We start from the raw sequence: 140,246 nt of genomic DNA on the forward strand, positions 1-140,246 counted from the left end.
CTATTGTCGCAGTCATACGATGCCCAAGCGGTTTGCACCGCGCAAACATGCGCTTATATGTTTTAACCCTATTATAAAATAGTGACAATCAGACTACAGCTTCAAGCTCGTGGACTTCATTGCAATAAATAAATAACGCACCAAAAAATAACAGAAATATAAAAAAAAAAGTGAAAATAATTTCGAAATTCGTATTTACAATATGGAAATTACTCTACAATCGTATGAAGTTTCGCAGTAATGACACGGTCACTTACGTTTTGTTATTTTTATAGATAACTAGACCCAGATCTATCTACGCTAATAGCAGTTGTTCAAAATAGTTTTCTAAGAAAGCACGAATTTACCGAACCTTGATAAATCAGTGATAAGTAAATATAGTCGTTATATTGTTTGTATGACTTTTCGTGGGAAATTTACAAAGTCATCGTGAATCAGCTGGGAAAGTTCAGCGAACGCTTTTCTGTGTGCATCAACAGCTTCTAACTATGTAAGCATAGACGAGAGTGTCCTACCAACTATTTCATAATACTAGAGTTTTTGTGGGAAACTGACGTTCGGTGCCTGATACGTCTTGTGATATATGGACCTAAATCAATACAGGTGTGTAAGCAGACGATATGTCAAATAATGAATCGCTCACAATTTCGTTTTATTGTTATCTGATTGTGATCTGATAAGCGTTACATGATTATCTTTCATAAATGATATATCTATTGTTACGAGAGGTGCATGAGAGAGAATTACGAGTATTCTCTATACATATTTATCTAAGCAATTTACAGGTAGGCTCTGAAGACAATGGCATTTCTGCCTTAGAATTTGCGCTAGCTTACCTTCTAACCTCTTTGGTATCAACAGAAACTGACCTGATTAGCAATGATTGACCGAAACCGTAGTATGACCATTATTGAAATCCTACAGAACACTGATAAAATAATTAAAGTAGGTATCCTTAATTCAGTCATCAAAGTCTAGCCTATATCGTGAATATCGCGCAACCAAAGGTCAAAGTCTACATATGATAATCTCAAATGCCCTTTTGATCTTCGAATCCGTATACAAAAGGTCCCCTCGACTCGCACGAACCATATTCCCAAATCAGACCTGTGTTTTTCTTCAACACCCCGATCTTCTCTGTAAATCCAATACGAGCGTCGATAAGGACACCGAAACGTCGGATTGTAAGTTGGTGGAATGCCTTCCTGAAAGACCATTGTTTGTAAAGCAATTTCTAGCAAGCATAAGTGCCCGATATTCAGAGGGCGCAAGAGTGGATTTATATTTTCGATGAAAGGAAAATTTACTTCAAGTATAAACGCGTCCGCAATTAGGAAAAAGGTTAACGGTTGACGATTAAATCACACCATCCATTTAAACTATGTAAATGTACCATTTTCCAGACCGTTGACTTTCGTATTACCCAACTGGGCACTCTGTCCCTTTTGAATGTATAGCTCGCTAACGGTACCCTAAGCCGCTTTAGCTCTCCCTTAAGTCAAGCTAACAGCATATTTATTTTAAATAGGCATGTCAACGGTCCATCCCTTTGCAGCCAGCCATATAACCGTTCAAGCCTTGCTCCGTAAAATAGGTACCGTACCTTAATAGAATGGATAAACATGTCCCGTAATCATATAGGAAATTATTTTTTTGACAGCAATCGATTCAAATTGATCTCGTCGTCGTCGCCGTCGCCGTCGCCGCAGTTCTCCTGAATGCAAATTATACCCAAGCGCCGACGTTGCCCGCGCTTTGTCGGTCTGTGTGTATACGTCGCGTCGATGCTATATATTAACCAGAGATTGTTTCCCGTATTGACGGCTCAGCTACAATAGGACAAGCGGCATAGACGAGTACAACGCTGTATTTCGCGTGGCATGACAACGACGGAATCATTGTCATCACCAGCATCGGCAGCTACGCTGCGCCACTGCTGGTCCAGAAGACATCCAGCAAATCGAGTCTGGTCTGAAGTTGTCCTGGTTGCATGTCAGGAGTCTTGCGCGGCTGATTCGTAGCAGCAGTTTGCAACATTAGGAAATCAGCTAGTTGAAATAATTGTGTCTATGTGTTTGTTTGGGTGTCTACGCGTACATTGGCTTTTCACTAGCAGCCAAGTAGCGGATCGATTGCAGCTGATCATTGCCATTAAAAGCGCAGCTCTTCGTCCGTCCGTTGATACGAACATAACTCGCCGTAATTTTGGCATTAGCTGGCTCTGTTGCAACCGTTCAAGCTAACCATGACTACCATTAACAGCATTGGCTTTGCATCGCCGGCGTATATACGATAACAGTGACAGTGGCCGCCATCTGCCAGCTCCGTTTACGGACCTGGCTGCTACTCTTGCTGAGCACGGCCGTACTAGGTACAGATAAAGAGGCCGTGACAGAAAAGCCCCTACAGTCGCTAGCAGTGTCGTTCATCAGTCTCACGGTCCGCGGCGACTTGCAGGCCGCTCAAGGGAGTACCTTAATGGGGATCTTTTGACGCATGAACAACAGCTGTAGTGACTGCGGCGGCGTCCGCCGCCGCAGTTGGCGTCGCTGCTGCCGCGTGCATCAGATAACCGGCGACTGCAGTGCGGTGAAGATTGCCGATGTCAACAGTGAACGGTAACTTGAACTATCCGACGGGTCTGCCGGCGGCAGCCAGCCTCGGTAGACGCGGGAGCGCTGACGACCAGCAAGTAGTAGGCGAGTGACCGATTGACAAGCAAACAAGAAACTAGCTAGCGAGTAAGTTTGGCGGGCAGAGAGAGGAATAGGGCGGGAGGGAAGCATTCGCTAACATTGATTAAATGGACGTATACAATCCCGCTGCTGCTGGTGTCGTGCATACTAATAATCATTCGCAAGTGACCAGGATCACGGTCCATATGTATATGTGGCTAAAGCATTGACATTAGCAGCCTATGGCGGAACGCACGGCTTCTAATTGCTGCGAAACACTGATGGCAATCAGTAGCTCATTAAGCCAACGGGTACTGCAACAACAGCAGCGTCAGCGTTGCCATATTTTAGCCAAACCTGAAGCAGTAACATAGTGTTACTTTACCTCCTGTCTACTATTGGCTGTAGCAATAAGTGATTTTCACTGTATATGTAGATAGATAGACACATCGAAATGAAACCTGCTGACTCTCTGTGTCCGCTATTGGCGGTTGAGGATGCAAAGGAAGAGGGCGGCGGTACAACATACGGCATATGAAATAGGGCGACTAAGTCAATTCGTGTCGCCGTCCATCGGGTTCCTCTTCATCAACGTCAATAATTAGACTTTGGCAAACCACCACTGCCATGACCAATCAGGATCAAAGCTGGGGCTGACCGACGACGAGGATAACAACAACAACGGTTCGTTGCCTGTTCGTCTGATCGGTCAACTATGCCTCAGCAAAAGGGGGTGATTTCGGTAACGCAGAAGCTTCGCATGAAGTGTTTAGTTGTGGTGGTATTAGTCGTCGTAGTATTATATCGCTTCGTATAATTGGGAGCCCGGGCGGCTCGGAGGGAAAAAGGAAGCTGATGATCAAAGTGTACGGACGGGCGAGCGCACTGCGGAACTCGATACAGCAGATATAATAGATAGCACGGCACGCCAAATACTGTTAAAAAAAAAAAAAAAAAACTCTTCGTTAATTATTGCCATATGTAATGACAATGGGCATAATCAATATCAAGGAAAGGGTTTGTCGAAGTTGATCGGCTTCTATTTTGAAAATTGGCAAAATATTTAATCAGTGAAACATTAGTTCTGTCTGAAAGCATCATAACAATCAAACCGATTTTACATCGAACGTAATACATTTAGTAAAGACAGAATAAGGCTTAAACTTCCAATCTCAAGCTAAGATTTAACATATAAGAAGCATCGTGGAGGTCATGGTAAGGCGTTACTGTCTGCGAATACAAGTTTACAGCTAAAAAAAAAAAAAAAAAGCTACCACTTTCGTTGGTGGCATAAACAACCATTAGGAGTATTGGAAAGTTGGGCTGCATCTCCTAAATTAACTGTAAGCTAGAATAACGGGTAATTTCGATTCTGATATATTATAGACTGACATTCAAACTTCGCTATCACTAAGAGAAAACGCTTAGACTAGAGAGAGGCTTGCAATGGTGTCGCGTAGAAACAGATTAGGGACTTTTATGGTGTTTATCTAATTGGAGCGTTTCTTTCTCAACGAAGTCAATTGTCCTGCGGATATGAAGTGGACGAAGATGTATATGAAACAAGTATGAAATAGAAAATACTTTGTTTTTCGCACGACTTGTAACTGGAAAACAAAAACTAATATAACGTCTCGCGACGCATGATACACCTTGAAGTACTAGTGCTTCCGCAACAGGGTTTACCGCCAATGTGAATTTATCTTTTAGAGACATTAAAGAAGGGTAATTGTAGTTACATAAGTGAACTTCCACTGAATATTCAATGAATTTATCCACGGGGGGTGATCAGGGTTGATCAATACATGGTGCAGTCAAAATCGACCAAAGAAAACCATACGTACATTACAAATTTTCATAATACCAGTGTATCTACAATTAGTATCAGTAAATTTGTCGAAGGCAAAAATTAATTATCATTATTCAGTTCTCGTACATGGATTGATCCAAAATGCTCTTTCTCCCTCGCTTCTAAGAGACACTGAGCGTCATCACTCGGCTGTATATCCTAACGAAGTTTGTGAAATGTCGCAAGTTAGCGTCTTACAGTGCCATTGATGGAGGTAATAACAACCGCAGATTTCGGTTGTTATTGACGCTGCTGTTATTGTATGGCCGCCTTCATCGCGGCCGCGGCCATTTCCAATAGCCAGTTGGAACGGGCGGTGCTAGATGGCTCAATGCAACCGGAAATTTTTGTTGGATGCCCATCAACTGGACGAGCTTCACTTGTCATTATTATCATCCATTTTAGCTTCGTTGGGTTGTTATCATCAGCGTCGTAATCATTCATGATCGACATTTCGTCGTATTCGTTGTCTTCTTGATCGCTTTCGTTACGTTCATTTGCGACGCCCAGTTCGATCCGTTCCTTTGGCCGTGCGAATGTGCCGCTTAGTCGTCTCGTCGTGCGTGCGTGCGTGCCTACGTGTGTGTATGTGGGTGTGCATGTTGGCTCAGCTAGAAGTAAGTCGCAATGCAAAAACCGGCCGTTAACTTGTTCGTAGTCAGCGTTCAAGGTGACGGACGGAAAGTGGTCACGATGGCATAACTGCCTCCTAAACATTACCACCATTATATTGTAGTAAAATTTTTGTGTTCTCCTGTGGCAGCCACAACTGTGAATGCGGATTCGGAGCTCATATGTGGATGTCGTCGATGAGTCAGAATGGAACCGCTAAGTCAGCAGCAGTAATCACTGATGTAGATTGATAAGATAGAAAGGGACAAAGACATAGAAGGAAGCAACAAGGAATGAATAGAAAACGTACGATGACGAGCAAGTTCGAAAAACAATGGCGGCAATAGCGATGCTGAACGTTAATGTCGCCGAGAAACGGGCAATCGCTACTCGAACGCTGTCGTTGTGGAACGCGCCAAGAGAGAGAGAGAGAGAGAGAGAGACAGAGACAAACTGAAAATGAAGACAAGGCGGATACCGAAGATGGTGCTGAGGTAGTCACCGGGGGGGAGGGGGGGGAGGGGGCAGGTCAATAATGTATCCACTGAGCTGTGCAGTTAGGCCTCTGGCCACGGGACGCCCCCTATAGAGCCGTTTTCTTTTCTTATCCTGTAATTATCTTGTCGTTTTCCACTTAGCTAAATCGATAAGACACAAGTTACTAAATGCAGAACCAATTCCCCTTCTACATATAAATTATACCGACCAGTCACAATAGACCTTCTAAGATTTGGTTATTCAGATTGCTGAAGACCGTCGATTCAAAGACCGTGCTGTTCCACAGTTTCCGATTTGCACACAGTTCTGAAGTTGTAAGTTTATTTTGTTTTAAATAAGTTTATTTAATTTGTTTACTCAAATCAATTCAGAATTCAAAGAAGCAAATATTTCAAAGTCAATCCATTTACAAGCAATATGCCGGTAAAAGAAAAACATTGGGATCAAAAAATTGTTGTAAAAGCTGATCCTTAGTGGTGCGTACGATCTAGTCTCATAGGCTGGTGCAGTCGTAGTAGTACAAGACCTTGGCCTTGTCGCAGTCTAAGTTTCTTTTTCTCTACATGAAAAAATTCAAATGTAATATACAGTCCGATAAAGCGTCCCCCATACAAGTCCGTCGATCGGCAGTTGGGGACTGGAATTAGCCGCAGATGAACGATCCTGGCAAAATAAACGGATTAGAAAAAGAGGAAGTCAACGTGTTTGTGTGTTCTGTGCTCCCGCTGCCCCCGCTGCTAACAACCGAGGGTCCCAAAAGCAACAACAACAACAGCTACAACCGCACGACGTTTATAGATTCTGCGCGCATATAAATGCGGCCAGGATTCAACGTCGTAAGCTGGAGCTGGCCGAGGTGTGTGCCAGCGCCGGAACATTGGAACACCATTCACTTGCTGGCTTCGGAACCGTGCAGAGAATCGAGTCCCCCAGACTCGGCCGAAACGCCGCTGTTTTCGACGATCGGCTACAGGCAACGACAGCTTCGGCTGAAGCCAATTCAATAACTAGTACGTGCGCGACACTACCGTGCGGATTCCAGCGGGAGAACTTTCCCGCAAAGAACGGTTCGCATCTTTAACGCTTAGGACTACAAGCGTGTAGTCACCACACCAACCGCGCTGCAGTTCGGCGATGTAAATTAACAGCATCGACAATTCGCCGGCTGAAATAACGGAGCAAGAAGTCATGTTAGAAGTGAAGTTTGTTGGAAGCGACGGCGTTGACGACTGAGCCAGAACTAAACGGAGAAACAGACACAAAAACGCGTTCTACCGATGTATCGATTGGGCTAGGAATACAGTCGTATCATTCGCGATAGAAGGACATCCAAAACGTCGCCCTTATGTTGCTTGTGCTTTACGGACCAGGTATGGTTTAAGTATATCGACATTAGCTGATGAAAGCAGAACCCTCATACTTGATCTACCTATTCAATACGCGTTGTGTGACTGTATGTCAATACAGTGCGTGCAGGCATAAATCAAGGGAATAGAATTTGTCCAGATACTGTTCAAGCGAGCACGTCAATCGGTCAGACAATGATTAGAAGCAGATTTATACTTATCTCAGTCAACTGTGACTGTTCTCACATAAAGATTCGGACGCCGTAATTAATCAATACATAGGTCAAACATCAAGTTCATTCAAGTCATGCACTTCTTTATTCGTGAGTTCGACGTCCATAACACGCAAGGAGCCTGCGTACGGCGGGAGGAAAGAGCTAAGCTTCACCATTTTCAAGCGTAATTGAATATGCAATCAATATTCCGCTCCGGTGATTCGTTTGAAATAGGGACTAGGGAAGATACAAAATAGCTATGACGATCATGTTTTAGTATGCGACAGGCAGCGGCATCATCTCCTTGTTCGGTGGCGCTGGTGATTCTACCGTATATGCACATCTGCTCATCCATATGTATTTATCAATAGATTTTGCCCTATCCTTCATATATATATACAACACATTTGTTGTGAATCAGCGTTGAAGTAGGCGATTTTATGTACACTGTCTATTTGTGAACGATGACGACGAGAAATTCCATTGCCCTAATCGTTCTCTAATTTATCCTTGCTGTCATTGTCGAACTATCAATCAAGTTAGCAGAAATCTGAAATTCTAGGGTTTGTTTTTGCTGCTTTAACAGCGCCATTATGACTTCCATAACAATAACAACAGAAACATTTCATTCGTATTGTACATACGCGCCTTAGATATCTGTCTGTCTGTTTTTTGTGTACATTTATTTGAATGCATGTAGTATGCCTATGGGGTCTATGTAAGTTCAGCGAGTCAGCGGGCCTGGAAACATGGTTTTAGGTAAGCGTTTGAGTTTTAGTCGACAGCCTAACGGTTCCGTACTTTGATTACTGCCAAAACGACGATAAACAAGAACAAATTAAAGATAATCCCCTGTTGCGGCTTAATCCTATGATAATATGGCCGTTGTTACTTTCAACACGTCATGTACATACCTGACGACGGACGTATCGTGCGTGAATTAGACGAGCAACGGGGGTAGCCGTAACAGTACTAGCACGATCGGTGCTTCTACCAGCGAAACGTTTAATTTAGCAGTCAACAATTACGTCTTCGAGTTACTCAGAACTTCTTCTGTTGTGGTTGACTAATTTTACTGTTTCATGTACTGTCGAACGATTAGTTCCTGCACGTTACGTCGATATATTTCTACATTGGTGTTCAATACTCAACGTTCTGTCGGTTAACTTAAACCGAAAACAACGTCCGTAATCTCGGAAAAAGATTTTTACAATTGCTGCCGCCATTTCCATTGCGGGACTTTATTTCTGTAACGGATCGCAGAGAGACAAAGGCGCAGTCATTTAGCTAGATAATTAGCCGAGTCTTTCAGGACCTGAGGCTTAGATACCACCTAGAAATAAAAACCAAATTAACACATAGATAGAACCTCAAATATCTATGCGTATGTTCACTACCCACAGAGCGGTATGCATTCGTTTCTTAAGAACTAGTCCTAATATGATTGAGTTATTATCAAGCATCATCGGCCGCAGGAAACGCACTTCACGAGGGCTACAGGGATCGGTAAATCGACGTTCTTTTCCGTTGACTCTTAACGGCGAAATGAAAAATAGCCATGTCGATTGAATCCAAATCCGTTTAGCTACGTTTGTTTAAATGTGCTCGTGGCGTTCTATCCCGTCTTTCTTGTCCTCTTTCCTGACCATAGTTCATACTAGAGTAAGAGTCGTCGTCTCGCTCTTCGTAAGAGACGCTTATCTCAAAATGGGCAAAATGATGACCAAGCATATTTACCCCTCCCGCTTAGACAACCCCCACCCCACCCCGCTATACATCTGGTTCTTTGTCTTGTTCTATTATTCTTTGTTCGACGTTCGTTCTTCATCTACTTTGTTGTCATCATCCAGTATAACCGTAATAACAACAGCGGAGCGAATAGCTGACGGGGCTAGTGTCATATTCATAAGAGATGCAGGCCAGCGCAGAACTTCACCATCGGGCCCCTTTGTTGCTGCTGCTGACTATAATGTCTGAAGACGACGATACCGCTCTATCCGTTGACGGCTTTATCAATATCCGTAAACAACTCGTCATCCTCCACCCGACTGAACACGAGCGAACTGCGCTTTCCCCCGGCGAAAGATAATGAAGACAAAGAAGTCGGTTGCAGAAAAGACAGCAGCGCATCGCACTGCATCACCACTAGTGCCACTTGATGCTGTCGCCACCAGCGACATCATTTAACAATCACGATAATGCCACTGAAATAAACTGTTGTTCCACAGGGATAGAATGACGAAAGGTGACAAGAAAAGCTGGATAAACTCTCTACTGGGCCTACGATTTCGGCGGTAATGGCCACGGCGGCACCAGTCGTATCAGATTTCCGTAAATCTGTGGTGGTGATGTCGCCTAGTCCCTGCCTTGCCATTTGTTCTAGGCCCTGGTGCGCAAATGAAACGTATACTGCTCCTACTAGTTATAGTGCTTTTTATACTGTTAAAGCTAAAACTATCGGAAGAATATATGCTCCAGTTAGCCATTGGGCGATGCTCAGAGGAAGGGAACCGACCGTTATCGTAGATGTTCATACACGCCGATCTGGGCAGAAACTGCTTCCGAGCGAATCTGAGAAAATGGCTACACGTTATTTCTATTGCAAATATTACAATTGTTCAAATCTAGCTACGCTCTGCAAACATCGATCTGGTAGAATCAGCGCGACAATCCCTAGAGCAATCGCCGCGTAAATTTCAACCTGTAAACTGACCAAAGCATAATCTCCACTTGAACTATAATAATTTTCAATGAGATTTCTATGAAGAGGCAGTAGGTGATATACGTTGTCTTCTGGGACATTCTAGGCCTCTGTTCGTCTTCAGCATGACCATATAGCTTTATGCTTGCGAAAGTCTTAAAATGAGGTGGTAACGCGCCGATAAAGCAAAATTTGTTGGTCGTCGCTTCGGTTGGCTATGATACGGCACGCCTGGGTAACAATTTATACCCGTCTGTTCTATCTGTATCTTTAAGAGAACAAGCAGCTGTGGTAAGCTTCCCTTACTGGCCATCCGGCTATGATAATAGACGCTAGCGGCGCTCTTTAGGCTAATTCTTTGTGGCCTGTTATCAATTCTAGTGTTGGCATTATAACCTAAGCAGGTAGCAAGCCGTCAGAAGTTATTTACACTCTATTCATTTGTTCGTAGTTACACGTCCATTATATGAACTTGTTGTTGCAATGATGCACAGCTAATAAATATCTCCATAAGCTGAACTTAATCTTTAGACATAACAATTTTCGTTTTTCTTTCCGCTCACCCTTCAACTGCTAGTTGAGTTGTTACTAGATTTTTCTAAATTGCCTCATTTCGGCCAGGTCAGATCCGATTTAAGCTGACCGTTCGCTTCACTGTGCCCGCTCAGAAAGGTTATAAACTAACGAAAAGCAAATACTACTTACTATGTTTCAAGTTGGCTAGCAACGGGCATCATCCTCAATACCGCAGGTATATTTCGAGCATAAACAGAGTAGCGGCGTCGATGACTTTACCGTTGTGAACATCGAACGGTACTCAGTCATTCAAAACGGGAGCCGAAACGATTCGGGGCAGCTAGCTAGATGCTACCCCAAAAGAATACCCCAAGAGAATAGCAATCTGATGATGATACAATTTGGATTTTCCGTTGTTATCATTAGGGGAAATTCAATTGAGATGTTTGCTTCTTTTCAATTTCCTTATCATATTCGATGATTCATACATAATACATTTTTCACATTAGTTCGGTATTAGATACCGTGTGTGTAATGTATACATATATATGTTAGGTCATTGACTACGAAATGTGAGAAACGTTAATCTAGCCTTTCAAAATGGCTTATTTTATATCGGTACAGCATTGCGACATGATGTTTTATTTTCGGGGCGCTTGTACCCTTCGGAAATGTAAAGCTATCCCCTGCCAATAGTCATCGAGGCATTTAGCACACAGTTCGCAGTGAGCCAAGACGAATCCTAAAGTTTTTCATTTTGAACTTAAAAATAAGTCTCCTGCGTGATCCTGTGCAAAGACGATAACAGAGTATTCAGAAAATGGACGCGTCTTGAGACCCTCAAGGCGCTAGGTTTGATGCACATAAAAGTACCGCACCTGCTTACCTCGGTTTCAGGTTTAAGGACCATTTTCCACACGTTGCATTGGTAATTAATGATTTGACGGAATCGATGATGACAGAATTGACGTAACTACATTATTTAGCCGTTGAATTAATGACTGAGAGAAATCCAAAAATAATTTCGAAATTTTTTCACTGCTATTATTATTTATGTACAATTGCGACATTAATATTATACTTTCGCTAGAGCTTCACGGCGACACTCTACTAAACATTTCTTGTTTATGTATTATCTAAGACGAATTCGAAACTTACGAAAATCTTTAAATGGATATCAGCTTTATATTCAAGGTCTTCCGACTAGATCTACATGCCCTTCGCCGCTTGTCATCGGAAAACCCCTAGCTGTTATATCTCAGATATTTTATGACGGGCTATTTTGGCACTCAGCATTTTAAATCATATAGCAATGTATCTTTTACGGTATCTATTAAATGAATACCGTATCATTTCTGTACTATGTACTTCTATTGACCCCCTATATCGGAACCAAACAATTCACTGGTTTGCGTCACTTGGACCTAACAATAAAAGACTATAGTGCAAGTAAACGCTCTGTTTCCGGGGCACGTTATGTTTAATAGGCATAGCATGTATTTAAAAAAAAAAAAAAAAAAGTATTAATAGGACCATCTCTTGATAGGAATAATAAATTGGTTCAGGCACCTCCATTAGAAGCTAAGGGGAAATTCTAAGGCGCTGCAATGGCAATCCAATTTGTAGGGTGGAGCGTGGCCAAGATCGGAGGTCTAGCGAGAATATTAGTAACAGCATATTTATTGACGGATCGGAATGCGAATATGAACCCATGGGGTCGGAAATGGCGACCGTATGATTTCAAGGCTCCGGTGTTGATTTACCAAACTCGCTCAGTAGCTCGGCTTTATATACTGAAAGTTTAAACATGAACTTAGGCCCTTCAATACACTTTATTGCAAATACTTTTTTCGAATTATCACTACGAGACAGTAGCAAGCGCGGAACCGGCAAAATCAACTGGTTGTATTAAGAACGACAATAAAAACCAACGACTTAGCTAACGTTTCATAGTGTTATTCTCTTTATTAGTTTGACGCAGCAATATCATTTGATCGTTAGAGTTCAATGTTATTAAGGTCCGTGTTTTTGCCTATAAGGTCTTCGCGCCCTGTAAAGCTGCTCTCAGTCTGGAGTTACGCTGGTCTACTAATTCGCCTGTATTTATTTAGGTATATATCAACGGAGATACAAACATGATACTCATTGTGCAACTACCAGAGTACATAAGCCTACGTGCATCTTGTTTTTATTGAGGGTCGACGACTGTGCATCCCCCCTAACTTGTCCCTCACGCGTTCACCTATCCATTTCAAATTCCTATATGGCGCCTCTTTCACACTATAATCGCTTAACTTGTATTTAATAGCTCAGATTGACATTATTCATGGCATTTACATGGCGTATATGGTTTTTCATTTGACAAGCCACTTGAGTTTATGATCCAGATTTTACTCAATTGATTGAAAATATTCCCATTTTTTTTTTTATATTGTTACCGTTTGTTATTACTGTCTACTTCAATTACTTGTTCCGCTGTCGCAATTGCGATCGTTGTTCTCCTGGCGAGCGTGGGCCGGCATCACTGTGACTACACCCCCGCGACGCGTCTGGGCGAAGACAAAGGCTTGTATATAGTGTTTAGGAATTACATGCTCCTATTAGATATAAGTCACAGTTTACATCATATCAAACCGCCAGGTGGCATATAATTTTGCGAGGTTGAGCTTGCAATAAATCCATAAGGCCACGGACTCGTTGCATGTACGATTACCATTCAACGACCTAACAGCGCTAGGGTCATGTCGCTATCGTTTCCATCATCACTTATGTTATTTTGTAAATGTTCCATCACACTGTATTCTCGTCTTGAATCTGTACATTCAAGGGCCTGCATTATAACGTGTGAGTTAGTTTTTGTATAAGCATGCATTGGTTGGCTTCTCAACCTCGGTCCACTATGTTTCATATACGGAAATCTCTACATGTGATAAGGGTTGCGTAACAATTACTCATCGGAGATACACATAGAGAGGTGGTATCGCTGAAACTCGAACAGTTTGCCATTGAACGCAGCCCTACCTCTGCTATCGTATTCGAGAGCCTTAATTATTTCCTGTTATTATGAGCAGATAGACGTTCAACTAATTTTCGTTTATTTCTATTATTGTATTTTTCTGCGCTAACAGAAAGCGTAAATGAACATTCCGCTGATAACTATCGCCTTGAAAAACACGGATCACACTGTAATAATAACAATAATAATAACAACAACAACAAGATCTGTACCTCAGAGTCGACCTCATGTAATGTACAAATATAGACAAACATTGACAATGGCACACACACATAATAATGTATTGTTATTAATGGCGCTTGCGCAGATCATTGAATTAACATTATCAAACTAGGTTATGATATTGTTATTAAACGTAAGAACTGGTTGATATTGTCGTTTGTCTTATATTCAGCATTGCTATGTGCGTCAATTCACTTACGGTGGGTGAGCTGTAGTCCCTCTTTTCTACTGTAACCAACCCGCTAAAAATGTGCCAATGCGTATTTGTAGGATGACGGAATAAGAGTCCTTTTCAACGCATCATTTCTAAACGAGAAATATTTCCTATTGTTGCTTAGAGAGAGAAACGGGAGAGAGATCGGGACGGGGGAGACTGATATTTTGCGAAAAGCTATAATTTCAAAGGAGCATATACATATTTCTTGGCACAAACATGACATCACTCGACTCGACTGTGAAGTAAACTTTCCCAGCTTCCCTTTCGCTACACTTTTAGGTTAAATCAATATAACCAATCACAGAACTCAAACAGCTTCGTGATTGGTTATATTGATTCGTGGAGCAACGTATCTCCAGCGCGTTTATTGCCAGGATCAATCACGCCTGTATAGCGAGGTTCCCAATGCAAACCTGAACTAATAGTTTTTGTCTTGTGTCATTGTTGTGGTACCCCGCGTACGCCCGCAATATGCACTTATTATCGCAGCGATATATACTTAGCATCGGTGTATAATAAATATTTTATTACCGTCGTTTCGCATACTTTACGGCTCAGCTGAAGTGGCGTGGGTTGTAACTCAGGGCCAAAATTATGAAATAAAATTTTTTTTATTGCACCTAGGTCGTACTACTCTGCTGTTGGGCACCCGACGTTTCTACTAGGCAAGTCGAGTTCAGTTGCCGGAACCGAAGAATAAATTGTCTACGTTTTCCTTTGTCTATTCAGTGTGGAACCCGATTGTAGCGTTAAAACAGACCAGTCGATCATCACTAAATGCCTCGACAGAACCTAGAAAAATCCATCTTCAGTTATCTATCGCTGCGGCACGGTAGTAGTAAAAAGAATAGAGATTACATGGGTAGCGGTGTTGTATGGGATTACTACACAGTCTTCAAGAGTCTTTTGTGTACGTCTGACACCATATAAAACCGTCGTTATATCTTACTATAGCTTTTCTTTGTCGCTAGTCAATCTTGTCTGCTCCTGCCTGAACCATACTGTCGCCTCTTCTTGATTACGAAAACGTTCCTAATCATAAATACCGACGCAAACGTTTAACACACGCACAGACACACAGCCGGCTTGTCTAACTGCATGGGCCTCCGAAGAGACCTAAGATTTTCTGCCTCAATTTAAGGAAACGTAGATGTCAGTTAAACTGTTTGTCAGCTTTACAGGCATCCGAAGTTCAAAGATGGCACTCGCTATTGAGCAGGCGATACGAATTGGTCAGCTGCGAAGTTGACCACGACCATTTTGAGCCAAGTTCGTTATGAAACTTATTGCTCTTATCTTGATATTTTTTCTTTCATCTCGCTGCCGTACCAAATGTGGTTAAAATATGGCCCTTTCATATGTTGCTATTGAACAAGTCACTCGAACAATTCAATAGGAGCATATTTCGCGATAATCTTTTCCATACAAAGTGATATAATTATTCTGAACTTTGAAAAACGCTACTTGATTAATCACAGAGTCAAGTTACGTAGAAGTTTCCGTTGACAGCTGACCAATGAAACACAACGAAATACGATAGTACATGCAATGGTTACGAAACGAAAGTATACAGCTCCAATAACAACGGTTAGTGAATTGTTTTGTCGTTGAGGCAGCTTGTCTAGACATACCATTCGGACATATATGCGAAAAAGGGCCGTATTGGCCAAGCTAACTATGCATCCGAAAGCTTCTCAATTGCGTCGGTTTGTCCAGCTTGTTGAATGCCGCAACTTTGCTAGCGTAGCTTTCAGTGAAAAGAGATCTAGCGCTACCAGTATGCTACTTCCTTTCTAGGCCTATGTTACCGTCCTTCAGCAGCGTAAGCCCGATGCGTCCTATATAATCAACTCAGGCCTTATGTACTTTCTGACTGTTCACTTTGAGTACACACTCACTTTTAAACACAATTTTTAAAATCTGCCATTTACCCATGGCAACACCCTACACGAAGATGATATATTCAGAGAGATTGAGACTGTGAAGATATGCCTAGCTGTTTCATGTAAAGAAGAACAATTAGGCGATTGAACTCATGCGTGTAACATTCTGAGTTTTGTCGAAAGTATCTCATCAGCACCAGAGATAGCTTTTACGAGTCAGCCGTTTCTTCTTTACTAATATTACTGAAATCTCCCTTTGCTAGCGGCCTCATTGGTCATCACGAAATAACTCGTGAGCTTCGCAATGTTGCCGTCGACACGGCATTCAAATATCTAGAATGCATATCTATCTGCATTCTAGACGTCTAAATGATAATAAATAATATAATTTAGCGCTCATAAACGCAAACAGATGCATTAAATAATATTCACACATTTTATTTTATAATCCTCTATGTAATTTTGCCATTCCTGTCAACCGATGCGCAAGACGAGGGCACCTTGATTAGTTTAGCGTGAACAGTGAATGCATATATAAGCCTCGCGTGGCTTCTGAAGTTCATCCAAATGTATATTACGGAAACGATGTTAACGGTCGCCATTGCTATTATAATCATGCCGGAGCTATAATATGTTCACAGAAATAGACTACCTGTCCAAATGATATCCATGCTTCCCGGTTGAAATACGGAATGAAAGCTACTATTCATTACGGATAACAGGGAGCATTTAGAATTTAGCAAAAGACTTGTTCGATGGCGACGATTTCGTAGGTCTCAGCTGGTTTCGTATCCCAGTTCCAGTACACACGCTACTATTGCATACATTTGCACGTACATAATTAATCTCAACATCACTGTATTCGTTAATCAGCGAAGGAACAGTAAACTTATTGAATTCGTAAGGAACGAGGGGCCAAGTGTCTGCCATTTGCTAATGGGTACGTAAGTAAAAAAACCCTCCATCGCGTATAGTTTATATGAATGAAACTATGACGTTCCGAATTCGGAAATCTCTTGAGGACCGATCTTTCACGGCGTTTGAAAACATAGAAACCCGGTTTCGTGGCTAACAATTATCGTTGTAAAGCAATACGATGGGGGCCGTAAGGAAGGATTCGAGGCACTGCTTAGTTCATCCATTGTGTTATTGATTGGACGAGAGATAATCGATCATTATGAGCGGATTCTAAAGCCTTGCAGATGTATTCGTAACTGGGTCATGTCCAGAAAGGGTCTTCTTGAAAATGCATTCCCTTTTATGGAGCTGCAGTTAGTTTATAAGGAAACGTGTTGTTCAACAATTGAAAATAGGAACAACTTTTATGCAAATGAACGTTGAAAGGAAAACAATAAATAATACGACAGCCACGAGCAGTAGTGCAGAATACTCTTTTGTTTTCAATTCAATAGTAAACGGAATCCTTTTTATATACAGATACGTCGAAGGTGGCACTTTTTAGGTTAGATGCAAGCGCTGTTAGAATATTTGTTTTAGGCTCAGCCTGGTCAAAAAATATCAGAAACTTTATGCATCATGTAAGGATATACTTCCTGCAACTGCTATTGCTTTCTCCATTCCAAGGATTTAAGCATAAATTAGTTACTGACTTCATTGTCTTGCGTGAGGATGCTATAATTTCACTAAGTTTACTTGAGCACGCAATACTTTCTGCAACGACTGTGACGCTTGAGTGAATTTTCGGTCGTTATAGCTGCCTATCTCAAAGCCCGTCTATGCGTTTGGATGAATGCAGTCCTGACGTCATGTACAGGTTGAATCGATAGCTTACACACGGCAGAGTATTACGTCACAATACGAACTTTCAAAATTACTTAAGAAATGTGTAGAAGTTGATTCACCTGTCTAGCCTTTAATTCAGGCAAAGCAGGCGGTCCAAAATGGTTGCATACGATTGCGCGTTCAATTATGCCCAAAGACCTTTACACTTGCTAATTCTACAACTTCTGCGACAAGTAGTTTTTTCTGCGACTGTTCCAAAACTAGAAAAATTCGACTTCTTTGTGACGCACTCTTCTCAACAGTCTGTCACAGAGCCCATTATGAGCAAAGGCAATTGCTATGCAATCTCTAGACGCCTGCGTTACTTCCGCAAGTCCTTAACGGACCGCCGCCAGATGGTTGCACTTAACTGCTCCGAATAATGGCCTCAGAATGTTTAAATAAATGTACATAGATACGCAGATAGACATCCCGACAGAGCATGGCTAGACAGTCATTACCTTTGTGACCGATACGAATAATAATAACACATAATAATGGTGTTTATCTACAAATACGCAACGGCTGTAAGCTTTGCCATGACTTGACTATGCGTACGACATATTAGGACATGCTTAACTAGAATAATAGTAATAATAATGTTGGTGCCTATAAAAAATTATGAACATATTAGGCACGTGCCTCCTTGCTACAGCCGGCTACCGAGTTGAGGCTTTAGTCTGCGTCGTCGATTCATATGTACTTCGTTCCACCGCGAGAACTTCCACTGACAGACCGCACGTCTGCGATGAGTGGCCGACGCCGCAATAGCGTGGCGAACGTAGAATCATCGTTAAATACTTGTATGTCTAATCGTGCATAAGCTAATTCTTAAGACGCACATCTTCGACTGGATGCGCTTCCTAAAGCTTTAGGAGCAGTGTATTGGTTCTAACTGTTTTGCAAAAGCAATACTCTCCATCTTTTAAGAGCGCATTTGCTTGCTGGTCGACGCAAACTATCCTTTACCACACAGTATGTGATGCAGCGGTCCTATTGTTTGTCTTGCGTTTCGTTTGTATACGGACATTTCAATAATGCTTTTTTCATGTAATGAGATTTTCAGATGTTGCATTCTGAAAACGGGTCCTTCTTTGTCGAATAGCTTAATGATTGTTGTCCTGTTGCTGAATTTCCTGCACGTAGGTCTTAGGAAAGAAGCCGAAGTTATTGTTAAGATGGCCCTTCCACCAACCGCGCTCATCTCCTTCCTTTGACAAGATTGCTACCCGCTCACCTGTGAGAAAGTGAAGTAGTTGCAACAAATTCAAAGGTTACTTACGGTTCACTAAAGCCAGCCTTAGCAAATGTTCGTTAGTTCAGTCTTTCTATGAAGTGGATAACACACTTGCTTAAGCTGGTATTACCAAATTCGTTCTCTGACTGAGATCTTGCGTTTTCCATTGGGCATTGCCTTTGTTCAAAGATAATTCGAAACCTTGGCTTCGCAAACAAAGGAAACTCATTTGAGCTTTTTGATTCCACTCTTCAGGCTTTTTTTGTCCTGCACACAATCCCTACACGTGCATTGTAGTAACCGTAAGTAATGAGAAAGTTCATATATTCAACATTAGTATGAAAATTATCGTGAAGCACAAAAATCAACAGGGCGCTTTTACAATCTATAGCAGGTACTGACCTTTTGTAAGCGGTAGAAACTGCGCTCTATTTTGATCCCCGGCTGTTGTGTGGCTGGGTTCGAAATCATGAACCACAAGAGCATAAGAAATAACTGGCGGTCCGACAGCGTTCGATACGCGTTTGTACGGCGTCCGCAGAGTCTCGTTGAGCCCCGCAAAACTTTCGGCCAGCGAATGTTCCTGATACCAGGATACAAGATCCAGAATGGAGCGAAACAGCTTCTTCTTGCAAAGATACAGCCATTCGCCGGTATTAGCGCCCGCCCCAGGAGGAGGAGGGCTTGCGTCCGGCACCAACACCTCACTAACAAAACTACACACTCGCATGTGCTTTACGGCACCGCGAACTTTTAACGAGATAGCGAAACCAGGCTGAGGACCCAGTTGGCTCAGCTGACCAGAAAGTTGCTTATTTGAAATTCGCACAAGGTAAGTGCCCTCAGGACATGATTCCAAGGTAGCCTCTGCTCTGTCGCGACTCATATTGCCTGCAGTTTAGTAAGTCAACAGAATTATGATAATGTTATGATTGCAAGTGCTGAGAGATGGGCGAAATGCACAAGGATATTCAAAAAAATACAACTACGTACAGCTTCACTAATGTTAAATATTGTCTCAGTCCTAAAATAAACCTGTATATGGAATACGTATTGGAAATAATACTAGTTGATAAATTATTTTACCTTTTAAGCTTACTTATCCATAATAAACGCCTATTAAGTAAGATCATCACTTGATTCCACATACTGTATAATATATATTGATGGCTAAACCAGCATCCCCATCCTAGAGGCTGCAGGTTTTTGCTCTTCAACCAAAAGCTTCAGCTACCTAAGCCACCCGTTAGCTTATAGGGAGCATACTTGTAGCACACACAAAGATTTGTAATGATTAACTCACCGGCGAACCAGGGATACTCCTCTAGGTTCAGCGAGGAAATCTCTTCGACGTGCTGTGCAGGAAAAAACCCTGCACGATTGCCTATCCGCCCTTCCCAAAGGACGACGCTTAATTTGCGAGTGATTTGAATGATATCACCCGTTTCGAAGGTCAGATGGTCCTCGTTGTTTCCGCCATTATAAGATCGGCATGCACAAGCTTGCCCGATACTTGGTGCTGACCGGGATAGTGGAACGGGCGTAACGGAAGTTGGACTTTGTAGGTGACATGGCCTTGACTGTGAGATGCATTCTCTGTGGAGGATTCTTTGACATCTGCAAACAATAAAAAACAAAAAATAATTTGCAACTAATGCAAATTTAAGCTTTTTTTTTTTGTTTCGTATAGCCTATATATAACATATGCATTAGCAGATTTTTCTGGCTTTGCTAAGCGCGTGCGCGGATTATAGTCCAGCTACGATGTACTGTCAGATAATATCAACAAGAAAATACACAATCAATAAATAACGCTACACAGGACATCGAACGCGTACGCTCTACTTAACCGTAACTATGTAAGCCAGATTCCTATTCATAGCCTTAATATTTAGGACCAGTGTGCATTTATTACATGCTTGTACGTCTATACTAGTTTTCTTACGAAAAATATACGTGGACATTTCACTTGGATGATAAACTGTTTGTACCTAGTGCATTGGTATCCCTGATAGAAGATCCCTTTCATAAGTTTATTGCATTGATGACAATACATGGGTGCAGCAAATGTTTTCATATCCAAACGCTCATGGTCTGTTTGAGCCGCTGCTGGAGGGTCGAGATTGTCCCTACAAAAAGCCCAACACATACAATAATATACAGTAGTAATACTTAACAACGCATGTGTTCGTTATCACATCCTCTGGAGTTCGGCAATGTTGCGGTTAGTAAAGATTAATTAGTATAAATCATGGAGCCTTCAATGGATCAGAAATGAAGTTTGCTAATCATCATAACTTTAGATTTACATATGATGAGGCTCGTTGCAGCTACTAGAGTGACTCAAGTACTGATAGGGTAAAAATATGCTTAGTTTAGCTATTATTATTTTAATGTGAAAGGGTCAACTGACAATATGTTGACAGATTAATAGCAGGCTTTTTTTTTTTTTTTTTTTGGGGCTCGGGACGCTTACAGTGCTTTTTGGATAGCCTCTATCCATTTAAGCTTATCATCAAGCGTCTTCGTAGCTATTGTGAACGCCGTTTTCTGGTCGTGATGTACAAGTAGAAACTGATGTTGCCACGATTTCGCCGGAACTAAAGCCGAGGACGCTACTCCCGAGCTGGCGCCACCTGCACCCCCACCAAGTCCACCTAGCGGCTGATAGTCTTCCAGCCGGTACGAACCTAGAGGGATTGACTCCTTGTACACATACTGGTCACCCTATAAGGTAATATGTTTGTCAAAGCAGACGAAATAACAGGAGGAGGCAACGTAAGAACAGGTTCATTTTCGCTTAAGAACTCCTTCGAACTGAAGTGAATTCGCCGCGGGTACATTAAGCTTTTACATGTATTGAGCAAACGCCTAAATTAATTAAGTAAAGCACGTAACACAGGTCAAACGAATTAAGATATAAACAAACAAAGAGCCAGGAAGATTTAGCGCATCAAAGTATACGAAACCTCCGATGCGTGACGTGTTCGCATCTACCAGGATTATATGCGAAGCGTTCTAAGCCAAGAGCCATATGAAATAATCAAGGTGCTTGTGTTGTCTATACTCAATAATGTTTTAGTAAACACTCATAGCATCAGTGAGAAACGAAACAACAATTTATAGTTGGTTGATAGCCACGCACACGCGCAGGCATCTACGCGCGTTCGTTCATGTTGTGTTTATTCATAGACCTGTACGCTACGCGGAAATAGTAACAAGTCAGATGGCATCAAAGGACCAATACATGTAGGTGGCCGAATACAACATAGACTAAACAAGGCACGGCAGCTGCGTACTGTAGCTGATACAGATACTTGAAAATGCTTAGATGAATCAACAGAAAGTAGAATATTAAATTCTAATAGAGGATTGAAACATTGCCTAACAGTGGGTTCCTTGTCTCGCAAACAGATTTATAGTGCGCGCATCGGCTAGTGATCAGTTAGTAGCAGCCATTTAGGTTTATTTTTCGATGGCTAACGAGTGTCGTGTATCTTGGGTTTCAGCTCTACCACAATTTCACACAAAACGAATTCAAATATGTATACGATGAGCCATATGCGCGGATATTTTTGCCACAATGCTGCACTACGATAGACGATAATTAAATCGTACGCTTTCAACCGGACAAGTTCCACCAGTGAAATAAATACAGTACGCTATCTTATAGCCGGTAAACGACGTTCAATTATATGACTATCTGGGATCTAGCAAATATTTAGTCAGTCAGACATGCATAAAGCGCGTTTGGAACAGCCGAACAAGTAGCCATCAAGATTTACACGGATATGACATGGCATGAGCCACCCCACGATGGTACGTACCCCAAGCCATTTGTCCACCATCTGTGTCCACCCACGACACAGGGTTAGTTAATGCCCGAGGAACAGAAGCAGACACAAAAAACAGAAAGGAAAAAGATTAAGGAAGGAAAACTTACGATATTCACTTTTCAACTGTCTGTTTTGATATCATGGACGCTGCCATTTCAAATGTCAACTGAAAATAATGGAATCAGAAATTTTCCTTGTCTACGATTGGTGAGAGCGTGTTAACAGTTAGACGTGGCGGTAGTTCGTTTTTTCACTGTTTTCATTTTTCTAATGTTTAGGTATTATAATTTGAAAAATCGTCATAAAGCATGCTCTTTAGTCTGATCTGGTAGCACATAGTCATCTTTATATAGAGTTCTAGCGTTTTACAAACGAAGCTTGAAGCAGACATCTTGAGCCTTCTAACATTGCGGCTCAATATATACTATGGATGTATCTAACGTCCGAGACTCAATTGAACCGTCAATCTGACGTTGTCGATTTAAGGAGGAACCCATAATTTTGCATTGCTCATTATATAGACCAGTGCTTTGCTTTTGGGAAACAAGCATTCACAGATATTTAGCTAGATCATGGACGAACGATTCTACCGACGTTGCTGATTCGCTACGATTAATACCATTGAAGGCCGCGAACAAGTGAGCCAGTGACACCGCGGAGGAACGTCACGAACGGAGAAGAAGGCAACTTCGGTGAGACAGAAACGGTAACTAGCCAAGCGAACCTACCCTTCAAACAAGTCTCTCAAACATGTATGATTCTGGCAATCATTTTAGTAGACTATTGAGATTGTTAGTGAAAGCTGCGTTATTATTATCCATTGTCGATTACTGAGCGGTGGAAGCATACCGAGTAAATAATATCCGGAAGGGAACTAACAGCGAGTGGTGATTTCCGGCTCTGATGAGGGACAACAAACGAGGGTTTTTGTCCAGTAATGTGAAGATCAAGTATTTGAAAAATAGTAAAAATAGGATGCCCACATTTCCTTAAAAGAATATTAGGGAGTTATTCTTTTCAATCTTGAATAATCTGGCGGGTGTTAGAAATATTTTGCTTTTTACGTATCATTATTTTTTTTAACTGTCTTATGAAGCTTTGAACCGGACTAATTTCATTATGTAACTTTTAAATATCTATTGGAGCATTACCAGGCTTCCTAAAATATCTGTATCAGTTTGCAGCAAATGTTGTATCACAACACTCATGAAACATAATCCGAATTTTGTTACTAAAATAACTCATAGAGTTGCCGATGGTAACTACAAACGTTCTCGAAAATTAAAGTAAAGTAAGTATTAAGTAAACACAATAATATTATGATAATGCATCACCTAGTGCAATTTTAAAATGAATACTCTCTGTCTGAGACGTTTTTCTTTTTTCTCACAATCTCACCTTTGTGGCTTTACAAAGGAGTAGAACTCGGTCGAATACGAACACATAACGATTTTTGACTCCTTGGTCTCTATGGCTTTTCACCTTTACTTCACCATCTTTGAGGAGACGGCCATGATCCCTTAGCTGCACGTTTCTTGGTAGATGGTAGTCGGTAATGGAACTCTGGATATCCCCTATGATCTGAAGCATCTCTGAGTCTCGTTTTACTTCGTTGATGTACGCAGATAGGTCCTGTAATTATGGCACAGCATTGAACCTTTACATGCGGAGTGATTAATAGTAATTAGAAGTGCAATGTTGATAGTAATCCACTATGACAGGTTCGAGTTAACTGCTCCAACAAACTGATCGACTATGAACCAGCGTTGTTGAATAGCTGGTTTTTGGGTCGGCTGCAGCGCAAATGGAACTGTTAATCGGCAAACTCTAAGATGGCGGCAAGTTTCGTCTGCCTCTTAACCTAATTCTCGTAAACTAAGAACCAGTAGAGATGTGCAGAACCGAAACTCAAGCAGTCCGTCTTGTCGTCATTCACCTGCTAATGATGAACGTACTTTGTAATTATATCAATAATGAGCTTCCGTCATACTTACGAGCATGGCTTCAAGCGCTTTCTCCAGTCCGAGGTAATCATCATGTTGGGGAAGTGTATTTTTTACTAGCTCCTTCAGAAGCAAATGGTATTTTAGAACACGTTGAATGGGTACACATAGGAGAGTATTCAATTGGTAGCGACCATCGTTTGTCTCTCTCTGGCACCTGTATTACAACGAATCGCAGCGTTGCACGGTGTTATTCACCCAGTGGCATGCATAACGTGTTAATTTTTCTATACCTAGCTTTATTTTACAGTTTATCTGAAATATGATTGATCGATTACGTGTGCTTCGCAGTGTCGATTGTTCTTCAAAGCGTTTATTATGTTATATGAAACAGCGCTCACTTGTCTATGGCCTGAGCGACGGTGTCATTCTTCGATTGTAGTTCCTGGAGAAGCTGCTGAGCTCGCGGGTAATTAGAACAATAATCCCCGTATACGATGAGTGAGTTTTTCCACCGTAGAAAGCACTCCGAGATGCGGCCGTTCGGTACCTGATTAGCTACGTGCAGGTCTGACAGAAGGCCTGTGTGCACCTCGCTGAGCCCTCGAATGTGTTTGAAAATTATCTGTTGCAAGTGATGACAAGAATAAATAAAAGAAAAAAAGGAATAAGTTTCCAGATAGTCACTTAAAGCTTAAACTTATTAGTAATCAAATAACCTGATTCAGTCTACGATAAGATGTACTTGCTTAAGTTTCCAAATTTGATCGCATAAAGATAATAACATACCTCAGCATCTTCTCGTAGTACAGGTTCCAGCGGCTGTTGAAATTTTTTCCGAATCATCTGTAGGGCTTGGATATAATTTTTTTCAGTTTCGAGAAGCTCCTGTATACATAGGTCACGCTTTTCCAAAGGAACCTACATTTATATTATTAAATATTGGCTTATTGTAACATCTGGCAAACAAAAGCACTAAATTAGGAGCTAAAATGATGCTTCCATCCATGCAGATGCCAAGGACAACCTTTCCAAAGAGCAATTTGCAAGGCCGCTTAGAACGTAAGTAAATAATAATAGTTATTATTAGATTGGATAAGAACATGCGTAAATTCCGCATTTCCACTTAACGACAAAACGCAGCGTCTCTACCAAATTCTAACAACAAATGAATGTAATACTATCATGTATTTGTGGTTACCCTTCTTGATGTTCTCTCATACCTCAACCAATTTATTTATTTTTTTTCGTCACAAGTGTTCAAACTTGTCATGTTGAACCTGTCCAACCAAAAAGACCCTCTCCATCGTCAAATGTACGGTTACGAATTTCATTTGCAACTAATTGGAAAAGGCAATAATCCTTCGCAGCGAGGTCTAGACAATATGGTGGGTGCAAAATGCCTTTCGCTCAAGCTCCTGTAGGGTGACTTTCGCAATCTTTGACTAGTATCTCGGCTTAGCATTGTCGTTGACTTTGCCTTGTCTATCGGATTTTTGCCACTGAATATCCGCCTTCGCCTGGTGTAGCTGGCTTCTACACAGATCCCTGTTGTCCATCTTGTTCTTCTTAAGCACCCTTTAGTGTACAAGATCTTTCCAGTTTCGCCAAACCGAACGCAAACCATTGTCTTCTCAAGATGAAGACCTGGTTTAACTCAGAACTGAGGTGTATCCTTCAGGGTCAGCCATTACATTTTCCATCTACTTCATATCGACGTAGTACAGCTACTTCTTGCCACTTGTAAGAATTCTTGTGAGTCACTTGTAAGAACATAACCTTGTCATTGCGACTGGGCGTTGCCCAGTGGGGTCGAAATAATGAGAGTCAGCGAGAAGTTATATCTATCTATTCGTGCGCTTTACCTAGTCCATGACACACCCAGGCCCCTAATTTCCGATAGAATTTCGTACATTCATGATGCCTTAAAATAATCTGGCATTCGCAGCCTACCTACTTGGATGACTTTTTTTTTTTGCCACCTGAGCTAGTCATTGACCGAGAGGCCGACTGAAGTAGAGATTCAATCCTAGAACCTAGCAAGCTTTCTCGAGCATTCTTCTCAGTCATGAAGCCTTCTTTATGTGCAGTACAAACATCTTAACAACGCTTTTTCATTTGGAATCTAAGTTTTCGGCGATACGAAATTCTAGGTTCTGCACGATGACACTGCTATGCACTCACAAAAGGGAGAGTAAATCAAAATGCAGACATAAACAAATAGTGGAAAGGTAAAAGAGAACGAGAATAACAAAACCAAACGGAATTGACTTGTGTTCGAATCTAAATAACAACTGTGTTTCCACATGACCGTGTACAACCAGCAACATAAGTTTCACACATAATTCATCAATACTGATGTGGCTACCAGCAATAACGGTTCTGTAGACCTGTGGTGATCCCCCAGCGACCTTCTCTCGAGCAAATGCACTAAATGAACTACCCCTTCGAAATGAGATTTATGTTACCTAGACTTTCTACTTGTGCACGAATTTTCGTGTGTCCGACAACACGGCAATTCAATAACTTAAACTGATAAAATTTATTCGAAAAACAAAGTACACAAACCGTCTTAGGTTTCGGCGCGCTCCTCGGTACAACGCAGATTTTGTGATAGATCTCTTCTGCCTCGGTAATACGTGGACTCCTTGGTCCACCAGTTAGCTCACCATTCATGTTACAACGCCTATTTTGGATTGCATGACCGTCGCCATTTGTCAAAAGGCGTATGAACATACAGGAACAAAGCGGATGAGAAATCAAATACAAAACGAAAACATTCACGCAGAACTTAGCACGATAAAGAACTACTGATTTCTAGCCGTATGCGTATAAACATGAACAAAAATGAAAGCAAATTAATTTCCAAAATAATAGCAGCCTGAAAAAAGTATTGTTAGTCTGTAAATACTCCGATCTGGCGGAAACAGGCGGGTTGGGGACGGAATCACAAACTGGATTCTATTCGTTTATGCTGAACGGCTCAAATCACTAGCGATCACGTAGCTAGGCGCCATGCGTTATACAGAAATACATCCATTCCATTCGTGTATCGTTCGCTGGTTTGCCGGTAGCAGTCGTTCAGAGTCTATTTAGCTACCTGAGTCTTAGGTTTGAGTTTCAGCGATACATAGCAGAGCTCCTCGTAGAGAGCATCAGCATGGGATCGCGTCCGTGAATCCCCCTGGATAGCGGGGAACGTAAACGCCATATGAGTTGCTTCACCGTCGCTGTTCAGTGATGCCCAGAACAGCGAGAGTCCAAGAGTGATGAAGAAAGTTGTAAAGGTGCACACGATACGGACCGCCGCGTATTCAAACCCATGGCAAATGTGTATCGCATACAAAGTTGCCACAAGACCAAGATGGAATCAGAGGTAAAGGCAACATAAGGCCAAGACACAGATGAAGGACGTTAGGACATTAACAAATGGCGGCATTATACTTCAACTACAAAATTTTTAACTCAGCAGACCCACTACTGTTCAAATGATTAGTGGTTAAATAACGAGCCTTTTACTTTTCAGACCAATTAGCTTTAGAAAACGAATAACACGACACAGGTGTAGACACAAAGGAAGTTGTCTGTTGAATACAAGAAGGTAACTTTAATACTATAAAATCAAGCAGTACAATACTTAGACTAGTTTTATCTCAAGGATATATGTAGTAATTAGAGCTAAATTTTTCATCTTCAAGAATGACCCGGCCAGTGTTATTCAATCGAATAGGAACTGTATACGAACTCATTTGTTTGTCATTGATCATTGTTTGCCACTATATATGCTTATGCAGAGGAAGATTGGTAAATTTAACTCGTGAGCGAAAACACGAAAATTATAGCATTACGTACCCATTGTTGTCAAATGATGTACCATTTGGTGTTGCCGTTTCATTAAGAAACATGCTTTGATTATAATAGTCGCTGTTACCAATTCCCTTCGGGGCCTTAAATCCACTGAAATCAAATAAGTAGAAAAGTACCGATCATATATGCATTAGACACAAACCTCGAAGAACGTACGCCAATTCTCTTGTAGTATACTATCAAAGACTGCGCCGGAGATTCCACGTCACCGTATGGGGATCCCTACTATTTATTAGTAAAAGAGTTTCAACATTAGTTGTATAAGCTATTACGAAAACGTATGGGAGAGTGGCTAGGAGCACACTGCTAAAACAACCTCAAGTTTAAGGACAGTTTTGAGCATTTAACCAATTGTTTAATTTAACCCCACTGGGGGAGGGGTAAAGCGCTAAACACATCCATATCTTTAGCGGATACTTGACGATTCTTGCCAGCGGTCACTCGGTACCGTTACATAATCGACTATGTTTTTGGTAAGAGTATAGGTATTGACGGGAATCAACCCGGTGCAACTTGCGCATTTGGGTATTAACTAGCTTTTATATGAACGCCGAAGGGCATTTTTTTTTCGGTCTGGAGCTGACTTACATAACTCCAGATTTTAAAGCCGGAGGAGAATTGGACATGGCCGCGAGTGTGTGAAGGACGCGTTTGAAATCCGTGTATTCGAATAACATCTCGGGCTCAAACAGGTCTGATGGCGACTTCAGATCTGAAAGCGAAACCACGACAAATGTACTAATCTGGCTTAGTAACGTAGTTTATAATTGGCAACGTCACAAAAGATAGTATTAAGTGAGTTAAAAAGAAGCTGTGGCGAAGGGTGAAGAGAACTCACCGAAGCTCGTGGATAACGCCTGTAGGAATGCTCGAATGTTTTTATTACAAAGAAACTGTGACTTTTGTGGCCGCTGAGACATGTCCTTGTGGTCAATGCAGCCTGGTTGCAACTGTAGAGCGAGATTGCACAACACGACCCCATCGCGAAGTGTATACGCCAGATGTTCCACCTAAAAACGCCACCGTCGCAAAAATATGTTTAAACGTCGATTTTTGGAGAAATACATAGTGACGGCATCAACTAGCGTGCTCGTTGTCCTGAAAAATGCTATCAGCTTCTGAGTTCAAGCATGCGCCCCACATGCCATACTGCATAAACATGGCCGCAATCAACTACTATATACGGACAAAGCTCAGAGAGAGACACAGCTGTAAGCGTGCAAAGTGAGTTATAAACTTGGAAATCTCTCGCTTAGTTATAACTGACGTCCATGTTTATCGCATCTAATTCGCAGTCCGACGAGTTTGGTGTGGCCGAAAAGGCGAATATCGAAAAATCCTAATTCCAGATACTTCTAGGCGATCGCTAAGTAATAGCCCGTTTGCCCAACAAATTTCAATAGAAACGCTAACAATAAGAAACTTAATAGTAGTACGAAACGAATACGACTTGAGACTACGATTATGTGGCTCTAGAGCGAATATACATAAGAGATATAACACGTAAATCGGCTCACTTACTCCGGCATCGGGTGCCATGACTATATGATCTTTCGGCAGCATGTCCAAGTCCACGAGCCACCGAACCGCCTCCCGCCAAAGCGTATCGTCTCCGCCAGTATCAACTGCCACTGGTGGAGTGGCGCTTCCGGCAGCTTCGGTTGTCATCACCGCAGCGGACATCCTACCTATCCTGTTGGTCCTTCCGTTACCTTAGGACCTTAGCTCGGGATCCTCCACTCAGTATCCTATACGGCAGCGTTTGCTAGTTGTGGCACCTTAACCTTCGAAACGTTTCAATACCGTGATGAGGCATGCGTTGCTACTACATCCTGCGCGAACAACGATTGCAGAAACAAGTCACTACAAGCTATCTAACTGAGTGTTTGCACTACATACGTGATGCGCACGGTCAGATAAACTGAATTAGCTGATATTACATGTACATACGTAGTATAACAGACACGCAGATATGTTTTGTTGAACTAATCATCATATTAGACACAGATAAGGCCAAGCTCAAAGCAATCAGCACCGTCTAGCGTCTGACGTTGCCTTATCATCCTGTTTACTATGTAAAATTTTCTGAATATTTTAAATCATGACATAAGGACTAACTCTGTTGCTACTATCGCAAACTTTGTGATTCAACAAGCGCTCTACCCCTTCCGGCGTTAACAGCTGGAACAAACTTTATTTTTTGTCTTTAGTTGCTTTTGGAGTCTTTTCGATAGACTGCTTAATTATTAGGAATTCGAAGCTTCTGGAAAATAAAATGACAAGCGTATCACGAGAACGAAGTCAACAACTTGATGATCTGAAAATTGCGTGACGAATCCTTTTTTAGTAAAAGGCAAATTAAACTTTATTCCGTTAACACGCAATGGCCAGTAACAGTTTTAAAGGACAAAAGATAATTAGATTTCAACGTATAGGCGGGCAGTAACGAGTTCTCTGCTCTATTAATCCTATATAAGAGCGTACACTAATGGTGCATGTTTAACTCGCGACCGATATACATAATTAGCAAATATAAATGTGCTCTAGGCGTTACGTTAATATTATACTTTTCTTATAATTGTTTAAGGAACGTGACTATGCGGTACGTTAATGGTGATTTTTTTCATTTATATATATTATTTTTCAGTTTATAAAACTATATAGATTGACTGATTCTGGCAAGTATCAATCAGCTATAAAACTCTGACAAAAAGCAATGCGAGCAAACAAGTTCCCTGGTCTTTCACACTCAGTCTACCTCGGATCAGTATTATACGTACATGGCTATAGGAATAACCAAAAACATGTATCACCCTAGCTATTAAACTAATTTTGCTTATTGTGATATATTGACGCGACGGGCGTACGAGGACTGGCGGTGATAATTTACAGCTGTTGTTTTATATTAGTTTTAACGTTATCGTAAAAAACAATGTTTAGCGGCTGTATGCTTGATGTAGAATTTGAGACGGTTATTTTTATATGGGCTAAACGACGAAGCATGACTTGTTCAGTAATGCTTTATTTTATGTGTTACTGTGCTGATTCGACGTACGTACACCGACGATAAATCACGAGCATCGATGCCGCGAGGACACCCCTGAGCGAAACTCGACGGAATGTTTTATTAAGGATTGAGGTGCAGATACTTCAAAAGATGAGTATCAAATATTGTCAGGCTCATCGACGTTTAAAGTTTGCAATTATTATGGCAGATAATAATTCAGAGCACCATTAAGTCATTATAGTGAACAATGTACGCAACTGCAACGAAGACCAACTCTACGGGCTATATTAGAAACCTTCTAATTGCACATATTGGCGTAAGTGGAGACGATGCGAAATCCATAAACCCAATGAATTCCCTCAGACAAAACGATCTTTTACTTTTAAGTATATTCCGTTGCTCTCAGAAAAAGGCTTTGTTGAGAGCATGTGGTTTCTACTTAATTAAAGGCAGCGCGAGGCCTGTTTCAACCTATCCAAGCCTGGTGTTGCTAGAAAGTATGCTATATATATATATATATATATACTTATTCATGGACGAAGCATAATCACTGCGGGACTCGACCGACGAGTCGAGTCTGCGGTTAATGAAACTGCGTCCGTATATTGGACGGCTATTGCAACTAAACAAGCTCAAGACGGCAGCCCTTTATGCTACCAGCAACGCTTCACACGAAGACCTCATTTCAAGGTTAGTGTCTTAGGGCCCAGAAGCCAGCTAGAAGGGACGCCATCTGTCGCAAGCGCCCGCGACAGGCATACGTGGGTTCGAAAATTACGAACACATGGATAGGAGATGCAAGCCGTTGCTCTTGATGATTATAATTAGGTTAGCTTAGGAAAGCGATACGCACTTCATCTTCCTTGACATGTGCTACACATAGAAAACGGCCATGTGATTGACAAACTCAATTCTACCCTTTCCTTTTAAAACCCCATCATAGTTACTCAGTTAAAACAACATCGCGATTTTCAATACAAGTTCCTCCTAGGACCATTGAAATTTTCACGCGCTTAGTAAATTATAAACGCTTATTTATTAAAACATCGTAATTGGTAAGGACGCAACTGCGTAGTCACAACGACATTATTAAGCAATGAGTTCATAATCATGGACAATATATGACAGAAACATAACCGACCAGCCTATCTGTAACTAGTTTAAAAATCGATTTAACATTACTACAAAGCACAAACGATCACCATATCCTTTAACGCGCAAGCGTCTATCAAACATTGCTGCTTTTTTTTTTTTTTACTAATTAGCGTACGAGTGTCCAGAGAAGCAGAGCAAGCCTTGACTTTTTTCCAGAAAATAAGTCAAGCAGGAATCGCCAGAAAAATAGTTCATAATAACCCCCCGATCTTACTACAAAAAGTTTAGCGACACATATTCACATTTTTAGTTTACTTGTTATCCTACCTTCTTTTTTGATGTCCGCAGTTTCTACAGATCTCTTTGAATTCATTATGAGGAAGTGGTTATATGTTATGGTACATTTGGAAGTAATGTGTGAATTAGTAGGTGAACGGCGTGGTGAGAATATAACATCATATGAAACATTACGAGACAAAAAAAGCTCCAGTAGAAAAGCTGCGCCTCCGTCGATGCCTGAGTCAGCCGCCGCATTGGGGCAGCCTATGCTAGATGACTTCGAAATTCAACGGCATCTACAGATTGCACGAGCGTAGAAGCGAAAATAACGAAAAAGCCGAAAAAATATACGATATATGAAAAGGGTGGAATGTTTGTTTCACTTGTCTTTCCTTGCCCTCGAAGAGGCGCTGTCATCCGTTAGCCCTCTAACGACATTTCGTGGAAAACGCAATTGCTACGGGAGGCAGAGTGCGACCCTTCTTACGCATGTATACGGCACGTACGCGATACTGGCTGTCGCATCGAGAAAAAAGTCAAGACAAAAAGATTTAAAACGCAATTTTTCAGAGCTACTCCCCGCATCTTCTCAATCATGCATGTTGCCTGCTGTTCACGTATCGACGTATTAACGTCACCCACAACAACAATGTTCGCAATCATATCGTCATGGTTGTCGTCATTCAGTAACTCCAGCGATGGAGAGGTCAAAAGAGACGCCTTCCTTGCACTCTAATGATCTAATCTTGGATGATATGGCCATTATTCCCCAGGGGCAATCCTTAAGTGTCACTGTGGCATATAGTTTCGTCCATGTTATAAGCCTGTATCTGCGACGAAGCAAAATGATATGAGACCACAGAGTAGGAAAACAAAACGGGCGCCCTTCAGAGCTCACAAAAGGCGAACACGTAATAACGTACATTTTCTCGGGGTCGCTACGAGACCAAAAGCAAATCCTCTATGAATATAGATATTGTAAATGTTTCGAAGATGCTTTGAAAGCACAATATGTGACGTCTAAGTGGCTAGCTGCTTATATATAGTTTGTTGAAATCACTGGACGGTCTGTATGTAATAATATATATACATACATCTACGGTGTATTTATATAGTTTGCTGTCTTTATTCGTTATTGTGGTGTCAACCCTTGAACAACGGCAAAATGTAGAAAAGTATCTATTGCCAAATAGCAAGGGTTACACTTTTCAATCGGCACTGTGTGAACCAACACATATATCAGCGGTCAAAGCAAATATCAGCGCGATACAACAATGAGAATACTAAACTTCTAACCCTTCAGGGATTGGGACATGGAATTAAGTGAAACGGGCCGCCGCATATATCGTTACGTGCTTGAAGATCAGCATAGGTAAACAGACACACTCACTTAAACTAGTTTTCAAATGCCACCCGTTAGTTTTGAGAAGGTGATGCCATGATCACTACCTTTCCTAATATAAAAATTACCTAAGAATATTAGTTTTTTCAGAATCGTAATCACAATGTAAAGTTATCGTTCACATTTAAGAAGAAGTCATAGTCCCCACTTTAAAGATCGTTGAGAAAATTAAAAAATAGAGAATTTCACGCAATTCAATGCAATAGAGCTCAAAATATGTTTAAAAAAAACAGGTTAATTATATATTTTCAGTAGTTACTTGATGACTGTTATCCCAAGGCTAACTGAGGCTTCCACGCTTTAAGGTTAACTCAACTAACGACGTAACGGAATACTGCACGCCTATATTGTCCGAGCAATATTCGAAGTAAGCTTCACCCACTTAAAGTACGTATTGAACCTGGTGCAAATATAATCTTGTAAACAGCCCGCACTATTGTGTTGTGCGCTGGGCTCATATAAAGACGCAAATCACAGGCTCAATTCCAAATTTTGCCGCTAATTCTTAAAACAAAATTTAACAAAACAATTATTATTATTGCTCATCACATATAATTCATAAGCATTGACCACTTCGTCAACCACACTAGATTGGATCATCTCGTCATTGCTTTAAACAGTGCAAACAGCCTTTATAACGCATTAACTTACGGAAGACGGATGAGCCTTTTTTCCTATCGTTGTTCCTGTGATACCATGTATTCATGGTCCTTTTTTTTCTACTGATTTAGTTTCTCGCAGTTTATATCTATCTGCCTCCTATATCTATTCCTGTGCGTTATTTTTATTCTTTCACTTCTCCGTTCTGCTTGTTTTCGCCAGTATCAAGGGGCAAACAACAAAAAGAAGTCTTCTATCGCCTCTTTCTTTGGGCCGCCCACCTTTCAACCCGGCTAACTGAAACTACGGTCCGTTGCAATGGTAACGGGGGCGATTTTTGGCTACAACTCCACCGCATCATCATATTCTAGGCGTAGCTGGCTACCAGGCGGCCAGTTAGTTGGCTCAGACTGCCTCTTAGGTCATCTGTTCGTTCGCTTGGTGCCTGTCGCTTATTACCGTTACCACCGCTATGCCAGCGGTATGATAAGTAGTCGTTGTTGCTATCGTCGTTGCCGTAGGTCAAGTTTCATCGCAGGCTCTAGCAGGTTTACTTTACACAAACAAGGCAGGTTGAGAGTGCAGAGGCACGATCTTCTTTTGTGGGCCAGAAAAAAGAAATAGAAAGAACGCGGCTAGGACCTTCTGCTGGCCATCAGAAAAAAACCGCAAGCGTTAACTGGCCTCCAGCCTGTCTTGTCTACCACCTCTTTTCGCGCTTGACCGCGCTTCAAGACAACCTTAGACAATTCAGGTTCAGCAGACCTTTGTCGTAGTGGCTGCGGACGGAAGCGTCGAAAGTTCCATTATACTAGACAACTTTAATAATATACGTCACGCTCCGTGACGCTAATTAGATTTACAGTAGGCTCGATTAAGTGGGCGCAGTACCGTTGGCGATTACGGCTTCAATGATTATACCGGTTTATTTAATTCATTGGGGATTGGAACAACTGTCAAGGTTCGCGTTGTCAAATATATGGATTCTATTTCGATTCCACTGTTAAAACTATGACAGTAACTATGTAGTGGAACGGTTTAGAGGTAGGTCTTATCCTTTACTTATATAAAGCATTAGCTTCCTCATGTTCTTGTGGATAATATATAACCCAGCTCGCTAAGGTTAATCAACTAAAGACAGCATAACCAAGTTTGAACATTATGCTTCCACAACAACAGCGAGTTCGTTTTGGCTGTCGACGGATGGCGTCTACACCGTGTCAACGAAAATTAATCGGACTATAGTCACATATGACCGGACGCAAAACCTACAATATTTTTATTAATTGTATACGACTCGCTTGGTGACCCTACGGTCAGCACCCCGAGATCTTAATCGGTTCACTTTTTTGACCCCAAGAAAGAGAGACCCATGTGCACGATTAAAGTCGGGTCATTCCATGAAGATAGTACGCTAAATAAACATTGCCCCTGGGAAAAGCTGTCAATAAGGAGAATGTTATTTTACCTCAGACTTATGACCTGCCATAAATATGTCAAAAGAAGCTTAACTCATATACTTGTGATTAGCAAAATCTCTCAAAGGTCTGACATGAGAATCTCTTCAGACGAAAATGTATTGACAAGGAAGTTACTGTAGATATGAAACATAGTTTCTTAAGACCATCAGTGTAATCATCGCGTTCGTAAAGGTCCGACGTAGACGACACGTAACACACGTGCTTGTTAGTTTTAACCAAGTCGCTGTAAATTCATTGGACGTTTACTGAAACCAATGCCTCATCTCTCATTTCTCTTAATACTGCTTCTGCTCAGCAAATGACATAAGCCGACCGCCTCTATATATAGCAGTAAAATTCGACATGTAATATAACCTTGCTATATGACAGGTCGAAATGGCTTTTGTTTCAACAGTTGTTTTCAATCTTCCACACTACTGTATTAGACCGTCAAATACTGACACTTACGCAAAGCAATGCAGCTTCGTACACGGGACTTGAATAAACACAACATTCTAAAGTCAGTGAGCGGCTAGCGATAGCTTATTGCTACCTGCTGGTGATTAGAAGTTGATATCCAGACGTTAAGTAGCTTAGAGAATCGGCCGTCAAGTGTCCATTTCTGAGAGCGAGTTTTATTATCTAGCAAACCGGCCAGCTAGCGCCCCATTAATATAACGCCCGTTAGTAACTAGGTAAACAAGGGCTTGAATAATGTAAAGACGCAAATACGCTGACAGCTCCCCATCCATCTCTAATTGCGCTCCCAAGAAAAAAGATCTACATGTTTCGATTTTAACGATATTGTGAATGCATGTTGTAAACATTATAATTGAGCATATTTTGGGTTCAAGTTCACAATTAGAGCTGCCTGCAATGCAGGTTGCCATACCGAGTGTTCTGATTTACCGAATATCAGGTATAGATTTTTAACGTAAAATAATTAATTAATGTAAAGCGGTTATTCAGCTCGAATATGAAATCGATTGTTTATATCTTATTTAAAAAAAGCTTCGCATGATCTTCCTTTGTCTTTTACTCTATGTTCGTTAGTATATGTCGAATCGCCGGTAAGCGGAGACCGAAAAACATTTATCAGTTCCTGAAAACTACTATCAGTGAGCCGTAGTATCAGACTATCCGATCGTTGGATTGTATACATACGGAAGATGACACCAGATTTTGTTTCTTCTGTTTTACCAAATCAGCCATCAACTAATGCATTATGTTAGCCATCGTTCGATATTATACCAGTGTTATCACCCAGATGTTGCAGCTAGCATCAATTCATTGTAATTAACTTCGGACGCAAATAGATCTTGTGGGCTGTATGTGAGCAGGAGCCTGCCTGTTTTTTTCGTTTTGTGTAGTAGGTTCGACAAACTTGTCTTGATCCTGTTATAGAATTGCAAATCAATGTCAGTACGCTCCTCAAGATAAGAATATTAAATAACTTTTACTTTATACCATAGAGTTTAGTCTGTCTATGTTTCTACTATGTCAATGTACTTCGGCTTCATTGTCGACCTGTTACTGGTTACCGTAGATGCCAAACGATGATTAGCGTCCCACCGATGGTTATTATTATCAAACAACCGATAAAATATGACAGTGCTGCTCACATATATATATGCATGTGTTGTACGCTGCTCGAAATCACTGCAGTGACTAAAGCATCACGCGCGAAAAAGCGAAAAAACAGAAACTGTTTGCCTACAGACGGACATAACTTCCGCGTAAATAAACAAAACTTTTTTTTAGCTATTTTACCGTCCGTTAATGACAATCGATAAGAAATAAGACATTGTTGAAAATAGAACCAATAAGATCATTTGATACGGTTTGTAAACCCTCAAGCCTTCAGCAGAAAGCCGTGAAGATGATAGCACCTGGACTTATGCCATCGACCCAAATTAAAGACAAGCTTCGAAATGCATTAGCTTTACACGTGTGAGGTCATTTACCTATTCATACAGTTTAGCTGTCAACACACGTCGTGTAAGATCGTAAAATACACGAAATTTCTAGTTTACGAAATTCCACTTTCAGCATTAAATGCTCTGTTTTCCAGCCCTTAGTAGGTTTATTTGTCGAAGGCACCGTCGAAAAGTTTTAAACTAAGCTACTCACAATTTACTGCTTGAGGAAATTTCTACTTCGGTTTGCTACATCCCGTACCTATAACGAAAAATAAAATACTCATCAAAATCTCGAGACTACTAACTTTGGTAACTTTGAATGATCTCTTAAAAGCGCCTGACATTGCTACCTGTACCAAATTGATATGTTCAGTTCTATTTAGAATTTCATTTGGCAGTTCTAATTTTTCTAAAAATCAATAGCTGCTTTGAGCATAAACTGATCTCTGTCAATTCACACGGACGGAAGGTCTACCTAAGCAATTTAAGTCGAATGGTCACTTTATCTGTTACGCATAGACTTAATGAAGTGTTCTTCAGTCCATCTTTAAGCTATAAAGTACTACATTGGAAATCAAAAGAATGTAGTCTCTCCTTACCACTATCGATCATCAAATTACTTTTACATACACCTGTTATCAGCTGCCATATAAGCAGACGTACCGCCGGTCCGATGCCTAATGTAATGCCACCTCTTCGACAGTTAAGTTATAAAATTGATAACTTTAATGAGTGAAGCCAGTTGTAGCGCGACGAATGTCGTTACTGGTTAATTTAAACAAATTCATCATTGAAATACTTTATTCAAATAATAAACAAAGGCCGCGATGAGTAGAACTCACGAGCAGCCTAGGACTCATATACTCTTATATAAATAACAAAACTATGTGTTTGCTATCCCAGTATATGAATACGAGCCATACGTTCACTTAGCCGGCCTTCGAAGCTAATAACATCCTATTGGCATATTAATAAGATGCCAACATTTTTCCGCGTGCTAGAACATTTCGCCTGTCCTAACAGATTCGAGGATCTTCTAGATTTCTTGTGTGAATACTGGCATATGATGCACACTGTAAGCAGTTTCGAGAAGACACTGTGTGATCGCGTATGATTCTATGGCTAGTGGTTGGACGGTGTGCCGTGTGCCTGTACCGCATTAAGAGTCAGCGCGACAGTGACTGCGTCTACTTCCGACTGAATCCGCCAGGTGGCGCCTGTTGATTATAGATGGCGGTATTGCGGACCGAGAAACCGGCTCGGTGCTACCACTGAAATATACGTCCTTTGTGGACCTTCTTCCGGACTTAGGACCAGTAAAAGCACAGTTTAATATGAGTATGGCTATGATTAGGCAGTTAAGCGGAAATATAAAAAAAATCGTATCCTCTAGCCGCCCACCACATACCGGATATGCTATATGGGGGATTATGAATATCAACCCGTAGCTTGCTACTAATCTAATATATTCATAAAAAATAGACCGGATTAACAAACAATGCAAAATATTTTGAGGGCAACTGGACCAAATCAGCTAAGACAGACAGTCAACCAACATGGTAACAAACCGCAATGACATGCTTAAAACGCTCAGACCCCAGTACGTTGACAGAATCTTTCGAGCATTTAGGACTGTCATACTGGTTCAGCATAAATAGTCAACAGGCTGGTTATCTGCTTTCTTCCATATTGAATGCTGACCAATTAAAAAACGTTCTGATAATTCAACGGTTACTCTTTTCACGGGCGTATTTTCCAATATCACCAACATCGACGCTAGCGTCGAACAAAAATACTTTCCTGTAAGATGCAAGCTTACGTCAGCCTCAACTTGATTCATAATCCGTTCAAATATCTGCTGTACCCTAACAATGCGTGTTTTTTACTACTACATTTCGAGAGACATTATAACGGCGTACTTAAATGTTCCGACAATAAACTTATATCAACATTAATGCACAACTCGACAACTGTATCTCTGGTAAATGGTGATAATGAATGCTACACGGAGCCTAAGGCTAGCGGAAGTTGACTTATCGACATTTGCGCATGTTAAGCAAAACTCATTATTCACACCGATACAACATAAGCCGCAAGGATTAAACACACTCGTACACAGACGTGTAAACACTATCTGCATTATGTGGTGCTGCTAATGCTAGCCTTGCCGCGGCCACGCATAGCCGACATCGTCGACCTCTAAAGAATTCAGGTTTAGTTGGGCCCCGATCGACATTACATGATAACCTCGGCTGAAGTCCTCATAACAGCCGCAATAATAGCTACATATCCATTAAGCCCGCTGACTGTTTATTCGGACTCAGGTGTAAATATACGTATCAGCCAGCAGTACCGCACTGTCCGCGCTGCTGTTTCCAAAGAAAGACGACATTGGCGATAGTATCGGCAATATAATCGAAATAAAAAGCCGTATTGTACGCGTAGATATATAAACGTATAGCGTATAGCGGCAATTCCGACCTTGAAGAAGCAACTGCACCATTTATAGGCCTTGGGAGTCGTCAGCATTAGATCGTTCTTTCAACCCGACTACCGCCATATTAATTATGTTTCATGCAATTCGAGACAAACGACAACGTAGCACTACGATGCTTATACCATGATTAGTGAAATCTTACGACATTCATTATTGAATTCTAACTAATCCATAATAATCCAACAAACGAGTCGCAAATGTCATTGACGCTGAGTAGTATATACCTTGGTTGCTCGATTTTAGTCATCCAAACATCGCCTTCAAGCGCTGCATCAGACAGCACGCACAGTCGTTTCCGCAACCTGTCACAGTCCTCGCGGATAGGGTTTCAGGAAAAAACTCTCGCTGATTTGCCCTTCATTGTATATAAAAAGGTTACACCACGGATCATCGACGTAATTTTGGGCCTAATACTGGGATCCTCGTTTATGGTAACGAGACTAACGTCCTGCTCAGCGGAAATCACACGTTACACTTAAATTGAAGCTGGTGCCAGTTATGAATACTCCAACGATAATATCATGCGCTAAGTATGCTGCAATACATACAATACTAATGGTCTATTGCGGACTTACAGAATCAAAAAGTTTCTCAAGTCATTCAACTAATTATGCAATATAGCGGAACATGTATTTATATACGGAGAGCTTAATCTCTCAAACATTAATTCATATTGACAATCTGTCGATATTATCGACGATTTGTGGCATCCCCTGTTGTGAAAATAATTTTTGTAAAATCGTTCTTAGCCAGTTAACTCTTAGGTTTTTTAAGACTCTGTCAAACATGGCCAGAGTTATCTCTAAAACTTCTAAAACTAAAATCTCTAAAACTATCTAAAACTTCTAAAAAAATAATCCTAGACTTTATTGTAGCGTTCCTTCGTTATTCACAATCTATCTGCGATTGATTTACCTATCAGCTCAAATAACTACGTCGTTTCTTTTGATATTATTACTAAATTAATCGAATCTTCTGAAAGCTTAAAATTATATAAATGCGGTTACGAGTCAGTAGAAATTAAATATTAAATTAGATTTTTTTTGGTTCCTGTCACATCTTCATCATTATTTGCAGCAGCTTAGCTTTGCCCACCTATAAAAGCATACTTTGGCAAAAGAAGTTGCTGCTTTACAACAGCGAATGTAATCTATTGTGGTCCCTCACCTCATATCGTATATAAATTATATAAAGCCCCAAATTGACTTCGAATCTTCAAATAATTTCTGTTTTACTTAAATAATTCAGTTGAGTTCTATTCTTTAAGAGTCCGGCATAAACTTTATTCCGATTATTTCAAGCTATACGCTCGTTCTAATAGAAATGGCCTGTTACTTTGGCGGGCACTCGATGCCGCGTCTGTTCGATGCTGCGGCGCCAGGGGTATCATCATCTCCGCCAAAAGTTTATGGCAATATGCATTCACAAAGGGACTCACAAACACACTGCAAATTACGTGACTATCCGTGTGTGAGCTCAGTAAAAGTCACAATTAAGTCGAAGCTTGACTTCGCTCTTCATATAAACCGGCTAATTAGATCAGGGTCAACTGCCAATAATATGTTATACTTTGTTGACATCCGAAACAATACATCCAGATAACTTTGCAGTTGGGAACTGATGACGGCGTCACAGGTGGTCCAAACTGAGAGGCTAAATATGTTTTCGTGAAAAAATGTCCATGAACGTTATCAGAAATTCTTCAAAATAATGACATTGGTACGGTAGTTGTACAGACTTCTACTGTGAATACTAACGTCATCGTCCGTACTGCTGAGGTATTTCAAATATATTAATAGTATATTTTTCTTCTTTCTAATGAAGGTAATTTTAACTTAGCTTAAACACCAAAGCTAGTAGCACGCACAGTACGAAATGCATTCGTTATTTAATCCAAACAATTCTGGTTGTTAATTCGTTGGTATCGATAACGTTGGCCAAAAGACAAATGGAAATAAGTCTATATAATAGGGTTACACGTGCTCCGTATTTAATGTTAATATGTATTTAGGTAAGAATATTGTTGTTAATATGTGTTTAGGTAAGAATATTGTTTAAGTCTCTGCGAGTAAAGGCTGCGAGACGTCCAATGAAGTGAGTAATCTTTTATCAATAAAACCTTTAAAAACCGCAGTACCATAGTATAACTTAAATGCCTTTTGTGTCGTAATCGTCAAGCATGCCAAATCCCCCACGTTTATAAGAGCGTTGATAATCTTCATCATTGTAATAATGTGTATGCCCAATGTACAGAAGATTTATACGGGCCGTCTTGTAGTTGGGTTTCACTTATTAAACATATAACCACGCTACTACAACCCTTTACTGTTGACACGGAACGCACCGCATGTAGTGATTTATACGTATCCGTTCGATTTATATTACGGTATAAGGGCGTGCATCACTTGTTGCGTATGACTCTGAGTAGGTTGTTCTACAGTACTCAGTCGAAGTTCTTCACTTGCATTGAACCTACCCTAGTTCTCGCAAGCAGGGTTTGTGCGCATCAACCTCAACGCGCGTATCCTGTTCATAGCATAGCCAGTATAACAATAACGATAACAACATGATCATCCCATTACGCTTATCCTTATTATCAATGCCGCTTCCAAGAGCAGCGGCAGTAACAAACGCGTTCGTGGCATTTTTTTCCTTTGATTCTAAGTTTTCCCATCAACACCTCGCTACAACGCTGATGCTGCTCGCGTTTCCCTATATTCCTCGTCAATCAGTTGCCGTTCTGCTAGTCATTTCTGCTGTGGAGGAAATAGAGACCGAAGGTAGGGTCATACGGCGAACAAATGCAGCGCTCAGTCGCCATTCAGTGCACTATCGCAACAGCAGCTCCATCAGTAGAATACGAAAGCTGTATGGCGTTCGTGGCAGCAACGACAAGGTAAAATGCAGGTTTTTTTATTCATTCTTATTCATCTTCCATTTCTTCTCCGTATTACTCATTCCGCCAGCGTCGATGGTGCAGGCGTTGACGCTAGTTGGCTCATTCATTGACTGACTTGACTGATTCTTATATTATCATACGTCTATTTCTTGTTCCCCCTCCTTCACATATTTTTCATCTGTTGTCAGAGTCGCCATCAGACGCTACGGTAGTCTTTCGTTCTTTCGTCCGCTGGTCGTCGTGAGCCAACCACGTTGACGGCCCGCAGTGAGGCCAACTACCGCCCAGTCGCTCAATTGTTTACTTCTGCTCAGACTGCAGCGGTAGCCATCGACCTCGCAACAACAAAAATGGCACTTCTTGCAACAGCGATGGCAAGATCTGGTCAGAGCTGGTGGATCGAGCTGCAGCAGCTGGCGCCTCCTGGCTATGATGCTGTGCCCCCTTTGATCCTGCCGTCGTTGCTGTTTCTGGCGGTGGCGGCGACGGCAGCACTGGACGGACGCGGTGTTCAGCACAGTCGCTGCTTTGGCGAACTTCGCATTTCGCGGTTGCAGCAGTTACCGCCGCTGCCGACGCAGCCATCACTGCGACGATGCCACCGCAAGCTCCGAAGAGTAGCCGCAAAAGCAAGAGCGGCCCTAAGAGACCGATCGACCGATTAACCGACAACGACGGCTGACTGCCGACTAAATCTCTTTGCTTTTCCTGGTGCGAGACGTCATCATCACCATGATCATTATTATTGTCGTCGTCGTCGTCGTCGTCGTCGTCGTCGTCGTCGTCGTCGTCGTCGTCGTCGCGGTCGTAGTCTTGCTGTGCCGCTTCGTTACCGCTGCTACACTATATCTTGCTGCTACTGCCACGGCGCGGTTCTACGAGGGTCGCCCAGTCTGACGGAATGTAAGACCGACAAATTCATAGCCAGGCAGACTGGCATATACATAGACACACTGCAGACAGACACACACACACACACACATGTATATATATATATATATGTTGATATAATGTTTGTCTAATACAACGGTAGCAGCAGGAACTAATGCTGCTGCTGCTGCTGCACCAGAGTAGAATTCTTCAATGTTCCCGTTTTGATTGTTGCCGTACCGTTGGTCACCAGCTGGCCCGCAGCACAGACACAAATTGCTGAAAACGCGCATGGATGAGCGACAGGGGCGGCTGCGGCGTTAGTCAAAGATGACGACGACGACAAGGACAAGAATAACAAAAAATCGAGAAAGAAACTACAAAAAATAACACAGCGGACAGATGTCTTTGGGTACGTATCTAACTTCCGCCAGTTTTGCTACATATATATTGGTATGTGATATTAATTTAAATATGACCTATTATCGTGCAGCTTTTCGTATTCAAAAACCTGTTGCAGACATAAGAAAATCAATGGACTAATTTCCCGCATTGAATATTATTCAATTACGTCTATGTACTCAGACTTTCACAAAGTGAAACTAAGCCACAAATTTGATTCTTATGATATTTAAAGAAACCCTCGACACATTGCAGATATCCTCAGAGAACGAGTTTCTCTTTACTCGACTGGCACACACAATCGTACACCCAAGTACACTCGTGTTATTACGTCTATTGTTAACACCTTTACTGGCGTTTTGCTTTATGAAGCTTGTATAAGCGTACTGAGAAGCGAAAAGCCCGACTGTGTGACTAACAAATAATAATTACATTTAATTCAAAATGGTATTATTTGTGTCTACTGCGCGTACCGATAAACGGACCGTTCGTCAGCTTGTTATACGGTCTTGAATGAAGCCTTTCCTGATGCATAGGCACCTACTTTTAACCGTCTTGGATGGTGAGTTGAGATTGCATAACTACTATGATGATTACTTCTAGTGTGAGTCGTACGCATTCCTCAATGACACATCTACATAATAATAACAATAGTAATAACCGTAAAACATACAATAGCTTAGCAAGGTTACCTTCTACTCAAACTGATCGTTGAGTTCTTGATAACAGAGATGAATCCATGAGTCGGTGAAAGGAATATCTAAGCAACAGTAACAGCGATAACAAACGCAATAGAAAAGAACGTATTAAACATGGATCGAACAAAGATGCCTTGCAAAATTGTCGAATTACAATCCCACTTGTTCCAGTTGTTCGGCACCGACTTCTCTCTCATGACACCTGTTTTGCCCTCCACGAGAACGATAACACACCTTAGATTGAGAAACTCGACGAAGTGCCAGCCATTTAGCTGGCGGCAGGCGGTATCAGAATTCAATAACCAACGCCCTCTTTTTACGAATGCTGAAATTTCCTTACGGCATAGCTGACTGTTTTCTTGCATCTACGCGCCAGTCAATGCACGACACTCGGCAACTGCTATCAGCTGAAAGCTGTTGTTCCTGTTAGCAAAACATTTGCAAAACACAAATTAGCGTAGCCATTGATGTGCGCACCATACGCACGAGATCGCCGCAATGGTTGATTGGATTCCAGGATTGAGGATTCACTCTCCGATGGTATTCATGCTATACTTCTAGATTAGTTCACATTTAGCGCCAGGTCCTCACTTTGCGCCCGCTCTGTTTCCTTTCGTCGGTCGACTGCCTCTTCCATTATATGTGAGAAATTAACATGACATCATTTTAGGCTGATTATTGACATTGCAATCCAGGCGCTACAACCAGTGGCGATCCGGAGGAGGACAGCGGCGCTCGCGGCGACGGCGGGAGCAGTAGCGGCAGCAGCATCAACTGACGCCCTCAACAAACTCTGCGCTTGTTTTGTTGTTCCCCGCTCTCTCTCTAGGCTTGATTGGCTGGTGGCGTAGTTTGTGCACTCTGCTACCCTATTGACACTCTCCACTCTGCTGCTAGCCAACACTTCTTCTATGTATCATGATCGTCTGTGAAGTATTTACAATACAACCAGACGAAACAGGCTGAAAACAGGAGAGGCAAACCTTGGCGCACGCCTGCCCAGGCACCTTCTCGGTAGTAATAGGCGGCAGCCTGAACTCCAGTCGTTTCAACGGAAGGCCGCAGAAATGAGAAGGCGAACTCGAAACTGCTTGTTCCGTATCTTTTATGACACCGACATACGCCTGTGTAATCCACTACTTACGATGTCACTTGAGCTGCTGCTAGCGCTTTGGTACACAAACCGCATTACGAACACAGCTTATGCTGTACCGATAGAGGTCTAACTTGTATAGAAATTTACATAGTCGCAAAAGTAATGAATTGTTGTTGCAGTATTTGCAGCATAGATTATTTGGCGCTACTTTTACTGCTGTTGCTGTTCCCGTAAAGCTCGTCACCAGTTTGCTGTGGACCGCAAAGCCACTCGCACTGCTTTTCCGCAAACAAAACAACAATGCCAGTGTGACTAGCCTGCTCCAGTGACGTTTCCTTGGCCCTCGTCCAGCATAGCTACTGATCGCCTGCGTATTACTGGAATGATCCACGACAGCCAGTTGCACTTATCTTCGCAGAAGACAGCACTAAGCGAAACGAGCAACGAATACAGCTAGAGAGCTGAGACAGTAATAATCCCACACACATGCTATATGAGAGACATACAAAGTGTACCCGCAGCAGCAAACACACACCAGGGAAAGCACGGCCAAACAGAGAGGGCAGCTGTGAGATGAAATTGCATAGAAGGTTCACTGTGTAGAACTGGGACGCCTAGACTTTCATTGGCCAAGCCCAACGATGGCAGATCGATCCTGACTAATTACTTTCAAGGATGACGTTGCGATACAGCTTCACCGATTTAAACAGGTTCAGAAACTCGGAAACAAACACGACACATTTCAAGCGCAGGTTTTTATAAGTTGGCCCTGTAAGTTACGCCATTTCTAGCTACCTGCTAGATGATTACTGCTGATTCTTCGATATAAATTCTTTGTGCACTATAAGAATTTACGCGTTCCGTATGAGACCTTTGATGTTACTTCTATCATCACGTTAAGCACTGTAATCGCTATAAATTCTAACTCATATTTTAAAGGAAGGGCTGGTTAAGCGCAAACTTTGTAGGACTTATAGGTGGTGCAAGTGAACGACGTTTGGCACTAATCTATCGGGCTTAAAGAAGAGACAAAAACGGTTTCCTCTTGTTTTTATTATTATTGTTGTTGTTTTTGAACAGTATTAACATTCGACAAAATTGTAATTTGACAAAATCAATAATTAAGTAATAGTTTGTGTACTGTTAATTTGAAACAGGTTCTTACTTAGATGAAAGTTTATCACTACAACACGAAGTTACGAACTACTTCTTAAAGGCGACTGGTTTGGCAGATCGGGATGTATTGTAATCTCCTTAATAACAATACAAACAAAAAAGTCTATGTAAGTTAAGTTTACACCACCTACAGGTCAAAAATGAACAAAGTCCCTATGAAAGGCCTGACATGGCAAAATACGCGTACCTGTGGTATCTAATGGATACGCTAATTAAATGATCAAAACTTTTATTAAAAAATAACATGGGCTAATCTGCACCCCGTAAATAAATTTTAAAAAAGTATTGAATAGAGTTCTTTCGGTACGACGATTGCCTTTGGTTCATTTACATATGGAGTCTGGCGCGCCAGTGATTGTCAACAAATGGGAATTTTAAATAAATTAACACGCCGAATCCAGTTTTCCATAGCATTGCTGCGGGCCCCTAGCAACAGTTAATTTTTACTCAATTATATAACGTCGCCGGCGAGCAGAAAATATTTCATCATGTCATGAGGATTCCGCTGAATATAGAGTCGAGTGTGCCAGTTTTACAAATGGCTATATTTAATGATAGCACATTTAATATAGCCTCCTAATCCTCAGGAGTGACACATATTTTCGACTTCATTTTAGTGCATTTGGATAAGGCTCTAGCCGTTGTGCACTAAGGTATTTATTAAATTACAACTTTCACAGTTGCGAGTCCGGCTTCAACAAATCAGGCGACCAAACCAGTAAAAATTTGGATATTTTTGGCCAGTACTGCTTTAACTAGCTGCCCCAGGTGCGAAACGAAATGTGCATATGTTGAATTTCGAACTCTGACTATCTTACCTACCCTTGAGTTTATCGAGTCGACAATAATATCATTGACTGCAATATATATATGTATATTGAAAGCTTTTTCGACATTATTATTTTGTTCATCAATGACTTAGTGGTTGCGTGATCGGTACTGGTAACTTGCATGAATCTTTTCATGCGAGTACATAAGGCAATAGTTTCGCTTTGTATGTGCCCTGAAAAACAAGTGGATTAGGCTGGATTTGCTCAGTTGTTAGTCACTTGCTCCCGACCCTCTGGCGCGCCGTAATCCGTAACGCCAATGTCGTCTGCTACAAGCTTCTAGGCTCATCATATGCTACGAGCACAATATCGATCGCAGCGCCGACGTTCGAGCAACGACTTCGGTAGACAAACATTAGTAGGCTGGAGCAGCTTGTAATACCAGTGAAGAGCTTCATCATTCACCGAAGAGCGGCAGGGGGGCAGCAGCTGCTTCAGTTATCCGACGGATGGGGAAAGGAACAGCTCGGGTGGCCTGCTAAGGTAGTGTAATCAAGTAGCCTCCGAGGAGTAGGCAAGCACCGAATCCTTATTAGCCGCTTGCGATAAGCAACAAAGGAAGAAGCAGCAGCAAAAACGAACAGTCGTTCTGGCTGTCCATCTTACTGTCTACCTGTCCAACCGCCAATCAGTTGGGCTTCTGCCACAAAGAGTACCAGCGGTAGTGAGTAACGGAACGAGACAGGGACTTTGAAGCACATAATTCATGAAAAAGTAGAGTGCATATGTTTGTACGTTGCTTTTTAGACAGAGAAGCCACAAAATTGCAGTGTTGTCAGGTGCTAAAAAGTTGGCAGACGAGATTTATATTAAGTATTGTGATTGAATGACAACCCAAAGCGACGAGACAGTGTCAATTCGTTCATATATTTCTGACCACCAATCAACCAATTACATTGAGTGTCTGGCCAATATTGGCATTCTTCATACAGCTGCTGACAACTAAGATGTCGCGAAAGCTTTTTAAATGCTCGTCATCGACGCCCGCTCTGCCTTTGTCGACGCCGTAGGGTTTGTCCCTAGTCCCTGTTATCTATGGGCAGCTGCTACGATGAAGGCGGCTGCTGTAAACGATGTGAAGTCGTTAAGTGTCGGATTTTTTACTAAACAAATTGAATGTGCAAGTTCGCTCTATTAAGAAACTAACGTCGATATTTACCCATCGGTTACCTTGCTATTCAGAACATGCTAAACGCACCATAGTCGTCAGTCATAGCAGGATAGGCAGCGTTATAAATGACTATGTTTATTTTTGCGTGTGTGCATTGTGTGTGATCTTATTACTAGTATTATTATTATTACTATTATTACCTACTGGATATTATTTCTCGAGTGGCCGGGAATTGAGTGATATAGTGAACATCGGTTGCCGTTGTAAAGACTTTTTCTATCCTTTCCTTCTGGCCCTCACCAAGAGAGATCATAACCTTCATCCCCTCCAGTTGCGAAGAGTGGCAATGGCTAGCGATCCTCATGGCTCGAGAATCAGGTTAGTCTTTGACGTCAAACAGAGCATTAAAGAAAACGTGATTGCAATGACGTTCCTAATATTTACTCAGTTCCGCAATGAGAGAATAGAAGCAAGGTGCTTTTTCTTGCAACGGAAGGTCTCTCAGCTGACTAGAGCAAATGGATGTTATACCCTATTCATGCGTTATATCGTGTAAAGCATGTGTTCTTTAGCCTATTTACGAGCTGATCATCCATCAGTGCGGCGGATAGCTGAGTGTGGTCTATATGTGCCTCGGACATTGCGGGTTATTTGAATGATCAAGTGCTGTCTTAGGCTTTCGGATTACTGATCTCATACAAGTGATTACCGCTTGTGTGTGTTTCCATATGAAGTGAACCAGATGGGTTGATTCGGTGCTGACTATTTTGTCTGCTCTTGAGTTTGTAATGGGAGACAGTAGTATATCAAGCAGTACTGAATTGGCACAATGCGCGTCTTTTGGAATTCCAGCAAAAATAGTGCCTCGACTTTTATTGATTTCTTTTATCGGTTATTATTTTATTTTTTGTTCTTATGTCGGCCTTATCTAGTGCTTTTTGAGTAATCAACGCTGTCACCGCGGTAGAACCGTGAGGACGATGTGCAAATTAATTCAGCTCTAACGGTTATGTCATAAAAATTTCCAAGAACGATTGTATATTTTTAGGTTAGCACCGGGTCGATAGATAATGGAATCATGTTGAGCGATATGTGTATATTATGAGCAGTGGATAATGATGTCTCCTTGTATTGCCCTTCTTTACATGATTTTTAGGTCGGATCCTGAGCGGCTGTACACCGTGTTCGCAGAGGTCGTTCTTCCGACACAGAATAACGAGCAGCCATGGGTGCTGCGAACATTCCCACACGATTTTAACAACCAGCAAGTACTTAAAATGGTAAGCAGACAGATGCTCCTTTTTCAAATAGATTATTCATCTGTCAAAGGACAGGGTCAGCTTACACCCGTGCGTTCTCTATGGCTTAATATGGATCGTAGAGGGGCGTAATCTGTTTGTAAGTTTTTTAGAGTCATCATTGTAGTGCTGTATATGTACCACACGACATATTGGCCCGCACTCAAGTAACGCGTGGGCAAAACGCAGGCCTGATAAAAAAAAACAACCTACGATAATACTGGAGCCAATGTTAAGGGAAATTACATAAGATGTAAAATATAAAACAGTATTATGCATTTTTAATCAGCAGTGTACTATGTTTACGAGATGAACTTGCGCCCGTAAAAGTTTGCATTTTTTAATGAATGAAAATCGGAGTTAGCTTGTCATGATAAAAAAAAATGAAGTATCTGTCTTATTTTGGTATTTGGTGAAGATAAATGCCGAAATATTATCAATATTATCAACAACTTGGTTTCTGTGATTTCTAAATCTAATGCGTGTATAATTAATGTTGCTAGTTTAATTAACGTATTATTATTGGTCCACAAGTATATAGATAATGTATTCCACGGATTTATTATAAGAAATATATAGGAGCTATTTTTGTTTCATTGAAATTATCGTATGCCAAGATATGCCAAAAGCCTTGATTCGTTCGAAAAGCCGTGAAAGGCAAAATACGAGACTATTCTAACATTTGAGAGCATTCGAAACCTAATTTCTCATAATCGACTTGTAATGCTCGCGTTTTATACTTCATAGGTAATGGAAGCATCTTTTTGTATTACTCCACAAATAATTTTATCTGTATTTGTTATTAAATCCTAGATCTGAACATGGCCCGACAAGCCGCTAAGTGACTTCGTTACTGTCACAGCTTCTTTCGGAGCATTTTCCTAAAAAAACAAAATACATCCAAGGCCAATAGCCATCTAAGAACATCCGTTTACGTCGATGAATGAATGAGGCTTGCCGTCAACCCTTCGTAGTTTTCCAAAAATAATTTATATTTATATACCATCGTAGTGAAGTGAAATATTTCAGTGAAATTCGCCGCAGTCTATAGGTGTATATGAGGCAATGACTGACCAATCAATCATTCACGAACTTCTAGACCCACTATCATTATGGCTGATAGTATACTAACTCTACTGTAAACTTATTAATGAAAACCGTGAATTTGACCTCAAGCAAACATCGAAGTTTGTCTGAAAGAGAAAAAATGCTGTGTTGTACTATGAAAATTGATGTTATAACTCTATTGAATGACTATTTCTTGGCCACTAATTGTTGTTGCACCAATGATTTGCCTAATTGATGCTAAATGCTAAGTTATTATAATAGCCTTATGCGTATAATACGCTCGTATAAGAGATGTATGTTCATAATAACAGAAAGCATGTTTTTTTGGTCACAAGTTAGTATGTATCTTCACAGCAGTTACATGAAAAAGAGTAGCAGATAGCATTTTTTATTAAAATTGAAATTTTTTGTTGTCTTAATTTGTGACACTTCAAAGTATGTATTTGACTCTCGCTATTCCGACGTGGAGCCGCTGTGTGTGATAATTCTCACCGAATTGGGAGGAAAGGTAATGTGTTTCAGCAAAGCTGTTTATGATATTTCCTTTGTTTCTTTCTGTTCTATTCGTCATTGTCGTCGCAACAGCGAGTTTGATAAACTATTGCTGTGTTACGCAATTGGCGTGTACTGCAATGCGTCTTTCATTCGTTCATAAATGGTCGTCGGTGCCTCTGCTCAATAGGAAAGTCTACAGAATCAGCAAATTACCAGATCGATTCGTCGCACACTGAATTTAGGATTCATATAATATCAACAATACATGACCTAGCACAGAGCCTGCTTCACACGCGCTCGTGTTTCCTGTCGAGAGTTGTTAAGACTTTTTTGGCCAGCTCGATCTTTCTGGAAAAACAATCGAATCCTTTTCCAATTGGCCGAAAAGAACATGTAGCGTTCCGTTGAAACTGCCGGATATCCAGATTCGAATCAATGGTTTTGCTATTTACAATTATCTAACACGTGCATATTGCAGTAAGAACTTTACTTGCTCGTAAGGAGAATAAGATAAAAAACGTTCCAAACACGATTAACCATGTTCGTTTACAATATGTTATCTAGTTCAGAATGTTGTCTAGTTCGGAATCTGTTGCTTGCCTTAAATAGCACAGGGACAACTCCTGCTGCCCCTTCGATATTCCTTTTAATGCGAACCTTAAACCTATTTTATACTATACATATTGGCCACAAAATCAAATGCTTGAGGTTTTAATTGCAACCACACGGAACGAAGGTTTGTTGTGTCACGAATTTAAAAATATAACTTAAAAACTATTTCATAATAAGACAGGCACTCAAAAAGTATGAGTTGGTGCATGGCCCGAAGTATTTGATGACATCTTTCGGAGACACGCTGTTTCTATTCTAGCAAGGTACGGTTAAAATTTATGCCTTTTACCGTAAGCATTACAAAAGTCTGTTTTTTAGGAGGTACTATATATGTAGGAAACCATGACCTATTCGACCGTAACGGGATAATTAAAAACGCCTTTCTTGTAAAAAGATTTCTCGGGCTATTATAGTAAGACCGATCGCCCAATCGGTCAACAAATGCCCTAGTGTAAAAAACCGTTTTTTTTACCTTATGGGCTCAAAGTAGCATTTGAAAGTGGAAAATATTTTAGCCACAGCTTCATACAACACACCGACTAAGACAATGATAAAAATCATTTTCATCCTGATTAAGGACTGCCTATCGGCATTCTATCTACGTTGGAACTGAATCTGTCTATCAGTTTGATAGTTTTCATTTCACTTTACTCCTTTTTCGTCACACTGATGTACTTTTTTTCTCGCACAAAAAATCAATAAGAACCAACCTTTAGGTGCTTATGCAGGTCAACCGGAGGCCATACCACGCGAACACGTGGTTCATATAGATTTTTGTGGCTGTTTTTTAGATTAAATGCGCTTTTAGTGACTACCTATAGTAGCCAAGAACATTTCAGCCAAATTTACATCTACCTGTCCCTTAATCGATTAAACATGTTCCAATAATTTCAAGTCTCTAGAAACAAATTTGTAATAGTCAATCCTATATTTAAAGCGACACCCTATTCTGATTGGCGCACGCTAGAGTAGCTTCCTATCCTTAATTAACCCTGTGTTTCACGATGGGGACGTGTACCTGCATATAAGCATGATACGACAATTGAATAATTGCGTGTAAAGATAAAGTTTACTAGCTACAAATGACCTCGGGTACAATTTGCCCTTTTGGGGACGCCAGTCATAGCATTAGGCATATGTTCACTGTGTCTGAGATTTGTCGATATTGTGATTCCCAGATTACGCATTTGGCTAAAAGCTGTTTTCAAGGTTTTCAATATAATACATTCTCATAACATTGTTTCACCTACATTGCATGACGAGCGCTTACGAATTGAAAGTTTTACAATAGATTTTATCGTACATGGGTAAATTTATGTCTAGAATGTAAATGAACGTTTGTAATCTTGTTTTTTGCGGCACAGCCAGTTGCTTCTCTATGTGAATAAAGGCTATTGTTAGCTCTAACACGAAAACTGCTGTTCTGTTCAATTAGGGAAGGTCCTGCTCTGTAGCTTGATATTTGGCAATTTCTTGTAGGTGACTGTCGTAGAGCCGAATTTGAAGTGGTAGAAGAAAACGTCAAATGGTGGCCAGCGGTTAGTGCATTGCGCCCAATCGTTCTGACATTCGAGAAGCTGAAAAGTCGTACGTAGTCCGGGCCAATATGAAAATTGTTTCGCGTAGATGAGGCCTTGTCGATTTGACTTCCGGTAAAGGGCTTTACTGATTCCGGTAAAGGGCTTTCCGCCATTTTGCATGGCACGGAAGATAATGACATGGGACGTTTATTACCTGCCTCAAACGCACAGCTTTTTTTTTTTAATTAGATGGATTATGACAAAGCTGAAGTGACTTGGGTCATCACTGACGCGTGCATTGAAATATCAGCGAGAGTGCAACGCATATCGTATATCATTACACTTATTTGGGGGGTTTCTCGAGCTGCTTGTACATGTTCTTAGCTTAAGAATCTACGACACTCAGAACTAAAAAATTTCATAACTTCAGCGTTCACCGGATATACCTGACGGAAGAACTTCTACTAAAAGGTTCTCTGCAAAAACTCTACCATTCATTGCTATCTAGGCTCGCTTTCGTTGACGTGGACTCCTCCTTTTTGTAATAATAAAACAGGTTGAAACAATTGCGGTTACTATCTGATTTCTTCGGTGGACTCATCCTCGTACAGAGCTATGTTGAGAATATTTCCTAGGTCGTGTTGCTGCCATATTAACGTATGGGATTCACGACACTGTGGACAAAACCGGCAGCACGTAAAAGAGAAGCTTCCAAAAGTACCATTTTTACTTTAAGGCAGCTAGTTTTTGTTTTCGGGAGCAGGTTCTTAATTCCTATCTACGTTTGGCAGATCCAGGTGCCCCCGTATATCATTTGTATTTTTAGCGTCACGTGTACGATCGAACTCACTATTATATTATATTCTTTTAGAACGTTCGTGTTGTTCAGTGGAAGGAACTATGCATAAGATATACACACTGTGTTGTCAGATGCGAATATATTAACAACGATCAGTTCTAATTCGTTTTCTATAAGTTTTACTCGCGTATATGGGTTTCTTTTTTAGACTTGGATTAAGACATTATTACCACCTTTTTGGATCTTACCCCCCCCCCCCCCGCGGTATACTTAAAAGTTCCTATAGAAGAGTAGTTCTACTACGTTTATACCTTCTGGTGGCCAGATCTCAGGGACATAAGCTATATTAATGCTTTAATTGTATATAAATTCTATAAATACAGTCATTGCGTAGAATTTTACCAATGAAAGGGCGCTTACAATTTAAAACTCTTGTATTCCGTAACTCTATGATACAGGTACCGTATGATACAGGTTGACCTGATTATTGCTGCTGCTGAACTAGTTAATTCGATGAAACTTGGATAATCGTGAGAAAGTATAAAAATCTGTTTCTATAGATTGGTTCGGGTTTATTCAGCCAATAGATTTATTTAAAATTTAGTCTATTTTTGTTTAGATGTGAAAATATAAGGATTTTCAAACTGTCAAATAACTTCTGTCCCATTCTATATCTATATATATATATATATATCTAGATATCTATATATATATATATATATATATATATATATATATATGTAGCGCGATGTCAACTTGCGACGCACGGATAATTATTATCTAAATTACAACCTGTACCCTCCGCTGGTTTAGGGAAAGGTGTCAAATAAGGTATAAGTCAAATAAGTAAACAACGTTACTGCTTATATTGAGCTATTACAAGCGAATCCGCCGGATTTTGAAATTGAATGGGTTTGAGTTAGTTTGGCTGGGATAATGATTTTTAAATGTATTAGAAATATTCTCCTTTATTTCACATATACTTACCCCAACGCTTTAATAACTTCTAGGCAGCCCTGTACTTACTGTTCGAGTTTCCACGTGTACCATTCATATATATGACTTCTTGAAGTGACTCGACAGTGGAAAATGTCTGTCCGCCAGCTTTTCTTTTTAGCGAATGGAAAGTCTCCTATTTACACGGACCTAAATAGAGAGAATAAACGAGTTCAAATCAAGTTTGGATATTCCTTTATCCTATCCATGAAGTAAGGCATGGCGATCGCCTGCTTGCGGTCCATGAGTCCCTTGAAGAACTCGCGATACCGCGTTGTATTGTTTCATTTTCAACGAATATATACTTGTAGCAGATGCTTTTGATGTACAGTGCAAGAACTACCATCAGTTTAGGTCCGCACCTTACTCGACATTGCAACCGAACCCAATTTTTCTCTAGAGCGACTTCATTCTTTTCTGTCTGGTCCCTCTCTGACTAGGAGTAGAGATCAAATCGAGCCTTGTCTCTATAAATCCGTATGATCTAGGCGTGTTTTCCGTTAACTGAAGGTCGCAAGTTGCCCATGGAAGACACTACACCAGTTCCAACTGCCTTGGAGATAAATCAGGAGAGACTCATTTTTGATCCAATTTTCGTATTCCCAATAACTGGGTTATAATTCTATGATACACCACATACACAATGCTAGTTTTGCTTGACAGAGCCCTCAGGCTTTGGACTCCGTTTTTGTAAAAAGCCTCCTAGGGTATGGCAACACATTTTTGTCTTTCGGGTCCCAATATCTGGTCGCATCTTGCTGATTTTCCATACTCCAATCTCTGTGCTTGAAGCGCTTGCATCATGCACGTATTGTGCTTTGGCTTGAGGCCTCCTTGCCAAATGTCTTTATCAGCCTTCGATGAATTTCGGCCGCGCTGTGGCTTTCGAGAAACAGAGAGTTGAGCGCTGAGCATTAATTTTCGGGACGAAAGGATGTTTCCTTTTCTGAACTCATTTTCCTTAGTGTAAACTTTGGTTCTCACTAAAAACTAAATTATTCTCCAGCCAAATTTGGTCTTCTAGTGACACGTAATTCAAAAGTAATTCACTTTGATAGGACTCGCTTATAACAGCTTAATAGTCGTACAATTTCTTTACCTAATGATAATATTTACGCAGTTACATAGAATATGATTGAAATGAAATAAATGCAGTCTGGCAGTCTTCTGTATAGACTGACGTATGTACGCAGAGGTTTTATTTAGATTTGCATGTTTACACGTTTAGTTAAGTCTTGGATCCTAGACACCCATGATGTGATAGCTATTGCTGTCGTTGTTATAATTGTGGGAGAGCGGCACCATAAGTGTGGCATTTGTGGGTGGTCGATTCCAATAAGATTTTCTCGCTGCTTCTGATATTCGAACTTGTGAGCATGTAGTAATAATGAAATAATAAATACTACAGGAGTAAAAAGAACAGCACCGCTGTAACTGCGTGGGAGGAAAAACTGGCGGATAATATGGGCTGGTCAATGCGAAAGTGCCGCTGACGTCGATGTCGATAAGTCGAAAATAGCGAAAAGACGGTAATAAAGAAGTCGAGAAATGAGAAGCAGAGGAAAGCGGAGAGGAGAGTGGTGGCGGACGGAAGTGACGATTACGACCAAACGCCTGGAGACGTTTGCATAAGCAGCGCTTCTGCCGCCGTCGCCGCGTACAATAGCGAACGGCAATGTCGATGACTAGTCACTACTCATCACCGATCAGCGTCTATTACGACGAGGAACGCCATTGCCGTCACGACTAGAGCGACACTGAATAGAAGTAATAGCAGTCACTAGTATCAGTAACGATGGTTGTTCTCCTAACTGCTGTGGCTCATGTACAGTATTATAGTCAGAGTTTCCGTCCGCGTCGGTGTTGCCGCGTGTCCTACTGCTATGGCTTCGTATCCACGAAACAACGGTTAAGTCGACGACCCAGCTACGCGACGTCCGACTAGCGGTCGGCCACGATGAAGAAATAAGACAACGTTGTTTTTATTATTACAGCTACCTCTACTAATACTACTTTTACCGCTGCTTTTTGTGATAACCTTAGTAATATCGGAGATCCAACGGTCAATCCATCTATCTGTCTGTCTAGTAGCAAGCAACCAATGACTGTGCTCCCGTCTAGTGATATACGCGTAGCTGGCAACGAGTTGTCCGCGTGGCAGTGGTAGGGAAAGTAATTGCCAAGCGTCGTGATTGGTTGCGTTTGCTAACGCGTTCGCTATCATCTTGCTACTGCTCCTGCCTAGAACCGGCGCTGTTGTCGACGAGGCACCGATCTGCGACCAATAAGCAAAAGCAAGAACAGGAAGCATTCGTTGACCAACGTTCAAGTGAGCCCAAATAGACAAATAACATTCAAAGGGACGGACGGATGGACGGACGGACGAATCAAAAACACGCAGATCACAAGAATCACGGGACAAATGTATAGAACGAGTAAGGCAGGGAGTAGAAGCAACGTGATCGGGATTGCTGTGTACCCTTTTGTTGAACATCTAACTTCCACAGAATACCTACGAAGGTTAACGTCTGTAGTTGTGATAGAAGTGGTCGTTATAGTTGCACTTGATTCTGGCTGTCCTGATACCCGATTCATGCTTGTGTCTGTCACCGTTGTTGTTGCTAGCATCATCGTCGTTTTCGGCCACTGTAGCATCCTTTTACCGCCTTTTTGCTAAAGGAATAAAAAAAAGTCGGCTTTTTATTTTTGCTTGCGTTGCTGCTGCTCCTGTTGATTTTAACATATCACATGACGCCTCGACACGCGTATGAAGTGTAGGCGATGCAAGAGCAAATGGTGCCCGGACCGCCAGTGCAGATGCAGCGGTAAGACCGACATCAACAATAACACTCTAAGCTATGGCTCATCATCACTATTTCGTTTCATCGGACAGATTGACAGATTATGAAGGTAAACTGAAAAAACTGTCGCGAGTCAACTTAACAAAAGCACATAACAACAGAATGAGCTACTGGCATTTTCGGGTAAATTTCGTATGTTTGGCTTTTTCATGTGTAGTTGATAGCCATTAATGTCTTGGAAAAATTTTCCCAGTGGTGCTAGGACAATGGAGTTGTGTTAATTTTATCGTCTAATAGTTTTTTTTTGCATTTATCCTTATTTCTTTGAAAAATAGAAATAATATTCATTACTCTGTCGCGAATGCTTGTCATTCGTAGACGCAACGCCTATAATACTAGCAAAAGTATCAGGTTGGATCATAGTCCTTTTCGTCAGATCTATTTCGGTATCTTATAAATGCAGGTGCGTTGGAAACATGACCGCTCGGCTTGACGTGATATTCTACGAAGAAATGGCGCGTATTGTCTGAATGTGTGCGCGTCTAAAATCAATTTACGAATGGGGGTTGGTCTATTATATTAAGGATGTTAGCACAGTCTTCAACTCACCGTCATCATACGTTGTGCTTTTCTCCCGCTAATTTACACTATGTGCCCTCTTACCGTACCAGTTTACCACGTAGAACAAAGGCACCCAGTACGCTGTCTATTAGACGACTCAGTTTGTCCATTTGCGTTATGTAGTTGTAAGGATCACTTGTTTTACACGAGATTGTTAACCTGGTAATACTCTCGTACTAATCGGTGCTGACCATAGCTTTGTCCCGATTAAGAGGAGTCACGAGAAAGTTAAGCGAAATCGGAGAGATCTTAGCTAGACATAATTCTTTCAGGATATATATATCGATATCGAATTATTTATTGGAAATGGGAGGTTAAATAAAATATAGCTTGCATTGGAAGGTGTAAGGCAGGGAAGAAATTTCTAATAGAATTTTACATTTGGTGTGTTTGTACTGTAAATATTTGTATTTGCATTTAAACTAGAGTTTAGCCAAAGTTCATTATTTCGTATAACAAACACTCATTATTCAAGGTCGATCTCAACATTGCTGTCGTTTGTAGCCATGTCATATTTCATCCAAATGAGAGAACGGCGAACAAGCGGCTAAAAAACATGTACTTAGTGTCTCTCTGCCAAGTAATGGTTTTCTGAACGAAGTGCACTACTGTTGCTCGTAACGTCCTTGAGCAAACGCGATCGATGCCCGTGTAATCCACCTGTGCTGCAGCTGCCGATTCACTGCGAAACCAATTGTTTTGCTCAACATTGTAGCGACGCAATCAGTCCCAGTCGGTACACTTCTTTCCAGTAACCTGTTCAACCCCCTTCAGCTCTCCCACAGTAGAGACCATGGGCCTAGATATGATTAAGGAAATAAAAGCTGTTATTACTAGCTTTCACGCACTAATTTTGTTCAATTTGTTTGAGTACTGTGTTCGGTACCTATTCAGGAGAACCTAGATATATATATATATATATATATATATATATGGTTAATGTCCGTCTCAAAGACGGCGCTACCCGTTTCTTTGCTGTCAGGCATTACCTGTTCTAAATGTAATTTACCTACGTTATTCTTCCTGTAAGATACCTGTGGACTCAAAGTACTAAGCATTGTGCAAATTCCTAGAATATTTGGTATTATTTTGTCTCAGTCGGTATTATTTTAATTTGAAATCCTTTTCGTAGTAAGACTTGCGTGTTGTTTTTTTGTTATGGATTTCTTTTGCTTTCTTTAACGCGATATCTTGAGCTAACCAGTATGTCCATGCGGTCGAATTTCCAATACCGGCTGCCAACACACCGTTTCGCGTAACTCCAGACATGAGTCTCAGAAGTGCCGATCAGATGGTGCTTAGCTGAAAAATATTTACACACAGGCATTTACATTCAAAATATCCCTATGAATCTACGGCTTATAACGCGTTTGCGTTCTGCACACCGTCGGCTGGAAATTAAAGCAATATACGGTAACTGGTATCGTATCACTATTAATTCCTTGGGTATAGCAGTTCATCGGAAGTAACAGCGTTATCGAGTCATAACTGGGAATCAGTGGGGGCTCACCTTAATGTCCTGTTCAAATTGACGTCTCTTCTACAGCCACTGTTATATTACGAGGTTCCGTCACTATGGCTGCTCTCGCACAATATAATAGCACCGTTCACCAGTGAGAGCAAACGTGATGACAAGAGCAAAACATACATCGTACGGAATACAGAAACACTGCTCTAATGTACGTATTGTTATATCGTTATGTAACGCTTCCGTAACTGACTAGACATGACGAGGTTATGAAGAAGCCATGTCTCAAAGCCTTGCTACTGCTTCACAACATTCGGAACAATGCCATTATACGCAGGAGCATCATGATAACCACTGTCGTTCCTTCGATTGTTATTGTTACTTCTTGTACTGTTGTTGATACCGATTCTGCTATTTCTGGGATTTATTATTGTTAGCTCTTCATGATAGCACCCTCGAGCTTTTCTGCTATGTCACGCTTACTGAGTACCAACTTCATCAGTTCTTCAGCATCCAAAGGTATCTTCTTCTGACATTGTTTTCCCTCGATTTGAGCGTGCAGTCTATTTATTGGCCGTACACGTATATGAACATGCATGAATATAAAAATAGATTTCTGTCCTGACCAATCTACGAAGCTGTTAAACAACTCGTCATTTTTGACTCGGTAGTTACCAAACATCAAAGATTTTGATCATATTAACCAATACTCGGAAACTATATTTCACTAGGGTGCGAACAGATTTTGATACTAGTAAAGGCTGTTGTTTGTTTCTCCAGAGAGTTTCACCTTGAACATAATGACATTTGTTTCCGCTCTGATTGCGCACGCTAAGTCGGGCGCATTTCATTTCTATTTGAATTAGACACGTGATAACCGTTGACGGTATATAACGTTCTATTAGTAGTTCATATCGTGCAACGATCCGTTGTCTTGGGCATCGATTGGAATAAAACAGAAGCTTTCTACAAAATTTCGAAAGATAGATCATTTAAACGAATTGTATATACTTTTGAGAGAAAAGAGAACTTTTTTGTCCAGTACAAACTTAAATAATGACATGAGCGCGTCTAACCTACTAGCGTAAAACCGCTAATATCACCCAGAAGTTCACATTTATACAGATATCTAGTAATATAAGAAAAACAAATGTGCTTCGTTCGTTGTGTTGATCTTTTGAATTTAAGCCAAAATGTTGGCATAATTACTAGTGTTAAATTATTTGATAATGTCCTAAATGCTTTGCTTTACAGGTAGCTCAGTCAGCTGTTCCGGTGTCTGCAGAACAAATAGGCTCAATCTGTCAGGGCATGGTTACACATTTCTCATTTGTGCTTACCGCACTCGACTCGCGATGGAGCTTCGGCTTCGTACGACATACCCCAAACTTACCCACTTGCCTTGTAAGTATATAGTTGTAAATGAAAAGTCACAGGCAGGTGTCCACGTTACCTTTTCTTCCATCATCTTACAGAGACCTATGTAGAAATGTTAAAAATTAGGAATATCTCATAATTCCTAACAGAATTGTATACTAAGCTCGAGTGTAATAAAGCTATACACACAACAGGACGATCATTTTTCTTGTGAGTTTTCTCATTTACAGGCTTGCGTTAATAAACGTCAATGTAAGCTGCATAAATTTTCTCCACTGTGGCCAAAACGCGTTTCATAACAAGCTTATTCGTTGTTTCGTTGACTGAAGTCGCATTCGCAGAAGTTTTTGGAAATCTGACATTTCTAGATGGCGCAGAGTGTTTGTATTATCTAGAACTATAAATGATTTGTGGTGCTGTACCGCTCTCACCGTATACTCCTATCTTTGAATATTTCGATTTATATTTGTCATTCGTATAGCTTTACGCTAAGAGTAGTGCCTTGCTAAACAAAATCACCGGAAGGATGGACCTTATTATGATTTTTAGGAAAAATGCCGAAACGATAGAAATATGCTCTTTGACATTACCGTTTGACTGAACCGTATAACAACGGTCATAATTTTCACCCCGTGCCTAAGCAGGGCATGCTCAAGCGACAACTTCCAAGCGCCTTGGATTACTTTGATCAGTTTCTAATTCCAGCATATTCGATAATGCTAAGTGTGCGAATGAATAGTGGTATTAATTAATCTCACCAAATGGCGCCGTGGAGCGTTCGAGCACAATTAATGATTCTATCAAAATCTAATGTTCCAGCACGTGCTGCGTTGTTCAGTTCTATACTTTGAACTTAAAATTTCTATTCGTTTCGACACGCGTAAGTATCAATCGGTTTTTCTTTTAATGTCTGTCTGACCCATGGAGCCGACTTTTTTCCCCCCTCCCATAAGGCGCCATGTTAATTTAGTTAGTCTCAAGCCGACATCAACGATTCTGCTTTAGATAGAAAAGAGCGGCAAGCCACGGTTTAAAAATACAGCAGCGAGGTACATCGTCGGCACCAGTGTATCATCGAAAGTAAAAAAATGCCCATGTTAAATACAACAAATAATCAAATATATATGACCAGTAAAATATCTCTGAAAAAAGCCTAGCTACTAAGTCCAACTGCACTGGATTAACAATTGTGCTCGAATTATAGAAATTGTATTTCTCATTTATGTCACGCGGCCACGAGTATTGCGGGAAAAATTTGATCTGTTCTATCGAGATTATATAAGCCAAGAACTAGCCGCGATGTTACCTTAGTTTTTATGAGCTTTTTACCTCTGTACAGTAAATAACAAAAAAACAGGTAAAATAACATGTGTTTTATATCAAAACGGGCATGGGGCGAAGTCCGCTAACCTGTATAACGCAGCACCCTAGGACAAGTCCTAATCATTATTTCTTCATAAAAAAATTGAACTATAGTGGCTAATAGAGGTGCATCATGGACTTACATATTTAACGAATTGTTCTGTTCGTTGACTTGATAAATCCCTAGGTAAGCGCAGCACGGCATGGGTCAATGACTATGCCTTATTATATCATGTTGTGCAATACTTTGGGCGTTTCCGCACTCGCATGGTTTTTTGGTATAAACTTTTACAAAACTACCAGTTGAGCAGCATTCATTTTCCTGGAGCGCAGCCTTCCATCATGTTATGTCGTCTACGTACATACAACATATTGCCGCAGATACAGAAATTGTCCGCCGTCCCACACGAGACGCGAGCTCGTGACTCGAGTATTCACGTGACTCAAAACAACGATCAACATTTTATAGCCGCCATACCTGTCATTTGATGCTAATTAGACTAAATTATTGTGATACGATTATTATTTTCTCGTTTTCAGTGTGAAGCTTTAATAAATGTGTATAGCACACGGTTTTTTTGCACTGAGCGTTGTTCAAATTGTTGCTATAGAAATAACTATAAGCTCGTTGTTGTTTTGGTATGCTTTGTGCCGGAGTATACGAATATATGTGTGTTTGACAGGTATGCTTGTTTGTCTGCTTTTGATTAAAATAGACATTTTTCACTAATAGCCGCATAACTTCTAGTGATAAAGACGCGCTAGACTTTGTTTTCGACAAAAGCCAAAATTCAGGCGGCATAGCGTAACTGGTTGTTAATTCGAAGCATTGCGGTTTAACTGTGAATAAAATATAGTAACTTCAAAAAAATAATTGTAGACTAACAGTTTTGTACACTAAATTTCGAATTTAGTGGCGTAATCGTACGCTGGGCTGAATCTATAAGCCGTAACCTACATTTAGCATGACTCCTATACTAACTGCATAATTGTTGTCTTTTTGCACAACAAGCGTTCACGAAATTCACTCACCCGATGTACTTATGGGCACTGTATTAAGTGCTAAAGTTCGATTTAAGTGCAATGTCGAGGCTAGTTTAGCTCAGTCAGTAACGGGTACAATACTTCACACCTTTTTAGTATCCACGAATCCAGTAAGAAGAATAATTAAAATACAACGGTTCAGTTTTTTCTACGCGCTTTCAAGACTAAATCTGAACAAAGACCTCCTACTAGGGCGGTACGCTGAGAACTGATCTGTGGAAGACCACTCCCATTAACAGTAATACATTAATTATCTCGCCCCCACAATCCTAGAACCTTGTGCACAATGGACGAATCCACACACAGCTGATTGTTTCTCCCATTGCCCTGCAGATAAGGATTTGCTATCTTTCGATTTTTTTTTTATAATTAACTCTCTTCTCGCTCCATAAATGCAGCACGATGCGAAAATAGTTATCAATATGGAGAAATATAAAAATAAGGATATTGGAGACTGATTTCTAATTGACCGATTTTTATATGTCATCACTCGCACTCAATAAAATAGGATAACTGATTTTGAGCTATGGGTCGCCACGTCACAGGAAACCCTCTCTCTCACAAAATGTACCGGATTCGCCGTTCCGGTCGGTTGTTCGGCATTCGAGACAAAGCTTCCTCTCAGCAAAAACCATCAAGTACTGTAGTGGACACCATCAGTAATAAACGTCTGAGTGATTTCAAAGCGAAGTCGAGTCTTTGGTACATAAGCGACTGTTATAGAAAATAAGAAGGTAACCATTGTGCTCCTTAAGAACGGCTGTATTATACTGGATGTCAAATGTCTCATTGACATCAGTCGAACATTATTACTATTACTACTGCGATTTATATTTGAGTTGTAGGAAATGTTCATGATTCAGAGATGACGTGGCGTCCTTGATCCGATGGAATTTCCAAACACTTGTTGGTGATGTGTCCAACACCTCTAGTAGCCACGACTGACCAAAGCGATTAAAGTTACTCGAAACACTGTTCCCTGTAGCCCAAAGATTAAATTGAACGGAGAACTAATACACTTCCATTCAACAGAAAATATATCGTTTCCCGTTTTTATGGCCTTAAATTTGCTTTTTCTGTCTAGAGGTCATCTTGCCCATCACTTTTCGGGTCGTCTTTTCCTCGTTTAACCAATTGAAGCTGTAACCTCTAAGTCTTCCCTTGTTGTTTTCGGTTGGCAAGTGGGGTAAACAATATTTTTGTTGCACGTAGGTGAACTATAAGTGCCCTCTAATGACCGCTTACCTTCCCTACCGATCGAAACACTTAGTATGGCTATTTCGTAACGTGTCAAATAAATTGTAGTCCTCAACGAAACGCGAAGTAAAGAATATGCCGAGAATGCTATTTTTAATTACTTGGAGCGTAAAGTTGATATTAATAAAATATCACAGTTTTATCTTAATGAAGATCACACAGAACGATTGTGAAAATCAAGAGCTTTAATATTATACGACAGTAAAACTACAGGAGAAAATCGGGTGCTAAAGTAATGTCTGGAAAGGCGCGCCTAGATCTGCCGCTCAACTCAATAGTGCCATTTTCTTTTGGAGTTTCGCGCTTTATCCTCCTGGCGAATTGGTAAACATTTACATGTGCATGATAGTTATTGTTCTCTGCGCTGAGCACGACTTATGATTAGTTTTGTAACATGTTGGTCACAGTATATAGAGCAATTCTAAAGCCATTTTTTTTTAATTAATTACCACGACTACAATCAGTGAGCAACCGTGTCGCAGATTAGAAAAATATAGAGTAGATGCCTATATTAAGTAATTGGTATGTATGCATCATTATGATTAACATTGCACCATCAATAATAACCTTTTCTTCATTCTAACCTTCATTCGAAGATGATACTTCATTGCCATTGATCGAAAGATTTGTTGAAGTATTATATATGATTTTTCCTTCCTTATACTGCTGTGGGATCCGGTATCCCGTTTGCACTTGACCAGTACACTATATTTATTATGAGCTAACCGACTCTGACACATACAGATATCTCTGCCGTAATCGCGGCCAATGTTGACCTCGGCCAACTTCGTAGCGAATTTCAAATTTCGCGCGTGTAGGCTGTGCTAATTTTGACGGTACATGTCGGAAATAGGCGAGAAAATCAAGCAGATTACTCAGAACGGCTTATCTTTACAAGAATTGTTGTGAATCTTTACAAATGAAGCAAAGGAGGTTGAATAATAATTCGTAGAATACGTCGGGGGAAGTTGAGCAGACCTATTTCTAGTACTCGCAAGCTAGAGAGAAAAATTATAGCTATGACGTGTTCTTGAAGAAAAAAAAATGGCGAAATCCGCATGCTCAAAGATGCAGTCAAATGAGATTGCATAGCGAGATCTTTTAGTTAAGGTTTTCGATTATGCAATTAAAACAGGTAAAATCTGTTGTTCCTTGTACTGAAATTTGACGACGTATTGTTTATAAAGAACAAGTTTGCATGTAGCACATGTAGCATAACTGATACTCCAATTACGTTAAGTTTTGATGAAAATAAAAACGAGTTTGTTTAACACAATGACACAAGTCAGCAACTGACCGATTTTTATTATGGCGTAGTTTATCTAAATAACAATGGTCAATGTATGCATAATTCTTTAAAAGACATTTTATCTCTGGAAATGTTCATGTGAGGGATAACTTTGATACTTGGCTTTCACTGTGGAGCACAATATGATCATTTTTCCCAAGGTTGGGCAGGTCACCTTCTTTAGGTAAGGAATTGGTTATGAAATATTCAGACCAAATGCAAGGGGACTGCCATTATATTTTTTTCATGTTCGAGACCGTTCAGCGGATTAAGCTTAAGATGCTTTGCGCGATGCAGATTGTTGACGGCTGCTAAGTCATCGTCGTCATCGTCACGGGTTTCAAGGTTGGCATAAGACAATTTTGAATTGTTTTTTTCGTGGACGGTGGGCACTGGTAGCAATCGAGGTGTTGAAGATAAATGCATCAATAAATGGCACATAAACGTTCGTCTTTGACTCGACCAGTTTGCAAGAGCTTCGAATATGTTGGTAGCGAATGTGCAAGTAGTGGCATGTGTTTACAAAAATGTCAGAAGGTACTCCTAGATTCTGTCTGCTTCAAAAAGTCCTCACGTTGCAAAAGCCTGTTCTGATCATGGATTAAATTTAGAACGTGTGCCATCTCATTCACCTAATTACGGTCAGCTTCGGAGAAAGTAAACCCCCCAAAACTTCACTTACGCCTGCCGAAAAGTTCACGCAGGGATTCGAGGAGCCATCGAATCTTTAAAATCCTCAAGTGTACCTTTTACAAGATGGCGAAAATTAGTAACACTAACAGCTCTTTCTTGTGAGTGCACATTAAGACAAGAACTCATCATCCACTGCAGCGGAACATACCACCTTGTCTAAAACTACTAAATCAATTGAAAATACAGTGTCGTAGTCGCCGTTAGCGACTGTTTTCACCTCGTTTACAGACCCCCTCTAAATTGAGTCTCCATTTTCCTGTTCTTCGTCGTCGCCGTCAGCATCAACAGCTTACTCATGACGTCCAGAACTGTGAAGTGCGCAGCATACGCCATGCACAAAGATGGATAATTTTTCATTTCTGGAATATTACTGACGCTTTGTCAGTAACAATTCCAAAGAAATCTTCGAAGGGTCACCCAAACTCGCCTAAAATTGTAGGCATAGTTACGATAAGATTATCCGTGGTGCTTTTACTGTAATTTCGCATTAGGCCAAGATGGACCATTTTGCAAGCAACAGGAAGAATCTCACTTGATAAATGCAAAGCCAAGCCCAAATACAGCCTGGGCGAAACGTGCACTCGTCTATCATTATACTAAAGACAGAGCCGTTGTTTTTCCAAAAGCAGAGTTCTACAGTTAACCTCTTCTTCACAGTAAACTCATACTGATAGCCTATCATTTGAACACGATTCTCATGTGTCGAGGGGATTTGTACACCCACATTTGGGGGGAGCAACCGTATAAAAGAACGAGAAGTCCTCCAATGACTTAGCCCCAGAGTGGTCACACACTTTGCGACGATCTAGTTAGAAGTTGGGGTCTCGACCTGAGTCGCTAGTTCTTTCGCATGGTGTGGCTCATTTTTCTACAGTCCCCTCTTACTATTGTGCTTAATCCTAACAATGCCTCTACCGGGTCAATAACAGGAGTTCCGAATATATTTAGCGTACTGAAGACACTTGCTTAAACGATAGCTCTTGAATATTTCGGACACTGGGAAGAATACAATTTATGAATCGTGGTGCACGTAAAATAAGCTGTGTAAGAGTGAGTACTTGATACACATTGAACAGACTAGTACTTATTGCCTACATTGCGTCTACTACAGGCCGACTATATGATGAAATCCAAGCCGCTAACAAGCGTATCAGTATAACAAACAGACGCTGAAATGCTACAAGTCGGGGGCTCATTACAGTGCTTCTCGGTTATTCCCGTGCAAGCCAGTTCGGGACATGGTGGGGCATCACGTGCGCTTTTAGCGTACCGTGTCGTACATTCATGCTCGGTCCAATGCTCTACCACTATACAGATTGCACAAATCAAGGTACCGCTTAGAGGCACTGTACTATATATTTTACCATGTATGGGATCGAAAACAAGGAGCAACCTTTTCTACACTTGTGGATAGCTTGTAATCGCCTATGCAATCACATCACATTTACCTGAAGAATGAAATAAGAACGTTTAACTTAACGAATAACACGTTTTCATTTGTCAATTTATCCCTCCCGACCGACTTGGTTGAGGCGCCCATATTTGATGACGTATATACCAAGACATTGCGTCTCGTTGCAACTGACAGTCGGTTTGTCTCTTCAACACAACAATAACAACTGTGATAGCATAAGTATAGACGATCGCATAGTTCACGTGCACCATACTAATGAGTACGTGCAACATTTAGAGTTAACCTCATAACTGCATGCAAATGTATTGCACGTTGCGCATCATTTCTGAATATCACTGGCTCTCCAATGCAAAAAACGATACGTGCGACGTCTTAGCGCTGGTGCAGCTGTGACTCGACAGCAAGAACAGTGACAGGAACGAGAAAAGCATATCAATGTCAATATTATCGTCAACAACAACCAACAAGATAATAGTAATCATAACAAGAACGTTAGATAATTTGGCACATTACCCATCAGAGATCATGACCGTCCGTCTGTTCTGATAACCGTAAACTTAATCACTACAATAACAATAGCGGTAACAGCAATTTGGGTTGACAAATTAGATGGAAGTACCACGAATAACAAACGGGAAAGTGGCCAAAGTAGATGACTCGTTCTCCCTCTCCAACACAACAATACGAGATTGGTAAATATTGACAATGGCAACAAGTAACGCATGCTAGCAGCAGCGCTTCACAATGAAGATGGGTAATATTGCCATCGCTAATTTATCACTATATACTATTTAAGAGTCATTATTACGCAATTAATATCCCACTATTTTCGTTCCTCAAAGCATCAGTTAATAATAAATGTTTTTTGCTATTACTGTCATGCATCTATGTTCCATAATCTCCCATTAAATCTGCTTAATAAGTTACCAATGTTATAGACGACTTGTATACGTCTTTAGGGATACTGTTTTCCCCTTTTCGAGCAATATGCAAATAATATGTATGTGTTTGTTGTGTACAGTATTCTCATTATCAAACAGAATTATTAAAATTATTATAAAAATAACTAGCAACAAATATGTAATTTCATAAAGGTCATAGAGATGACGGGCATTCAACTTTATGCATATAATGCCGATCTATTTTTGGTCCCTCTGGTTCTATATTAAACGTAAGAGTCAAGCAATATGATATCAAATCTTCGAGTCCGAAGAAAGACTGAATGCGCGCTGGAAAAGTACATGTGACTAGATGCGGCATTTTCAAATGCCGCATCTAGTCACATGTTTTCGGTAGGATCGTTTCACGAACGCCTTAGTCCAGTATCTTAGGTAGTTTGACTTAAGATTTCCAAATATAACACATATCATGGATTATATTGGTTTGTTGAAAAAGCCGGCGTTGACGTCACTTGAAAGGTGAGATATTAGATGTGTTAACGCTGCTGAAATGCCTTTATTTGGACGTGAGTCAGAATGCCTTGAGAATGAGTGAAATTTCTGTAAAAATTTGTTCTTTTACAATTTTATTACGGTGACGGCTGCCCAAACCCCATAAATAAAATGGGCTGTTTATGGTCAAAATGTCTTATTGGCTGCTCATTTCGTTCTGGAAACGTCGATGTGAAAGATATTTCTCGCAGTGGTCGAGCAATTACGAAAAAAGTTGATGAAATTATTGTGAAATTGAGCAACACCGAGTCGTGAGTAGCCATGATATCGCCAAAAACCTAAACATCCACCATCAAACAGCTTTAGAGTATTTGAAAGAAGCTGACTACAATAGCAAACTCAATGTTTGGGCGCCACGCAAATTGACGCCAAAAAAACACTCAATCGTATTTCCAGCAGCGGAACTCTATAAAAACGTAACGGAATCGAGCTATTTCTGAAGCGGTTCATCACATGTATCATCACACAAGTGGATCATATACGACAATCATAAACAAATCAAAAAAAAAAAAGAACAATTTGTGGCGAAGCCCTAATGATTAAGGGCAACGGAAATAATGTGATGTGTCTGGTAGGATTAGAAAGGTATGCCGTATCATGAGTTGTTGTCCCTTGATAAAGCAATTGATTCGGACCCTTACTGTCAACAACTAACCAGATGAAAACAGGCCACCGAAAAAAATCGACCAGATCGAGTGAATTAAAAAAGGCTTCTTCATCTTCGATCGTGATAATGCCCGATTACACACTTTTTTGGCTACCCGGCATTAATTGAGAGATATTAAATGAGACATTGCGTCCGCCGCATATCCCAGGTTTCGCACCGTCAGACTGTTATTTGCTCTACTTCCAGCAAAACTTAAACCTTTTAATAGTGTTATCTTGATTTCAATGAAAAAATCGGTTAATTATTGGGCACAATTTTCCCCTAAGAAACCACGAACATTTTACAGTGATGAGATTATGGTGCTACCAAAAAAAATGGTGGGAAATCTTCGATCAAATATAGCGCGTATTTAGTTTAGTAAGACAAAATACACGAAATATCACTTTTAATTTGGGGTCAAAAACGGCCAATACTTTTTCGATTACCCGTCAGTCTACGTCAAAAGTCGGTAATATCCCAGAAATAGTATTTTATTGCGACCGTTCCGGAATCGTGTTAATCCGAAACTTTAATATTTGAAGGGTGACTTCTATTACTAAAAGAATAGAAATATTACGTAAATTAATTGTAACTTAAGGGTAGAAGTTGCACCTTAGGAACCGGCGCGTCTGGTTTATTTGTTAATATGATCACAAATGAATCAATCAAAATCAATTGATTCGACTTTCATCTTGAATCATTGAATTAATTAGTGCTACGATTTCATTACCAATCTTCAGCGATATACTACTACTCTGACTAATAGTTGGCAATATAGATCGAATCGTTATCATATTTTGCATGATTCGTCATGATTCGAAATTATGAAGCATGCGTTTGATGAACAAATAAGTCGCCGGCTCATATGAACAGCAATAGCAGAGATGAGAGAAGCTAAACTTCGACCAATAACACTTTTGTAGAGGGCAATCGTTCATTCTATTTCAGCGTATTCCTATGCTCATTTGCTAACGACTCATCCAAATTGACAAGCGTAGACATCTGCGACGATACGACTGCGGTTCATAAATTGCCCGGCCGCAAGAACGGACGCTGTGTTGCCGTGCGATCACAATACTTAGTATGGCCATATTTTGTTTTAATCTGTAAAGTAACTGAAGTATGTTATGAAGTTGTTGTTGATTTGATTACTAAGAAGATAGGCGTTCATGTGTGCAGTCACTTCCAACTATATTCGTGTTTTTAAAAATAGTGAAAATATTTGATAACGAGTTCATCGAAACGGAGATATAACGAATTGCGCTGACTTAGTTATGACGATGCGGAGTGTAAGCAAGGGCATCTCGCCATGATTATTGGAAGTGACTGGAATACCGAAAGATGTTTACAAACGATATTAGCTTTTCCCTTAATTGCGACATATCGAATCGATGTAACTTTATGCCAGTTAGACGTATTCTCCTTAAAGCGTAAGAAAATTAATCTAAAAGTTAATTTTTGGTGAACTTCGTCCAAACAATATTTTGCAAAGTTCAGATCATAACTGTTTTAGCCAACATAATTTCTCTACTAATCTGTGCAGTATTTCAAAGTAGCTGATTACGTATTATTTAATCTGCATGATGGTGTACGGCGGGTCATTATTGCCAGTGACAATGCCGTCACGATATCGATTCCGAGGAGGCTGGGGAAAGCATTTCAAGCGCGGGATGTTTTGAAACGAACAGCACGTAGTGCAGTCCGTTGTGCATAAAAGGGGCCTGTCGACGGTGCTCCTATATTTCTATCAGGGGCAGTGTTGACATATATGGAAGGTTACGCAGTGAATGACTTAAGCCCTGAAAGACAGAACTAACCACGCACGTTGCTTACAGTACGTTACACTTTTTGCATTTCATTTAGTAGTTACCTTATTCAATGCCGTTTTTAACTAACACTAGTGGTACAAAGTGACCTGTGTTAACATGACCTGTAAGGTTATAAGCAGAATCAATTAATATATGTATTTTTTGGCTGATACAGGGGTAAACACGTTAATGTAGCAGCAGGCGCTTTTAGGGTCAGGTTTACCGTAAACGTAATTTCTAGGTTTTCAAGACGAGTTGTATCCTGCATATTATAGAATAATATTTTTCGATTTTCTTATTTATATACGTCTATATTAAATAATTAGATAATTCATCCAACCTAAAAAATTTAGTTTAAGTCGGGTGATCATGATAAGAGCGAAGGTTATAAATGAATGGAAGTTTCAATCTAATGTGCAAATCAACCAAAAATGGAATCAAAATGATATTTTTATAAAAAATAATTACATTCGTACTCGAAATGGCTATCTATAAGGGGAGGTTACGGGACTTCTATAAAAGCCTTATCAAGCATATTTATGTATTTGGCCTAAATACTTCGGTCACAATGTTTTTATTATTATATTACTACAAGTAGGAAAAGTAAATCGTTGGCAATATTTCTTTGACCGTAGGTCATTACCTTTACTCATCTGCAAGTGTTATGACAGCTCTATAATGAAGCATTTTAATTTCACTTCAGTTGGTTATGTCATAAGCCTTTAGCTTAACGTCATAAGTTCTAACTTATGACGTTAAACTTAGGTGAAGAATAATTACACGATAAAAACGTTGTGTTCAAAAATACGATGGTACCATGCTATTCAAGTGTGGACATGTTAAATAGTATGAAATACTAACTATAGTACTGCTATAGTAACCCTTAATTTACATCTCTTTAGCTATCTGTAGTTTTCTTCTACTTTCGCCATTGCAAAAGATGAATAAGGTCGATTACTTCATATAAATCGTAATTAGCCAACAGAAAAACCCTAGTCTTAGCTATTTGTTTGATTTTCTGTTCTGCCTCAACAGGTTCTAGTCTCTGATCTTCCCTGGCATGAAACATTTTACCGACTTTTGAATCACATCTCGGATCTAACGGCTCATAGGGAAGATTTCCTTATAGAAGATTTTCTGGATAACTTATACTCGTGCAACGTCCCACAACCAGGCTTCCAACTCGTAAGTATTATCTTCTAGTTTTTATGCGACACACATGCGCAATGAGTCAAATTCCTAGCACGGAAATTCTATCTCGCAAAATAAGCTCTTCCTGTTTTGAATATCGCGATGTGTTCTTCATTGGAGTACTGCTCGTCCTATCTCTTACGGCTGATACGATCATTTGTGCGGCTGACGGTCGGGACTGCCTCATAAAAAAGGCATCTACTCTGTTTGTGCTGTGTATGCACGTGTACGGCATGTTTTTAGATACCCTCAATAGTCTAACGTCGATGTAACATTAACAATCCTGTGAAGTTGGCATGTGTGTGCCATTTGTTGCTAAGGGCAAATGGTACAACCATGGCCCCAGTAATAGCTGGTTCTCCTTCATTGTTGATCTGCGCCTTTCACATATTGTCGCCAAGAATACTTGAGAATGTGACTAGAAGACTAAGATTGGGCAACCCAATGCTTCTTCTATGATTGCTGCCCTACTATCACTCTTTGTCTGCACAGAGTGTCTAAATAAACTCGTACGTATAGAGGGCGATGTGTAGAGTTTCGCTCTTGTAATTATTCGTGTAGTACTAATGGTGTTACTGGTTATTCTGGAACTTCCGAACATATTCTTTAAAGTTAGAAAGTCTTTCTTCTTCAGTCGATTTGAAAGTACCCGGTGTCGTTGCACGTATGCTTAACTAACGTTGCATGAAACAAAAGTATAATCTACGCAATCACACTCTAACATATTTTCTAGCCTTTCAGTTACGTGTATTGTTCTGGAACCTAATGAGTAAAGGATAGGAAGGAAGCATTACAATATGGCGTAGCATATTACTACACGATACAATTGAATTGTACATAATATTATTGTACAACAGATCTCGATATCATTATCAAGCGACAATATTATATCAGCTTAGCCTTTATCATCGACAGCTGCTGTATAATTAATTGTACGGTCAGACGTTAGACAAAATCATAAAATTTATGAGATTTTTACATTTACTTTGTAAGTTATGTCATTATTTCCGCCCACATGAATAGAATGGATCCGTATCCTTTTTTCGCTCGCTTTTAGTTAAGTAAGTTGTTATAATAAAAAAGTAGCCTAGTATTTCTATCAAAGCAGTTTTCTTTGGTTACTTAATAAGCGTGTTTACTACTAAACTGTCATCAGTTATTCTTTGCTATGTCAACAGGTTAGCGATACTATGATGTAACTATATATTGTTCTCTTTAAGAGAAAAATATTTTTGTGATAAATATTATACGCGTAGTATAATAATAGTTCATATATCCACAATGTTTGCGTGCACTGGGGCGGTCTCGAAGACCCAATGATGTGAATGGAATTTTCACATTGGTCTAGGATAGACCGCTAGCTCCTGTCCCCACATTTGGGTCGTTCTTCTTGATGACTCACCCGCACCTATCGTACGCAGGTGTGTTTATGTTTACCCTCTCTTGTCCAGTCTCATTTTGCAGTAAAATTGAGCGACTGCTGTTTATTACGAAGTTATTAGGTAAAGAAATGCTTTGGCATATGTGTTCTTTGTTTGCGTATAGTGCCACAAGTGTTTGCTCCTTTCGCAGTCGTTGTCCCCACAGTCAATACGAAATTTCCGCTCTTCGATTGCTGTTTATACTCATCTGTTTGGTTTGCGGTAAGCGTGAACCTAGTAACATGGATAGCCATCCATGTTACTGCGTGTTAGTGATGAGAAGGGGGACACTGGGGCTAGAGGAGCGCGAGATGAAGCAAGTTAATATAAACGGCTATAGTATCGACTAGCTATGGTTAGCGTTTGCGTATACACTTTGTACCTTTAACCTGGACTACAGGTGAGACCGATCATGCTGATGGCAACCGGTGGCAGCCGGTGACACGCTAATATATTGGAAGGATTCATTTGGCTAGCGACATGTATAGATACGGACGCTGAAGATAGAGCAAGCCCGAAAGAAGAAGCCAACTTTGCCAAAGTATATGAGCAGCATCTCACTCGAAAAAGGTGTAAAGTTTATTGCATCACTTTCTACAATGATTGTACGATTCGAGAAATGAGAGCAAATTATAGCGAAGAAAGACTAGCCGGCACTTTAGGCAGACCTAAATAATTAAAAACACATGTGTGCTGCACGTAACCTGACTGCATGTGTTAGGGGCGTGTTCTTGGAGTATTTAATGATTCGATTTAGACCTAAACGGGTAGTAATTTGTTTAAGCAATGGCTGACAAAATTCGGTGTCCATTGTTTCCCAACTCAAAATTAAAACGTCACCATGCTACGGCGGGGCTGTGAAAGGTGACTATTAGTAGTCTTCTATAGATGTCCACCTGCGTACAATATTTTTCTTGCTTTGTATAGTCGCTTTCAGCATTTCATATGCTACTAGATACATCTTTTTCTGCCTACTGTATTCGCGAGCTTAGTTCATTTTCCCTTTACTTTTGTCTTCAATCGTACCTTCTAAGTAAAATAGAAAAAAGCAAAATACGTGAGAAAGTGTCGTGTCGTCTGTCCCATTCATTTAAGATTTCACTGGGAGTCGCCATAAGTCGCAGGTAGTTGATTGAACATACTTGTTTAGTCTATACAAATCTTGACAATTGTGATATTCTGGGACGGATTTGTCGGTATTACGCGGAAAACGGTAAGCGGATATTGTTGTACAGGCATTATTAATAAGCTGCCACTTAAGATGGTTCTTTTCTTTTAACGGAAACCACCTTGCTATAGCAAATTGGACCAAAGCGAGGAAAAACATCGTGTCTGTTTAAATCGTCTGAAAGATTGATTATACCTGGGTATAACAGGGGTTAAAGGTCTGAATTTAGGTGTTTCACCTCCTTCGGCGAACGAGTTGGGCGACACTAGTGGCTACAAAAATTGCAGCCCCATGAGACAGTTTCGATTACAGAGAGCAGTCGTTGAAGTTCAAAGTCGAACACATTTTTGAGTAGAGCTTTACTAAAAGCTAGTGTAGTAAATCCTCCTACAAGCTGTACAGGGATCGCAATGGGAGCCACAGGACGGCTGGGGAGGACCTTTAGTAAGACAAATTCAATTTCCTCTGAGCACTATAAACGTGTGTTGAGCTATCCTCCTTAATTCGTTCCGGTTCCATAAAATCATCGATTTTGAGTCGTCCAGTTTCTTTTATTTGAGATATTCGCATTGTTCGTACTGCAATCGAATAACGGCGATCGTATTAGTTTTTACGTCGAGCTTGCATAGATTTTCAAAATCGAGATCTTTGTCGAATTCGCGATCACCAACAATTTCTGTTTTTTACACTATCATAGCTGAGTCCTGCGATTGACACCAAAACAACTCAGAAGGGCCTATGATAAATACAAACTCCTTTCCGAGTGTGAAAGCTTCAAGCGATCGAAAAATACTCATTTATTAATTAACAACTCCTAGCTGGCGCAGCGTGACGCGTCGAGAATTTCTTGTCGCAGTACGCCATTAAAATAGAATAATAATTCACCTAGTTTTTTCGCAAGCGTTTTCTACTTCGTTAGTAGTTTCGGGAGCCAGGCTATCCTTTTACGGCAAAAGTATTCTTCATCTACAACATTGTGGCGCAGCTCTACGTCAAACATCCCTTAGCCTATAATGCCAACAAGTCCAGTTATAATCAGCTGCCACGTCGTGAAGCTTTTGGCCAACAATACGTTTTAGACCATTTACTTACTAGCGGTAGGTGTCTGGACAACTGGTCATATCTAGTGTTAGTTCTTTCGACAAGGGGAACATCTTATGCCCTCGTCAGAGCACTACGTATGATGGTATCTCTTTACGGGTCATGCGTATCTTCTTCGTAACACTGAAATTCGAAAGCCGTTACCGGAGTCGATGCCAACAATAACCATGCAAGCAAACTAAGCTGCAATATATATATATATAGAGCTTACTAGTTATAGATTAAGTGCTTGTATATCTTTTACGAACACCCAGCTACAATGGTAGCCGGGTCGCTAATATCACAGAGTGAAAGGAACGGAGTCATCAACGTGTAGTTTTCAGCTATTCCGAATAGTTAAAGTTTTCTTTTTCTTTTGGAAGTTGTTACTTAGTTTTATACAGGGGTTCCAAAGAAATCGAAAAACCAGCTGCGATCAATCGACTGGCGCTACTATGGGGATTTTCATCGTTGTCCTTCAACTAAAGATCGGTTATGATACAGACATATTTTTGTATTTAGTGTAATTCAAGTGAACGAATCAATTATCTGTCTGCATTTTAGTTAAGAACAGAAATTACGTATGACTGTTATTTTTCTTCTAGATTATAATGTGGGCGAAATAATTAATCTAATTTTGTAATACATGATTGTCGAACAAATATCGGGCGTTTTTCTAGATAGATGGCTTTGAAACCACCTGTATTAGGCAGTATAAGTTGTGTCGTATCGGCACTGGTGTGGCGTTCCAGGGGTGATCTTCTTAGCAGTAAGTAATATGCTACGACTCTTAGAATGCCCAAGGTAAATTCCCTGAAAGATAAGTACAATGTCTGCGGAAATTCGCCGTATTTTACAATTCCCTTACGATGAAGGTATAACTGCTGCCTAGGCCCATAAATAAATTATGTTGTTTATTATCAAGATGGGTCATCGCAAGAAACGGCCCAAAAATAATCGTTTTTTCACTCTGCAAATTTCGATGTGAGAAACGTTTTTTTATAGTGATTCACCAATTACGAAGAAAGTTGATCAAATTATTATGAAAACTGAGTAAAATTGACGAAACTAAACATCTACTATCGAACTGTTTTAAAAAATTTGAAGGTAGCTGGTTGCGAAGACAAGCCAGATGTCTGAGCGCGACACGAACGAATTTATTCGGTTGTATTTGCCTCTATGAAACTCGAAATAGAGCCATTTTTAAATTAAGAGCGGTTAATAACAGGTGGACCGCATGTGACAATAATGTGCAGAGAAGATGTACTATATAATTTATATCTAGACCCAGACCTATTCCATAGAAAATAGTGCGATGTATTTGGCGGGATCGGAAATGAATCGTGCATTATGAGTTACTGCCATCTGGAAAAACAATTCATTCAAACCAAAAAAAGGTCATCAAGGTGTTAGTGAACAGGTAAAATGCCGTCATCTACTGTGGCAATGCCAGATCGTATACAGCTTTAGTTATTCGGATAAAATTAAGCGAATTTGGACGGAGTATCTCAACGCGTCCGCCGTATAGCCCGGACCTTGCACGGTTAAAGTATTATCCATTTCGTTTTCCAAAAAATTTCCTAAATGGTGCAAATCCAGTTTCAGTGGACGGGCGCAAAAGTCATTTGTCACAATTTTTCGCTCAGAAATTACAGAAGTTCTACAGTGATTGCATTACGTTGATATCAGAAAAATGGCAAAAATTTATCGATCGAAATGGCGCATATCTAGCTTAGTAACACATAACAGAAAAAAAATAGTAGCTTTAATTTTAATTTAATGTTCTTCTGACAGTCCAATGTATATCTGTCCAGAATGAAGGCGGTTTGGTCCAAAGTTATGGAATTGATTAATTTTCGTGTTTCTCTTTTGAAAACGAGTGATAAGATAAGGAAGAAGTAGGCCCCTGGCTAGGTGCAACATTAAAACTGAGTCAGGGTTAAAAATAAAAAGTTACTCATACGAACGTGTATGCGGAGTTTTTCAAACCAGGAAAAATATCGTAAGAGAAAGGGCCATGAATTAAAAGCTCAGAATACTCAGAAAAACAGAAAAAAATATTTTTACTTGTTCCAGGTAGTGGTCTATCGGGTCAACAATGACAAATTCAGACCATATAAAATTACTATATAAACAAGTACCGCAATTGAAAGTGATTCTTTTCTAAACGTCCAAGGTTAGGAAGCTAGAGCTAAAAATCTCTTAAGTAAAATACGTTGATAAAACCGTTGACCATGCATCATGACAAATAAATAATATACGTGCAGAACAATTTTAATGTCTTATGATTTCGACTACTGCAATTATGCGACTATACTTAGGCGCTTACTATCCATATTATTACTTTGTATAATACTGAATGATACGCGCTGTTGGCTGAGGAGCCCTCAGCAGGAGATTCTTAATTAAATTAGTACACTATTACAAATGATATTTCCCATTGAAACACCCGATCAAAGCCGACTGGGCTATTAGTCGAACTTTCTGATCGAACTGGGAGCAAAGGTGTTTTTTAGCGGGTCACATCTTCGGAATTGGTGATTGATATGATCATGCTTGACCGTGTGGCATTGCCTCTCTGTACAGAACACAACCAATCAATAACAATAAGAATAACACCAATAATAAGACGTTAACGATCACGAGCTAAGTAGGCAATAACTGAGCCTTTGCATGCTCTTCGTTGCCTTTGATGCCGCTACCGGTGCTCGTACTCAACGTTGAACAGTGATGACCTGCCGTTACCGTTATAATGCCGACCAAAGCTCCTGATAATAACCACTTTTGTCGTACTCTATACGAGAGGGGCTGCCGGCGAAGACAGATGGCGGGGTCCGTATATCCTCGGACTCCAAGACACTCGGAAATAATCAAGGACGTTGGTTACTCATGTATTGATTGAAAATCATGTTTCACTGCCTGTTGCTGAAAGCTGACATGGTCTGCACAACCGTTGATCATTTGTTACTTTTATTATTAGTTGCTATTTTTCCACATGGTGGTAGTTTGTTTGCAGCGGGCGAAACTGTCAAATTGAGGGGAACGCAACCAAGAAGGCGGATGACAAGGGAATGCCGCAGTCTTGCCAAGGCTTCGATCATCCTAATCCCTACTAAAGCTAGCACTGTTACGTATTGTTTCCATTGGTAAGTTGAGTCAGGTGGGTTCGACAAAATACGCTGAACGACGGAGGATTGGCGCTGGCACCAAAAGCGATTGTGGGACACCAAAAGGAATCAAACGATCTCGATCGAAGAGGAGCGCGACGAAACTATGAAACTAATAAGCCAGAAAACGTCTGTACCAGACACGTTCGTCCTCCCGCAGTAGGCCCGCTGCTTCGCTGTCACGAGCGATTACTTGCCACTCTAACTAACTGCTCGTCGTCATTGGCATTGACACTTTACCGTACTCGAAAAAAATCGTTCTTCACACATGGCACGCATCTTCACCCGCCCAAGCTGAAACAGCTACAGAGAAAGGCAACACAAACACATTATAACGATATACACAACATACAATAACCATAATGATAACTAGTATTCTTACAGCTGCAGGATCCGGCTGAAAGGAGGTACGCTATAAATGACTGAAGGACGTAAGTCGATGCGAAGGTAAGATTCTGGCTATTAATGTTATTTGTCTGATTCTTTGTTAGGTGGTCAATTATAATCGAAGCCGATCAGCGTGGTCGCACATCTGCTGCAATCATACTATACCTCCATCGATACCTGAAGATCGTAACCTAACAGAATATTATAACGCTTGCGATCACCACATCATGGTTCAATTGTTCACAGCGATGCTTCATGAAAGACGAATCGTTATCGTATCACGGTAAGATTAATCTTACGGCAAAATACGACCGATTACCTTTGCATCAAATAGCCGTTAATGTTGGATTTGTAAATGGTGCTGATTGTAATTATGCACTATGAGCGCGTACAGTAGATAACCTGCGGTGTTAATCTTTAATGAACTTCAGCCGATTGAATCGGTTATCGTCGTGCGTCCAAGCGGCGAATCTGCTTATCTACCCTATGCAATGGCAACATCTCTTCATTCCCGTACTGCCTCTCGCTGTGGTAGACACCCTCAACGCACCAATGCCCTACCTCATTGGTAAGTTCCTCTAATGTCAAAAATATATTGTTTTTCGGTGGTGGACACTGGCGGACGAATGCAGAAGATCTACAATCGTTACTCATTAATAGACTAGCTACGAATACGTTTAATAAATTCTTAGTTATCTTATGGCAGTCTACTGTATATGTCAAATCGTCGCAATTTCAATATATCTCCGGTACATCCAGTAATATCAATACACCCCAGTAGTTTTCACCAGTTCCGCTTGATTCGATAACTGATTCGTAATCAAAGTTAGGTCCGTCCAGTTGTTATGCTAGTATTAGACAGTTTAAGGCAAATGTGCACATATTCAAGATAAAAAAAAAACCAATACATCTCAATTCGAGTACCGGGACCAAGTGTAACAACAATCGCACAAAAGCTAATATCATCCATTTTGTTTGTCGCGCTGCCCATACTTTTTTGTGTCATGACACTTGCTATTATTATAGACATTTCGAACAAATTTTATTCAACACGTCTTATGTACAGAGTCCGAAACGCACCGCACACGTAACTGTCTATACATAGTTAGTGCCATCGCCACGAGGTTGAATTATACATGTTTCAGGGCACGCAAAATCAACAAGGAACCTAAGATTACGGGTTACGTTGTCGCTGGTAGTTTTTGTTGTAACGATACCCCCTTTTGGCTTTGAAGGAGCGACAGGTCGCGTTGATGCGCGTGGGCCCCACCTTCGACGGCCGTTGAAAAATACACTGTTGCTGTTACGGTGCCGCTATTGCTCATTCTTGCCCTTTCGACGATTCTGTCTTTCTCTACATCTCTTTCTTCAAGTGTCCCGATTCGCCACTCCTGCTTATAGAGCGAGCAGGCGCTTTGGCGTTTCCTGTTTCTGCACCTCCTGCTCGTTCTGTTCTTTTTTTAGATTTCTGTTTGTACTGAGCTGCGATTGACCGCTACGTATTGAATTACTTGTTGGTTTAGCAACGGCGATGGCAAAATAATAATCCGCTGGTGACCTTAGCAATAATGTTACATGACGGCTGTTGCTTATCTGCTGCTACTTTATGGTGGTCATTACTTGCTCTTAATGAACAGTTTTCTTTCTATACACTTACGTAATGCTGAACGGAGCTTATGTTTACGGATGACGATTATGTGTGGAGAACTTCAATCCGTTTTGGGGGTATTTTGGACTTCGATTTCTGCGAATAGGGATAGACAAAAGGAGAAAAGCGATCGCATAACATTTGCAGATTATGTTTGCCTCTTAGATTATTATATATCATTCCAATAGTAAACTTGTGGTAATTGTACGGTTAGTGTAAAAATCCTAGAGATTTTACAGGGTCAACGAAATTTCGAACACTTTTGGATTAATAGTAACCAATGTGCACAGCTATGTGCTATCGGTGACTAAAGCCGAAATTGAGCAGTTCAATTAGCGTAAGGCTCAGACTGCTGTCGAGCTCAAGGAGAGCACCTTGGTCGAGAAAGAAGTAGAGCAACATTAAATTTAAACATTTAATAGGAACTATTGGGAACATTGCTACTTACCATTCTGTGGAACTGAACAGAGTTGCTTCCCCCTGCCGTTTGCGCGCTCCAGAGATGCGATCGCCTCTTCAGTGTGACATCCCGTCTTCATCTATGATAAGCAAAACAACACAGGCCATAAAAAATGGAAAATACCCGTCAGGTTTTTCTTCCGGGTGAAATCTCTGGCCTTCCACAGTTAGTCGTGTTTTTGCGACATTGCGCACCGATTTCAGCACGGTTGTTGGCAACGAAATAGTTAAATGAACGAGTCGCGGCGTATGTCACTCATACATATGTCTACTGTTTTTTACTTTCTGAACATATCAATCAACGATATATAAAGGATTTGAATATACTGTGAGTAGATATTACCTTATATTACTTATTATCCTATATTAGTATTTGTCAATTGAAAACAAAGAGATGATCATCAACAACAATTTCGTTGTAAGCCTCTCAAATGTATATTTTTTTAGGCTTTAAGTACACTCTGAAAAGAAGCGTGTTCTAAGTACGAAATTATAGATGAAAATATTTTAGTACTCCTCACTCAAAATTTATATAAATAAATAAAAAGTCGCCTAAAAACCCACTCGGTCCGACTTTTACACAAATATACATATTCACATCGAGTCGGCAAACGGTGTAGAAGAAAACAAAGCATAAAGTGGCAAGAGGTTGTAGTATAGCACCAACTCGATTTCAATATCATTGTCTACAGCATCGATTTTGGTGGTTTTGTTAACTAAATAGGCGTGCCCTCCTCGACATGGGAGCGCGTCCGCCAGTCAGAATTAGGGGATGTGGTCGTATATCACGCCGATCAGAATAAATTCTCTAATCCTTTTCGCGACAGTCTACCAAGCGAGATTGAAGCAGGATTGAAACGAAAACTCAAGAACCAGGACGCGCAACTTGGTAAGTTCTATTGGTGTGTCCTCGTACAAATCCGATATTTACCCTAATCCTAAATAAAGAAATACTAAATTAAAAAAATAAATAAATAAATAAATAAATAGGAGTTATATGATCAATATGATGTAATGGCTCAGAGTGTATTTGTTTGGCTTGCACGTAGTTAGTTGGCATATTAATAATCTGCAAATTTACTACTTTACGTATGAGTAATCAAGCAATAAATCCCATAGGGCTTCTCTTGGCCCTTGATCCATTAGCGACAGGCGATTTCTTTGTGTGCATGTACAGTTCACTGTGCAAGAAGTTGCACATCAGCCAACGTTCTTGACTAAAGTAATTCGCTAAAAGCTAAACTCGTAGAGGGGACGATGCGGTGGGCCGCAGGTAGAACGCGTTTAGGTCGATCATGCCAGCGGACCTGCGCTTGTAATTAATGATCATGTATGTATGAAACCCTAAGAACACTTCACCTGCCAGATATTTATCGTACGCGTTTACTTCATATTTCTACGTTATTCTTAGTAGTAGTACGCGTGGGTCAAACATGGAGGTATCTTCGACTTGAAAATCCCATTTGAACGCATCTATACTTGTATAAAAGAAAAGATAGTAAAGAAGTTCAGCAGGGATATGATAGTTAGGTACAGGTGAGTCTATTCGAGGACCTAGTGATATTAAATAAAGCGTATATTCAAACCCCACCCGGTCAATGATGTGTGCTGAGCATTTTTTTACGACGACAAATGACTAGAAACATCAGTGATGATTTTCGAATTTGCCACATTCTTTCTCAAGTGGTCATTTAGGTGGTCTTCCAAAGTGACTTTTTCATTATTGGCATTTGTATTCTTTCGTCACGTCGATCTCTCGTAGCCGTGCAAAAAGCCTTGAACGTTGAAAAGCCACTGAAGTCTACTTTGTAAATTGTTTCGAAAGGCTCCTACGGTAGTTTCCTTGACTTAAATCAAAATTTAAAGATTAACATCCCATGATTACAATCGATAACAGTGACTGCGCTCGACACAAGCTAAGTTCACAACGGATTTTTTCGTTCGTTACTTACCATGTGCAGCCAATTTTGCCACTACTACATGTACGTTTTGAATTACCAATTGATATTTTCTTCATTTCTGAATGACAGTGTCGCGATAGAACAACACTAGTCTAAAATTGTCTTCATTTCTTCTAGATGAATCTGTTTATTCTTTTGATTTGTTTTTAAGAAGTTCAGGGCAAATGCATTATACAAATTAGATTTTAGGTCTAAAATATTTATCCGGTACTACGAGACATTGCTGGCCTAAAATCGTCTTCTTTGTCTCATAAACGAGCCTTTTTGTTTTTTTTTTATTTTTATTGTAAATATCGAAGAAACGTTCATTTAGTCGATTATTACAATTGAATTTCAAATCAACAAGTAATCATGATTAAGGGAGCTTGAATACTGCTGAAATCGAGAAGATGATCATAAGCTATGGTGCTGTCTTACGTTGATTTTTTTCATTATTCGATGAAGCAAGCTTATTCTTCTCTCGATTCGTTTTGCGACTCTTGCGGGGCTTGGCTATAAACATTAGCGATCGAAATCTTATAGTATTAGATTTCCATTGGTGACACGTTATCGCTGGACGATCGTAGTATACTAAACATTACACATGACCATGTATACGCTTATCGTATCAGCTGCTTTCTGCTAACATTGGATGCATACGACGTTTCTACAGTTATAGGACGTTGCAGTAAACGTAAATAAATTATGGTACGCTACCATCATATAGAAGGCAATTTTATCCGAAATGTTTTGTTTATTAGTTGGATTCGTTTTAATCCTGCTTGAAATATTTGTTATCTCGCGAGCCTCGATTCAGTTACTTAGATACTTACAAATTAGATTTACTGACCATACAAGCATGGCTTTGATGGTTGTTTTTGTTACTAATGTATATTGTTTCAAGTTGTTTCATCTTGAATTGCATTCATATAAGGCCTACTATAGGTAGCGTTTTTACGAACATGTTATTAACATAAAATGCAGCAATTGCTTAAAACGTATCCTTTTTTTAGAAAATCTTTAACAGAACTATGCGTGCTAAGTGTGAGCATATTGGAATATAATAAAGCAAAGTTTTTTTAGATGCCTAAATATCATCAACCCTCGAAAAAATTGTTGTTATTATTTGACATTATTCGTTTTCAGGTGACGGATTCGCGCAGGCGTTCATGCACGTTCTGGTCATATTGATCGGAGATTACCGTTCGGGATTCCGACAAAACCCGCGGACAGGGAAGGTCAGCTGATTTCTTCGTATATTTTGCTAATCAATTTTGACTTGCTTTGGTAGCTAGGACAAAGCCGTTCGCCAGGAGTTTTCACTGTATTGGCAGAGCCGAAAATATTGTTTTTTTCTTACCATGATGACCTGGGCCCTAAACAGGTGTGAAATGTTAGCCCGAACCATCCCTAAAGTTGAAAAACGAATTTTAAGAACTTGGCTGATTCCTGAAGAAAATGTTCCGTTGGATGTGGCACAGGGTAATGATTTAGTATCAAAGACATGTCATGGTAGGATCAGCTGCTTCAATATCATAAGGCGGACGGAAAGCTATAACGCGATGTATGAACTGATCAAATATGTCAGTTTAAACATAAACACCCTCTCGCTGAATTGCTGAATTCAAATGGTTGCTTAGAAAAACAAGAAGCGCAAGAACTTGAATTGGCCATACCCGTACTCCTCGTATAAATAATGCCGTGATAAATCGACGGATTTAGCTTATCATATTATAGAGCACACATATTTCATAGTGTGCAAATGGCTTTAGTACTATTTTGTTATAACAAATGTTACCCTCTGTGATTTCTGTTTTATTTCCAGTTGGACTTCGATAAAGAACGCTTTCTGCAGGCCCAACCTTCTTCGCTACGCCCATTTCTAGAAGGAATGCTACAGCTTCAGATATTCGCTGAATTTGTTGAAAATCGGATGCGGCGTGTAAATGAGCCTATTTCAGATAGATTCGAGATCGAAACGGCCATACTCAATAAAAATAGCCACAAGTAAGTACAGTTATTTCTTATATTATAATAGCCCCATAAATGTCACTAAAAAGAGGAGAAGCGTGGTAGGGAAGTTCGGAAAAAAGTGTGCGTGGAAAGAGACAAAGAAAAGTAAGCAAAGCTAGTGAGGGAGAGAGCAACGACTCGTCGAAAAGAAAAAAAAGCGGTACATAGATAAATGGGCTGAAGAGAGGAAAAGGCAGAGAGGGTAAATAGAAAGGGCAGTGGGATAGAGTCATAGAGCTTAAAAGAGAGAGAGGAAAAAGTAAGAGTGGTAAGATGAGGGAAAAACATGAGTAAGGTCATTGGAAATGGGTCGACGAGCCTGCTGACCTCATTCCACGGGATATGATATAGAGTCGGCCCATTGTTGGCTTCTAAAATTTTATTAGAAGTTTTAATTTAACTAACTTATATTTATTTGTTCGCACTTTCTTGTTTTGTCGTTTCTATAAGGTTCAAGTATAAAGAGTGGCTTCAGCAAAAGCCGGCATCTGCTGTTCGATCAGCGTACAAACAGGTGAAGCAGACGGGAAATCTTGTGAAAGACAAGAGCCGTAAGGCAGTCAAGGACATCCAGACTAGAATGAACAGTGGTGCACACAATGGCCATCACATGGGCCAGATCTCTGGCCCGCATGACAAGCTAAGGCGCCACAGCGCCAGTGGTCCACCACCTCTACAAAGAATGCACACTTCACCGAATATTCGTCTGACCCAGCCAATTGAACGAGTCGTCCCTCCGGAAAGACCAACGCCACCAAGACGTCCTACATCACCACCGCCTGCAGTGCCAGTTGTCAATGACCTCATCTGTCTTGACGATTCGCCAAAGAAACACATCAGTGGTCTGCCGAATGGTAACAGCGTCCTCGATGGATTCGAGGACAGTTTCGTTCCTTTAAATGGGCATACTAGCGGTGCAAATGGCCAGCAGCCGAACGGAGCGTCTGCGCAAAATGAAGTAGCGAAAGGTGCAGTGCACATGCGTGGAAGCACCAGTGCTCGAACCGCTGGAGGACGCTCTACTATCCCGCCGTTAAGCAACTCAACGTTTCACACATCAGCTTCCGACAATGTTCTCATAAGTAAATTCTACTCAGATTTTGACTCGAGACCTTCACCAGTGTCTCCTGTCAAGGTGCAAGAACTAATTGCGAACTTTAGTGGCCTGCAAATGAATCTGAAGAATCCAGTTGGTGCTGACCCAGCTGCTGGCGAACTTCTAAATGGGAGAGACGCAGCAAGTTCTCTTCCAGTTCTACAGCCGCCGCCACGAAAAATGGATTTGAAGAGGCATCCCCATCCGTCTCGGCCACCGAGAGCCCACGTTCTCCATCTGTTGAATGAGGACACGATGGAAGGGGGAGTCGCACCGCCATCGGCTCTTTCCGAATGGACGGCACCTCAGAAAGTTGCACCCACAAATCCTTTTTCTCATCACCTGTAGCTTTTTGAGGTCGAGGACAATACACAAATCAAAGGATCGGCGGTTCCATTTGACGAGTCATTTGTATCATTGTCTTTTTCAGTGCCTACCAGGTACATGCCAAGAGACCCTAACCCTCTTCCATCTTTTTGGCAGTCATCAAAATAGAAAGATACGTAAGACCTATTCAACGTTGGGTCATCGTCTCAACACTGATTGTTATGTACACGCAATGGACAAAAACATGGCCTGTGATGAACTGCTTACAAACAGTGCGTATATGGCAAAAACAAGAAGCAATTATTAGTAATCAAGACTGACTTGTTCTATCAAAGCCTCGTCTTCCTCTTACCACAAAAATCCCTATCAATATGAGATTCAAGATGTAACGTAAAAGCTTTTGTCGTCTTACTGTACATATATAGGCTATATATATATATATATGTATATATATATATATATATATATATATATACTGTTAATGTTATTGAGTGAGGGAGTGTACGACAGCAACGGTTGTTGCTAGATGAATATAGCAAATAAATATATAAAGTAAAAAGCAGAAAAACAAAAGAGATTTTATGCGCAAAATATATAAAAGTATAAAAATTTATTTTCCTGTGCCAAATTTAAACCGCGTTTTTATTTAAACGATAGCAAAAATCTAAAGCGAGCGAATTCGGTGAATTACACGATGGATAACACAACACATGCTTGGCAAAACTAATTATGGACGTGACTAAATCAAGCAGTGTAGAGCGAACAAATAGAAAAATAGCAAACCTGACCTAAAGTTATGTATTCAAATTAATTAAAAAGTTTAGTGTGTATTCATCGCAGACAGTAATGCATTTTAGTACATTACTGCTAGCCCATTTAAACAAGCAAAAGTTATTGCCTGTCAAAAATATTGTCTGTAAGGTGCATTCGGAATCTGATGGTATCAGTAAAACTAAGAATATTCCTATGACGACATCTGCGCGGAACAAGCGTCGCTTATTCGCTAATTAACGTCGCTTTGGCTGCAGCAAAGATGCCTAGTTCTCTTCGATTGTATGCCTTCAGGTTGAATAAAACTCTGGACGTCATCAGGTCTAAACGGTTCTGGTAAATGTTCATAGACATTCCGTTTGTCCGAATCTGTCAATGTTAATGCCCTAGAAACTGATGCCTATAGGAAATAGCCCAATACGTTTTTGGTCAAACCAAAAAAAGTCATGCAAAAATTGAGTGGTCTTGAATAACACACTACGCATGTAAACTTTAATGCAGTAGTTGCTATATTTTAAATTCGGTGCAAATCCGTAGCAGAAAGTACGAGATAAAGTTGTAACCTCACGCCAGGTACATAAAACGAGTAACGATTGAAGGTTCAATCGAGCATGTCATGGTGCTAGTTGACACAATTATACAATGGTCCTAACAGGTTGTATTTAGTTGCATTCGGTGCGGGTTGATTACCTATGCCGCAACAATTACATTCTTCAATAACTGGTAATCGGTAAGATGCCCACAGATCATTCATTCAAATCTGCCGCAGATTTTTGGCTGAACACTTCTAAGATATTTGCTTGTAAGCTGCTATCATTAGCAGCACCTTTTAAGTTAGTTTCTGTATAACATATTTCTAGACGCCGATAGCCTCATTGTAAAGAACTTCAAAAGGATGAAGTGCCCCGATCATGTCTAGGGCAAGACAATATGCTGTGTTTAATAAAAAAACGTTATTGACTTTAAAGATTAGTCGAATAGCTACCGTGAAACATTCATCAGTCGATTGCAAGGAACGACGAAGCACTCTATAGTGATGTATCTTGTTCGAATAGCTTTAATAGTGTTTACGGTGTATGAACCGTGTAACTGGGGAGCTGCGCTTCAGGTGTATAATACGACAGAGCAAACGTCGATAAAAAGTATCAACAATGAAACAAATGAGAGCAAGCTTCAGACGTTCGGTCAAAGTCAAACTTCAGAACAGGCTTCCACAGCACACAATGCCGAAGTCAACACGACAGAGGACGATAGCGGTCGAATGCCACGATACTTGATTTTTGTGATTGACTACTTCGTGAATTTGACCTCGTTCAAAAATGGTGATTCTAAACAAGCTATAGACTTACCGGAATCTTCAAATCTAATTCAATTTCCTTATAATTTAAATATGAAAGGATTCGTAAATCCATTTAATTCTAGCGTCTTGGCAGATAATTCGGGATCGCGGAAGGCACAAGCCGCGTTGTCAAGCAAACTCGCCGCGAGAAAGGCCGAAGATGAGAGAAGCGAACAGAAGCGTTCGGACTCTAGTCTCTTGTTTCTCATTGAGGTAAAGAAATCAAAAATTAGTTGCTAAAATTCTCTTTTAGCAGAATAACGGTTTCTTTAGTGAATCTATGAAAAATTGCAGTGTATACATGTAGTAGCCTTGAAAACCAGCCTGAATATGGTTACTTTAAATGTGAAGAAACAAATCAAGATCGAAGGAAATTTCTAGCAGCTAAAGATTATATAGAAAGTAGGTTTTTTAAATATAATATGAAACTACTAATAATCCAAGAAATTGAAGGAAAATTATTGATTATAATTAAAATTTTTTGCGCAGGTTGTCCTCGTCGTGACGGTGTCAGCCGTCGTTCTTAGCTTGCTGCTGAAAAAACCCTCCGCTCGCCCAGTTCTTCCCATACTTGGTGGAGGCAAACCTACTGTGGGCCTACCTCCGTATGTTTAAAAAGAAATTAAATAACTCAACCAACTAACACTCGGTAAAAAATGGAAGAACGAGTTTACTGAATCAAGTGGGCGGACCTTTTGTCTAACGACAGTTGCATGTCGAAAGTTTTTGACAAAATATGACCATTTGCATGTGATAAACTGTGTGTATTTAGTCTCTTAATAGATCTAGCAATAGCTTTCTTTCGAAAAGTGTAACGTCTACAAAAAACGAGTGGTTCTGCAACTATGTAAATGGAGCCACAATTGCAAAGGATACTTCAGCACAAATAAAAGCTCGGTTGTATTGTTCAATATAGAACGCGAGTCCCATTGTATGTCTCGTCATAATCACGATCATCATCATCAGTGAGGACAGTTAATCAACAAAATCATAAGTGCTAGACTCGCACGAATTTGGGTTAACCTATAGTGTATTTTTTAATGAATTTAATATGATGAGAATAAGAACGTTACTACCAGTAATTGATTTGGGTATGTCTCGAGCGACATGTGCCGGCAACAATTGAAGTTTCGGTGGAACAAAACCCAACTGCCAAAAAATGGATTTGTTGTGGAAATTTCGTATAAAATTGCTGTATGAAAATACCGATATACCGATTCACTTCAATGATGTACCAGTATGACAGGTGAACGTTAAAACTTACTAATATAACCCTAGACATAACTTAGAGCGTTTATGGTGTACAGTAAATCGCAACAATTGGTACGTCAATGCAAACTTACTCTAGATTTTATAGACTAAAGAAGAAAAGTGATTCAAATAGTCAGTCGAATACCAGTTTGGTGGAAGGAGGTGCTTTGCATGAGCATGAATATTCCGCGGCAGTTTTAGGGGATCATATTAGTCCCTATTTAGCCAGATTCAATTAGTAACCGGACAGCTCATTTGAAACAGAGCGCAATAATTCGTACCGTTGTTTTACTAGGTTCGAACAAAGTGTGATAGTACGTAATAAAAACCAATTGCCTTTCAAAGGCTTCTATGTGAATATTAGAGGATATGTCAATTAATGGATAAGTTGCGTATTTTATTATAGTGCATTTTTCTCCTGATCTTATTACAAGAGTTGAATTGCCTTTTGGACAAATGATAGACCTTCTGTGTTGAGTCACTGAACAACCAATGGTGAAGCTGCATTTACTCCAGCTATCGGTTAAGGCTAGGTCACGAATATTAGCTTTATATTTTATTAGCAGAGATATTAATGTAGATTTTTTTGCCGAAGACAACGAAGAGGTGGTGAAGAAGATTAGAAATAGATGACACTTTCCTGGAGATGCAAGCGATAATTGTTATGGGAGAAGTAACTGAATTTGGCAAGGCATGCTAGGATTTCAAAATATATCGGGCCAATTTGACAGTACAAATAGAGCAATTTATACTTAATATTCGTATTATACTTTAATATAATATGCAGTATTTCTAGTAATGTACCTAAATTTGAAGTACGGTTTAGTCTAAAAGTGCACATTAAGGTCGGAGAAAACGCAGGGCTACATTCTATAGTACAGTTTACACTATACAAAATAAGTGTGCCAAAGTCAACGATTTTCATATTGCACTGTATATCTAATGTTAATATCCTTAAAGGGCGTCGTGCAACAAAAATTCTTTGGACTGCTATATTTGACGGCAAAAAAGTAATGACAACCTGGTAAATCACGGTTGTCAGTCAATAGATTCACTTCACCTCGACATTTTAGTTATGCCTTTCTCAGTTTATTTGTGAAGTAGGTTAATTTTATCATATAAATTTTATATATATTATTTTAGCTCTATAAACCAGTTTGTTTAGCCCTCAACAACTGCTTACGTTCTCAGTTATGTCTGCTAGTATTTTCATGCGATACGCAAACGATAGTATCTGAATGATATGAAGTTATAAGCATCTACACTGCTATAGCGAAGCGCTTCATTCTAGGTTGTTCCATATCGATACACAGATAAAGGAGTCTCATACCGTTGATGTGCGCGTTCTTACTGTGAATCAAGTACTACATTGCAAACTTTTCGACTTCGAATATTTACCTCGAACAACTGGAAACGATGAAGCCTGAATGAACAACTGAAACAATAGAAGATTGAATTAGTTTTCAGGCACTTTGAATGTGAGCCTTACAGGGCTTAAATTGAAGTGAACCGAAGATTCTTGTGATTGAATTTCGGTTCAGTCCTCGACCAGAAAACTGCTGATGTGTTCGAAGATTTCTCGGCGAATGGGAACTCAACTCCTTGTTTTCATGACAAAAAGATCTGAGCATAAGTAGTACATCAAACCGGTATTCAAGTACTGTTCATTTTCTGACGAGTCTATATTGCTCAGGTGCATTGAGCAACAATTTTCTAGCGTTAGTACAATGGGTTGGTGGTTTTTTCCAAATCGCAACGATGACCACACAGTACTCGCGAAATATCTAAGTGGGGGACCTTACGGACTCGGGGACCCCAATGATAAGAGTTTGCGAAAGGTTGAAAAAGAAATTCTAATTCCTAAATTGATGCGTGATCGGACGAAAGCGGTAAGCTACTGTCGGAGTATTCAGGAGTCTGCAGGCATCCTGCAGCTCGTCCTGCTTTATTTCCATATTAGTTACAATTAGCGCTATATATCGGTATCCTAAGTTTTTGGGGATGATTCATCAAGATTAGCTATGTGAAAACCCTCTAGCTTCCATCATATCATGTTGACAGTAATTAAAATTTTGTCATTAGAGTTGCGTAGGTTGTTTTATGATATGAGAGAGAAATTTCAGATAATAGAAGATGATGAAAGCATGTCTTAGATTGAGTTTGGAGTACTATATTAAATGAACAAGTCAGTCTATTAATTTCCTAATTAAGGATTCCTAATTACGTATTACGCTTTGCACTCTTAACCCAAATTTTAAAATAAGAAAGGCATTTGATAAATTATGACGTGAGTCATTTCAACCAAAAGCTTACTATAGCTTATGGTATGTGCTTTCTAATGCTCCAGGAAAAGTGCGCAGCTGAGGTAAAGGCATTTGGCGAATGTGCTAAACGTGAAGGATTGTCAGTCGTTTTCAACTGTCGAAGAGAAAATGACGCCATGAAGTCCTGCATGGTAAGGTGGTACACAGACTCCCAGTTCAAGGAAGAGTGTACCCAGCAATATTTAGCCGATCGGACGCATTATCGTGAAACTGGTATCAAAAAGAAGAGAATGCCAAGAGGGGCCGTAAGGCCTGATGCAACCCCCGAAGTACCAACGTAATGAACGGTGCTGCTTATCCTTACAGGCTTATTATATTAGTTGAATAAAACTTGACATTTTATAAGTAAAAAAAATAAACGAGGACACTCTACTAATGTCTCTAGAAAAGCATTCATTTTAGTAGATTCTACAGTGACGTTTTTTTTAAGTGTGCATTAAAAAAGACTATTCTTTAAAGTATTTAACGTAAAATTAGTTGTGCAAAATCAGTAAGAGGAACAAATACAAACCAGGAATGACCGAGTCATACCCTAACAGAAAATAAAGTCAGGACATTTTCGCGACGAAGATCCACCGATCCGTAGTCCTATCATAAGTATTGTAGATTTTATGCTTACGAGAGGTTTTATCAATGAGATATTCATCTAGGCATATTTTTTCCTTGATAAAATATTCAGGAACAGTAAGAGTGAACCTATCTCATCCGTTTACTCACAGGCTTTTGCCAGTGTTTCTGGGGCTGTTTACCTGTGGTTATCGAAATCAATGCCTTCCGTACAGCTCGATTTTATCAGCCCGGAGTGTGAGACTCAAACATGCGGAATTTGCTCGCGTTCTGAAAATAGGTTTAGTTCAATTTCTCCACGGAGTTAGACTTCTTGCATAGCCATGCTAAAATCGCTTGAGCAGAAAGCTGCGATAAAATTTGACCCTTCCGTGTAGGCAAAAAGGACACCGGCTGTTTCTTGAAATTTCTAAGAAGAATCTAACTCTCGGCTACTGATACGACGTTCTTAAGAGGATCCATCTGGACTTTGAAACTAACTTTTATGCTAATAGGAGCATGAAAGTTATGTAACGTATAACGTACCAAACGAATTAAAGTACTTAGGCTAATGGTCCAAGTTTTTAGTCAGATGGGCGCAAATACGCCAGTGCGGTTTAAATTCACACGGGAAGTCAAGCAATTCTTATCTGGCGAAGTCAAAACAGCATAATTTACTATTTGTATACAGGAGCTACGGTTTGCCACAACCTTCGCACCGTCAATATCAGCGAAACCGGCACTGCCAGTGCTACTAAATTTATGGAATGCTCAATGTTAAAACACTTAACTGTATGGAGCACACTATGCTTTTTATAAAGTGTCTCCTACGAAAACGAAAAGCGTGTGAAACGTAGAGAAACAAATTTTGCTAAATATACCAAGAAACACTCGCTTTACTACACTTTATCATATATTTATACCATTACATTCGTTCCAATATCTGCATTCTGCTTTACACTAAGTTCCAGTTCTCTTCTGATGTTCCTGTTTATCTGGTTTTAAATTTCCGTAATCAGTACAATTGACGAAGCAATTACACGCATTCCTCATGTTCAGTTTAAGGAAACTTTGTACACCGCCGATGCCGTCAAACGACGCAAGCCCGGCTGTAGGTGTTGTCATCTGCTTATCAGCCGAGCTCTGACATCCGTCGTATTCATTCTACGGCCAGTTAGCACCGTAGCCTGGCTGCATAGCCACTCTTCTACTTGAATACAACCGTATCAAGCATAGCTCCAAGACACTGGACAATATTGGAGGTCATAAGAACGTTGACCTTTTCTTCGAGATGTCTTTTTGGGTCTTGCTTGCCCACATTCTTGATAGCCAGCTGTTCGGGTGTCATTTTATCCTCTTCTTCGAGCGCCTTATGATACGCCTTGGCAAGCTTTAACATTTCATCCACAGTTGCCTTATTGTGTTCACTATGTTCCTAAAATATAGGCCATTTCAAAGAAAAAAAGGTAAAACTCTTGCTTAATACACAGTAACTAAAAAGAAAACTATGAGTAGATATTATGCTTAAGAAAAATGCAAGTGCACGCTAGTATTATTTGGTTGAACTTATTATATAATAATAACTTGTGACTATAAGCAAGATAGAATTACCAGGTACTATTAGCTTCCGCATACACGGAGCACCTCGGTATGCCGCTTGAGCTATCCTACCTTATATTCTTGCAAGATAAGCCCCTCTTCCCAGGACTTTTTGTTGAGGTTTAGGAGCATCTTTTGCTCTAGCTCATTTTTCCTGTAGTTTATTGAGATTGAATAGTAATGCCGATTGAGGCCGTGGATGAGAGCCTGAATCGACGGTTTATTCAGATGTCCAAGATTTGACGTGGTTTGTCGAGGCTCCTGATTAAGCACCATCATGTTAGCCTGAATCAATCTGTGGAATCACCAAAAAGATGCATCAATAACGTGACATGTCAGAATTATTTAAGAGTAAAATGAGAGGCCATTTTTTTTACCAGACTAAACAAGAAATAAAAGCCTATTTTCTTTTATTCTGTGGCTGCAATTTATTGGCCAGACACTGTGTTTTATGCGGAATACGACAGAACATTGCGATAAAGCTGAAGTTTTGGAAGCTCTGTCCGTTCTGCGTACCATCAACAAAACCAGTAGGTCAGGTTATCTAGGTGATGGCCCAACATTTCAGCGTCACAAGATAGTCACTGCCTAATTCGCGGTGTGGCATTCTTTTTGAAAGCAATGATATTGACTAATTCAAAATAATGCCATAACTATAGACTTAAACGTCAGCATAGCAAAAATTACCTCTTAGCTCGACTAAAATATTCAAATATCGACGGTGCTCATATACTCAAACTTACCAAATAGAAAGTCAGTATTTTGCAAACACTCGCCTTAAATGTCGAGACCTTGATGTTTAGGAAACCAGCAAGTACCTACCTAATCGCTGCTAACGACACAAACTTATAAGTTGGCCAATTTTTGAGTGGACTTGCGACTATAGATTCTACTTTATTGTTGAACAAAAATGTTTCTGAACTTTGATTAGCCTTTAGATCAACTGGTTTAATCTACACAATGTTCTCTGGAAACAAATGCGACTGATCAGTTTGCAGTTGTCTAGTGAGAGTGTGCGATGGCATATGATGGTTTCAGAGAAGTCCTTAGCAGTTTAAATGATGTTGGTCTGCTCAGCTGGCACGATCAGCGACTACTATTCGAATTATACGTATTGTATTTAACTGGAAAAACATTTTCCGCAGAACCTCCTATCAGTAAATCGGCATTTAACTTGCTGAGGTAAGTACTTACCGGAAAGCGTCAATGACTACTTTTCCTTTGACCGATTGAATCGGATCAATAACAACTGCAACTGCGCGATCCGTTAACTGTTCGAATGACTGTTGTGTATTGATGTCGACGCCGGAAAGCCAGCAACCAAACCCTGGATGCGAATGATACCATCCGACGACCATTTCTGGCCGACCTGTCTGTTTCAGCATATCTAGCATTTTTGCCTGAAATACGGGATCGACAGCTTCCACGGAAACGCCAGTACCTGAAAATCGGTATTACGTATGCAAAACAAATACTTGAATAAACAAAACGAGCAAGAACAAACCTCTACCTGTAACATGATCTTTAAGCAAAACCTAGGTTACTTCTCTCCACACGGAATTGTTCAGCCATAAAGCAATATCAAAATTATATATCGATACATTTTGTGCTTGGCTTCGTGTTCGAAAAGCCAGTGCCATCGACGTATTATACGCAGTATATGGTTGAGAAAGGCAAGCTGAAAGTATCTGTAGCCTATAGTGGCTTTCAAATGACGTACCTGACTGTGGCATGGCGAAGACATCATCGACGCGAACAGTATAGTCATCAACAAACTCGCCCAACATAAGACCCATAACCTCCATGGGCACACCGGCCCGACCATGCTTCAACATTTTGAGAAGGGCCAACGATGAAATATACACTTGTTCAGCGGTGTCAACCACTGGACCATCTGTATTTGGAGGAGGCTATAAATACACATGGATAAATATAGCAAAAATGCACTACATCACAGAACTGCTAAGCAAGTATCGGAATAATTTTGCACTGGCGGTTTATAAGTGTTTTTTTTCTATATTTTTTCTGGCACTCACTCCCTATCCATATTATTTGTATACCCACGATTGGCGAAGCTGTGCGCTTTGTCGTAGATATATTAGTTCAACTCCCTTAGGGAAAAAACTGAGATGGAAGACTGTGTTTTTTTATTTACTCATACGTATATCAATGTTTCCTTTCCGCTAAATATTACTGGGTGGTGGCTGCTTAGGGCGAAATATACCACATAGCAAAAATCCAATAGAAACCCTTAATCAAATCAGTTAAAGGCGCTGTGCTAACAGTGACTATGCTAAGAAAAAAATAAGCACAAGAATGATGATTGCGTTTCAGGCTACATACGAGATGGAAGCATCAGCTGTCATGTATAATGTACTGGAGTGGCATTTACAACAGGAACATATACTCCGAGACCCTTTTCGTTTCTACTTGGAGATAAAAGGTTACCGAACCATTACTGATACTAAACCGTTTGTTTTGCTGTTTCCTCATTCCTGTACTAATTGTTTTCCCAGGTTTTTCAAGCGCCACCAACCATTTTCCAAGAGAAATAGGAGTAGCTAAATACGTCACAAGTTTCTGTCTATTGTTATTATTAAGCTATTAAATAACCTGCGATTCGACTGCGTATCAACTAATAAGCATAAGTCACAATACAAGAATCTCGAATAAGCAAATATGAAAAACACGCCATATAGGTAATTTGACAGCAATAAAGATTGTAAACAATCCCTAAATGTGTTTAAACACAGGCTATTCGTGAAGATATTAACCTTATATGGCTAATGCGACAAAAATTTGGTGATATTTTCAGATGCAGGATTCATGTAAAATACATGACATTTATAGATACAGTATTATCGGTTTCAAAAACTATTGTAAATGGGCTTCACGCTTTTTTGATATCTTTAACCTGACTGAAAGAAAACGATCTCTTTTTATCAGTCTAAGAAAAAAAACTTTTTAGAGTTAGGCAGCCTCATCGACAGGGTTTTGTCGCCAACTGGAAACTTCAAGATAGAAACAACATTTTGTTTATATCGAGAAACTTTCGAGAATATGCCATTGTGTGCTCAGTTAGGATCGTACATCACAACGACATGAACTATAAAAGAGTCTTAATTAGCAGATTTAAAGCTGTTAACATACATGACATTCTGTTCTGGGCCATGGCTTGTCTTAACCCGAAAGCCAGAAATCGTAGCGAATAAACTCAATATTTTCTTTCTTTAATCTAAAATAACACGATTCTAGGACTGCTCCAAATAATATAATAATTGTAATACTTACTTGTCCAAGTCCCGACAGACCTCCGCCAAACCTCAAAATTCTTTCCATAATGACAAATTTTTCACTAGCCTAAAAGCACTTCTTACACTAAGGAACTAGTTTGCACACACACAATCAGACACGGATTAAAAATAATACACCGTCGCTAACGATCCTAAGCTTTCAGTCCTATTGCCCACTCGTACCCTGCCTGTGAATAACAAGCCGAAACCACAAAGTGTACGTCGTACACTTTGTGTTTCTCACAGTGGGTGAGTGATTCTGCAAAACCGGCTTGCAGACAGCTTTAGCTCGCGGCTCGCAGCCCGGACAACAATAAACAACTTGATAACCGTCCGTAGAGTACAAACAATATACAGACTAGATAACTCAGGGGGTCTGGACGTACACTGTACATTTGTTGCGCTAGATCAGTAATGACAATTCAATGATACTACTATACCAAGTCTAGTTGTTACTTCTTGCAGCCTGTCCAAATACCCTGTCATACAACGCTTAAAACCCAGTCACATCAGTTTTTCCCAATGGTGTATCCCTGTTTGAGAGACCAAAATCAGCTGACCGTCTCCTGATTTATCCGCTGCAATTTCCGAAATCTAGTATATCTCTCTCTATTTCTCTCTCCATTTCGTTCATCCTGCTTCCCATACAATATCATCAATGTACTAATCATCATCGCCGAGGTTAGCAGTCGCAGCGGCCCTGTCGTCTTGGGGCGAGGGTCTTATTGCAGTTTCATCTCATAGTGTGCATAATATCTGTCTATGTAATAAGAAGTTGTGCGAAGAGTCGGAGTGCTGTTAGCAGCGACGGCGCCCGCGGATACGCGGGAATTACCGCTAGCGCAGTTGAAGTGAACAACCAATCCATCGCCCCTTACCACCGCCTTACGATAGCGAAGGCAACAAGAACAACACCACACGGTCATTGCTTACCCTTTTAGTCTGCCCATTGGTCCTCCCGTCGAACCTCTATATAACTAATTTTCTCTGCTGGGGACGTACAGACGGATTGGCTCATTTCTATCGCTAGTAGTGGTAAGTGACAAGTGACTGTTATTCGCCTACACGCGCACCACTATCGCTGCAATAAAAGCTGTATGTCTTAGGAGAAGCAGTGAATGTCTGTATTCGTAGGCGCGTCGTGTTCGATTCTGTGCCTGTGTGCGCTTCTCGTGCTCCATCCAGTCAACGCTGTGCTTGGAGCGTTTGTGTATTAGGTAAAAAGACAACAACGTAAGGTGGAGAGGTTGGCGGGTTTCAAAAGTAAGACTAAAGAAAAAAGCAGATGTCGTTTTACAAAGGCAAAAAAGGCTTTTTACATCGAACCAAGGAAGAAAGGGACTTAATATTCTGCGCTGATATTGGCTGCTTCCGCAGCAGCTAGCTTACAGCTGGTCGACCGAAGAAAAGATTTATCTGGCGCTGATGCTCTGCGCGCGCGTACAGCATTTAACCGACGTATACCAAAACGAGTGTAACGTGATGTGCAAGTAAACGACACGTATATGGTGCGTCATGAAGTGACAATGCACTGATGATTTTTCTAGCGTACTTATTCTGTAGTGTTCTGTTTATATTCTACTTTGTGAACATCATTCAGAGCCTGCGTAATTTACGAGGGGCGAAGATTCGACGAAATTTAAAGGAAGGCTTGTAGGTATTGATGAGTCAGGGTCGATTGCCCCGTAAAGCAGCATAACAACAACTAAGCAGAAGAATCAATGTTAAGCGAGAAGAGAGCTGTAACGGCAATTGCGGTAGCCGTGGGCAAAAATCAACTTTACAGTCTTTCCTACTGCTGAATTGTTCCGCGGCGGATATTTGTTTAGAACCTAATCAGAGGCACTGTATAGCCGTAACAGTGGCTATATTCAGCGTGAATTAAAGCGTCTAAGGTGTGTTTATTTGTTCACATAACATTTACCTTTTTCCCACTCACTGGCCAGTCAGCTGATCCATATACTGAGCTTGCCAGTGAGTGTAGTGCATTAAAAACATTAGCGGAGTTAGGCTGGTTTGAAAACAGATATCGTATATTTATATTGTAAAAGATCTGTTATGACTGTAACTGTTAATTGTCCTATCTACACAAAGAAAAGTGCGCAGTATCTGTATGGTAGTACAGTATTTATTCAAGTCGTAATAGACAGGCAAATAACTGATTACGTTGTTTTTTTGCAACGGGTATTTCTCGGTTTAGATTGTCATTCTAACTGGCTGGTTTTCTCAACAGTTCTAACTGCAAACAGGACTGAGAAACGCAAAAATTAATTTACCAATTTCCGTTTTCTTCAGTCGTTTTTCGATAAATAAATAGATATCACTAGGTATGTTGATGTATTGCAGGAAAATAGTTTGTTGACAACTGGCAATAGAAATTAGTAAAACGCACGCGAGGACATCGTGCATCATCTTTCTCTACTAGACAACAGCAATTGAGTGCTATGAGTGGTTGGCGAGTAAAGTATCGGCCATGTTAGACTGTTGCTGGAGAGTGCTTAGTAAGTGATTTCAAGACAAATTTTCAAAGTAGGCAACTGAGTGTATAAACAGGCACCAACTGACCAGAACATTCTTATTGCCTATAGCCCTAAAATAGATAAAGGATATATTACTCGAAAGAAACGATGAATGTGGTTTTAGTCATATGTAGATTTAATTATAACACCTATACTCATCCGCTACGATTTTATGTAAAACTCGTAACCTTCTCACTAGATTACCTAGAGTTCCGCAGTTGCTAAAAGCAAAATCTTTAGGGAAAAATTACGTTTTCCCTTTTACTTTCGAGACAAATTTGTTAGGCGATGTCGAAGCTATTCAGGCGTGCTTGTTAGTATTGACCTTTGCTTTACGACAAATTTTTTTTTCATGGGCATTGTAGCGTTTGTCAAACTGCACTGATTAGCTGCGCTCAATAACTAGCTGAAGGGTGAAACGTACTTCATTTACTCCGAAAGCGATATAGGAAAAATTTCAACTCACAGTGGTTTTAAGTACGATTGTAAGAAAAAACGAGTGCTTAATTAGCTTCTAAATCTGTATTCGCATATTACGGCACAATTACATTGGCAGTTACTACAGTTCTGATTTACTGACTCGAGATTGCAATTGCAAAAAGCTTCGCAGATGTCTGTCACTCATGTCCACATATCTGGAACAGTCTAATGATATCAAAGCAGAGGATCCAGCAGTCTATTGCTGCAACCACTGTCGTGCATATTACTCTGTTATTATCAACATAATCCGTTACGCGTACAAAACAAGACTAAAATATATTTGTCCTTTTAGCTAGCTGTTTTGTTGTGTTTGCCGTAACTGATCAAGACTGACTTTGCTAATTGTATTTTAGTATCTGTCGTTTGCGAGCTAATCTCTCCTAATCGTATCGCCGCCTGCGTAACTTTGAGAGGCATGCGCGATAATTTTAAGAGCGGGGCATTATACCGAACGAAACTATCAAGCAGTTTTAGCGCATATATCCATCTTGTTTGGCGAAATTATGAACCATTTTAAAAAAACGCAAGATTAAAACTCTGCGAAACCTTAAATAGTGTTTGAAACCAAAGTTTCCGAAAACTAGAGAATCCTATACAATGTATGGAAGACTCGGAAGTGTTAATCGTATACATAAAATTAGTTTCTCCCTATGATATTAATCATTGTTTTTGTGCTCGAGCTGGCCTATTAATAATAGAGTTGATGTAAAAGAGTATATAGATGTATATTCCCTATAGTATGTTTCCTGTAAAATCAACAACGCCTTTTAAATCAACATTTCAAAATTTACGTCTCAATAAAATGCGTTCTATTTTCTCGACGTTCTCCTCGTATATAGGCGTACGTTCACGTCCAAGGAACCAGATTAGTTAAACTGAGCGCGCCAGATGCCAAATGACTCCGTCATGCTACTATCTAAAACTGGAATATGTATAAAAACAAATGATCTTGTACATAAGATTCTCAACTTTCTAGAGGAACTAGGTGTCATATTTGAGTCAAATTTTATGAATCTTTGTAATAGTACTCTTGTTACATTCTAGAATGGTAGACCCTAACTTCAAGCAGACTCGCCATTCAAAATCAGACATGCTGACTTTCTTTCGAGTTTAGTTTTCGGGAAAGGATAATAAATTCATTGTAAATAGCTTATGCAGGAAAGACACTGTACGCTAGCTTTGACGTGACATATTCCACTTTGCAACCGTCTGAACCTAAAGGTCATGTATACTATTGAGATTTTCCGTTGGTGATAATAATGATAAAAATACTAACCTAAATAACAGACTAAAATGAAACGAATGTCCTATATAATGTTTTGCATATAAATGAAGACTACTCCAGCGATTTTAGTGTTAGGGCTTTTTTCTGAGTAGTAGACTAATGCTGCAAGTATTACAAGCCTTCTAGCGTTTCTCAGACATCTTTTATTTCGAAACGGCGTTTCTAAGTAATATTTAGGAACGGCACGATTTGGGTGTCTAGTTTGCATCTCTTCACGTTGCCATGGTAACTATGAACATGAGATGACCGCTGATTCAGATTTCAGCGTTGGCACGTGGTTGTCATAACCTATCGTCGTCATACCATTCCATAAGTCTTTCAGAAAAACCCCAAATGAGTCCAACGAAATCCATCCCGAATAGACCTTCTAGTGGCGGCAAGTTCTTGACACTATGCAGAATAGGCGATTTCGAAAATTTGGTCATAATAATAGAAATAGCCGAAGGCTCCAAAAAGTGGTATTGAAATTATAATGAGAAATTAATTATAGATAATTAAGAAAATAAACGAAAAAATGAAGCAGCTGGCGAAGAATATTTTGGACTAGGGATCATCGTCTGTTTTCCTGTATAATAATGTAATCAAAACTAGTCATTGTTCGAATTTAAAATTATGCTGCTTTCTCACAATAGAATTCAATCATAATTGCCAATCCGCAGGGGGTGCTCAAGGCGGTGGATATGGCGGGCGTTGGAGATAACTCTACAACGCCCAGTATTCATAATAATTGTGCCTCAGAAAGAGAGACGGTAAGTGTTTGGGCACCCAAATTTCATGAAATTAAATATTAGCAAAAAATGCATCTCGTTACACCATCTTTGTTTTAGACGACTAGGTGAGCTATGGTTAGGAATGAAATATGGTATGTGGGAGCTAATAAACACTTATTTCGGAAACAGCGCGTTTGTGACTTAATGAAATACAAAAAAATACTGAAAAATCTAGCATTTTATTGTTTCGGCTCACTCAGACCATCATGTGTGGTGCCGTTATTCAGTGTATACCAAGGCTGGCGATGGGTGGAAAGTGAACAATCTGCAATACATAGAACTGGCGTTATGATTTACAGAGATAACTCCAAAGATCGACTTCATTTCAATGAGTTTCCTTTAAATAACGTTATATATATATATATATATATGCGAGGCTATCTCTTCTCTCATATTCGCTCAGTCGAAGTCAAACAGTTCGAGATCCGATTCTCAATCACCCTGTGAGGAAGAAAATTTTCAAGGCGGTTATTAGGTCCGACGATTTGTCTTTATGATTTTTCCGTCGGAAGCTTCACCGTCAACAACTCTGCTTTATATATTCTAGAGGAAAGGTAGTTTAAAAGCTCACGTTCTTCACTAGTAAATTATGTTTCGACGGTATTGAAGTAGAGCTAGTTATTATTGGGAAACTGTGTCTGACATAATGTCCCAAATTATTTTTCATAAGTTCCACATGTTTTAAACATACGCATACGAATACTCAAATGTATATGCATTTCAAATGCGCATCTGGCTTATGACGGAAATGTTTAGTCTAATGAAACCTGTTTTTTTCAAGGCAATTTATTTAAAAAAATCATCCGCAACTAGTTGTTTAAAAATATAATAAATTAACACCATCTCTCGGGTGAACATAACGAAGCAAGTAATAATGTAATAATTTCGAAGATGATTTTTTGAGCATTAACATATTTTATTACCTTTTTCCGATCGTGCCTCTTTTCCTGTTAACCGTGCCTGTTATCTTTGAAAAATACTTTAATTTTTCGGTAAGCTTCTCTTCCATTTGTACAGCATAGAAGGCCACGTTGTCGAGTAAAACTTACTAAGGACAAAATCATCGAAAGGCCAAAAAACTTAATGGAAGTTAGTTTTATAGGCAAATGCAATTTAGCGGAAATACAGCGAGTGTCGACTGTATGCACTACTCATTTTTCTAGAAATGTTTGGCCGTGGAAGCTCGAAAGTATCTAGAAAACGGCTTAATCTTGAAGTAGCTATCCTCCTGCCGATAGGATGCGGCAAAAGGACCTACACCGTTCGTGATAACCGTTAGTGCGATGGTGTATAATGATAAAGTACCTGCCGCCTGCTTTCCTAGTACTTCCTTTAGGATTGTTATACACGTGACGCTGCCCTGTCACCGTTGGCAGATTTTCATTGGACACCATCATGACCAGTGAACCAGACTTATTACAACTTACATACCCCTTCCTTTGCAATGATTCATGTGAAAATGAATCTCTACAAAGCTGTGATCGCCGTTTAAAAGAAAGGGCATACTCGGTGACCAAGGTATTTATCTATGTTATAATTGATCGGACATCACTTTATCACTCTAAGTTTACATTTCCGAAGAGCGATACTTGCTTTGCTTTGCAAGGCGGCATGTGATTGCAATCATAGAAACTCCCTGTTGTAAGTGTATTGTTGTACTCCGCCGACTTAAAAAGTCGATACCATGCCAACTGTGTTTGGCACGATTTCTACGTGCAGTGCGGTTCTAAAACAGTGCAGATATGAAATCATTTTTATTTGATAGGAGAGGTAAATGCAAACTACTAGGGGCCAATTTTAGATTTGTCTTGTTAAGGATATATTGAATTTAATGTACTTGTACACCATAGTTATTAGGTTTTTTCAGGTCTGACTGATTGCCATCAATCAAGGCAAAAACCTCGGCCGACGGCACTTTATGAGACTGTCTGTACGTTGATACAGTGTAAAGTCAACTTGTGAAAAAAAAAAATGAAAAATGACCGCCAGAGCGTCACCAAAACCTTAACGTTTCAAAAATAACATGTGTCAATAAATGCTAATATATGTTATGTATAGAAATATTACAGATATTTGATATATTTTGATTGGCATATACATTCTGTTCCTAAACAAAGCTTAATAACCTCTTGAGTTTTTGTTGAATTTTTTGTTCTTTCATACTGCCATATAATATATTGATTATTTCCGGGATATCATAAAAGCTTAAAGATACAATTCTTTCCTTTTGATAATAACCAAATGCACATGTTACACTAATTGAAGATATGCAAGTATGTTTATTAGAAGTTCGCTTAACAATGGTTTAAAACTCTCTAGAAATGCGTTTTCGCTATTTTGTTGTATAGGCGAAACGGATATCACTATGGGTGTTTGCCCTTTTTTCTCAAGTTTTTATCCAACTCATCAACATCTACTGCTGAGAAGGCCTCTTTTTACACAGAACACAGTGTTAGCCATATACTTTTCAAATAAAATATAAGACCTTAAAGTTAAATTTACGTATTTCAATTCATCTCATCGGGCGTTATCGATTGATACCAACAACTACCACCACGTAGCCCTTTAGGCAATGAAAAAGTGTCATATTCGTGAAAAATCAATCGTATCTTTAGCGCTTTCCACTAGGAAATATCAATTTTAGCTATAGGAAGATACGTTTCGGTGTCTCTCTTAAGGACCTTTCAACCCGAAGGTTTGCCGTTTAAGCCGCTACAACTTTCCGATTTAGACCTATTCAGAAATCTGCTGGAATAAGCACTCAACAGTAGCTCGAAACGTATATTTACTCCTAATGGCGTACACAAGAAACAAATGCTACATTCGATTTTAGTTCGTTTTACCCTGAAATATTAATTTGGGCTTAAAGTTGTATCTTCAATTTTTAACCAGCATGCAGAGATCTACCAATATCTATTATTTGGTGTCAAGAGATAGGCACTCTACGTATAACAAAAAGTGTATTCTAGCAATGCCTGTGAATTTTGTAATTGCTAGCTCGCATTAATTGAACACAATACCGTTAGTACAAAGTTTACCGATTTGCGGTAGGCAAATGAGGTGGTATTATCCAACCAATTGATGCTGAATTTCATCCTAAGCACACTGCTTATCTGTTAGATGCTTGACGTTGCCCGGAAAATTTGGAAAATTGGCATTTTAGCGAAAAAGTTACTTCGATTATTCTTAATTCACCACTCTTCGCTAGTTAGTACCTTAAAATTACTCGGCAAATCTTCAGGAATATGGTTTACTGAGTTTAATCGTTGTTGTAATAACAGTTTCATAATTCAGTTTAGTAATAGGCAAGCATCTCGAAACGATTTCCTAATTCGTGTTATTGTTAATGCATTCATAAAACATATGTCGCGAAGGATTTTTGCTGCAGATTCAAGTGCGAAATGTCAGTATACCCACTATAAACAATAATAATGGTAATGGCATAGATTTGCCGTTGCCTTTGGGAGATGCGTCTGAAATAGTATGCTAAGTAGTAAATGTAAAATTTTTACCTTAACTTCTGTAGGGATTTCAGATATTTACACTATCTATATAAATATTAGATACTGACTTGTCTGACCGGTTTTTTTTCACACGCCAGGTGGCTTAACTAATTTTATCAAATGATATATTCTGGTTGTACAATTATGATTGTCATTAAGTTGAATGATGTAGGTATACGACGTATTTGATTCCCATACATCAAGCCCGGTCCGAGCAACGCTCGACAAATGTTACTACCGGAAGCTACATAAAAAAAACAGGCAAAGGCAATTATAGACGGCAGACACCAGTGTAATAATGAATCACGTTTGCTAAATATGTTGCACTGCGTATGAAATGAGCAATTGTAATAGTTTTAGCTGAACTACGTAGCAATTACTGCTTTCACATAGCCGTGACTAATATTGAACTTGGGTTCGCAACCGAAAAATGCTGGCCCGAATCAGGAGATACAACCAGTACTTTAATCCAAGTATTAGTACTCAATGAATACGCTGAGTTATAGTCCCGATAAATATGGATAGGGATCATGACTCCCCGCTTGTCACTGTTTTTTTCGTTTGCGAACGTATGAATATTTGGCTGTGTACCTGTTAACTTTGACAGCGCGTTAAGAAGACAAAATATCACAAGAAATATTATATTGCTACTTGATCAATTAGCTCAATTGACTAGGCAGTCACAAAGAGTAGTGAAATAAAAAATCAATGACAAAATACGAATGGAAACTATTTAATAAGTTAGGTTTATTTATAAAGTATCCCCTTGAGCAATATCAATTGATACCCTGTTAATTAAACAACTATGATTGACGTATGCCTTAAGATATCTGTTGCTTGATTCATATTGTCGCACACGACCATTCAGTATTTATATTCAAATATGTTTTTTAGACAGCTGTAAGGTGGCTCGGATCCTGGTCAGGTGTGTGGCCCAGGGCCATGATGCTGCCCAGTTGGTTGAAACCAAATGTGAGCACATTATGGGGTCCTTACGTGCCACATACGTGGACGTACTGGCTCGAGGCCAACTCCATGACCTTCCTCCAGATCTTCCTTGTAGTGGTCGCCCTTGTGCTGATCATCGTGTATCTCCACAACAAATTCGGAGTCAAAGAGCTCAAGGCCGATGTCGAGAAAATAATGGGACTCAACAAAGGGCCGAGATTCAGGTAACAAGCTTGTGTTTATCACATAAGTTCTGCTGATTTTCTTGTTGCTTTGATACCTACGAGCATCCTACCGTATCCGTTTCTAGCTAAACAAGCAAGCAGCTAGCATACAACTAGCAGCTAGGCTCTGCGTACTGTTAGTTGATAGTTTGCTGGAGGAAACATTGACGACGATAACAAGGTACAAAACTTGTGGTGATTAACTTTCTTATACTTTCGCAGAAAACGAGACAAGATGCTGTTTTATACGAAGCGAATGCTGAGACATGTGAATACGCTGGCAGCCCAATCAGTAAATACAACGAGTACTGGAGGCAAGGGACGTGTAAAGAAGCGTCAAATGGTGCTACGTTTAGCCAAGAAGATCATGTTCCCAAGGAGAGATATCCCTCAATTAACTGTTAAAGAGCCTTCGCAGGCATTCTTAGAAGAGGACCTCACAGAGCATCGGGAGGACGGTATGTGAGGAAAAATGTTCTGTTTTTAATTCTGCTATGAGCTTCAAGGAAAATTATATCTAAATTGTTGTCTCAATTTTTTGTTTAATTCTCTTATGACCACCTGATGTAGCCTATGCCCTAGATTATAGTGAATTACAACTCAAAGCTAAATTAGGCCGAACTGGAGTCGATACTACACCCTTCATTTATATACAATTCCGCTGTAGGATCTGTTAGTTAGTAAAGCACACTTCTACTGTAAGACATTTATACGTTGCGGCGTTTGCGTAAGTTTTACTAAGTTGCTTTATGGATAATTTGATATTCACAGCTAAACTGCCACCCGATGTACTATATCTGATCCGATCAATTCGGATTTTCGGTTTCCTCGAAAAACCTCTATTCGTTGACCTATACAAGCACATCGAAAGTTACAACATTATGCAGGGCGAGATGTTATTTGACATCGGCGATTCTGACGACTCGATATATACAGTCTACAGTGGTTGTATTAGCGTCTACATCAAGGTAAGTGTCAGAAAGTTTATAGTCACGTTACGCTAAATTAGTACGTGTTAAAATTGTTCTGAAACGTATTTGTATTACATGGTGGTTCATTTTGCTAGAACAGTAAAACTAAATAGAGTGCAAAGGCACAAATTTAAATTTAAGGTTTCATATATTTGGTATTGAACAGTAAATACGGCTTCTAGGTCAACTGGTGTAAAGGTTCGACAGGTTTTTAAATACCAGGCTGATATACTCGCTAGTGTTTTCGTGCGGAAGACTTTTCTTATTATCACGCAGGCTACAGGCAAGTGATTATACCACTAATTCCTAAATTGTTTTTTATACAAGCCGTCTGAAAATATGTAAGCTTACCTTTTTGTGCCTGGTTGTTTACCCTAAATGTTCTGTTGACTTATTATAGGAGGGCGGTGACGATCTTATGTTCAAGGAAGCACGGGCTGGGGACAGTATTGCCAGTTTTCTGTCCGGTCTCGTTGTGCTAACGAACAAGGAAAGCACATTTAAGTCTGTGGCGGCGCGAGCTACTGAAGACTCAAAAGTTTTACGTCTTAGGTACAAAGAGTTCAGTGATCTCTTGAAAAAGCACCCTGACTCTATGGTTCGCCTCGTTCAGGTCGTGATGATTCGTCTGCAGAGAGTAAACTTTGTCGCTCTTCATGAGTATCTGGGCCTTACCACTCAGATGATGAAAAACAGGCCTGAACGGAGCAAAAGCTTCATTAATCCTGCCAAAAGTAGCCCAGCGAAAGTGAGTTGCCTAAAACGATGAATTGCTAGTTGTAAGAAGTCAGAAATAATTTTGTATTTGATCGATCAGAAAGTGAGTTCACTTTTTTGCCCTAAGTGCTGCTGGCTGTTGACAGAAATATCTCTGCAAAGTTCATTTCTTTGTTTTGTATGGCCTACCTCCGCTTTTATAATGTGTACGTCTGTGTGTGGACAGCAGGGGGTGTATCTTGGCGAACGGAAGAGGCATCCACCGAAGCTAGTTTTTCTTAGATACCCACATTCTTCAGTTGTTTATTTTGCAGCTCGCAATGCATGAATCCGAAAACTTGTGATCTGATAAAACAATTTGTGGGCTATAACTAAAGCACCAAAAATGGTACAAGATTTATCAAGAAGTTTCCGAAATTATTATACATACTGTAATATAACATGATCAGTTATGCAATCCTTCACCTTTCTAAGAATGCGAACCTTTTAACGCAATTTGTCATCAGCATTCCTAAGTTTGCAATGTTTTGAAAATTCTTGATTGAAATTGAATGCACTTTCTAGATCTCCGCAAATCCTCTGATACCTTTCCAGGATTCAAACGTTTTTTGATTGTGTTAAAAGTACATATAGGTGTTCAATATCGATCTTACGCAAAAGTGGTATTTTTTTGACATGTAAAGATTAAGTAAATGCGTTAAAACAACAAACTATGGCACCTTAATCCAGTTCATGTGAAACATACTTTCCTGTCTTTAAGTTTATCTGTAGCGTACGTAAAGGCAATTCACAACAGTGCGGCGCCTGGCTCTTGACTTCGCAGAAAGTTTTTTGCGCGAAGGGGCTAATATTGTGCAGTGGAGTTCGCAGTTTATCGCTATCAGCTTCATAGGGCTATCCAGAGGTGATTTGTGATTTAAATTCAGATTTCTAAAAAGTTCTAAAGTGCTGAATCCAGGTGCTGTAAACGCTGTCAGCTAGTGCTCAATTTCTTCCAACCTCACGCGCCAAACATGTTGTCACACCTGCATTTTATCAGCGGGGCAGCAGCGAATTAGATCGTGTTGACTTTGCAATTTTTGCTGCCCCATTATTTAACCGTAAAGAGAAAGCTATTTACAAAGCCAAAAAAAAATGCACGTTAAGCGGGAAACGGAGTGCTCTACGCTTCAGGGGAAAAGCGTGCAAAGTTTCCAATAGGATGGGTAAACAAAAGTTACCAGAATCATCTTCTGACTAACCAGAAACATGCAGGTCGAATTCATTTCTAATAATTATCGATACGGAAGTAGGCAATATTGACTCTGATAACATATTATCGCGTACTGATAATATACTAAATACCATCTAATGTCTTTGGCCCACATATTCTTAGGCTAGTTACGAAGTTCGTGTAACGGTATTTCAGGTACCAGTTTCACGAAAAACACCAGGTCTTCTCCCGCAGTCATTGCCTCATACTCCGATCCACGGACCTCCACCAGGGTCGTTACCTGCTGCGCCAGCAGTACCAGCAGATGGATGGCCCACAGAGGTACCTGAAGAAAATGTTACGACGCCAGCCCCGCCTACCGTGGAGAGCGAACCCGTCAGCGTTATGCGGAAAACGAGTAATATTGTACATCGGATTGCAACGGGTCAGTGGTTTCACCTATATATTCATCGGACTTTTCCAGTATATCTGTTCTGTTAATAACGATGCATGTTACGGAAAACACAGTGATAGCTGAGTATAATCAACTTCAGTGCTTACAGCTAGTGTTCAAGCTTGTCTTTGATTGCAATGATGAACCAGACATTGGTAATCAAAACAGCTCACCTAACCGAGACCTTGCTTTATGGCGAATGTCTGCTCGTTAATTGCACGTTTGGCACCATTATCCGCTTTGGGCTTCTTGATTTTATTTTGAGTAGCCTATCGAATAGTTACTATAGCAGAGTAGATGTCTTTGACTCAACGACTATTCAACCGAACAATTACATATAAGTGTACTTATTGTTCTGTAGGGTGATTTCAAATCGTTTGATAACTAATAAGTTGTAAAGGTACGAGTAAGCCTCCAAATTCGAAGAATTGTATATGTAGGTTTGGGGAAATATTTTTTGCACCTATGTTAGAATCTTTAAGTTACCCTATATTTGTTTCCTAGTTTCAGATGAATGGTTTTGGTGAAGTCTTGATACTTCTCAGCCGATTCAACTGTAACTAGAACCACTTTCGAATGTTGTCTGGTATTTTCGAAGATTTCCAATAAACGTGTTTTATGTAGATTTTTGGTTGCTTCGTCCTTGGTAATGTTTACGCATAACTCACAATTTGTTAGTGGTTAGACGCTAACCCGTATTACGGATCTGCTTTGGACTTTTCTATCCGTGTAATATTTGTCCACATGGACAACTTCCTCTTCCTTTTCTTCTACCTTGCTTTGAGCAATCTTGCGGGTCTGTGATGGTTGACTACCATCCGCCGTATAGGTTCTGCGGCACTTCTCATTGATGTTTCATCTGTCGGACAATCACCACAACCGGTTAGTCAGAGTCTCCCTAACCAAGCTAAATCAAGCAGTATGACCGCTATTACTTCCAAAGGGCGGCGCGCTTCCGTTGTCGGTAACGTGAACGAGAACACAATGCGCGCTCCGGAACCCAGCGAAGAAGAGTGTCTGGCCCAAGCAACCCGCGCTTTCGCTCGCATTCTTAACTTGTCCACCGAAGACCAACTTAAAGACAAACTAACGATTCGCGACTACAAACCCGGCGAGAATATCACAAAACAGAACGATCTCGAACATATCAACCATCTTTACTACATTATTTGGGGTAAGTTTCCAAAAAAGCCATTTGTTGAGAACACAGAAATGCACATTGGTACTGCTTAGTCTTTAAATATCGCCTGAAAAACTGCTCCCAAAGAGAAGCTTTAGAAGCGTCCCGATGAGCGCTTGAAACTGACTGTTATAATGGACACAAACAAATTGCATGGCTAATGGAAAAAATAGAATAACAGATGGAAATTCAATGACTTGGGGGTAAGCCCCATCATTATTTTGAACACTTATTTTTTATGCAAAGAGAATATTACCGGTTTATGTAATTTAATAGAACAGCCAATATTGTAACAAAATCATCGAACTGTTTGAATTAACGGCGGTGGCAATCGGCCGCTATAGTGGAGCTAGTGGTGCGAAGGGTTTTCAGCTCATTTTGATTTTTTGTGTGTATTCTTAATTGAAATAAGACGAGTTTGTGTGACGTGTGGGCATTATCTTCTAGGAACGGTTGAGGTTCGCCAAAAGGCGTCGCATAAAAGCAGCGATCCTGATGAGATGTATTTTGCTCACGCTGGTGATACTGTGGGCATTTTCGAGACGCTCACATCAGAAATCCCATTTGTAACCCGTGTAGCACGCACCCGTGTTCGTGTAGCAAGCGCTCCATCATCAACCATCTATTCTTTACTAGTGAACAACCCAGACGCAGTCCTTCACCTTGCAGCAAATCTCATAGAGAAACTTTCATCGTTTGTCAGGCAGATTGACTTTGCCATGGATTGGATTCAGGTGCGATGTGGCGAATCCTTAATCTAAAGATTAATGAGATTGTATATATCGAATGTTAGGCTACCTGTTAATAAATTCTAGAGTAGGATCCGCTGATTTTTAAATGATATGAACGTGCATGCACGCGTCTAGAAGATTGGTTCATGTACATGCATGTCATCTGAAACTCAGTGGATTCTACTCACTCCAGATCTTCTTTTGCTATTCAACACTACAAGTAAACTAGTTTAACAACTGGCTCCATGTCAACCGTGGACGAATTATTTTAGGTTGATAGCGGACGAACGGTGTATCGGCAAAACGACACGTCAGATGCTATGTACATAGTTCTGAGCGGACGTCTTCGATCAGTAACGACTGCGGCCGACGGCAAGCGACATCTCGTGGGCGAGTACGGTCGTGGAGATCTGGTCGGTCTCGTTGAGGTTCTTACAGAAGCTCCTCGCACCTCCACTATGATGGCTGTCCGCGACAGTGAGCTGGCTAAACTGCCCGTTGGGTTGCTCAACGTCATTAAGATAAAGCATCCCGTGGTGGTGACTCGTCTCATTCAGCTGCTGGGCCAACGGATACTCGGCAGTATGCGTCGTGAGTCGGTGTCGCCTACACAGGATGTAGTACCTATTCGCAAGTCGCAATCAAACTTCTCAACTATCGCATTGCTGCCAGTCACCGACGACGTACCTCTGCATGCGTTTGCCATGGAGCTTAACTATTCAATTCAAGGTCTCTCGTTACGTTTGACATCAGACTATGTGAAGAAGGAGCTTGGTCCAAACGCACTTGACAAAAGCAACGAGTACAGGTTGTGCTCGTGGCTGGGACAACTTGAGGATAGACACAAAGTTCTGCTTTATCAGTGCGATAGAGATTTCACTTCTTGGACTCAACGGTGTATTCGACAGGCCGATTGCATTCTGATCGTCGCGCTAGCAGAGAGTGGTCCACAGGTAGGACAACTTGAACAGCAGGCCGAAACTATTGCGAAACGTACCCAAAAGGAACTTGTACTTTTGCATCGAGAGGGTGGACCGAGTCCCTCGAATACAGTTGAGTGGCTCAATATTCGATCATGGTGTTCATCGCATCATCATCTGCGGTGCCCTAAGCGCATATTTAGCAAACGCAGTAAACTACTAGATGTCTACCGAAAATTGGAAGGGGTGCCATGTAACACGCATTCGGACTTCGCCAGACTAGCCAGGTTTCTGACAGGAACCTCCATCGGACTGGTTCTGGGCGGTGGTGGCGCAAGAGGCTGTTCCCACGTAGGGATGATTAAGGCCATAACGGAGGCAGGCATTCCAATCGATATGGTAGGTGGAGTGTCTATCGGAGCCTTCATGGGTGCGCTATGGGCTCAAGAGATGGATATGACGCCCTTCACGCAAAAAGCCCGTGACTGGGCATACCGCACGGTCTCGCCTTGGCAGCAGATATTCGACATTACGTATCCGATAACGGCATGGTTCACGGGCTACGCATTCAACAGCGGTATTCACGCGACTTTCGGCGACAAACAGATCGAGGATCTTTGGCTACCGTACTTCACCGTAACGACTGATATCACGAGCAGCTACCCTCGGGTACATAAGCATGGTTCGCTGTGGAGATACGTTCGAGCCTCAATGTCCCTTGCTGGAATTTTGCCTCCGTTGTGTGACCCGATTGATGGGCATCTGTTGTTAGACGGCGGTTATGTGAACAATCTGCCTGCGGACGAAATGTACCGACAGATGGGCGCCGAAACAATCATTGCCGTCGACGTGGGAAGCCAGGACGAGACAGACCTCACTAATTACGGCGATACCCTAAGTGGCTGGTGGCTCCTATGGAAGAGGTTAGTAAACATGGTTCTTACTTATGGCTAATTTGAGGTAGAATTATTTCTTTACACTTACGGTGAGTGCTTATACGTTGGAAACTTTGTTTTGATAAAAACGTCTATCATTAAAGCACAATATTAAATAGATTAGCCTTCAAAAAGACTATACTTGCGTAATGTATAAGTTAGGTTAACACAATGAATAGACCTGAATTTAAAAGTGTTTTTGTCTGTGTGCAGGACTGTGCCGAACTTTGGAGAGCCTGTAAAGATTCCGAATTCAGCTGAAATTCAATCGCGACTTGCGTACGTGTCATGCGTGCGCCAGCTCGAGGAAGTTAAGACAAGTGACTACTGTATGTATGTCCGGCCACCGATCGATAAGTACAAAACTCTGCAATTCGGTCTGTTCAATGAAATCATGGAAGTCGGTTATCAGCATGGCCGTACGCTGTTCGCCGGCATGAAAGCTGTCCAGCATGATCGCAAAATGAAATTTTTCGTGACAGGCGGCGTATCTAGTGAAGATATCCCGAAACAAGCTCCACTAAAGCCGACGACGTTTACCGATCTTGCATCGATCGTTTGCAGGGTAAAGAAACCTGTTAAAGAAACCTTTGAGGAAGATGATTTACATTCAGATAACTTCGTTGACGATACCGACTTTAGCCAGGAGGAGATCTGATAGTAAGATCATAAGCGAATAAACGCCGTAACACAAGGGTGCCTAGCTAGAAAAAGCACTTGTCTGTCTGGTCTTTCACTGAAGAGGACAAGAGGAGAAATCAAAGGGTTCACGACTCCTGAAGTGAATATGCTGGGCAAACAGCATCAGATATTCTACAGATGAATATTATTTAAGTTGCGGACAAGCGTGGCGTCTCGTATACTATGGCGTAAAAATCGAGAAAAAAAAAACCTGCCTGCGTGTGGAACCCTTAAGATGTAAGTTGTAGTAGCTGAACAAAAGGCAGATTTACCTAGGAGGGGAAACAACGCTCATTTCTATATCCTTTGATTTGGAGTAACAGCTTTAGACCGTCAGACTGCATATGTAAATGACGCATTGGTAAACAGCGAATCGCGAGGCACCGAAGGCGACACCTAAAAAGAAAAGTAGACAGTAGCAACGGCAAAAATAAGCGTATTCGTAGTACACCGCGCTATACTTGCGATAACTAGTGGCTAACGGTTGAAATGTGTTATCTCATCAAGTCTCGCCCAATCATGCCTACACCAAAGCTGAGCGTATATAGAATCCGAACGGACTTCATATAATCATGGTTGATTAATTACATTTATGTATAATTTAATGGTTTTACAATTAATGCTGTTATTTTTATTAAGTGATGTATAGAAAATGACGATTGCGACCTGTAACGAGGTAAATAAAGACGCACGAAAAGCATAAAAGTGTAAAGCTCACAAACATATATACATATATAAGAAAAATAGCAAAAAAAAAAAAAGAAGAAGAAAGTGGTGAATTTAATCAATAATGTAAGTAAACGAATAATCGTACATGCTTGTGTGTATGATGTTATATGTATATGAGATAAGATGATTAAACGAGTTGTTTAAAACAACTCGGGTGTAATTTATGCGGTATTGAAGGTATTGAGCGATTTACAGCGCATATAGGAATACTTGAAGTGTGTCATTTTTCGAGTGAGCTAAGACGAGAAGTAATGCTATTTTAAAAAAATAAATAAAGTCAGTAGAATAGGTTGTCTTTAAGGGACGCATGTTTTATTGCTAAGCTCACAATATCACTGCGCATATGGAAAGTATATATGCCCCAATTTCAATGCTAGAATAACAATGAGCCTTTCCTATATATTTTCAAACTCAATATCAACTGATGCCTTTTGTAAAGTGAAAAAAAATTATTTTTGAGATAGGAACGGGAGCATCCCTGTGAAAGTTAACTTGTCGAAGCTGAATGTTGTTTGTTTGCTTATAGGAATAATTTCAGTTCTGAAGTTAAATTTATGACGAAATATGTTTGTATATAAGGGTATGATGAAAGTGATGTTTAGTTAACATGATGTGTAAGAACGATAAAGTACTAAAGAACATGGGTCCATTTTCAAATAATTGACATGCCCATGCAGGCAGTAGCATTTAACATTCGTTTACAACAACGACAACAACAAGGCACCTACTGCTAAACTCGATAATGACTGGCTGACGTTTGTTGATGGACAATCAACGACAAGTTAACTATACAGCATAGAAAAATATTATATATTATTAAATATATGTAATTCATGCACTTATTGAGCATACATTCTACAAAATATAATCGGCGATTGTTCATTTTCAATTTTTTTTTAAATTTAGACATTTACATATTTGTAGTCGACTGGTATATAGGCTACGGCAAACTTCAGGTCGGTGCACTATATTGTGTTATTAATCATAGTAGTTTTTACAGACACATCGTCACTTGGCCCCTAGAAACCTGCGACTACGTATCATTTACGATGGCTTTGCAAAGCAGTGTATATACCGAAATAATTAGCGATATAATGCTTAGTTTTTTTTCAGTTCATTGCATACGTTAGCTCTAATCGCTCCAGCGTTGAAAAGCTCTACACGAATGTCGGCGGCGTTTCGCAGCGTTTGAGGAAGGTTTAAATGGCTGAGAATTCGGAACGTAATCTCAGAGCTCCACAACAGGCACCAGCCAATAGGTAAGCGAGTCGATACTTTGCTTTATGATTTATCGACCTAGTATGCAAAAAAATCTTCATCCGAATCAGCAGGTCCAAATAAGGCGCTGGGCAAATAGGGCTAGATCCGTCAGCGATTTTCAGCTGCTCCTTCTATTTTACTCCTACTAATTAATTGAGCACTTTCGTGAGGACGTTAACATACGTCGAAGTATTCAGAACCTAGCCAGCCCCTGGCATCTGGTCAAATATAACATGGAAATGAACCAACGTCATACACGGAAATTTTGTAACTTACCGAAATTGCTTTCCCAATGTAGGCTATGGGAGTCCTGCATGTTGTTTCAATCGAATGCCTTCTCAACGCAACCTGTGTGTGTTTTGTGATAGTTTGCACACTCTCCAGATAGAAAGAAGATCCCTTGCTCGACAACCGGGTAAGAATATTATAGTAAACGCTCTTCTTAGCAATTCTGCTCCGCCGCGACAGAGGTGTTCCTTAATCATTTTTCTTCGGAACTGTCGGAAGAGTCGCATCTCTGCCCAGGGAGAGGATCCGTACTTAGACACGCACGTGAGAACATTCGCTGTGCGACAAGGGGCTATTTTGAGGTTGTCTTGAAATTCTTATTGCGAGCCCTGTGTAACTGACATTGTTGGCTCTCCAAGGTCTGTAGAAGCTCTTGCAGGACGAACTTCCGTCCAAGTAGGTGGCGCTTTGGCGGCCTTCTTACATTGCTCATTATTTCACCTGGTTGCAGCATCTCCATAAGTACCGTATGGCCGTCGCGAATATTTTAGCAAAGTTTTTGTTCAAAAAGCAAGTAATTCAATCAAGAAGATCGAGTTAGCTATTCGTGAAGCTGTCTTCGGCTCGACTTCGATAACTTAATCATTTCCAGATAATTGTGCCGCTTTATAGCGTATTTAGCTGGACAGCTGATAAAAATGTGCCCTAACAACATAATTGTCAGCATCCTAAGGCAGGCTCTTAGCTTTTCTTATCTATGGGTGTACATTAGACCCTGTTAGAGAAGCATTAAAAGATTTAGATATCAATCAAGGGCGTAACCGGCGTTGTTTATCGACTCACATTACTACCTACTCAAACTAGTGCAAAAGTAAAGTGCTCAAATAGACGTAATCCGCATGACTGGGTTACTTTTCAGCGCTTCCTTGGTGTTGAGCTGTGATTATATAGCGCGAATGAGAAAAGAATATAGATACATTTGTTAGACTATCGCGTGTATAGAGTAAACATTTACATATACAAGTTAACGTTAATGTTACTATTACAAGTATACAACAAACTAGTTTTTTTTAGCTATTGATTACCATTATCACAAATCTGACCGCTTTAAAGCGCCTGTTGTTTCCCTCGGTCTTCAAACGTTTACGCCAAGCAAGCCTTGAAGGGCAGACGCGCTGGCAGGTGACATTATCACTATGCCTATCACTTGGTGAGAAACAATGTCGCTTTGAAATAAAATAAGTAACACTTCCGAGAAACGCGGAGCTTGTAGCGCTGAGCGGTAAGGTTGCAAGCCATTCGGCAAATGTTCGTCCTTGTCAATTCAATAAGCTTATACGGTGCTGAATGAATGCATAAAATAGAGTCTAGTTGATCTCCTTTTCTTTGGTGTCCTCCGTCTTCGATTTCAGAAACAAAGGAATAAAAACTACGCAAGCATATGTATACATTGAGTACCGGCGTCCCTTACCGATCTTAAGCAATCACACAGGAGTCACCGAACGCATTTCAGCATAGCCCCATCAAAGGGCACACTCACATACATATGCCCCATGCCATTCCTGTTTCCCGCTATTCTTGTCTTTTGGCAAGAATTGTTGCTCGTTGAAGGATTGCAGTGTCTAGGTTTTGTCTCCGATTTACTACTGCCAAGACGCACTGACCCTTCATCCGGCTTGTCTTGGACTGCCCAACGGCTTTTTCCAGCTTCCTAGCGCCAGGCGCTATCGCGGAGTGTAGGAGCTGCTTTACCCAGAGAGGCAAAAAGGGAAACAGAAAGAACTTGCGTTAGGAAAGAATACTGGGGAGTGATGTATTGTATGAATAATGTGCCCCAGTCTCCTTTTTCTGTGGATTTTGGCATAGCACTGGTAGCACCTGACATCTGATATCATTGTGCGATCGAAACGTTGACTACACTAGTTTCAACCGGGCTAGGGAAGATCAAACGCCGCCTTTGGCAGTGAACGTCGTCCGCCTCCTATTTGCTAACGCTACGCTTTTTCGTCGTATCAATAGGAAAGAAGGTTCTTTTCTTACTTTGCCTGTTCCGGTAGCCCGGTCGTTGAAAAATGAACATCTAACGAAGCATCTATGAGATGTGAGATTCATTGTCTCGTTAGGCTAGTGCTAAATTGATGAACGTCTTTGCCATGCGCTATGTGTTTACATCTGCACAATTCGCCGAACATTTGTATATTTAACTATATGTTATTAGATTATTGCTCGTTTTGCTTGAATTTGTCATGGTCTTATTTTTTGTCTCACGCTTTCTGTTCCGCCTGCGAGCCAGGCTACATAAACACAATGTTTTTGTTTCCTATTTGTTGGCTCCTTACTGTAAATCAATAGTCTCCTTGTATTCGTATGTCCATAATTTCGTGCGGTGCAAGCATTCCTAAATTGCTGAGATTTTTGGCACCAAATACTGTTATTTTGTTTTATTTTTAAATCTTGCTTCAGGATCACAGATTTACTATTGCATTCGATTTCGTTTGCTGCTTGTGCTCATTTATAAAATGGCTTCCAGCTGTATCGAGGTTAATCTTTTATAATATTGTTCATATGGTCCATGATAGTTTCGGTAAATGCGTGTAGTCAAGCGATCTGTTTCATGGTCGTCTCGGTACTGTCGGTTTCTAAAAATATCCTAACTCCGATAAATCGGTCGACAGCCCTTTTGGCGCTTGTCTTTACTACCAGGCTCGCGTAGTTTGACTGACCCCCCACTTGCCCTACGTAAGACCGCTTCGATGAAAAGAAATCTTTGCGGTACGTTCTTTTTTCTCTACTGTATGTTTTGATCTACCCCACGAGCCCGAGCAGATAAGAAATCACCTGAAAAGAACAGGACACGGCGAGTGGTTTTCTGTAACACCTTATTGGGCGGTCCTAAAGTGTACCTAGGGAGTTCTTTTCGAAGCGAGGTTTTCTTCGAGGTCATCTTCGAGCTTGCCGCAGGATCAGGAAGACGCGTGGTGAATGTTGCCTGCCGTTCGACCACTCCGCAAAACTATGGCCTGTTTCGTACAGGTAACCTGGTTTATTAAATTAACAAAAAGGTTGTTCCTCAAAACGAAGCAGTTCTGACCCACTTCGCGAATGCGTTCAGACCCCTTAATTAACACTTTATCCAATATACTGCCTTTGCTTTTCATACGAGCCTGCGTCTACGCAGATAGTGCTGCAAGAGTACCCGACTCAGTATCCTGATCGACCCATTAAATTACAGCTACCGACACGCGCCATACTGAATATATGATAATGACACTGTTTAAATCGAACGGGAGGTTAAAATAATTTTTTTTCAACGTTGTAGGATTGTTTTATCACAATGTGTTGAGTATAGTTTTACTATAGGTTGGCCACGTCGATATCTAGAATATCAGTCAACACGAAAAATATCTATACTATAGCATAAGTGTGTCTAACATCACATTCTCATTATTGTTATCGGATTGCATTGGAATTCTTCGGCCTTGTAGATGTAGGGCCGGTCATCGTTCTGAAGTTTTACGGTATGTCAATCATACAATGACAACATCGTATCAGACCGAATTGGAATAACATCTCTATTCGCAGGTACTGCCCCGCGTGTGTTTTGTTATTAAGCACATTTTGCCTTACCCGTGAGATTAAAATTTAGTTATATTCACGTCGAAATAACACCGAGTAACAATCCCTAACAGCTATAGCTTTTTCCAGAATATAGTTTAACCACAGTCTGCTGTTGACGTAATAAAATTCCTACATTTATGTTACATAGGCACGAATGATGCTGGTGGCCGGCCATAGATGCAAACGACGGAGCTTTCAGTCTTGAAAAATGCGAAAGAACATACGGTTTATAACCACTTTATTCTACTTGTACAGAGGTAAAAGACTAATTATACTTATGACAGAAGTAACACTTAATAAGTTATAATATAAATCAGCAACAAATTGTTCTACAATTTAGTGCAAAAACAGTTTTTCACGCTACACACATTGAGCACACATGAACCCGGCGATCGCAAACCTGACGGGCTTTGCCTCGCCTCGTGGGGAAAGAGGATTTGTATGTAAAGCACGTTGAGGGAATTATTGCTGTAGTGGGTTTATGACCATTTGCCCCTGCCGTTCACCCGCGCCAGTTCCTATATGCGTAGATAAGAAGAATGTGCTAATGCAGGACAGGTATCCTGCAAATATATTTCAAGAATGCCTAAAGGAACCAAACAACAAATTCGTCCCGCTAGCTCACTAATGAGCAGACACAAGTATGTAAGTAGTTTAAGCGTGCGTTACTAACTGTGGGATAATACCTTCCAACGTAATTTGCTACAAGTTGCGGCTGTGTAGCGTCAAAAGTGCGGCAGGGTGTAGGTAGACCGTTTAGAGCAAGACGTTTTGAATCATAATGTTTTTTGTAGTAATATTGCCTTTAAGGAGCACTTCAATGTTTGCGGAACCACGAACTCGTCTAAAAATAATGTAGCTTCGGTCTTGGTCGAAGATCGGTTTATTCGAAAGAAAGATTAGCTATAAATTGGCCTTGTTTTTGGTAAATGGTCATTCCAAAGCAAAATCCTATTGGATATCAGCGACAGCTTAGTGGTTCATCACCATCTAGAAAAACGGTGAGAGTAACGTGTGAGAGCAGCACGATCTCATGTTTGAATCGACTCGTGATGACTTTCGATGCAATGAAATGCGGGTATACACCGTGAATATTTATCTTGGTATCGTTGTGTAGTTTCGGAAGGCCAAGATTTTTCATAAGGATAATAATAAATATGCCTTTCTCAAATTGCATAGGCGAGAGCCTGGATAACTTGAGACTGTCGAGGAATATGGTCATGGCATGAGAAAAGTTACCGTCATCCAAGACATGGTTGGGCACCTCGTACATCGTGGCCTCCTCGGAAAGGAGGTCGACGCTGATATTGGTAATATCTCGGGCCATTCAACTATTTATATGCATGTTGTTGAGAAGGTATCCATCGGAGAAAGAGATGGGTAGAGACTGTCGATGCATATGGTAATACATTTGGGCAGTATAGTAGTGTTAACGGGGAGAATGATACTATTACTGGCAGTTTTTAAATACCTATCTCCTGCAAGATTTAACAGTAGTTGAGAGTAGATAACGTCATTGGTGAGCCGCGCTGCGTTAGCTTATACATCATAAAGTGCCTCCACAAATGGGAGTGCTTTATGCGTACATGTTTAATGTTAACATTGGCGTTACGCCCGATCACAGGTAGTAGCTGCACGTCATTGCAGGACATCGTATAGATTTCGCAGAATGGCTCGTCAGTGCTGTGTATGTCGTTGAAGGATCGGTTAGCGGCTTCAAAGGCTTTGCGTTTAATCATAGGGCACTACAACATGTGTTATTAGGTGAGGAAGATCGACTGCTTTTCTGTTGTTTTATATATTAACTACATAGCGTGTTTTCGGTGACCTGGATCTTGAAGCGAGGGAGCGCAGCATAACCGTCAGATATTAAACTTGTAGCGGTGCTTAAATAAGCCATTGCAGGCGCCATTTTTCCGTCAGGGCTCATTTCTGCGAGTAGAAAATTATTGAGAAAGGCTTCGGTGAAGCCTCCAGGCGAGTCGACAAACATCATTTTCTATAAACTTAACTAGTTAGACAATGTAGACTACTCTCTCGATGGCATATGAAGCCGTTTATATGTAAGTGCGAATTAGTGAAATCATATGGATGTTTTTTCATAATGTTGGTCTTTAAAACGTTGTTCTGTGGAAGGGAAGTTGAAGAAAAGTTGAAAGTCTTATTACGCTCTTCTAAGCTTGCCCTGGAAATACGTCACTTCTTGATCGTGGTAGGCGTTGGTGATCGGGAGAGTCATACTGCGCGTCGACACGCGTGTGTTATATATGAAATCTTTAACTATGGCGTTCTTTTACAGCATTAGGAACAATCACAGGATATATATAGAATCGCTTGTAGCATCCGTATGGAGCCAGCATCTGCTGTCTTGTGGCCCCCTCATTTGTTGTTGAGAAAAAGCCCTGTCTGTATGTAGGCTTCTTTGAATGCGGCTACATGATCTACGCGGATTTGGTCAAATGCGTCTAATGATTTATGTTTACAAAAGTGACAGAGCAGAAAATGCAGGTAGTGGATCTCGCCTCAGCATGGGTTACCTGTGTAAATGCTATTAAAAATACTCACCTAATACTATATCGGGAAGCAGGAAACCTGGAAACCGAACGTTCACGAACTGTTATTCGTTTACGTGTCGTACCTGCGTGCCTCAACATAGAATATTGTTTCAGTGAGCTTATTTTGTTCGCAGAGCATTACGAATGCAGTGAGCAGCGTGGCCTGTTCTCACATCTCATCGCCGTCGAGTATTGTGCCCTCACTGAAGAACATTCGCGGATCCTGGGGATGCGAGTAAGGTTGTCCAACAGAGGGGTTCTGTTCATGAAGTAGGAAGATCGGTGTTTGTGAGACAGCTTTGCACGGCCCATGTATCGGCCGTTACGGTGTCAACTTCATCAATCTTGAGGACAGCACTGTTGCTAGCTTTTTGACTTGGTAAAGGAGCATATTTCGACGTTCAAATGTTAGTCGAGGGTCATGAGAAGGTCGGTTATATATGGAGTAACCGATTGCAATGTTATGACACGATTAGCATGCTGTTAATTTTCTTTATAGCCGACAAAAAAACCACCTATGACAAGGGAGCGAAACTCATTATAATGTTTATCTAGTTACAAACAATAAGACATTGGCAAATATGCAAATGTACATCATCGTGTCCTGTCTTTGTATTACCGTGTATCGTGAACCACATTCCGCTTCCCCACGAAGGCAAGGTTGTCAAGCAAAATCATTGTCGATTACGCCAGTGAAGTTCGTATATGTCGTCCCTCGAATGCATTGAATAAACTGTAGCTTTCCCAACTCAGTCTTCACTTCAGTGTCGACAAAGCACTGTTGGTGCAGGCGGCCAGGTACAATGGCTAAATGCACTACCCTGATTCGTGATACGGTACGTGCATGTGGTTGGTTTTCTGTTTTGAGTTGTCGGTAGCTAAACCTACTAGCCGCCGTCACCGAACAGTAATGGTCATCGATCTGGATCAATAACGCTACGAAGGTCACAGATAGTTTCCTTTGCTGTCGTAAGCTAACAAATATAGGGATTCGCCGCTCGAAGCATTTAAACAATAGCGCGCAGTTCGCAATGGTCCATAATGTGCAGCGGGCACTTGATGGGACCTTGAGGATCTGAGAAATAGATTTGAACAAACTGACATGACTTGTCATGCGCTAGTAATAGTGGATTTAAATACAGAACAGATTGTAAGCGTCCTTAGCAAGACGTCCTTGTCTGCTTACGGAAAACAGCGTCATCTGAAAAAGCATATTGTATTACTGCCTGTAGGCCGCACAAAACGCCTTGGCCGTAGGCCTGCTGGTTCTGTATAGCGCGTCGATATTAGCGGGCAGATTGCAGTCATTTATCTTTATTTTACTTTCCATGCAACAAAGATATGTCTTTTCATCTGTACACGGTGAAGCTTTACATTGACCGTATACCTGATTCTTTAGACGGATGCTTGTCGATAGGAGGCGCCTTTCCTTTGCTGAGCAAGCCGTTAAATAACAACCGGTAAGGCGTCATTGATTTGTGGCTGGGTAGAAATTGGTGGTGGATTCGGATGAGTTGACGGGAAATTGTCTACTTTGTGCTTTGTTGCCGCACCCTTTGCGGTGTGGTTCCGCGCGTCAGGAAGCTGCATGTCTCATGGCATGCGAGGGAGTAACCCACTTGGTAAACGTGGAGTCAGCGTTTAGCTCCTGTTTTAGGTCAGGGTGGGAGAAGTCGACGGCACATTGGTCAGGACAATCCGGATGTCGATCATCAATCGGTTGTGGTAGGGCCTGGACGGGACGAAGAGATTCGGATATTTTCTGTGTAGCTTTGCATGCTCTCTTCGCGGTTCGATACCTAATGGAGACGAATTTGAGCCAACGGCATTGCAATGCAGGCGGTTAGGTGTCTTGTGCGCCTTGACTTGCTGTTGGCTGTCTGTGACAGTGACCTATCCGAATCAGTTGGAACAGCCCTGGAGAATTATAACACAAAAACAAAATGTCTGCGGCGTTTAACTACAGTGTCCAATAGTTCGGGCACGCAAACACGATGTTCCACTTTCAATACGTGCGTCAGCATTCGACGGCTACTCTATCCAGTGACTGCAGCGGATGAACGTAACGCTATCGATCAGAAAACGAATTTTTTTTCTAAGAGCAAATTGACATGCCGGATAAGTGAATGAAGGTAGATGTTTAATGATGGATCAGCACGAACGATGCTGGTGGTCACTGTGGCGTTTCTAAGCGGTGCTACGGCGTTGTTTCTAAATGTAGAAAATAAAAAAGCAATTGGTGCCTCGATTCACGACCAATTTTACGTTCTGTTGGTAAAATCAAATTTATTTTACTATTTAGTTTAATCGGTCCCATCTTCTGCATTGCCCTTTTCAAAATGAAATTATAACAACCGTAAGCCCGCTACTCTTTTTTTTAGTTTTAGTGTCATCAGTAATTACATGTGGCTGTGACTACCTGGATAAATAGATGGTGCATTTCTTGCCCACGGCAATTTATAATACTATATTCCACTACATTTACTGGCATTGGTGACGTCTATGGGGCGCATTTTTGTCTTTTTAGGGTGTTCTGCGCGAATTTTCTAAGAATGTGTGAATAAGCCATCATTCAGTTGGTTCTGTTAGCCTGTCAGTTCACCTGATCGAATAGTATTTTTCTCTTTCACAAGCGGGCCAATGTAAAAGGGGTTTTTGTTTCTAACTAATCGAAAACTCGCGATGGTCTCAGCCCAACTAATCCACATGTTGCTATACGTATTTATGCATATATATATATATATATAAACACGCCTTCACGCCCAAAAACGAAGCGATTGTAGCAACGCTTCTTTGTCAATTAAGATGACGTTTAAAATACAGCGCCACCGTCTCCGCAACACCGTCGCATAATAAGGAAATTAAGATGGCAGCCATTACGAGTAGTGTTGGTCGTGTGCTCTGTAGTCTAATGGTGCAATTTTTACTAATATGTATATGGTTAATTATTGTTCTAGCAACAATCCAACGGTACTCGAGTAGATAATTTAAGGTATGTTTTTGATATGTGGCGATAATGGTCATCTGCTGGAGATATGATAGTAAGAGGCTATAAGTAGACTCAACAGCAATTATGTCTTAGGTGAGGGGCTTTTTTTCCACGGAACGATTTGGCACAATTGCTTCTCATGGTCAAATGGTGTTCTTGGTTTACATTAAAGTCAACGTAGAGAGTGGCTGTTTATGACATTAACTCAGATTTTGGATTAGTTTCCATAACATTCTGATCCAAACGTCTTATGGGAACGTACACAGGTTCATAAATAAACTAATATTTCGATCTTTACGTCCGCTGCTGGCGGTAAGTATTACTTCAAACGGCTGGCTTCCCAGCATGAAACAAATGTCTCTACGGTCAGTTTGGAGCTTGGACGACTACATGTCCTAAAATTGCTAAGTCAACAGATTCCAACTGAACAATCACAGAAACACACGAAATCATCTACGGTTGGCCAATTAAGCCAATCCTAGTGTATGGTTCTGTCACCTTTGCCAGATTCCAATAGTGTCAAAAGAACACGGTATTGGCTTTATGAGTAATCGCTTATTGTGCCGCCAATAGATGGCTCGTAGGACGTATGCAAACAGAGTTTTTGCTTGTCACATTGTCATTGTGAGACTTGCATTGCTTTACAAAAAAGTTTGTAATTAATTTTCTTATAGTGGCAGTCCCCATAGAAACAGTGTTTGGCCAAGTGATGTACGCCACATCATTCACGGCGACTAGCTGTTGGCAAAACCAACGCAGTGGACCCTAAATTCAGAATAGAACGTGAATTCTACAGGATCAAGTATGACACGCACGCAGTTGTTATCTGTAACTGTACGGACGTCTTTTTGATTACGATCTCGAAGCACGTAATCCTCTTCATATACTTCGGTTACTGCTAGCATACTTCGGCTGTTCAACCTACGACCGTTCTGGTTGCATGTACATGCAGAATGACAGCGATGTTCACTAACGGACACAAGACAAGGAAGCTAACGTGAGTTTAAATGTACCGTTATGGTCAATACGAGAAGTTAACGGGAGTATTTACTATGGTTAAACGATAGCCTTTATTTATTGCTGATAGGCAAATAGGTTTGTTCACTTATATAAATCTATATGAACTTACAGACATTAGCCAATAACGATGGTGGCGAGAGTACAGGCGCTGGGTCTAGAACAAGAAAGAGTGGATTTTCGTGTACCTTTTCGTATGGATGTGCCGCTGTTGGCGGATGTGGGCGTATAGAGGAACACGTGTGGCTGGGCAGCTATCATTGTTGCTTTGTAGAAATTTTAATTTAGCTAATAGTGTCTACGCGTCCCGTTGCCTATGCTGCTGTTATAATTCATGCTGGCATTGTATTTACTTCATTTCTGGCTTATTGAGCTCGAGCTTGCTCAGCACAGATTACCTGAGACAGGCGACAGATGTATAGCACCGCATGAACATTAAGCAAGCACCATTTTGACCATGATATAAACGCTCAACATCAGTAAAGATAGACCTTAATATCATTGAGTGGCTCGAATGATTGTGTTGATCTCACGTTCTGTAGATAACAACGGGAACAGCAGCAATATCAACACAACTTCTGATTCAAGTTATTGTATCATTAATACGTTCGTACACATGAAAGGTAAGATAAAAATAATCAATTTTACTTGGCTAGAAAACGAACTGATTGAAAACGGGCTATCGAGTCTCGAAACATGAACGCCAATCAGCGGCAGCGTTACGTCTGCTGCCAATATTTACCCAGGCGTAGAAACTATATTAAAGTTTCTCTAATTTTAATTAACAATTAAACAGGCGATGACAAAAAGAATCAACGATCTTTATATTTGCGCGTTTCAGTATTTTGCGTTAGGGTAATTGCACAGCGTTTCACGCCTGTATTTGGTTTAACCCAGCTAGTCTTCTTATATACGAACATTGCAGCTCCTGCTTGTTTTTAACTGAACGAGCAATGCTGATACGTATGCTGGGTAATATAATACGTGCAAAGGAAAATGTATTTATGGATCGTTGTTTTATATGCTCGTTTGAGCTGTAAATAATGGCATCAGCTTTAAGCCACATTCGAGGACATCTACTTTTCTGTATAAGGCCTTTGTCAGTGTGATAAGTATGATTCCACTGTCTACCCCTTAGCCAAAACACATATATATATATCGTATCTACACATTAGTGTCAATGAGAGTTGCTTGTTGTGGCGGATTAGCCTCTATCGAGATGAGTTTAACGCTTGGGTCGTGCCACGTTTCGTAGGATTGTCCATTAATTATTCGACGTACATAGACCATGTCTTGGAGCCCGTTATTCTATTCAAATTCCGCCTTCACGAAGAGCCTGTTAGCATCAAACCTGATTTTTACGTGAGGTATGAGAGGCCAGGTGACCAACTAGAAGCCTAGGAATACTCGAGAGTACAATGGCAACTTTGATCAGTGTACAGAGCTCACAACGTGTCTTGTAAGATCAAGATAAAGCTCTTGGGTCTGTCACTGCATTTACAACGAATTGCGCAGCCGAACTCACAGTCCTGCCATCCTAGTGGTTTCTAAATTGCTCGGATCTCGGTTCAATTGCGAAGGCAGAATCGTATCTGAACCTCAAGTTGAACTTTCGTACCAGCGACAGATGTAGAAGAAGTGACAGAGTGAGAGGAAGTAGTTCGTGCCCCGGGGAAGATATATTCGGTGAAGCCCTGCTGCTCTAATCCTTTTACGCGTATTGTGTATACCTATATGGTGTAGATATTGTTGATTGTTTCAGGATAACATTTGGCCGGATAAGAGGAGAGGGTATCTTCTTCCTTTTAATTTGACGAGGTATATAATAATAGAAACACGTTTCACGTACTGTTACAAAGTGGCGCAAGGCAACTTCGTCAGTGCTCTAGTCTCCTATTTAATGGAATCCTAGCTTTTGCTCTGTCATCGACTGAATCTGAGTGCCAATGTTTGCATTATGCAGGAATAGCATGTTTTAATACGGTCTCTTCATTCACAAATGGTATTTTATATTCCGAACACTATGGAATAGGACGCTAAATGTCAAGACGCCTTAGTGTTATATCAGCACATGTATTAAACGTTTTTAGTGGCAACGCATCGTCCTTATTTGCTTTGTCGTTCATTTTGTTATATCAGCGTTCAAACTTATTGGTACAAGCAACTCACCTAATAGTACGAGGCCAGGAAAATTTACCTTCTGCTAAAACCCTCGCAAGATCATATCTAAGTGTACGCGTATAGCTCTTTTTCTTATCCCCACAATTTTATGTGCATAGAACCTTTCAGTACGAGTATTCTCAGGTAGTCAAGAAATCGCTAGTCAACAGGTGCACATTTATTCATGTTCCCCATCAGCAAACCCATTCTTAAAAGCTTGAATCGAATTTCTATGGTCCATAGCTCCTTTGTTGAGTTCTTATAGTTCTGACTCGACTTGTTGAAGTATTATCGTATGATGCCTTTGTAGGTCTTTTTCGCTGTGCTTTCTTGGATTTTTCTGTTTGCTTGTATGCTACTATTGGTATTACCGTGAAGTGGTCAACTTTGGTTACGACGCATGTGTCTGTTGCTTCATGTTGAGACTTTAAATCTAAAATCAACTTTATTTAATAAACGCAACAAATACGATGCGAACCTATCCAGTTATATTGATTGAGGGATCACACTTACTGATGTGCGTGGGGTCCTTACACGCAAACATTCTTTCTACAAACATAAGGGATACTTCATGATAGTACAAATATCGCGATGGCAGAAACTGCATTCGAGACATGAATACATGTTGAGAATATTTGAACGGATACGTATATTATTGGATACTCCGTAGCGCTGGGGCACGCCGAACCTAAATATCCCTTTTCATGTGAAATAATCTACTTCAGGTGTTTATCATACTTGGAGTCTAGCGTGTTGTAATAAAGGTCTTTTGCCTTTATAGTTGCCCGCTGTCCTCTGCTATGCCCGTTTGGCTGGAACGAAGCGGAGGAAAACCTATAATACTCGCAGCTTTCCCAACCTCGAGCTCGTAGGCAATCAGTTGGCTGCAGCACCCCAAAGCCGAATACTTTTCTTCTTTTCATGTCTGCTGTCCGCCCCCTGAGGCGCGTCAAGGGCTTTCACTAGGAGGGGCCCAATAATATCCCAGCTGCATTCCGATTTCTCTATATACAGAATTTCACCGCCCTAAATTCCCTCTACAGACTGTCCATGCCATGTCTGTAGCCATTTTGTTATTATTATTATTTCACTGCCTCTTCTCATAGCTTAGCAGTGGACGTAGAGGTCTTTTAAGGAGCCTGCCTGGAGAAGTTACCTTATTGTTTCTATCAGCAGATGGTAGCTGATGTAGCATTCAATGATAAATCATGGTATGTACGATGTGGGCGAGTCACTTAAGGATTCTATGACTTTCTACAATGTCTAGAACAATTCCCCGGAAAATTCGGGCCTAATTACAGGTCTATCTAATTTTCCTTCTAGATAAAATAAATTCATAAAAAGAGTGTAAAGTTCCTTTCTCTTTGAGTGGATAAACTCCGTCGTCCTTCTTGAATGATATAAAAATAACAACAGTTTTCCTTTAGGTATAAATTGTGCCGGCAGATGAGATCGAATCCTGTTTTTCTGAGACAAAGACGGTAACTAGCCTGGTAGTCGCACAAATGACATCATTAAAAACTTTGGCAGCTCAGCGATCCCCCAATAACTTTTTAACGGGTCGTGTCATAAGTTCCTTCATCTCTGTTGACGTCTTGAAAGCTGAAACGATGGTTCGAACTACTCTCGAAACGAAACTCTGTAATGTCTTTCGGGCATCAGCCAGAGCAAGATATGCTGCAAAGGAATATATATGTGGATAAAACCGTACGTAAAGTACCGTGCTAAAACTGAATGGCTTGCAGGATGCTTTTAAAAATTGTCGCCTGTACCATATGAAAAAATCAGGCAAACGTTTCATGCTTCATGTTTCTTCCGAACGGGTCGCCGAAAAGGTGATATAAGCCTTGAGATTAGTGCGGAGCAAGAAATAGATCAAGTATGTGAATTTGTATGCAACTATATGGGTTAATTAGATCTATATGTTATAACATGCGGATATAAAAGATTAACCTTCCACTCACGTAAACAAACTCGCAGAAAGTGGTTTTTATGAGATAAAAAGGATCATTATTTAATAGCAAATAGAAAGTTTTTTCATTGAGAGATTTGCGGTGAAATATACATCAATTATTTCCCTTTTTTTTTAATTAGCCGGCTATATTCGACAGTTCGTGTTTTGGATATCATCCGCACTGCGGACCCTCAAAAAAGGGATAATTGCTAGTGGGTTACTATATCATGTAAATTTAATGTTATTATGTTTGCCGACTCGTGAAGAACTTGATGCACAGAAAAATAAGTGTTATGAATGAAAATTTTATATGCTATTTTTTTTTGTTCACTTTTGAATTTATACGTAGGAATGTACTCGGTTTCGATGGCAAACATCTGCAAATCTACGGTAATCCTTAGACTCACTGCCATATCAAGTGTTTGAAGGTTTCCGTGTCCGTAAATAAGCGCTGTATGTTTGGTCCATCTAAGGAACGCTTTGCAGTGCAGGTGCATATTGTCAGGCAAAAAATAATGGCCGCAGTCAAACCGTTCGCTATAAGCTCCCTAAAAAGCGAAAATTTTTGGGGGCCTAGTACGGACAAAGGCTTTTTATTGCCTGCTTCTGTGTATGTCGCTTGCAAAACGAAACCAAAGAGAAAAAAAGAGAGAGGAAAAAGGAAAAAAAGACAGAAAAGGGAAGATGAAATAAAACGCATGCAGGAACCGGTAGACGCAGAGATAAATAAGGTTCCAAGAATAAGAAGCGCACTCATGGCTGGCCGCGGCGAGGTTTTTCCTAGCATCTCCATCACTTCTTAGGATATGTAGTATAGACAGAGTCGCACATCGTAAGTAGCTTACGATCAGCGGCTACTGCTTTTGTCTCTGTCTACCGGCTTCACGAAGTCTCCTGAACAAAGCTAACCCTTTCGCCGTAGTGGAGAGGTTAGCAGCAATAGTCCCGCATACGTCTGCCTGCGTGTGTGGTCCTTGCGAGACTCGTGAGGATCATCAATACGGGTACTCTCCCAACAGTCACATGAGCGAGTTCAAAATATATAAAGTGTTTCTGGAAAAATTTTCTTGGTACCTTTCTATAGTAAACGTCTATAAATGGGTTGGAAAATGACGCAGACACAAATCTATAGGCCGCTCAAAATTGAAGGGTATAATGAGCTTATTAAAGGCTATTTGTGAACCGAAAAGTGAGCTGGGATTGCACTACCTACTACAAGAGTCAGCGGCAGCATCACCACGCCTCCAATGCAAACTATCAGTAGGGTAAGTAAGCTCTTTGCAAAATCGGACTATAGAATAAAAGCAGGGATTACTGACGAAGTTTCAGAACAGCATGTGCAAACTATTCGAATTGCTTGTGCCTAATGATAAGAAAGTTCACGAGTGACAAGGAAGCTGCCGTCTGTCTGATGCGTGTGCACGTATGCATGCGTGCTGTGTGTGCGTGCGGTATAGTAAGTAAGGATATCTTGCGCTTTCGCCCGACAGCGCTGCCGCTTTGCTGTTGCTGCCACAGCCGTTGTGCAGCTTCGACAGCTTCAACCAGACCACTGGCAAGGGCCAGTGGGATTCATTGATGAGTCGACAACTTTTCGTACGCGAGGAAGAGCGCTCATTTGTACGACGTACGTGCGGCGTTTAAATATTTACGTGCGTCGTAAAGGCTAAGAGGCGGAGGACGGAGCAGCAGTGCCAGCTTGGCCCGCTCAGCTGTCCGCGCTGTTGGACAACCTGGTCAGGGCCTAGAAACGAACAGAAGATTATGGCGAGTAACGGAAGAGGCAAGGGTGTATGGGTGGCTGGAGAAGCTGGCGGCTTCGAGCGGGTCGAACTGGAGCTGCCGCTGGTGCTAAGGGTGATTATCGAATTCGAGACACGTTTTGCTTCGAGCCAGGCTGGGAGAGTGCAATGAGGGATGTACGGCGGGCGTGGTAATAGTCGAGGAGCCATTCCGAAGGGAAGGGGTAGGGTTAGAGTCAAAGGATCTATCTAGTGGTTGCTCTTGCTTTAACTATCGCCGCTGCTGGGGCCCGTGACGACAAGTACCGTGCGTTCTACATTCTGGCCATCACTCCCTCACTAGGGTTTTAGTTTGGAATATCCCTCTGATTAGAATGGGTCTAGTTTTCAGTTTGAATTGGTCCTGACAATGATCTGTCAGGATATATCTGCTGAGATAAACTGATTTTCGGACGTATCTTAAAATTACCGCATTCATGTCAAACGTGCCCTAACGTACTGCGATTCCACCAAAATCAAAGGAACTACCATAATAAAAAATTTAGATTGTTCTAAATAATATTGTGGCATCTTAATTGAGCGAGCGTATTTTTGTAGCTATGCATGTGGGTAGTACTGCACACATGTCTTAATGCATTTCAGAATTTCGGTACGAGGGCATTTCTTAGGTAGATATGGCGCGTCAATCAGCGTGCGTAAACCTGTCGGGACAGCATTCAGTATAGTGAGACGTTGAATATTACATGCTCGACGACACTTTGTACAACGTAATACGCCACCTAAATAATATTAAAAAGTTTGTTTACTTTTTAAAGTTTATCTGCATGTAATGTCTGCATTAAGTACTTGAATTGCCTCTTCACACATGACACGTTTGCCGCACGAGTCTCGTTTTCTGTTGGAGTTCTGTTCCACATCGTCGGGTTAGTAGCGGCTTTATTTTAGCGTAGCCGTGCTGGCGAGTTCATTTTTTCTTCTTCGGGTCTTCGACTAGATCGTTTAGTTGTTAATTCCCTCTGTTGTTATTGCCAAAACGTTGATTTTCCACGTTACACATATTGTCGAAATCGACAGTTCGTTGTTACTGGTTGCTACCGAGCAGCGATCGTAATTTAAAAAGGTGACATATCGTCACTGAATCCTCGTTTTACCGTAGAAAACGTTAGTACCGATGGAATTAAGTCGCTAGGACGCACCATGAGCAACAGTATGCATCGTATAGCCATGCGTTTATGCATGACATCTACCCGTATCCATATTAAATCTTACACATTTGACAGATCAGAACTCTCCTGCTGTCCGTCGTGCCGGCACTGCTATCTCCCTAAGTAGCGTTTTTCTGAATCGGTCATTCGCTTTATCTTTTGTTATCAGCCTGATTATTGCTACTGCTATTGAGGTAAAGATTGTTGTCGGTCGTAACAGTGTGCGCTGTCTTTACGCAGAGCTGCTGTGGGGGGCGACGCTGCTATTGTTGGAAATAGGACTTCCTCGTTTGAACTCAGGCACATTCAGACGATCGAGACGTAACCAATCGCGTTGCCTGGGTCTCCACCGGCTCCAACACGAGGCAGTTGCCGCCGCCGCCGCCGCCGCCGCCATAGCAGCAGCCTTCCGGATTGCTCCCTAGAGCGCAATCGTCCTTCCCTGTAGCCGAAAGCAATTTTAAAAATCATTTTATGGTAAAATGAATAGGATAGCAATTAACGTTCGCGCAAGAACAGCGGTTCTGTCCAACACCGTCAGACACCTCCATAAATAATGAATATTCATTTTTAGTTACTATAATTTGTAATGTGTTTGCCACCGAATACTAGACATAATATGTTTGATGATGTATGGATTTCAGTGGCCGTAAAACACCGATGTGGAAAGTAGCTGCTTGTCTTGAGTAACTGGAATTTCGACTTTCATTGCGTATGGTCCGCTTGGAGCTAAGGTGGTCGAAGCGAGACTTATTTTGGCGGTGGTCAAAATGAAAACGAATATGTTTCAAGCAGACCGTTTCGTTGCTATCTGCACTTTGAGTAGACGAGCTTCTTCCTAATTGATTTTGCGACAAATCGTACTCCTGGAGGACAACACACCGTCAAGTCGACCTTGCAGCTTGCGCACGACTGCTTATAAATTTACTGGCTTTAATTAGTCGATTGCTTGGTTAAGCCAAGAATCTTTGGCAAACTTTAAATTCGTTTTTTCTTTATTCGATTATAATTTTTAACTGAAAATGGTCGGGTCCAGATTTTTCAGTTCTACTGATCAGTACACTTTTGACATCTTACCCCGCAGTTAGGTAAATTCGATACGTGCGCGATCTTACGTACACACACGTTATCATGACACGTTATTTGATCGGCGATATTCAGTGTTGTCACATGAGGATGCGCATAACAGGTTTGAAAAAGAGTCGAAAAGAGGGGCATTTTTTTCCTGTGGCCTAAATGCAGGACGATCTTTTTTTTTTCGTTCTCCTCAACGTCAAGTCGGATATGGGTTTTATACGGCGTCGTTAACTGTTTCATTCGCATTTCAAACCCAAATACATTGGTAGCTTTTTATGTTTTATCTTTCTAATTGACAACTCAATCGTTTGCATATAGCCTCATTTTTAGACGCTTCATAATTCAACCGGAGAAAAACGAGAAATGTCATCTTTAATCTAATACACCAATGACTATTTGAAGCATTTGGCCGTGGTACGCAGCAGAAGTTTAGCAAGCAAATGTTCAGCAAGACGGAGTACACGAAGCAAGAATCATGGAGTGGTTTCTGTATTATATGTACATATGAAAAAAAAAAACGCAGCTATGTATGGGTCTATACGCGGCAGCATATCGTAGATCTTTCATCGTATATTGTTATAGATTTATGTATATCCTTGCATCGGAAAGGAAGGGGTCAGACAAATAAGACACACCAGCCGAGCTAATTTCATGGGTGTCTCTGTGTTCATATGGAGTGCACTGGTGATACCATACTCAATATTGCTCCCAGGATCACTATCAATTTCCGCCGGAGGTCGAAATAGATATTAAATCCGTGATTATGTTTGCACAGGGCTACCGCCGCTGGCGTCTTTACAGCAGTTTCTGTCCGCTTGTCGAATATCAACCCAACGCTTTCCTGCAACAACACAGGAACAGTCAGACACAGAACAACTATTGGAACGCGTACGTGCGGATCTATTGCCAGCGAGGCTCCCCTTCCCCCCAGATGATCAAGATCCGAGCTCACACTCTCTTCGTAGAGCTTTCTACTTGCTCGACGTTTTCGCTCTGATTTCCAGCCTTTCCCCAACCCGTTTGCCCAAATTCGGCATTTCATCTCCAGCTAACTTCGTCTTTGTGCATCAGATCAAACAAGAAGGAACGCAAAGAGGTGATGAAGAAAAGACCTAAGCAGACTGCGCACCGAGTGCATCTCTGAAAGCTTATACCCGTTTCAAGCCGTTTCAGACGAGAAAAAATCCGCTAACGAGAAATTTGCAGGAAGCACGGCTGACACGCCAGAATATTTCGACAGCATTACTATCCGGTGAATCACATTGATTCTTCAAAGATAATATTGTAGCTTATGCATAATATGCCGTGCAAAAAAGCTCTATTTAAACGTGCCTAAGATAACTGTAGGTGTACAGTGTCTTACGAAAACAAAAGCTTTCATATATTTTCATATATATTTATATATATA

The 140,246-nt window shown here is 40.5% G+C and overlaps 6 protein-coding genes and 5 long non-coding RNA genes across 41 annotated transcripts in view; 6 read left to right on the plus strand and 5 right to left on the minus strand.

The window, feature by feature from the left end:
* Positions 1-12,347: 12,347 nt before the first annotated feature.
* Positions 12,348-47,148, minus strand: LOC111253270 (protein vav-like). Of its 5 annotated transcripts, XM_022812440.2 has the most exons (17): positions 45,778-47,148; positions 45,538-45,605; positions 29,937-30,247; positions 29,254-29,425; positions 29,004-29,127; positions 28,401-28,505; positions 27,649-27,778; positions 25,338-25,469; positions 24,950-25,173; positions 24,600-24,765; positions 24,004-24,237; positions 22,597-22,617; positions 21,246-21,496; positions 20,761-20,898; positions 20,073-20,386; positions 19,172-19,660; positions 12,348-18,769 (listed from the first exon to the last, which is right to left on the minus strand). In XM_022812440.2, the coding sequence occupies exons 3-17, from the start codon at positions 30,096-30,098 to the stop codon at positions 18,639-18,641; spliced, it is 2,793 nt and encodes a 930-aa protein (XP_022668175.1). In that variant the 5' UTR covers positions 30,099-30,247; positions 45,538-45,605; positions 45,778-47,148; the 3' UTR covers positions 12,348-18,638. The 5 variants fall into 5 exon arrangements, with proteins under 5 accessions (XP_022668175.1, XP_086832959.1, XP_086832958.1 ...); XM_086976833.1 differs by lacking the exon at positions 45,538-45,605; XM_086976832.1 differs by having other exon boundaries at positions 45,538-47,148.
* LOC111253314 (uncharacterized) lies at positions 34,105-35,250 on the plus strand. Its single transcript, XR_002674596.2, has 3 exons — positions 34,105-34,168; positions 34,504-34,585; positions 35,021-35,250. It is a non-coding gene; the product is annotated as an uncharacterized LOC111253314 (long non-coding RNA).
* On the plus strand, positions 44,733-90,299 carry LOC111253286 (DENN domain-containing protein 1B). Of its 18 annotated transcripts, XM_086976835.1 has the most exons (11): positions 48,951-49,128; positions 50,061-50,134; positions 50,913-51,036; positions 62,689-62,838; positions 74,810-74,959; positions 82,293-82,471; positions 82,620-82,756; positions 85,020-85,184; positions 87,382-87,473; positions 88,061-88,242; positions 88,699-90,299. In XM_086976835.1, the coding sequence occupies exons 2-11, from the start codon at positions 50,103-50,105 to the stop codon at positions 89,690-89,692; spliced, it is 2,205 nt and encodes a 734-aa protein (XP_086832961.1). In that variant the 5' UTR covers positions 48,951-49,128; positions 50,061-50,102; the 3' UTR covers positions 89,693-90,299. The 18 variants fall into 18 exon arrangements, with proteins under 18 accessions (XP_086832965.1, XP_086832963.1, XP_086832961.1 ...); XM_086976839.1 differs by lacking the exons at positions 48,951-49,128; positions 50,061-50,134 and adding an exon at positions 44,733-44,855; XM_086976838.1 differs by lacking the exon at positions 50,061-50,134.
* Positions 67,737-70,891, minus strand: LOC147758424 (uncharacterized). Its single transcript, XR_015318620.1, has 2 exons — positions 69,904-70,891; positions 67,737-68,882 (listed from the first exon to the last, which is right to left on the minus strand). It is a non-coding gene; the product is annotated as an uncharacterized LOC147758424 (long non-coding RNA).
* LOC147758425 (uncharacterized) lies at positions 83,206-87,390 on the minus strand. The gene is made up of 3 exons (XR_015318619.1): positions 86,674-87,390; positions 84,285-84,375; positions 83,206-83,932 (listed from the first exon to the last, which is right to left on the minus strand). It is a non-coding gene; the product is annotated as an uncharacterized LOC147758425 (long non-coding RNA).
* Positions 90,300-90,441: 142 nt separating the features above from the next.
* Positions 90,442-93,390, plus strand: LOC147758426 (uncharacterized). Of its 2 annotated transcripts, XM_086976844.1 has the most exons (3): positions 90,442-91,764; positions 91,876-91,994; positions 92,271-93,390. In XM_086976844.1, the coding sequence occupies exons 1-3, from the start codon at positions 91,479-91,481 to the stop codon at positions 92,394-92,396; spliced, it is 531 nt and encodes a 176-aa protein (XP_086832970.1). In that variant the 5' UTR covers positions 90,442-91,478; the 3' UTR covers positions 92,397-93,390. The 2 variants fall into 2 exon arrangements, with proteins under 2 accessions (XP_086832970.1, XP_086832969.1); XM_086976843.1 differs by having other exon boundaries at positions 90,442-91,994.
* Positions 93,391-94,321: 931 nt separating this feature from the next.
* On the plus strand, positions 94,322-95,765 carry LOC111250388 (COX assembly mitochondrial protein homolog). Its single transcript, XM_022805582.2, has 2 exons — positions 94,322-94,921; positions 95,380-95,765. Exons 1-2 carry the CDS (start codon positions 94,760-94,762, stop codon positions 95,635-95,637), a joined length of 420 nt encoding a protein of 139 aa, XP_022661317.1. The 5' UTR covers positions 94,322-94,759; the 3' UTR covers positions 95,638-95,765.
* A 1,032-nt stretch (positions 95,766-96,797) lies between these two features.
* Positions 96,798-101,070, minus strand: Rpn11 (regulatory particle non-ATPase 11). The gene is made up of 5 exons (XM_022795017.2): positions 100,793-101,070; positions 99,222-99,411; positions 98,696-98,942; positions 97,574-97,796; positions 96,798-97,337 (listed from the first exon to the last, which is right to left on the minus strand). The coding sequence occupies exons 1-5, from the start codon at positions 100,838-100,840 to the stop codon at positions 97,110-97,112; spliced, it is 936 nt and encodes a 311-aa protein (XP_022650752.1). The 5' UTR covers positions 100,841-101,070; the 3' UTR covers positions 96,798-97,109.
* Positions 101,071-101,365: 295 nt separating this feature from the next.
* Positions 101,366-119,333, plus strand: sws (patatin like phospholipase domain containing sws). 8 transcript variants are annotated; one of them, XM_022794960.2, is made up of 11 exons: positions 101,366-102,689; positions 105,738-105,827; positions 110,246-110,523; positions 110,746-110,981; positions 111,295-111,491; positions 111,895-112,242; positions 113,620-113,848; positions 114,687-115,031; positions 115,485-115,771; positions 116,041-117,611; positions 117,837-119,333. In XM_022794960.2, the coding sequence occupies exons 2-11, from the start codon at positions 105,759-105,761 to the stop codon at positions 118,279-118,281; spliced, it is 4,005 nt and encodes a 1,334-aa protein (XP_022650695.1). In that variant the 5' UTR covers positions 101,366-102,689; positions 105,738-105,758; the 3' UTR covers positions 118,282-119,333. The 8 variants fall into 8 exon arrangements, with proteins under 8 accessions (XP_022650695.1, XP_086832955.1, XP_022650724.1 ...); XM_086976829.1 differs by having other exon boundaries at positions 101,366-101,829; XM_086976828.1 differs by lacking the exon at positions 101,366-102,689 and adding an exon at positions 103,141-103,295.
* A 10,505-nt stretch (positions 119,334-129,838) lies between these two features.
* The window catches only part of LOC111245966 (uncharacterized), a 14,449-nt gene continuing 4,041 nt past the window's right edge, over positions 129,839-140,246 (plus strand). Inside the window, exons 1-2 of the long non-coding RNA XR_002671539.2 lie at positions 129,839-130,680; positions 139,614-140,090. This is a non-coding gene — a long non-coding RNA (uncharacterized LOC111245966). The remainder of the gene's footprint in view (positions 130,681-139,613; positions 140,091-140,246) is intronic.
* LOC147758427 (uncharacterized) overlaps positions 134,845-140,246 on the minus strand; it is a 20,446-nt gene continuing 15,044 nt past the window's right edge. The window contains exons 2-3 of one of the 2 annotated variants that reach the window (XR_015318616.1): positions 139,535-139,679; positions 134,845-138,203 (exon numbers count right to left, since the gene is read on the minus strand). This is a non-coding gene — a long non-coding RNA (uncharacterized LOC147758427). The remainder of the gene's footprint in view (positions 138,204-139,534; positions 139,680-140,246) is intronic. The other variant, XR_015318617.1, reaches the window with a different exon arrangement.

This window comes from Varroa destructor, unplaced genomic scaffold (assembly GCF_002443255.2).
Source record: "Varroa destructor unplaced genomic scaffold, Vdes_3.0 BEIS01000001.1, whole genome shotgun sequence".
Classification (NCBI taxonomy): Eukaryota; Metazoa; Arthropoda; class Arachnida; order Mesostigmata; family Varroidae; genus Varroa; species Varroa destructor.

Excerpts from the sequence above, each read along its gene's own strand:
- LOC111253270 (XM_086976833.1), bottom strand. The coding sequence starts at position 30,098 with ATGTCCGCTGCGGTGATGACAACCGAAGCTGCCGGAAGCGCCACTCCA. Across the intron at positions 21,497-22,596 it reads TGGTGGACAAATGGCTTGGG|GGTGACCAGTATGTGTACAA; the intron begins GTACGTACCATC and ends ATTACCTTATAG. Across the intron at positions 18,770-19,171 it reads GTTTCTACCGCTTACAAAAG|GTGAGCGGGTAGCAATCTTG; the intron begins GTCAGTACCTGC and ends ACTTTCTCACAG.
- LOC111253286 (XM_022812467.2), top strand. The coding sequence starts at position 50,586 with ATGCGCGTCTTTTGGAATTCCAGCAAAAATAGTGCCTCGACTTTTATT. Across the intron at positions 51,037-62,688 it reads ACCAGCAAGTACTTAAAATG|GTAGCTCAGTCAGCTGTTCC; the intron begins GTAAGCAGACAG and ends TTTGCTTTACAG. Across the intron at positions 85,185-87,381 it reads GAACCAGGACGCGCAACTTG|GTGACGGATTCGCGCAGGCG; the intron begins GTAAGTTCTATT and ends ATTCGTTTTCAG.
- LOC147758426 (XM_086976843.1), top strand. The coding sequence starts at position 91,479 with ATGTATCTTGTTCGAATAGCTTTAATAGTGTTTACGGTGTATGAACCG. Across the intron at positions 91,995-92,270 it reads GTCTCTTGTTTCTCATTGAG|GTTGTCCTCGTCGTGACGGT; the intron begins GTAAAGAAATCA and ends TTTTTTGCGCAG.
- LOC111250388 (XM_022805582.2), top strand. The coding sequence starts at position 94,760 with ATGGGTTGGTGGTTTTTTCCAAATCGCAACGATGACCACACAGTACTC. Across the intron at positions 94,922-95,379 it reads TGCGTGATCGGACGAAAGCG|GAAAAGTGCGCAGCTGAGGT; the intron begins GTAAGCTACTGT and ends CTAATGCTCCAG.
- Rpn11 (XM_022795017.2), bottom strand. The coding sequence starts at position 100,840 with ATGGAAAGAATTTTGAGGTTTGGCGGAGGTCTGTCGGGACTTGGACAA. Across the intron at positions 99,412-100,792 it reads GTCTGTCGGGACTTGGACAA|CCTCCTCCAAATACAGATGG; the intron begins GTAAGTATTACA and ends GTGTATTTATAG. Across the intron at positions 97,797-98,695 it reads GTAGTCATTGACGCTTTCCG|ATTGATTCAGGCTAACATGA; the intron begins GTAAGTACTTAC and ends GTGATTCCACAG.
- sws (XM_022794999.2), top strand. The coding sequence starts at position 107,244 with ATGACCAGTGAACCAGACTTATTACAACTTACATACCCCTTCCTTTGC. Across the intron at positions 110,524-110,745 it reads AACAAAGGGCCGAGATTCAG|AAAACGAGACAAGATGCTGT; the intron begins GTAACAAGCTTG and ends ATACTTTCGCAG. Across the intron at positions 113,849-114,686 it reads TGTACATCGGATTGCAACGG|GTTCTGCGGCACTTCTCATT; the intron begins GTCAGTGGTTTC and ends TCCGCCGTATAG.